Here is a 128,419-nt window from a genome sequence, read left to right as displayed (position 1 = left end):
AAAGAACAGCTTAACAATTTTCAGGTTATACAGTTATTATCAATATGCTAAGAAAATATGAAAGTTGAGCTTCTAAAAGGAGATTGAAGAAAGAGAGAGGAAATGGTAGCTAAACTTCCGAAAATGACAAATTTTTTTTCATCATGCCAAATCGATATGCAATTTCCACAAACTGTAGAAAACAAAAAAAACGATGAAAAAAAAGATAAAAGCAATAACACGGAAAATGAAGTAGTCTACCTTGGTCCTTCAAATAAAATTTGCGAAGTAGAAAGTGTTGAATCTAAAATGCGTAATAATGAACTTGACTCAAGTACTCCAATTTTAACTATTTATTACTATATTTATAATTATCATTATAACGCAATGTGATTCGATGACACGTGTGTCACCGAATCACAATGCGTAATAATGAACTTGACACAGGTACTCCAGCTTTCACAATTTTTAATGATACCTCTAATATCTGCTAAACAAACAACTTACTTTTTAGGCATTTAATAGTATTTTTCTATAAATTGTCACCTTTCATGACACTCATTACGTACAACTTATTATTTTTTTATGAAGCTTATGTTTATCATGATTTTTTTCCTCCTAGAAACCATTCTATATGAAGACCCTGTTTTATGGCCTTTACAATTAAAGGAAAATGAACAAATGCTCAAAAACCAGCATAGATATTATTTGGTTAAATATTTTCAAAAAGTGATGAATAATGGCGAAAAATCTGACCAATGGGTAATGTTTTCTGAATCCATTGGAAGTGTATTTAGTTATTTTTGTAAATTGCTTTCAACCAATTACGACAATGCAGTGGCGGATTTAGGAATTTTGCCGCCCGGGGCAAATAAGGAAATTGGCGCTCCCCACGCCCGCAAACAAAAAATTTAATATTCCTTTAAAGTGAATAAGTGACAAATGAATAAATAAATATACATTACACATTTATTATTACAATATATTTTGTAGCATACAGTCAATAGAGCACAAGTATTTCAGCTAAAATTGTATTTTTCTTGATTTTATAGTTGCAAAATTCCAAAGGATATCACAGAAATCAATTTCAGAAGCAAATTTATGCTCAATAAACAAAAGTGCAAGGTTTAACAATCTTTCCTGTGACATTGTAGAACGCAAGTACGATTTAATTAGTTTTAACTTACTTAAAAATTGTTCATATGATGCAACTGAGACTGGTAAAGTTATAAATATGTGTAAAGCAGTAGCTAAAGTCTTATATGATTCAAGTCCCAAAGATGAAATGTAGGTAAGGAGCCCTATTGGAGAAAAGTCCATTATTTCTTGCAGTTTAGCTCTTCTAAGAGAGTCAATAATATATTTAAAGTCATCAAAAAGTTCAATGCCATTAAGATCATTAGAGTACCAAGAGGCAAGATTAAAACATTTCTTTTGAAGACTTTCCATTTCTGCCTTATTAGTTTCCCAATTTGGTATGTCAATGGCAGACTCAATGGAACACAGAAAGCCAAATTGTTTATTTAAAACTCTTAACTGTGAAAATTGGTTAGAAATTTCAATATCAAGTGTGTTCAACATTTCTTTCATACATCGATCCATTTCTTGCTGAGCATTTAAACCGGCATCTGAAGCAGTTTCTCCTGACATGACACGCCTTTTTCGAATTCTACGTTCCACGGTAATATCCCATTTTTTGCATATTTCCTCAGCTTTTGTAATGGATGAGGCGTAAAATGCATTTCTCCAAATTTCAATTTTATCAGTCAAAACTCCTAATTGAATTAAGGCTTGGTTGAAAGTAATTTCTTTACTTTGTAAGCACTTTTGAATTCGGTCAATTGAAGGAAGTATTTCAGACCAGAAGTACAAAAGAGCCACAAAATCAAATCTTTGAATGGCAGAAAGAATAAGTCCAGCATCACCTCGTGAGTCAAGCGTTTCTTTAGAAAAATCACGTAACATTTCCAAAGCTGCTAACACCTCCTCAATTGAGTTGATATGGAGGTAACTGCTTTTGAAATCCATCTTGTATCTGAATGGCTTTTTACTTTTATTTTCACATATTCCTTCAAAACTTCCCATCTATAAGTTGGTGATAAGAAAAAAAAAAAAATTTTTCCAATGTGCCAAAAAAAGTAAAAGCTTGAATATTTACATGTGCAGCACGGACTCCAACCAAATTTAAAGAGTGGTCATTGCTAATGAATTCAGCTCTAATATTCATTTTTGAACTCCAGAATTAGCTCCTGCCATAGTTGCTTTATTACCATAGGATTGGCCCTTGCAGTCTTGAAAATTCAATCCATCTAAATTAAGCTTTTTGTTATTTCCCTTGTAATCGCTTCAGCCGATTTACCATGAACTTGAATGAAGTCTAAAAAAGCTTCTTTCACTGTGACTTTACCTCTTTCAATATCAACATATCTAATAATTTGAGACATTTGTTCAACTTGTGATGAACCAGGATTGGTATTTAAAATGATGCTGTAATACTTCGTATTTTTTACATTAAGTATTATAGATTTACGTACTTTTGAACCAAGCAGGTTAATTAGTTTATTTTGAATTCCATGAGAGATATATGATAAAGAACCAGATTTTGAGCTGACTGATTCTAAATGTTCTTTCATGAATGGGTCAAATTTAGCTAAAAACTTCATAAGAGCAAGGAAATTTCCAGACTTTTCATCTGATTGTAGAAACTCATTATGAACTCTTAATGCTAAGTTTTGCTGGGTAAGCATTTGAATTGCTGCAGTAACACGCTCTAAAACTTGCTTCCGTTTCTGAGCAGCTCTAGCGACTTGAATCTGAAGCTGATCATCAATTAGTCCACCACTTTGGAAGCCTCTTTCCAATTCTTTCTACATTAAAAATGCCGAACGATGAGCGAAACCATCGTTTGGCATTTTTAAAGTGGAAAGAATTATATATTTTTAACGTTAAACAAAAGCTAAAATTGACTTAAAACACCGACACAACGACGTAAACAACAAGTAGTATACGCGTTGTGGTTAACAAGCGTGAATTTATGTCACGTTGACCACTGTCAACGTGGCTTTCAACGTGTTTAACCTTACTGTCAACGTGTTTAACCTTAAGGTCATAGAAAATCATCTTTAGTAGCAATGTGTTTTAAAATGTTTAAAGCCAAAATATCTTACGTATTTTAGGATTTTTTGACTCTTAAAGAAGATTTAGGACTTTATTGATTTTGGTTTAAACCACAATGGAAAAAATACGCGGCATAGATTTTTAATATGTATTAAACTAATTTTACCCAAAAATGGAGTCAAGACAAGTTGGCTCTCCGGTACAGAAATGCTTGACCGGTTGATCTAAACTAATTGTTTAATCACTCAAAGCGCGTATTATAATTAGAAATAATAAGAAACTTGATAAACAATAAATTGTGAACATAATATAGAATAGCGTAATATGCAATATAATAGACTGCTTTTATAATATTTAATCGTTTATATATATAGTAAATTGTTTAAAGGACATAAAATATATTAAAAGTTACGGATTTTGGAATATACAAAAAAAAATTTTACGATTAAGTAATAGCACTTTTTAACGAACGCGAAAAACTTCCAGAAGACCAATAGCCTTATTATCAAGAAACTGCTTTTTCGTAACTTATGATATTTTTTGTATCATGTCTTTACAATAACTTCATATTTATAAGCCTTGTCATGTCCACCGTCTGTTCTTGTTTAGTTAACATAAAAGTAAAAGAATGCTAAATAGAAGACATTGTTAAATCAACATTGTAATCGAATACACATAAATACAACAATACGTGACCTTTAACAGTTTTATTTCCCTCCTTTTTTTTGCTTTTTTCTGTTTTGTTTTGCGTTTGTGTTTGGGTGACCCGTATTTACAGAAGAGAATCCCCCAATTGTACCTATAGAATATAATTGGAGACATCATTAACCATGGTTTAAAGTTATTTTCAAGAGTTAGTCTTTTTTTATTTTTTGAATTAATAAAAGCCAATAATTTTTTTTGTTTTCAAGATAAAATCCTCTTACAGTAATTTTTGAGAATTCAAGTAACCGTATCCTGTCAAGTCCGAACTTTTGGATATTAATCTATTGTATAGATAAGTAGAGGTGTACCGGATATAACTTTTTATAATGTATATATATATATATATATATACATATATATATATATATATATATATATATATATATATATATATATATATATATATATATATATATATATATATATATATATATATATATCCGAATATATTGAATTTTAGTGGCAAACGGCATAAAAATTAAAATTTATATCTTGCTTCCTAAAAAATAGTTATTAAATGTGTTTTGTAATTTTTTTACTCTGCAGCAGAGGAAAACAGCTTTATTGTAATAATTATTAAAGATGATTAAATAAAAATAAAGTTAATTAAAACTTAAATAAAAATAAAAACACGTTTTTGTTATAAGCAAAAGTTAAATATATAACAGTTAAATGTTTTTAAACAACTATGACCTAAGAACAACAAGCATTTTTTAAAAATAACAATTACCAATTTATTAGCAATCAAATAAGGAAAGTGCAAAATATTGTGTAAATCAAAAAAAAATTAAATTTGTATTAAATTTTGCTCATCTGTCTTCATATTTACATTATCTGCTTTTACTTTTATTCAAAAGGTAATTAAAGTTTAATTACCTAACAATAACTTAAAAATAACTATTTAAATTTCTATACTACATATTATAACTTTCATTGAATTTATTAATTTGAATTTAGAGGCATTCATAAAGTATGTATACAGTTATGGGAGGAGGCATTATCTAAAAGTGTACAAACATTATCTAAAAGTCTACAAAAGTGTATAAAAGGGTAGGGTTAAGAAAGTAAGTATGTAAAGAAGGGGAGAGAGGTCTAGGCAGTACATATGCACATGGCTGGACTATCTTTTTCATGAACTTTACTCAAAAGTTGATTTTTATTTTTTAAAAGAACAAGAAATTTATTGAGTGAAAAAATCTATACTAAAATATCAAGAGAAAAAAAAATTTTCTGATGTAATTTCAAAAAAATATACTAAAAGCAAAAAAAAATAGAAAATTTTTTTTTGATTATTTGGTAGAAAATTTTAGTGCAAAACAAACTCTTTAGATGTTCAGTTTCTGTCATATTTAAATCCTTAAAAAAAAGTGTTGGAAAGTTATGAACGTATAATGTTTTTACTATCACCAAATTAAGGTGGTCCACCCCAATTCAAAACGTACTTTTTTTGAGTTTTTTTTAAGTAATTTTTTTTAATTTCATTCATTGTAGAGCATAATTAAAGCACTTTTTTTAGTTAAATTAGTATATTAGTAGGTCTAATTGATCTTTTTAATAGGATAGATATATTTTATTCACCTAACAACGCCCATAGCAACCGTTTTTCAAAGAGTATTTTAAAATTAGCATCTCAAGAATAAATAAATACATAACAAAAATAAAACTGTTTAGTCTTACATGGGTTTTTGATAACTTTGGCTATATCTTAAAAGTCTATCGGGATGTGCATTTACTGTAGGGGAAAGCGTGCACCCTTGATCATAAAATCCAGGGCGCATTTTGTTAATAACATTTTCCTAAATTAATGATAATTGTATAACTAATATTGGCTATAAAAAAATATATATACACTTTCTTAAAGTTTATTAAAACCATAAATATAGAAAACTCTAAAACAGTTTTATAATTTTGTCTTTTGTAAATTTTTGTTAAGTTTTTTTCCCCCTGGATTTTAGGATCAAGGGTGCATACTTTCCCCTAAAGTAGGTACGTGCGTATCTGGCTTTTTACGGCACCGATTTCAAAGACAAAAACTGTGACCTTTTTTTTCACAGCGTGCTCGAAGTTGGTGTGGTAAAGATGTATTTATTTGTCTTTTTTTTAGAATTTTACATCAGCTTAGACTTTATTAAAAAAGTAGAATGTTTTATTTTGAATAAATTATGTTTTTTTTTACGTGTAATAAATTTTTCAGTTTTTTTATTGCTGTTTAAAATTTCGTTCCTGTTCTGGCACTGCATTGATATTGAAGGCATGTTGGTACAATTTTTGAAATTTTTTAGGCAACTGTATAGATCTATTTTCTATGTGTTTGCCAAATTTAATTAAAAAATATTCATGACCACATACCGTATTTTTCGACCAAGTGGAGGTACCATTTCCACCTTTTTTAGTGCTACTGTTACTGTTACACTTTATAAAACTGTTTCTGCCATTGTTACTGTTACTTTTTGTTATAAATTCTGTTTTTTTTTTTTACAGTTACCAGTGATTTTCATTCGGTTTTAAAATTTCGTTTCTGTTCCGGAGGTGCATTAATATTGAAGGCATGTTGGTACATATTTAAAATTTTTCAGGCAACTGTATAAATCTATTTTTTATGTTTCTGCCAAATTTCATCAAAAAATATTCATGACCGCATACCCTATTGTTCTGCGCAGTGGAGGTATGTATTTCCACTTCCGTTACATAGTGTTTGACAGTGGAGAATTCAGTATTTTTGATTTTTTTATTCATTATAATGATATATTTTATTAGAACTGTTTGCAAACTTTTTTTTTAATAGCCTTTTACTACTAAGAATATTTGAGTTTTCTTTTTTTATAATTGTTAAATGATTTACACAAAAACTAACAAGTATAATTAAGGTGGTTATATATTAATTTTTTTTTTGATGGCTAACTCTTTTCACCCACCAAAATTAGTTTAAAGGCAAAATTCTGCAAAATAAAACTTAAAATGCTAAAATTAAAATTATATAACACTATTTTATGATGATTCTGCATAAAAATCATTAAAAACAAAAACAGCATTTTCTCAGCTTTTTCCATACCCATAATTTACCATATAGCCACCTCAACCAATATATGATATATAAAAATTATACATATATTTAAAAATTTTTTTATAGATTAATGGTGATTTTTTAAATTATCTAATTATGATTAATAGCCGACCCAAGTAAATAGTAGTATTATGATTGTTGAATTTAATATAGTGCATCATTGGACCTCACAAGAAAATAAATCTATTTTATGGTAAAGCTGAAACTTATTTAGCTTGTAATTTTCCAATGCCAGCTCATTTAAACATTGGCTGTAGAAATGGATATGTACTGCATATATTTGCAACTAACAACGATTCATATAAAGTAACTGTAGAACTAATCGGTAAGTATTTTAACAAAATTTGTATAAGTGAGATTCAGCAACTAGTTGGAACATCAAAAGTCTTTGTAAATCATTTTTCATCTGCAACATGTTCTTTGCATACCAAACAACAACATCTGCTGTGGCACAAACATTGCAATCAATTGCAACCTCAATTGAATTTGCTACATGTTCTTCATTTTCTTCTCAACAAATTAGTGTTTCATCTGTATCAAATAGTGATCACTTATCTCCTTTATCTCGTCCTACTTTAAAAACCTCTTCTCATGAACCACTATCCAGTTTGAGAGCTGACCAGTTGAGTCCCAGAAAAAAGGTTATGAGAAAGAGAATAACTATTTTGGCAAACGAAATGGCAATTAAGAAGAGAAAGCATAAAGAGGGTATTAAAGGTTTAAGAGATAAGGCAAAGGCTAAAGCATACAGATTTAAATATCTAAATCAAGTTATTACTCGTAAGGAAAAGATAATATCTCAACTTAGAAAAACATTAAAAGAAAAGTTTTTAAATTTACAGTTGAAAAAACTTCAAAATCAAATTTTTTGTTTGAAACAACAGTTGACATTCACGCAAAGAAAGTTTTCTTATCAAAAGGCAATGTTAAGCCGACAACTTGCTGAAAAAAATTCTGCAATTCTTGTACTGCAAAATGACATTCTGAATTTACAGGAAGAGTTGTAGGAAATTCAGCAAGTAACACAAAACATCAAAAATGAAAAATGCTACTCAGCAGATATTAGGAGACTTATATATGACATGCTTGTGTGCCAAGTTCCTACATAAAGTGTACCATCTCTGCTCCGTAAAATTGGGGAACATACTGGCTATCAATTTAGTCAAATTCCACATCGTACAACTGTAGAACAAATGATGCGTGAGCTTGGTGTGCTTTTAGACTTACAGGCTGCTAAGATAGCATTTACAACAAAAGATCTGACACTTGGTTTTGATGCAACAACCCCTGGAGGGTGTTTATGTAAATGCTGTGCACTTGACAAAGGAATCAGTGAGTATGGTTGTAGCTATTGATCAACTTCCTGGAGGTACAGCTTATGACTATCAATATAAGTGATATATAAAGTGACAACAGCAATGCAGACATTTTAAGTTATATTTTAAATAGAAGTAAAAATTGTAAGTTCTTCCCAAAAATGCCAAGATCTACTAAATATATTTAAAAAAGAGTATTTCGAGGTAACCAGCATGTTAGGAATTAAAGCATACATAGTTTTAACCAAAACTGTGTTGAAAACAAAAAGGAAGTGCAAGTGAAAAAAGTTGCAACAAAATGTCGGCTTTAACGATGTAGAAAATGAGCTTGATGAGGATAATTACAATATTATAATCAACTTTAAATTTTTAAAACAATGTTTAATAATAGTATATGTAAAGAGTGCTGTTCAAATGATGAAAAACTGTTACTAAAAAAAAAATTTACGAAACAAAAATGGGTTCTCATACGAGTTACAGTTATCATGTGATACATGTGAATTTATCTCAAAATACGATACATCTCTTCAAAGTTATAAACAAATCTTAAACTCTCCAGGAAAACCTGTTGCAGCTGTAAACTTTAATGCCATTGTAACTTTTAGAGAACTTGGCAATGGTTATGAATCTGTGCGTACTTTTGCAGCATTCATGAATATGCCACCTCCTATGACGCCAAAAAACTTTAACTATTTGACTAACAAATTATACAGAGCATATGAGACTGGTGCTATTCAAAGTAATACTAGAGCTGCATTCCAGACCAAAATGAATCTTTTTGTTGATCATAATGAACCTATAAATTGTCAGGTATCTGTTGATGGTACCTGGCAAAAGCGTGGACATCAATCGCTTAATGGTATTGTAACCATAATTTCAAAAGAGAATGGAAAGTGCTTAGATGCCATTGTTCTTTTAAAAAAATGAAGAGGTTGTTTGTGCTGGTAAACGAAAACCCTTAATTCTGGATATCTTCATTGTAGTTTAAATCATGTATGTGATGATAATCATGAAAAATCATCTGAAGCAATGGAATCATGTGGGGCGGTGATATTATTTTCTCGATCGTTAATGAAGAATAATTTAAGATACACTTCATATATTGGGGGTGGTGATACCTCTTCATTTACTGATGTTGTTTCCTCAAAACCCTATGGCAATATAAATATTGAGAAACTAGAATGTGTTGGTCACGTTCAAAAATGAATGGGAACTCGTCTTCTTAACTTGTGCCAGAGTCAAAAAGGCAAAAAACTTATTGATATTAAATTTGGTCAAATTAGTCTAAGTGGCAAAGGTAACCTCACAGACAAAGGGATAAATTTGTTTCAAAACTATTATGGCATGGCCATACGAAAAAATGTTGATAATCTCTACAATATGCAGAAATCCGTATGGGCTGTGCTTTTTCATAACTCTGACATTGAGGATTAAAACAACAAACAAATTTTGTCCGAGGACAAAAACAAGCTAGTGCTTGTGGCAGTCTGATAAACTAACTTATTTAAATATCAAAAGAAATTGAGCCTTCCATTAGCTATTCACAAAGTTTTAATTCCTGTATTTAAAGATCTATCTAATCAAGATTTACTAAAAAAGTGTCTTCATGGTCAAACACAGAATAATAATGAAAGCTTGAATGGTGTTATTTGGAAAAGATACCCAAAAGATATATATGTTAGTAAACGGTCTTTTGAACTATCTTTAAATTCAGCTATTACTTCGTTTAACGATGGTCTTCAAGGAGTCTTAAAAGTGTTTAGGTGTTAACACTGGGAGGTTTATGATTGATGCTTCTAAATTACATGATGCATTACGTATATCAAAAGGAACTTATAAATCCACCAATAAATGCAAATAAAGGCAAAAATTAAGAGGAATTAAAAAAGGGTTCTTAGATAAAGAAGAAGAAGGAGAACCTGTATAATTTTATGAATCTGGAGCTTTTTAAATAAAATTTTATTTTTGTTTTGTGATTTTCTCCACATTAGCTTTTTAGCAAATTGAATAAAGTTAAAAAAAGATATCTCCTTATAGGCTTATACTTTTTCTTTGAAATTTTCCCAGTTTGTTTAAAATATATTGGAAGAGGACTGGTAGCAGAATATTTATTTTTGCTTTTTTTTAAGTTTGTGTTTTGTCATCAAACAGTGAGACCTTCACGATAAAACAAGGAAACATTATGGCAATGCCTATAATTTTTGAAATATTCCAGTTAAATAGATAAAACTGCTAGGGTACCTGAGTAAACATGTTGTTAGCTGAAATACCAAAAGGTATTAAAAAGGGTAATTTTCTTCCTGAGAAATCTCTTTTTTTTAAAACACACCAAAACAGGGAAAATGTTGAATAAATGAGGCAAATAGGAAGATTTTTTTTTTTTTGTAATACTTTAATTTAGTAAAAAACAACATAAATATGCTAATTTGAAAAATATAAAGTCAATATTAAAGAAATTTATTTGAATTGTAGTGGACCACCTTAAAGGCGTAATAAATTAAACATGTTCATAACTTTAATTAATTGATGAAATTTAAAGCTTCGATGAATTTAACTTAAGTATAAGACAGTGTAATAAAATATTTATTATGTAATCTCCCTCCCATTCGGGGAGGTCAAGATCAATTATTAGGGTTTTTTGTTCCCAGGCTCGAATTACCATGGTTTTTTGATCAAAACATTCTCATTCTATACAAGCGTAATTATACTTAAGTTTAGAGTTTGCAGAAAGCTTGATAATATTTTGCCTAAGACTTTAAAAAATCATGTGAGCGCCGATTTAGCAGCGTGCCGGAAAATCATTTTAATTTAGAGTTTTCAAAATTAAATTTTCATATAAAAAATCAATTCTCCACCCCCGAAAATCTTGATGTAAAATGTGTTCATCAAAAGATTCCTTAATATTTTGCAAACTTTATTCCGCCCCTTTGAGCACGAGGAGTTTAAATTAAAGAAACAGATACGCTTGTAATTACAACAGCGACCATTAAAATATTTTAGTGCAGTATTACCAGTTTTTGCTGATTATTTAAAAATGAGTTGGTAATCAAATTTTTAGTTGAAGACTTGTTCAAACGCCAGCATTAACTTTATAAAAATGTCAGAACTTTAAAAAAAAATGTACAGTCATCAGTGACGGATCAAGAAATTTTTAGTGGAAGGGGGGAGGGGGGAGGGGATGTTGAAATATGTTTGTATTTTGATCCACATTTGCATCTCCTAAAAATAAAAAAGGTTCTTAATTTCTAAGGTATTTTAGGACTTTCAGAATCTGGTGAGGGGGATGCATATCCCTATCTAAATCCTGGATCTGGTACACCTCTATAGCTAAGGACCACGATACTTAATAGAAAATTGCGAGAGATTTGTTTTTTTAAAAGGTACATTAAAGTTCCGTTTGCTCTTGTGTCGTATCAATAATTATTTTGGCTATTTTGGAAGAAATGTTTTGAGAAATGAGAAGGAACAAGTCCAAGTTTATATTTTAGCATAAACCTAAAACTTTGAAAAATGTTGATTAGGTAAACATTAAATGCTTTTAAATGTTTTAAAAGTGGCTCAGCATGTGAGAGTTCCTTATTATAAACTATTCTTACAGCATGTTTTTGATTTCGATAGAGTGTCTCGATTTCTTTATTATCTATTTTTAGCGAAGGTAATGAGCGGGGAAATATTTTTTGGCTGTAATAAAAAAGGATGTGTTTGGTTTTTTCTGTTTTTAATGATAACTTTTTGGACTTAAACTAATTGCTAAGTTTATCAAGCTCAATATTTGCGATTTCAAAGAGTTCTGTAATAGATGTAGATATAGAAAATAAGTTAGTATCATCGGCAAACTTAATGAAATCTAGTATACTTAAGGCATTTGGGAGATCAATAATGTATATTACTAATATACATTATTGATCTCCCAAATGCCCTAATATTATTAGGAATAAGTGGAGTTAGGAATAAGGATGGGACCTTCAGGGATACCGCACTTTGTTATAAGTAGTTCTGATTACTTTTTTTGAATTTTCTTAAAAAAAAAAGTTCCTTTAGAAAAAAAGTGGGGATGGGGCACGTGAACCCTGGCCCACCCGGTGTCGTCAGCTCAAATATATATATATATATATATATATATATATATATATATATATATATATATATATATATATATATATATATATATATATATATATATATATATCGACTATATATTTTATCATATTTCAAAATGGCGTATTTACCTTTGTTTCGAAGTCTTTTAACCTCTCTACACATAATTTTTTTCGTTGTTTGATCGTTTCTTGTGCGAAGTCTTTGTTTATATATAAAGGCCGGCGCTAAGGGTGTATGTGTGTGTTTGTTGAGGGGAGGGGGGAAGGGGGGAGGGGGAAAGGAGTCCTTGATTTTGAAAATTGCCGACTGACTGTTCTAAAATGTCTACATTTGCTGACTCAAAAAAGAGGGGGTTGTAAATTTTTCATGGTCATAACTTTAATAATTTACAATACTTTTGAATGAAATTTAAAATCTGTCGATGATTTTAAATTTAGTATAACATAGTCAAGTTGAACATTTTACTACTGAGTGCCCTCACGTTTGGGCAGGGGGGCTAAAACTTTGGGGTATTGTTCCCGGGCCTCCATCATCGCGAATTATTGCATCATTTGGCATATGCATGAACATACTTATGTTTGGAGCACAATACGTGAAAGTATCATATCTGAAACTTCTAAAAATCCTGTGAGCGCCCACGCTCGTAACTATGGCTTCTCGGATAATATCCAGACGTGTCAATGGCAAACCGCAGATATTTTTACTTTATTTCACTTTTGTTTTCGGCGATCTCTCAACTTTTATTAACTTTGTGTTTACTCGATGCCTGTTTAAAATGTCGCTTTAAAAGTAGAAGACTCGCGTTGTGCTTTTTATCCAATAAGGGCGTATATTTAATGTTGTCAATAGAAGCTTTATAAGTGTTCGATTCATAATTTTGATACAATTAATTCTTGTTTACGTTAGTTCCTTTAACTCTGCTAATGGAGCTTCAGAATTTATGAAAAGAAAAAGCGTGCTTTGCATTTTTCTTTTTCTGTTAACTGTTCTTTTTACTTTTGAACTGCTGAAAAACATCGATAAAGTAAAACCGCAAGCTAGTAAGTGGGATTCAGATGTACTTAAAAGTTTAAATGAAAACCATTCTAAATTAAAAAGGTTTAATTTTATATAATGCTTTTTTTATTTATCTTTTTGAATCCTGTAGTTTTAACTAAATGATATTTTTTTAGCAAATAGTTTAAACAGAAAAATACTCATATTGTTTATAATATATATACATATATAAATATATATATATATATATATATATATATATATATATATATATATATATATATATATATATATATATATATATATGTATATATATATATATATATATATATATATATATATAAATATATATATATATATATATATATATATATATATATATATATATATATATATATATATATATATATATATATATATATATAAACAACATGACTATCTATAAAGATAGATGGATAGATACTGAATATATAAAGATGATATACTGAAGATATAAATTGAATAGATAGATACTGATATAAATTAGATAGATATATATGTAATTTCTATCTTTATCTATCTATCTAAATTTCTATCTGTATCTAATTAAATAGATACAGATATAGATTAAATGATTTGAAGTAAATATGTTTTTATGGCACCATAATCATGTTAAATTGATCCAAAAATGTGTGTGGTATTGTAATTCATTTTAAAAGAACTACACTTTGGCTTGAAAATGTAAATGCTAGTCAAATTATGATATAAAATATATTTAAATTTTATTGATCAAATTTAATATAAATTATTTATAGTTAAATTTACTTTTATTTTTGCAATAAAGTTTAAAAAAGGAAACCAGAAGAAAATAATTTTTTACAACCGGTGTTTCCTACAGAAAGATAATATTTATTTCGTTCACTGAAACTAATTAAATTTGGTGTGTTTGTTATTGACTTTCTTAGACTGTGTTGGTGTTTTACTCCAAAGTATTGGAGTTTAACATGTTAAAACTTCAATAAAAAATAATTCTTAATAATCTTAAAAATGCATTTTAACATAATTTCTATTCTATGGAATTTATTATATTTTGTTTTTTCATATATACATATGTAAAAAAACAAAAAATTTTGGTGCATAAAATATACTGTGTATATTTTAATTTGAGTCACTTGAAAAATTTTTATTTTGTGTAATAATTAAAACAAAACAAAAAAATAATTTTGAAGCTTTTTACTTAAATTTTTAATCATAATGACTTTTTAAGTTTAAATATTTATGCTTTTATAATTGTAATAATTAAAAACACTTTTAATATAAAGAGTTTTTTAAATTTAGGAAATTACTTTTCATGTTTATTTTTTAGTTTTTTTTTTCTTATATGACAAAATTATTTTTAGCTCTGTTTTGCTTCATAACTCTTTGAACATGTCTTTTGATATCGATATTGTGATTTCCTCATTTAAAAAAAGTGTTGAAGACAAATTAAATCTTGAGCAGTACAATCGAGGATACAATGAACTTTATTCATTCTTTCTTATGCTTGGTACAGTGTTTAAGTTTATTGCATCTGATGTTCGTGAAAAGATAGACATTTTGGTAAAATATGTTATAGCAATTTTCTTGTCAAACTCAAACAAAAATTTTCCTATTAAAGAGCTTATTAATAATTTGTATATTATCATTTTTGTTATCTAAATTACCAAACTTATTTTAGGAATCTTTCCAAAAAGGAAAAAATCAAGAGCATTATACTCATACTGAAAAAATGATAATCTATGAGGTTCAAATAAATAAAGATGACCCAAGCATTCCTTTACTTGGATCCAGAACACTATTACGACTTCATCGTGCTTTAAAATTTACTTATCTTTTCTTAGATGGTCTTGTTCAATTGAATGATGACGATAACCTCTCTTCTATGGCAGTTACAATGTATAACAAAAGTTTGGCAAATCATCATCCTTGGCTAATACGCAATGCAGCTAAGTTAGCTATGTATTCGTTGCCTAATAAGAAGACTTTGATTAACCAAATTGCTAAAGATGCTGACAAGGAACTTCTTTCACAGAAATTACGAGAAGGAGTTGCCGCTTTGGAAGAGGCTTATAATGAAATTGAACATTTGTACACTAAAAATGATTTGCATTCATTGCCCTAGTTATTTATTTTGTTTTCCTGAAAATTTTTAAATTAGTTCTTGTAATGTTTTAACAGTTACAGTTTTTTACTGTGTTTTTATATATCTATATATTTTGTAAGCTAAAATAAGTTGAAGTTATTTTTCGATGTTTTAATATAACTATAGTTTTATTAATTCATGATACAAGAAAGACCAGGGCTAGTTGGCAACAAATTTAGTTTTGAGTAAGGTAATTTATGTATATGGTATTTGGAAAGTAATAGCAATTACTTGTCATTATTCAGTTGTCATAAAGGTAAAGGAAAACCTTTTTAATTAAGTCAACTAAACCCAATAAATATTTGTTCATAAAATGGCCAACAGATCCCCAAGAAAAGAGATTTAAATCTATTTTAGTTAATTTTAAATTAGTGTTGCTTTCTAAAATTGAAAAATAATAAAGTTACAACATTAAAAAGAAAAATTTTTTAGCCAAAGAAGTGAAAAGCCTTTCTATCGATGTCAAGTTATACAACAAGAAAAGCAGCATACTGTTTATATCATACTGCCTTTCATAGAACTGTTACGGCTGTTTGGACAAGAAATGTTGAATTAAAAACTACATTAAAAGTATCTCTTCAAGAAACGCATAAGTTCATAATACTATTCTCCACATATAAAACATGCAAATACAGCACCGATTTTAAAGTTAAAATCTGTATCTTTTTTCAAATGCTGAACGTGAAATTTCGGCAAAAATATTTTACAGTTTTTATAAGAAGTCCATGTTACTAAATTTAATATTTAAAAAATCATTTCTTTTCTTAAAAATTTCAAGATTTGTATGAAATTTTCGTAAAACTATCAAATTTGTATAAAATTTTTGCCATTATGTTAATAATTATTTAAACTTTTTCCAAAATATACAGCTAATAATATATTATTAACTAGTAATATATTAATAAAATTTTAATGTAACTATAACACAGATACCTATACATATGCTACGACATCTGCAACTGCTGAAAGGGCGTTTAACATGATAAAACGAATCAACTTATAAACTTTTATTTTTGCAATAATCTATAAATAGAGAATGGATGATATAGACATACAGAAAGTGACAAAAGAATTCGCATCAAAGTCTTTATAAAGAAAGACTCACGCTGGAAATTTTTAATTTTACTGTTAGAAAACAGTGAAACTAAATAATAGTCAAATCTCAATATCTAGATCACTAAGCGGACCGGGGAAAAAGTTCGAGATTCGATTATTCGAGAATTATTCAAGATATTAAGAAAGAAGTTAAAAATAAATAAAACCGCACAACTTTCATTAAAAAAAAGTTATTTTTCTGACCAAAGTCACTAACAATAAAAACTACAGTTTTTGGAAAAAAATCTGCCATCTGACATTGCTTCAAATTATCTATTTTTTCCATCTTCATTAAATCCTCAAGTTTTAGTGCTAGGAATCTTATTTCATTTTCGGATTTCGAGCTGTATAGCGAAGCATTTTCAAGTCTTTCAAGCATTTTCTAATTGAACATCAGATGAGCCTGGTGGGTCTTTGACGTCAGTACCTTCGTCAACGCGTTTTCAACTTCATTATCTTCTTTTTTCAAATTAGGGTTTAAAATCTGAGCAACGATTTCATGCATTAGTAACATGTGAACCAGTGGTTACTACATTGCAATCTAATCCAATGTAAGATTCTGCTGATAGGTTTTCTTGAATGGTACTAGGATCTAATTCTCGTAAACAGTCAAGTTCTTCTGTCAAATATTTAAAAGGATGATCATCATTTGCTTCTGCAATATGCTTGTTTGTTTTGCTGATACCAGCTTTTTTAAAGCAATTGATAATAATCTCATTTGAAACAGCATTCCATGAAGAAAAAAAATCTTTTATTGCTGGAAGGGTAAAAATTTTCGGCATCGGTTTGTTATTATCAACAGCCTGGATACACAGACGCACAATTTTATGACGATAGTGAGCTAGAAAAATAGCACGAAAAGATGAGTCAAGCTCCTCTACCCACTCTGTAAAAAGGTCTCCGGTCATCCAATTTTCAGCTGATTCTTATATAAGTAAGGCAGTTGTTTGATGTGCTTAAAACATCGCGCAGTTTCAGATTTTCTAATAACAAACATGGGTAATTTTTCTCCCATTGGACTCCCTGCTGCCATGCCTTTTAGTCTGACTTTACTATTTTTTTCCCTCAAAACATTTTTCTGGTGATAAGTGAAACTTGTTTTTTTTGTTAGACATAGAAGACATATTTAATGAACTTATTGCATTTATTTGCTATTGTTGCTTTCATTTACTTGTTTACATTTTGCAATCGTTTTATTTCTAACTTGTATTCAATGAACGATTCACTATTTAAGCAACTACTTGTTTTGTTAATAGCATACAAAAAAGGTTTTATAAAAAAAGGAAATTAAAATTTCTTATTCCTATCATTAAAATGTAGCTATCGGTTTTGATCTTGTTCATCAAAGTTCGTGATTTGAAGGTAAGGAGTTGAGAGAGGGTGATAACCACAATAAAGTAGCCTTCTCAACTGTAGTAGCCCTCTCGGTCTTGGGGAGGCGAATAATACAAAAAAAAAAAAAAACAACAACAACAATAGTAACAACAACAACAACAAAAAACAATAAACAATCAAAAGATAAGGTGAAACAGGTAGCAAAGATTGTCTAAAAGTTTGATATACGTACTATCGAATTACTATTAAATAATAAGTTATTTCTACTCTTTTAAGTCTCCTCAAGCTAAAAATAAAAAAATATGATAAATGCTTATTTCTTTTAGAAGCACATGATATCTATGAAAAAAGCTAAATTATGTTTATGAAAAATTTTTTAGGAGGCTCAAAAAATGCTTAAACCTACAAAAACGTGTGGATTCTTGTAAGTATTATGCTTATAAAAAGAAATAAATAAAATATAACAATATCTAGGTAATTAATAAACATAAGGAGATCATTAGATTTGATTGACTAACAAGTGTGTTGCCATGAATCATTTTTATACTTGCGGAACATGAGTATAACTGAGATTGTAGCCTAAGTAATGTATGAGGAAAAGAAGCAAATGGTAAGCAAATTAAATGGTAATTAAAGCAAATTGCTGTTAATAACTGTGAGAGTGTTGAGAGTCGTATTGAGGATTTGTCGAATTTCTTCTACAACTTCTTTTCTATCTTATTTTTCATTAATAGTGAAAATACAAGTGTTTGAAGTTGATTTAATTCTTCGGATAATATTCCAAATTTTTTTGAGGATTAGTTTTCCGGTATTCAATGTTTTTGGTAACTTTATTGATTTTAAAGTTATGAGCCACTATTACAGTTTTAAGGAAATTTTTACGTGCAAGTTAGTATATATTAAATGAAATGCATTCTTGCGATTTGTTATTAGATTTTTCCATTCCTTAAAGTGAAAGGAAAGATGTCTCAATTTGATTTCTGGCTGGTTGTTTTGGACTTATCATATATAATCACATGAAATGACTGGTACTCATCGACATTTAAATGTGAAGGAGGAATAACTTGACAGTTAGTAAAGCGTATTGAAGATTCTTTAAGACTGCAATGTGATCAATATAAGATGAATTATTTAGTGTTTATGTTTATAGGTAAAGGTCGTATCGTATCATATATAATCTTATGAAATGACTGGAAATCATCGGTATTAAACATTCTTTTTCATCTTCATATGTGGTAATGATGGAGGTAATCACATTAAGTTAAGACAAATATTTTTGAAAGCATTCAAAGGTGTTTTTTTATGAAGTGAGATAAATTCCAATAAAAATCAAAACATTGTTGCCACACGAACCTTTTATAGCAAGAATATGTTCATCTTTGTGTATTATGTGAAGAGACAGTAGTAAATTGTTACGAAATAAAAAAGCATTTCACCAAAAGGTCTTCCGTATTCTTTTTTTTTAGGCAGATTGAAAAAATATTTAATGTTTTGGAGCTTATAGATCATGTAAAATAAAACACTCAGCATTTGAGAGCCAATGTTCCGATAGAAAAATTATATCAAAAGAATTAAACTAGAGATATGGGCATGAGTTTGATTGAAGACTTTGACAGTTATAAGCACAGAAACTTAAACTTAAACGAGCTGTGTATAGTTGAAGTTCAACTTCAGATCGGTTTTAGACGACTTTTTGTTACTGATCGCGATATCGACAATTTATTATTATTATTTTGATTTTTTTAGAATAAGTTGATTAGCGAAATATATTTCCATAAACAACTGAAATATTTGGATGAAAAATAATTTTTATAACTTATACAAATATATATTTGTATATCTGCCTTTTCTCGATGCAAACACAACGTTGATCCACTGTTATATTATCCAACGTTATTCCAATGTATATGGATCAACGTTGATTCAATGTATATAATCCAAGGGTTAATCCATACACATTGGATTAACGTTAGGTTATAAAGATTGGATCAACGTTAATCCATATACATTAGATCAATTTAAGATTATACACATTTGGTCAACGTTGACCCCTATATATTGGATCAACGTTCGGTTTAGATCGGAAAAAACAACCTAATTTTGCGATAAAAATAGATTTTCACGTTGTTATTAAGGTTTTCATTAATTTAAATACGATAAAATTAACATCGGATCAACGTTGTATTTGCATCGGAGAAAACAACCAACGTTCGCGATGTATTTACATATATGTAAATACACACTTACTTTGAGCCAACGTATACTTTGGCTCAATGTAAGTGTACTAGCTGGGTATATTTCACGCAAAAAAAATTTTAAAAGTACTGTTTGTGTAGTAAAAAAATTTTACTATATAAAATACTATTTTTGTGAAGAAACAATGCAAATAGTAAAAAACAAATTCAAAGCAGAGGCTTTGTAAAAAGAATTAAAAAAAAAAGTTTTAAACATTTAAAGAGAAAAAAATACACACTAAAAGACACACATATGCATATATATATATATATATATATATATATATATATATATATATATATATATATATATATATATATATATATATATATATATATATATATATTTATATATATATTTATATATATATATATATATTTATATATATATTTATATATATATATATATATTTATATATATATACATATATACACACACACACACACACACACACACACACACACACACACACACACACACACACACACACACACACACACACACAGAGTGTTGTCACATTATTGTTCATCTTTATTAATTTTAATTATATATTATCATACACACATAAAGTTAATAAAGATGAACAATAATAAAAAATATAATACTCTGTATAACATAAGATTAATAAAAATGAATAATAATATGACAATATTATTTATTAATATTAAATGGAAACCAATAATTATATTAGCAACAATCCATATTAAAAATACGAGCCTCAGTAACCAAAAGTATAATAAACATATACTAATAAACAGTGTTAATATAAAAGTTGTTTAAGCGCTCTTTTTTATGATAGAAAAATACCTCAAACATATAACACAACTTGCAAAAAATCCCGCTTTTTTACAAATATTTCTATGATGTCATATTAATACGTAATTAAACTAACATAACGGGTAACATAATGGTAAAACCTTTTATAGACAAAAGAATATGTAAATAATTTTGGGCAACAAAACTCTCAAGGCATATTTTTTATTAATATAACAGTAAACATAGCGCTAAATTTTTCACTTACCGTTATGTTAGCGTTATATTTTTTACAGTGTAGACTTAAAAAATACTAAAAAATTTATTAATTTTTCAGCATGCTTAAATAGACAAAATATATTCACTGTGTATGAGCTATATTAATTAGTTAATTTAAAACAAAATTTTGTTTTAAATCAACCAACCTTATGTGTTATAATACATAACAGAAGGTCTTAAAAATGTAAAATACAAACATTATTGACTTGAATTTGTGAATGTTTTGAAGTACGTCATGTAAAGTTTACTTAGTTGCTAGGGTTAAATTGAGAGTGTTCAAAAGAAAAAGATATATTTATCAGTTTAGACAAAAATAAACTAATTTTATCATGAGATGGAGAATTAAATTCTGTATAAATTTGGTTTAAATTAAAAAACTTATAGGAAACCCCTTACGGTATCAAAATATGTTTGCTAATAAACGCTAACTTTGTTTTCACAGTACTTCAGTCGCGCACTTTTAACACCACGCGATATAAAACTATAAATAAAAATTTTTTTATAAATAATTATTGGAAAGTTTATTTGCTAAATTATTTTTTTGCATACTCATGTAGGTGTTACCGCCTGTATGTTAAATGTGTGCACAAAGCTTTATGTAAATGTAAATAAAAAAATAAATACTTTAAGTTTTTAAAATACCATTGCAACTAGGAAATTTTGAACTTAGGGGGAATATTTATTTTTAGAAAAATATCGATAATCAAAAGCAAACTATGATATAAAATATGGCTTTATCAAGGGGTAAAATGAAAATTGTTGTTTTATTAAGTGTTTTAGTTTTTTTAAATATTTTTTGAAGAAAAGAAATCATGGAAAATCGTCATATATTTTTAACCGACTTATGTTTACCTCTATGCAAGTTAAACTTGAAATTTCCTTTTATTGTTTAAAATTTTTTTTGAGTTTTTGAAATGTTTTCATTGATAAAATTAAAGTTTGAAAAATGCATAGTAGAGACCTAACCTTTGACTCGATTGATTGCGAACCTCTGATTAAACCAAAAAAAGTGACATTTTCATTATCAAACGATGTTGCATACATTAATCCTTATTCACCAACAAAGCATCTTTTGCTCAGCAATCTAACCACTGAACAACTTTTACTCAGAAATATTAGTCATGAATGCAAAGATACGATTCCAATCTTAAAAAAGTCACGCTATTGTTTCAAAGAAATTTTTCAAACTGAAGAAAACCTATGTAACTTTGAGGGCGCGCGCATTAAACATAAAAACAAAAATATTTTAAAGAGTCGAAAAAACCAAAGTTTTTTAACTGAAAGTGAAAACTCAGTACTACTTAAAAACAGGTGTTTCACTGAGGACGGGTGTCTGAAAAAGCTTACGCAACGCTCGCTTCCTGAAAGAGCAATATTTTCTCCAAGTAGAGAAAAAGATTTATTGACAAATATTCCGATTGTAAAAAAAACTGAAAAATATTTAATACCGCAATATCCCATGGATTTGGAATCAAAAAACTTCTTGGTAAGAAAGAAGAACTGCATTAAAAAAAATTTTTTTCCTCATCTGTCTCCTGCAAAACCAATCAACCACCCGAATTCGGAAAACATCTATAAAGTTTCAAACGAATCTTCAAATCAAGATTTTGAACATTTTTCTAAAAATACTCGTTTACAAATATCGCAGCGATTTACGGTCTCTCACAACGAGCTTAATCACATAGATACTTTAAAAGAAGAAGATTTTACCGATATGCATGTTTCAAAATATCCGAATTCTAAAACACAACAACATTCTTTACCACCCCTTTTCAAAAAACACAAGTCAAAAAAATTTATTAAAAAAAACTGTGTTTGACAAATTTGCACCAAAAAAAACCTTTTTTAATTTAAAAAAAAGAAAACCTGTTTAAAAAATATCAGGATTCTAAAGGACAGTTTTTTACAGATAAAACGTTTTTGAGCATATATATATTATTAAATACATTTTTTTTAATTTTAATAATTTCAAAAATGTGGAACTAACTTTATAACAAAGTTATAAAAAATCTTATTACTAATTTATTAGTAAACTTTTAGTAAACTTAGTTAACTAAAAAGTTTAAAATAAAATCATACTATTAGTAAACTATCTTCATACAGTTCATTTTTATTACTAAAAGTAATAAAAATTAATCATAAAATAAATAATAATTGAAAAGCTTTTAAATTTGTGGTTACTTACACTTGTTATTTACCGTGTTATTTACTCATTTTTACGCAAAGTGATTTACTGTGAATCGGACTGTTTGGAAAGTAAGAAACTTTTTGGAAATAGTAAATTTTTTGCTTGAACTGTATATAAATATAATGAAATATAAATACTTATATATATACTAATGCTATATATAAATACTTTTTAGATTAAATACTTTTACAGTATTTTTGTTAAACTACCTGTCTGCTGTTAAAATAAAAAACGAGGTTTTATCCGTATTGGGTTAAAACTTGCGTGTAAAATAATCGTATTGCGTGTAAACTTGCGTGTAAAATAATCGTATTTTATATTTGAAAAAAAAAGTAGACTAACTTTATTCTTAAACAATAAATAAAAAAACAGTAATATTTTAAAGAACATTTAATAGAATTACATAACAATGCGACATTTTAAATTTGGCATTGTTTTTAAAATGTTTCATAAATATTTCATAAAATATTTTAAATATACAATAGGGCTATTTCAAATGCATATATAGGGTTATTTGGAAATTCTAAATAGTCTGTTTTAACCGTGAACGTAAAATTTTGTATATATATATATATATATATATATATATTAGAAGCAATAGATGTGTCAAGAATGGCAAAGTATTTAAAGCATACAGTTGTTAAAATAAAGACGATCTGCAAAAAGCTGTTTATTCAGTGCAAAGCAAAACACTCACTCTTTCTGATACTTGGAAGAAATATAAAATTCCAATTTTCACTTTAAGTGGAAATTATTGACTGAAAAATGGTCATAGAGCAGCAGGTCGACCTAAGATGTTTAGTGTTGAGGTGTACATATAATATAATAATAAAAATATAGTAATAGCCAATTCAATATTATAATAAACATGCTAAAAGAGGTACAATATGAAATTTGCAAAAAAAATTCTCAAAACATTCCCAGACGTCAGAAATTCGTAAAACATTTATAAGAAAAAAATATCAGAACATGTAACTAGTTCCTTTGACATAATAGGAGAGCTGGTTCTGAAAAAGAATTTTTTGCACACTCAAAAAAAATAGCAAGACTATCATCATTCAATAGGGTTACTAAAAGTTTTTATAAAAGGTCAGATAAGCTGGAAACATTTAAAGACACACTCTAAAAACAATCCGTTAGAAAAAGCAACGGATTGCTTTTTTCAATTAAATTGTATTTTAAATAAGTATTTTTAATACATTGTTTCCAGTTTAGGATGTTGAATGCTGGATCTTCTTAACTCAATGCATGGGTTTTGCTTGGGTCTCTGTTTTTGCGACTAGGCAACTCATTCTATTATCTCCTAATGAGGGTTTAGCTCTAAAATTCAGTTTTATGGTTATGAGGCCGGCTGGTAGTCAGGTTTCCCGAACTCTGTGGTAGCTCTCAGAGAGGCTGAGTCCATCAACAGCTGAAAAATATCAGAGTACTAACAGTGCCATGTTGCGCATGGATGGTGTATCTGTTTGTACTTTTGGTGTGTATTGCTAAGGCTACATTTGGAGCCCTTTGTTGCGGCTTAGGGTTTATTAATAGTAATAAGGCAATTGCTTGGGCTATTAAACAGTGTACTGAGTACTATCTATGCTTTGAGTCAAGTTCTTTAACAAATTTAAAAATGAATAAAGTACCAAAAACTTAAAAACACAAAAAACCATTGTCATCACCAAGTTCTCTAAACCTATCATTCACTAATATTCGTGGACTTCGAAGTAATTTTTCTTCTGTTGAGTCTTATCTCTTGCAAAGTTTACCAGACCTACTTGCTCTTTGTCAGACTAATTTAAGTTCAGCTGTCTCATCTTGTGATCGTAGTGTTGATGGTTATCTTCCTTTAATTCGTAAAGACTCCAATAGTCACATGCTTGGCCTGAGCATTTATATTCGTAAGAATTCATCCATTTGTCGTGAAACTAGGTTTGAATCTACAGACAAATCTTTTATGTGCTTTCGTTTAGCACCATTTCACTCTATCACATTTCTCTTTGTTCTATATTGCTCTCCTTTATCTCAAGGCTGCACTCTTTTTGATGTTATTTCTGATCAAATTAACCAAGCTCTTTTTCTTTAACCATTAGCTAATATTGTTGTTGTCGGTGACTTTAATGCTCATCACACCGAATGACATGGCTCTAGTGTCAATGACTCTGCTGGCATTAAAACTTATAACTGTTGTCTTTCTCAATCTGTAACTCAAATAGTCAACTTTCCAACTCGCTTCCAGACAACCGAAATCATTTACCTTTTCTTCTCGACTTATGTCTTGTTTCTGATCTTAGTCAGTGCTCAGTTTCTCCCCATTTACCCCCTAGTTGCTTCTGATCACAGTTTGATCTCTCTAAAACTAATATCTCATTCTTCTTCATCATCTGAATCCCTCTATCATAGCTGACTGGGACTCTTTCCGTAATTTTCTTCGTGATGGTCCTTGGGTAGAAATCTTTCGTTTTCCTGTCAACAAATGTGCTTTTTACATAACATCGTGGATTCAGGCAGACATAGAATCTTTTATTCCCTCTCGACTATTTCAGGTCAAGCCTCACTCTCCTTCATAGTTTTCCTCACATTGTGCTGCTGCGATTGCCAATCAAAAAACAGTCACTTCCATATCTATCAGCAAAACAATTCTCCAGAATACAGACGTCTGTTTATTACTGCTAGAAACTATTATAAAAAGGTTTTGTCTAACGCTAAAGCCCGCTACTCTCAGGTCATGAAATCTCGTATTTCATCACAAACATTAGGCTCTCGCGACTTCTGGAGAATCTTTAATAGTATCAATAATAAGGACATATCTGTTATTCCACCTCTCTTGAATGGTTCAGACTTTGTCACCTCACTTAAAGACAAAGCTGAATTGTTTGCTAAGAACTTTTCATCAATATCATCTCTTGATTCCATTAGTTGCGTTTTACTTGATATAGCCAACAAACAGGTTAATCCATTGCTTGACATTCATATCACTCCAGCTTCTGTATATAAAGTGATTTACTGTTTAGACTCTTCTTCGGCTTGTGGCGCGGACAACATACCTGTTATAGTCTTGCAGAAGTGTTCTCCGGAGCTGTCGTCTATACTCTCAAGGCTATTCAACTGATTTGCTAACAGTAATAATCGATAGGTTTTATCGTGCAATAAATAGAGGTGGAGAGGTTAAAGCTATTGCTTTTTACATTTCTAAAGCTTTTGATAAAGTTTGGCATACTGGTCTTCTCCATAAGCTTTTTTCTTACGATGTATCTGGTAACATCTTTAAAGTTATTGAATCTTTTCTTTCCAATCGTAGTATAAAAGTTGTCTTCAATGCACAGCACTCTTCTTCTTATTCTGTAACTTCAGGGGTTCCTCATCGTTTAATCCTTGGCCCTATAATCTTTTTAATTTACATTACCAATCTTCCATATATTCTCACATCTAAGGTGGCATTGTTTGCTGATGATACTACCATTTATTCTTATCGTGATAAGAAACCAACACCCTCTGATTGCTTGGAAGGGGCATTTGAGCTTGAAAAGGATCTCACTTCTGCTACTGCATGGGGCTCACAGTGGCTGATGAACTTCAATTCAGATAAGACTCAATTTTTTTCAGCCAATCGTTATCGCAATAATTTAGATCTTCCTATATTTATGAACGGTAATGTACTCGATGAGTCAGCCACTCTTCATCTTCTAGGATTAACTCTTACTTCCGATCTGTTTTGGAAACTATATATTAAGTTCGTTGTAAAATTAGCATCTTTTAAGGTTGCATATCTTTATCGAGCTCGACACTTTTTTACTTCGTATTCTATTCTCTGTCTCTATAAATCTCAAATCCGGCCTTGTATGGAATACTGTTGCCATATCTGGGGCGGATCTTTCAATGATGCCTTTTCTCTTTTAGACAAGGTGCAAAAGCGCATTGTAAACATAGTTGAACTTGCTCTTGCAGCCAACTTCCAACCATTATCACATCGTTGTAATGTTGCTTCTCTTTCTCTTTTCTACAAATACTATAATGGGCACTGCTCTAAAGAGCTAGCGTCTCTTGTGCCATCTACTAAAATTCATTCTCGTGGTACTCATCATTCAATTAAGTCTCATCCTTTTTGACTGTTTCTAAGTGCTCCAAAAACTTTTATTTGTCTAGTTTTTTTCCTCGAACATCAGTTCTTTAGAATTTGCTTCCTTCATCTTGCTTTCCTGATTCATATAATTTGCAATCCTATAAGTCGTCTGTCAATTGTTATCTTGCTGTACAATCTTCATCTTTTCTCTTCTAGTAACTTTCAACTCTAATTAGTGATTGCTTGTAGCCTTGTTGGAAACAAAGGTGTTTAAAAAAAAAAATTTATAACTTGTCTAGTCCCATTGGATTTGACTGGATTTAACATCATCAACAAAAAGGTGCTAATTTGGAGAAATCAAAAGTCTTTATCCACAGCCTATTGTAGACCCATAAGATTTGCATACAAAACGGAATCCAACAAATCTGTGATCAAAAAAGATCGGTACGTTAAAAGTGAAATAGAAAGCTTGGGTGTGATTTTATTAGAGGTTTGTGGATCTACTATCGAAGTGAATTGTATTATTGAATTTACAATAATTGATGGGAAGGTTTAAACGATATTATCTGAAAAAACCAACTTATACCAATGCGTGTGTGGTTTCTCTCCAAAAAATATGAATAGTCTTGATACCGTTAGTATAGATTATATCAACAGAGAGTTCAAATATGGTCTTTTCATGCATGGTTTTAATTTTTTGAGATAATTTTGCGCATTGTATATAAAAAAAAAACAAGGAAGTGGCAAGCAAGATTTGAAGAACACAAAGAAAAGGCATCTGTTGCTAAACAAAAGATTCAAACTGATTTTATGAACAAAAGGTACTTGTTGTTGATTTTCCTAAAAGTAGTGGTTCTAGAACAAGCAACGTTGACAATACTTCAAGGCGTGCTTTTCCAGCATATAAAAAATAGCTGAACTTCTGGGTATAGACCAAAATCTTATATTCAAATTTTCCATTGTCTTGGTAACACTCTCTCTCCAGGATATGAAATAGACTGCTTAAGATTCAAGGATTATTGTTTTAACACTGTTAGACTATATATGTCCCCTTATCCATGGTATTAAAAGCTCAATCTGTGCACAAAGTATTAATACATGGACATGAAATAATTGAAAGCCTTACATTACTCATCGGACTTATGTCAGAGAAAGCTCAAGAGGCTAGAAATCGAGACTTGAAATCTTACCGCAAAAATTTCAGCCGAAAAAACATCCAAAAGAGCAACAAATACTAATCTGATCGACAGACTCCTAGTGTCCACTGATCCTGTTCTTTCATCACTGCGTTAATCAACATCACACCGAACAAATTATAAAATGTTTCCTTCATATGTTTTAAAAACTACTTAAACAATCTTCAAACGATATTATTGTTTAATAAATTTTTGATATAACTTGAAATTGAAAATATTTTCTTACGCTGTTTTTTGCTTTTATTATTGCTAAAACATTCTTTACCTAAATACTTAATTGTTATTCAATATAGGTGGGTCGAAAAATCAATAAAATTTATTCAAGAATCAATTTACCCTTTTGTAGCTAAGGAAAATCTATTAACTAAGCATTATAAGTATCCATAGACTAAATATAAAAAAATTATCACTTTTATAAGAAGCACGATCTCATATTGGTACTCGTGCCAAATATAGTGAATATAGCACTTGTAAAATATCTGCAAATACCAAAAAAAGGTTGTTGCTAAGCAAAATTAAGATATCCATAGCAACGAAATAAAAAATTTTTACCTTCATAAAAAGCAGTCATCATATTAGTACGCATGCTAATTTTAGTGAGTATAACCCTATTATTAAATTAGTTATGAATTTCGTCCAGTAAAAGTGAATTCTGGTCCACTGTGCACTGTAAGTTTAAATTAGTTGTAAAGCTTTTTTTTTTTACTTTTTTTTTTTTTATGTTGCAACGAAGTTTATTGTTTGTTGATATTTCTATAGAACTTGCTACTTTTGACATGTGGCATTCAGGAATGAGGTATCAAATTTAAATTCTAATATTAATACTTTTAACCTGTTTATTATTATTAAATAAAAAGTTGAAAGACTTTTTTTTCTTTTATTCTTGACAACTACTGATGTGTGTAAAAATTTTAGAACATTTTAGTTAGCAGGTAAGGTCATCTTTCGTAGCGCATTTAATTTTTGTTTAATACATCGAAATGTAGAACTTTTAAAGAATAAAAGAACATAACTTTTATTAGAAAAAAAGAATTAGCAACAAATGTTTCTTACAGGGTTATTAGTAAAAATTTACTTTCATTTTATGTTATGGTATATCATTTATATTCAATATTTTCTTTATTGTGTTTGAAGGTTTGTTTATCTTTAAAGAATTTTAATACTGTTGTAACTTCGTGCACACACACGAAATTACAACAGTATTAAAAATTAAAACCTAGTATAGTAACAATTGTATACATGTTTGTGTTTTTTATATAAATAATTTTTAACCTTGAAAATTTTTGAATGTAATAACTGTACTTATAATATATATATTAAAAAACTTTTTATATTTTTATTTAAATTTTTTAATTTTTATTGTAATTGAAAGTTTCTATATTGAATTAAATTATTATAAATATTTAATTAGTTTTCAATTTAAAAGTTAAAGCGTTTTTAAAGCTTGCTAAAAAATTTCTCCCAATCATGTTTGTTTGTATAAGTAGTACTGCTTGCATCAGATGTTGAATATTATGATAAAATAATCTATATATTAAAAATATGGACTATTTTGTAATGAAATCTCTATTCTATCTGGCTTGGTTCCTATTAAGGAAATTATAAATTATTCAATACGATGACGTATTAAATTCTTTATTTTACCAAAACAGCAAAAGCCGCCTAGTGTAATAATTCCTTTATTTTAACGGATTGTTAGTTGCACGAGCGGAATAAATCCGTAATTTCAACGGACTAATATCGACGAACTTCAATCCGTTAACATAACGGAAAACCCGTTGGTGCAATAGCGGCAGATGTAGTTTGTTCCCAGGAAAAAAAGTTCTATAGAATTTTTATAAACTTTTGGAACATATGGTCCATAGAAATTCTATAGAATTCTATAAAATTTCTATAGAATGTCTATTAATTTATATAGAAATTGCTATAAAACTTTATTTTCTATAAAATAAAAAGTAGAAAAAAAAGTTCTTTTGGAACTTCTATAGAAATTAACAGAGATTCTATAGAAATTTTATAAAATTCTATAAGAATTTCTATAGACCATATGTTCCAAAAGTTTATAGAAATTCTATAAAACTTTTTTCCTGGGTTGTATATAACGGTTTTTTTTTTAGAATGTGGAAGTAGCTACCTTAAAATTTTGAGCGATATAAACATTTTCTTAGTGCCAGAATTGTGTACTGGTACAGAATATGAATAAACATTCACTTTTAATAAAATTGAAGTGGTTTTTTTATTGGATAATCAAAAATTTTACATAATTTTATTTAAATTTACATTAGTTGTTGATAAATTTTATTGTTTTTTTCCTTTTTTATATTTGGTAATGAAAAGAAAAGTTTGTACTCTTTTAAAATAGTGTTACTTAACTCAATTTTCAGGGTCTTTGTTATTTTTGGTATTTAATTAAATATATATTAAAAATATTTTATTGGGTAGCGAAAAGTAACCATCTCACAAGAGATACTTTGCACCAATTTAAAACAATAATGAAAATGAAGTAAAGTAGCCCCATTGTATTTAAATAAATTATTTTCTGTTAAAATTACCAAAGACTACTCTAATTATAATGTTTTGTTGTGAATCTTTTGATAAGAAATCAAAACTAAAATTAGTGTTTTTCATATGAAGTATATTTAGTTATATTATTAAGTTTATAAGTGAATTTTTAGGGAAAAATTAAATTTATAGAAAAAGAGAGAGCTTGTTATAGTTTTTCTTTGATTATTTTTTTCTTTACCTACCTTTAAACAATAAGGATATTAGAAACAATAAGGATAATAGAAACAATAAGGATATTAGAAACAATAAGGATATTAGAAACAATAAGGATATTAGATGGGTTTTAGATAAACTATTTTCACCTCAAAACGACGTATTCTAAAGACTAATACAGTTGCTTGTAAAGTTTGGTTCTGTAATGCAACCCAGTGCTTGCAATAGAAGACAATACTTTAAATCACTAATACGGAAAGTTTATTTATAGCGATTTAATAGATTTAATAGATTGTCTGCTCAAAAGATAAATGATAGATAATATACGAATTCTTGAACGCTATTATTAATCACTGCTGATTGTACATTAGGATGTTTCGTACTAAATTTTCGTTGAAAACAACTTTTAGGGAATAATCTATAATGATTTTGGTTTAGTAAAGCAATATTTTTACATAAAAAAAAAAATTTAATATATTTTTTAATGTAATTATCAACCTGAAAAATTTAGAAACAACTCAAAATTGTAATCTGTGAAACACGGAGCATAATTATTTAACTTTGAAACATAGAGCATAACAATTTAACTTTGAAACATAGAGCATGATTATTTAACTTTGAAACATAGAGCAAAATTTTTTAGTTCTTGGTATTTTCTTAGTATTGGTAGTAGAGATATTTAGAAGTCGATGAGTCAAAAGTCTACGATAATTAGTTTATGTTTAATTTGGTTAATTTATTTTGTAATATTATACTGTAATTGTTTTACAGTCAATAATAATTTTCTAACAGTAACAAATTTCTACATCCCATCTTGAGTCTAATAACTTAATCTCTGATAATCAATACGTTTTTCGATCTTCTCGTTCTACAGCTGGTTTGCTAACTGATGTAACTAAAAGATTCTACCGTGCATTAGATGGAGGCGGCGAGGTAAGGGCTATTGCTCTTGACATATTTAAAGCTTTTGATGAAGTTTAGCATGCTCGTTTTCTCTGTAAGCTTATTTTTTATTATGTACTATGAAACATTTAAGAGCATTAAGTTATTTTTTCTAACCACTTTGTTAAAGTTATCCTTGAAGGCCAACACTTATCTTTATTTCCAGCATCTTCTGTGGTAACTCAAGGTTTTATCCTTTGTCCTGAGTTGTTTCTTATTTACATCAATGATCTTCTTGACAATCTTTCATCTAAAAAGGCTCTATTTGGTGACAACGCAACTTTAGACTCCTGTTTTGACAAAAAGTATTTATATTTCCATTGCTTAGAATAGACAGCCGATCTTAAATCTGATCTCGCTTCTGTAACAGCTTTGTAGTGGCTTGTGAATTTCAACTCCAACAAAACTTAGTTGCCTACTGCAAACAACTATCGTAATACTGTTGACATTCCTTTAATAATAATCACAACGCATTGTAGACGTAGTTTGACCTGCTTTATCTACCAAGCTTGAGCCACTTTCCCATCATTGTAAAGTTGCATCTCTCTCTTTTTCTACAAATACTGCCATAGTCGCTGTTCAAACAACTATTATCTCTCAGTTTCATCAACCAAAACTAATTTTTACTTGACTCATTGTTCAGCAAAGCCTCATTATTTTACTAAATATATGTCCCCGCATGCTATAAAAACTTTTGTTCGTCTAGTTTTTTTCCTTGCACTTTACCTCTCTCCCTTCTTTAAGTTTTCCTGACTCACACAACCTACAGTTTTTTTCTTTACAGCTGTACAATCTTCTGTCAATCATTTTCTTGCACTTTAACTCTAATCTTTGTTTTCTTATAGCTCTTAGTTTAATAGTGGTTGCCTTGGGCAGCCTTGTTAGGAGTAAATTAGAATAGAGCTCATTTATCTGTAAAAGAAATCTCAGAGGTATCTAGTTGTAAATGGTCTAAATCCAATGCTTTATTTAAGAACTCTGTTGTCATATATCAAAAAATGCTGTCAGTTAAAATTTTATCTACCTGGAATAAGTTTAGAAACAATTCTTATCGAAAATAAACAAAAAAAAAAATTGTCAAATTGTATAAAGGTGAGTTTTTCAAATTGTTGGATATAACAAAAGTTAGATACAACGTATTACTTTGTGCTGATAAAAATGCTCCGTGTATGGAAGTTAACAATTTTTGGATTTAATAATGGAAGAGAATGTCAAATATGTGACCACATCTATCAGCTCTGCAGACCTTAAACTTTTTCATAAAGTTTTTCACCGCATGATGACATAACTGTGGTTCAATTTGAGTAATTTGCTCGATTATGTTTTCTCTCAGATGTTGAATGGTTTGAGGATTATTAGCGTATACTTTGCTTTTCATTAAACCCCTTAAAATGAAATTCAATGGTGATAGATCACATGATCTTTTTGGGCAGTTAACAGTTCAGCTTCAAGAAATTATTATATCACCAAGTTTCTCTGGCAAAATATTTTAATAGTATAGTTTAATATGATGTATTGTTGTTGCTGTTATTGTTGTTGTATTATAAATGTTGTATTGTTGTAGCTGTTATTGCAGCAGACATTTTAATGATATTAATAAGTTAAAATGTTAATAATTGTTTTTTAGCTAGAAACGAATCAATAAATCATAAAAACTTAGTAGAAGAGAGCAAATCAAAAGTATTGTATAACTTATAATATTGTATAACTTATAATATTGTATAACTTATAATATTGTATAACTTATAATATTGTATAACTTATAATATTGTATAACTTGGTTTTTAGACGAGATTAAATAAAAATAACAACATGATTTTTACTAATAAAAGTGTTCATGCGTTTTGCAATCATCAGGTAAAAAATACATTGTTTTTTTCGTAAAAAAAATATACTCTTAAAAAACAACGTGACGTCCAAAAACAATTATAAAACTGTTACTATTTGCGAGCGTGGTTTGGTTTTATAATCTTTGGGCTCGTGATTGTCAAGCAAGAACTTATTTTTGTGACAGCACTTAGATATTATTTCTGTTTTTTTATTTAATTATTCTTACATACCTTGGTATGATATTATGCGAAGTTTATCATGAAGGCAAAGCAAGCATTTTTTTGTTATGTTGCTGTAGGCGGGGACTCGTTTAATTATTGACCAGGTTAATTTGGGTGTTATTTTTAAGTTTTCTTTTATCTGCCATATAAACTTTGAAAGGGTGGTTGAATTTTTCAGCTTTTTTTTGTGAAAGAGTGTTTGTGGTTAGTCTATCTTTTTTTCCATTCACCTTCAGCTAGGCCAATATATTCTGGAGTGTTAGGAGGGGATACTATACATTTATAAATAACATTAGAGGCTCTACATTTTCTTATTATAGGAGAGTTTTCTTTATTTATGCAATTACAGGGTGGGTATTATTTTGGTCTTTCTGAACTGATTTTCTTGTAGTGGTTTTTTATTATTCTTTCAATATTTTTGGTACAGCTGTAACTCACTTTGATGGTATTTCGATTGAATGGTTTACTTAGGGGGTGGGATGTTGGAAAATGTTTGTCAATTAAATTAAGGAAGATATGTCCAACATTGGTAGAAACACTTTTACTATACGTGGGCTTGCACCATATTATATTTCTTTTTCTTTTCTTTTTTCTCTTTTTTGGGGGTTTTACTTTAAATTAAAACAAATGAAGTCATTTATTCTTAATTCATCTTCGTATTCTGGAATAGATAAATTAAATGTTTTTCATTTGAGGAATTCTGTGATAATCTGTCGTAAATAGAAATGGGGATTTGCTTTATTATTTGCGGAGGATGGTTGGGATTAGTGCGGATGCAACGTAGATTTTCATTTGGTTTTTTGAAAGGTAGGTAGGAGTTTTTTTCTAAGTTCAAGGATACATCTATGAAGTTGACTGCGGGTAGGTTTGTTTGGATCTCTATTTTAAAACCGATCATTTTTATAACTCTAATTGTGTTTTTTCGTATGCTATCAATTTGTGATCCAGTTTTTTCACGAAGTAGCATCAGACCATCGTCACATTAGTCCAACGTCTTTTTTATTTATTATTGTCAATTTCAATTTTCAAGTTATGGCGAAGAGAACATCAGAGTCATTACAAAGTCCTTGCTACTGCAGAAAGTCCTTGCTATTTTTTAACAACGAAACATGAAAAAAAACTTAGTACACGACTGCTTTGATTCTACAATGGGTTGTTTTGACGGTGCAGAAATTTGAGTACTAGTGGACCTATGTATATTAGATTCACTATCAAATTAATAAATAAAGAAGACGTTGGACTATGTCGTATAGACTTTGGACTTTTTTTTGCGTGGCGAACATCGTGGTGAACAGACGCGTTTTCTTACAGTTAAATATTTTTTGGAATTTTTTAAATTCGTTAAATAAAAATTGATATGTCTAAATCAGAAGAGTTAGTTTCGATTGCTATGATGAGAGAGGTACTAAATATTCAAAAAGAAACAATTTTGTCTTTTTTTCATGAAGCATTATCGAACATAAATGAGAGGTTTGATAACTTTCAATCTAGTTTTAAAGAAGTTCGGCGAGAACTCGACGAAATGAAATCTGGATTAAATTTTGTTGGCGATGTATTCAACGATAAAGCTAGAGCAGTTGAGGAAAAGATTAATAAAGTTCACGACGATTTATCAAATGTACGAAAAATGCAGGGTAAAATATCTTCTGACAATATTGAGTTAAAATTAAAAAGCGTTGATATTGAAGACCGTAACAGAAGAAACAATTTAAGAATTGACGGGGTCGTTGAAAATAACGAAGAAAAGAATTGGGAAAACACAAAAAAAAAGGTAAAGCAACTATTTAAAGATAATCTTGGTATTGAAAAAGATAGTATAATTGATCGGGCTCATCGAGTGGGAGTAGCTAATGATAAACGAGAGCGAACAATTGTCTTGAAGCTCCGGGATTACGAGGACAAAAAAACAATTTTGGAAAGAGCAACAAAATTAAAAGGAACTAATATCTTTCTAAACGAAGATTTTAGTTTTACCACGCGAAAAATTCGAAAGGAACTTTTTGATCAGGCGAAGATACATCGTCAAAATGGCTATTTTGCAAAAGTTGTTTACAACAAACTTATTGTTCACGAATTTCGAGAAAACACCCGCAACACAGATGTTATTCCGACATGCGTAAACGAGTACCGTAAACCGGGGTAACTTTGTACCAATTTTGATAAAGAAGATAACTTTTTGAAAAAAATGAATATTTTCCCAAAACTATTTTGATGCTAAAAGTTGTGCATTACTAATATCATTTAATTAGTAAAATGGCGTATTCATTATATTCACCAAATCCAAGATTTTATGGAAATAATGAGGTGGTCAATGTTACCCGGCAATGGGGTAACTTTGTCATAGTAAATTGTTTTTTTAGCACCGGATGTAAATTAAGTGTTATTAACCACATTTAATGTAATTTAAACTTACAGTAACTTTTATTTCAAAAAGGGATACCTAAAATATGTCAAGAAATTAAAAAAGGGACAATAAAAATAAATATAAACAGTATTAAAGAAACATATTAGCTAAAATAATTTATTTATTTTTCAATTATTTTTTTATTAAATGTCAGAAAAAGCAAAAAATAAGTACAAACAATTTGTAACATAAACTCTTTGTAACACAACTTATTTCAATTTATAACAAAACTTGTATAACACAACTTGTAACACAAATTGCGACAATTTGTAACATAAACAATTTGTAACATAAAAAACAATTTGTAACATAAACTCTGTTTTTTTAAAAAAAATTTAGGCATCTCTTCAGTAATCTATCATAAATTCAATAGAGACTGATTCACCTTCAGATGCTGTTTCTGTTTCACTATTGTATTCTACAGAAATAGATTTCCCTGGTTCAATTTTAAGTCTTTTTTTATTCTTATTTTTAATTTGTGTAACATCTTTCTTATCACCACCTTCATTTTTTTTTTCTCATTTAATATGTCTAAAAGGCTATGGTATAAAGCTTTACGAGGACTTAAGGCGCTTTCACTTGGTAATTTGATATATACAACATTAGGATTAAATGGCACCAAACCACAAGCTCTAAATCCACTGATTAAACTTTTTCTCGAACATTCATTAAATCATTCAGCAACTTAGAGAAATCTTCTTTTGGTAACGTTGCAAATTTTTTACCACGAGAAGTAAGTTTCCAACCCAGAAGTATACTTCTCCAGGCTTTTTTTAATGGTGCAAAGAATGCAACATTAAGAGGTTGAAGTAAATGGGTTGAATTGGGCAGAAGGCATATGAATCTAATGTTATATTTTTCACAAGAATGAATAACTTTATGACTTAAATGGGAGGAGAGATTGTCACCTATTAATGCTTTTTTTCCAGTTTGTTTCTTAATGCATGGCAATAATGTTTGAAAAAAACCAATCCTCAAAAGTAACTTCATCAAACCAGCCAGATTAGGTTCTATTATAGCAAGAATTTTTTGGGCCATGTTTTATCCATAAATTGTATAAATGTGTGCTTTTAAAAACTGTGTATGGTGGAAGAATTTCTCCAACACCATTTCCACAAAACATTACAGAGAAACAAGCTTTACTGCTATTCATTATTCTCTCAGGGTACTTAGTTCCACGCTTCATAACAACTTTTTTATTTCCAGGGTCATCACGCAAATTTGTTTCATCATAATTCCAAATTTTACAAGGTGGAACTCCTTCAAGCTCAAGTCTAATATTGTCAAAATAAATTTTTAATTGCTCTTTGTTTATAGCTGCACGTTTTCTTTTAATATTTGATGCTATTCTATGGGTTAACTGTGAACGTTTCATAAAACTTGAGACCCAATCATCACCAGGAATATTGTTTTTAAATATTTTTACAGTACGATTTTGTGATTTTAAATAACCAGCTACTAACATTTTAACATCAAGTTTATTTAATGGAAATCCCCAATCACACATGACCTTGATTCTAGATGTAAATAACTGCTCCTCATCATAAGTAAATATGGTTGGTGCACCAATGCATTTTTTATGCTTTGACTTTATTTTATTATGTATAGTGCTTCTTGGTATACTAAACCTTTTTGAGGCTTGACGAATAGACATACCTTCATTAATTGCACCCATACACTCTTTCAAAAGGATGGTATTAGAAGTGTTGTATGCACGTTTTTCAACACTATGCTTGTTATATTTACGAGGCATTATGCTTTAAACAAAAGTGAATATAAACAACACAAGCAAACTGCAATGTAGTAATTTATTAAACTATAATATAATTTTAATAAATTGCAATTAAATTTAAAAATAAGAGTCTCTAAATTTTGTTATAAAGTTAACAAAATTATGATTTAGCAACAACAACAACAAATAGTTTAACAAGAAAATATACTTTTTTAATAATCCTAAAACACATTCATGCTAAAAACTGTTTTTCAAAATAAACAATTCGGATAACATGCTTCAAAAAAATATTATAGTTAGAATAAATAACGATCAAACTACTTTAAAATGAATATTATTTACATGGCCAAAGTTACCCCAAAAGGGTATAAACCTACGGGGTAACTTTGACCACCTTGTAAAAAAACCAGAATGTTGTTACTTGAGCCTAAAACTTTTCACTTAATTTTATCTGAACCTTTGTCTTTAAAACAGAACTAAAACTGAGTTATTTGCTATCATTTTTATCTTTGCCCAGACAACATTCTGTTTTACAGTTTTTGATTGTGTTTTACCAAGATGTAGTTTTCATTCTTTTTCACTTATAGTAAAGAGCATTTGCAACAAACTTCATATCAAAATTTAAGCAAGAAAGATTGCATTTACAAATAAAACAAAAATAGTAAAACGTTACTTAACTGTTAAAAAGTTACAGATGTTTAGTTAAAAGTTTTAAAAATGGTCAAAGTTTACGGTAAGCGTTTTGAGTATTTTAGTTTTTAATTATATTAAATGTTTTTAAATTATACATTTTTTAAAAATGGCAGCGCTTTTTCCACAGAAATTAGATTTTCACAATTTAAATTTAGACTTTTTTGAGGACATCTTTATAAATAACCTATCAGAAGAAAATATAAATATTTTTCAAGAAACTCAAATGAACTTAATTAACACACCGCTCATTTTCTGTATTACACATAAACATTAGAAGCATGCAGCAAAATTTTGATAAACTTAAAGAATTTTTAAATATTTTAAACTACACGTTCGACATCGTATCTATTTCAGAGACTTAGCATGATACAGAAAGTTCTCTTGAATTAAATTCTAATCATATATTACCATTTTATAAACTAATAAGTCAATCAAGAGGAAATGTGAAAAAAGGAGGAGAATTAGGAATTTATGTCTTAGAAGAGTATGCTTTCAAGATAAAAAATATACTATGCTTTTCAAATGATAATTATGAAAGCCTTTTCATTGAAATTATTAATAAAAAATACCGAAACATTTTAGTTGGATGTGTTTATCGTCCACCAAGTGGAAAAATAAAAAATTTCGAAACTTTTATCAAAAATACGATTATGAAAATAAATAAAGAAAATAAGACATTATATATAACTGGTGACATAAATCTTGATGCTCTTTCTAACACAAAATTTCCAAAAATAAAATTTTTTTATGATATGCTTTTTAAATTTAATGTCTTGTCAACTATTAATAAACCAACGCGAGTAACAAAAACCTCTGCAACAGCAATAGACAATATTTTTATCAATAATTATTTAGAAACGACATTTGAAACCGGTATATTTTTGACAGATATTAGCGATCATTTCCCGATACTCATAAAAATAAAAAACTTTAAATCTATGTCTGATTGTCATTCTGTAATGTTTTAAAAGTTATACATCAAACAACGAAATTTAAAATTGAGTAACACTAATAAATTAACAAGTAGACTAAAACAAGAAACATGGAACAACGTATATAAATGTAAAGATACTAATGAAGCTTACAATGCCTTTTTAAGTACATTTTTGGAGTACTTTAATGAAACCTGTCCAAAAGAGATAACAACAACTAAGTCAAAAGCAATTGCTAGTCCGTGGATGGATAAATCGTTATTAGAGTGCTCAAAAAAAAAGCAAAAACTTTACAATAAATTTTTGAAAAATAGAAACAATGATAATGAAAAAAATTACAAAAATTATAAATTTTTTTACCAAGATCTCATTAAAAATGCAAAAAAAAAAAAATATTACAGTATTCAAATTAACAAATGAAAATTTGATAGCAAAAAAACATGGTCCATCATTAATCTCATGGGAAGAGAAAAAAAAAAACATGGTCCATCATTAATCAATGGGAAGAGAAAAACTAAATTCACCTTCTCTTCCTAAACGAATTGTTATTGAAAATAACGATATATTTTGTCAAAAACTAGTTTCAGAAGAATTCAATAAATATTTTACAAATATTGGTCCAAATCTTGTAAATAAAATTGTACCAACATCTGTATCATTTAAAACTTCAAATCCTTAAAACCACGAATAACGTTACCATGCTTGATTATGAATTAGGCTATGAAGAATTAGAGGCAGCCTTTGCCTCCTTAAAAAAAAAAAAAAGGCTCCAGGATTTGATGAGATACCTAGTGATATAGTTATTGCAAACAAACACAGTCTTAATAGACCCCTGATTCATATACTTAAGCTCTCATTAAATTCTGGGATATTTCCGGATGTACTTAAATTGGCAAAAGTAATTCCATTATACAAATGTAATGATCATTCTGACATTACAAACTACAGGCCTATATCAATACTTTCTGTATTTTCAAAACTCTTCCAACGTGTAGTTTATAATAGAATCTATGATTACTTCATTAAAAACAATTTTTTTACTCAAATCAGTTTGGCTTTCAAAAAAATCTCTCTACAGAGCATGCAATCATTGAAATAGTAAATCAAATAACTAATGGTTTTGAAAATAATAAATTTACTTTAGGAGTGTTTCTTGATTTATCAAAAGCATTCGACACAGCAGACCATTGCATTCTCTTAGATAAATTAAGGCATTACGGAATAATAAATAAAACTTATTATTGGATTAAAAGCTATCTTACAAACAGAAAACAATATGTAAATAATGTCCAATCTGGAGTATTAAATGTCATATGTGGAGTCCCACAAGGATCGATTCTTGGTCCACTTCTTTTTCTAATATATATAAATGACTTTTGTAATGCATCTTTAAAAATGAACTCGGTCATGTTTGCAGATGACACAAACTTATTTCTCACCAACAATGATATCAAGAAATTATATGCAGACATGAATATTGAACTGTGTAAAGTAAACAACTGGTTTAAGGCAAACAAACTCTCACTTAACGCTGAGAAAACAAAGTATATACTATTTCACAAAAATACACAAGAAGAAAATCTTCCTCTCAAGTTACCTAACCTATCTCTAAATGATAAACTAGTAAATAAGCAGTCCAATATAAGATTCTTAGGAATCATTGTTGATGAAAAATTATCCTGGCTTCCACATATAATATATATCCAGTCAAAAATCACCAAAATAATAGGTTTGATGTATCGAGTTCGCTCCTATGTCAATAAAAATAGTCTTAAATTAATCTACTTTGGGCTAATTCATAGCTTCATCAGCTATGCAAACATTTCATGGGCAAGTACTCAAGCGGCAAAGATTAAAAAAATTTGTAGTCTACAAAAACATGCCTGCAGAATCATTTACTCAAAAAATAGGCGTGAACACGCTAAGCCCTTAATGAAAGATATGAAAATGATGAATGTGTTTGAAATAAATATCTACCAGCATTTAATTTTCATGTATCGTTATAATCACAATATCTCTCCTATAAGTTTTAATAACAAGTTTAAAGTAAATAAAAATGATAGCTATAATCTTAGAGCGAATATGTCCAACACATATAAACTGCCTCGGATAATAAACAAATATTTAGAGTACAGCATTCTATATCGAGGTCCAAAGGTATGGAATACTTTTCAAAAAGGATTCAAAGGTACGGTAAATTCGTTAAGTTCATTCAAGTTTTTAACAAAAAAAGAAATTTTTAAAATATAAGAAACGTTTTCGGTTAATGATACTTTGAATAATTTCTCATAAATCTGTTTTTGTTTTATTTCTACTTTTGTTGGTTGCTTATCAATTTTATTAGCGAATTACGCGTTTTATTACGATATTTTATTAAAATTTTATTACGCATATTGTAACATATTACGATGTTTTTTTGAAATCTTGTTATAGGGGCTCTATGAAAAGATTGCGATAACGTACTGTCATCCTCATCTTCTTTGAGCCCCTATCTGTTTTACTTATTTTATTTATTGAAATTTTGTATTACGAAGTTGTAAAATCTTATATTATATTAAAACAGAGAAAGAAAAAAGAAAAAAAAATATCGTGACGATGGTCTGATGGTACTTCGTAAAAAATTGCAAATTTTAAATCATAGCCACATTCGTTTGCGAAGGTAACTTTTTACGGAAAAAACTGAAATTTTTTAGAAGTCTTATTAGTAGGTTTTATATTGAAGTAATAAAGTTATTATTGAAATTATAGTTTCCTTATAGCAGTATTTAATGGCGAAAGGTTATGCTAATGTGGTGGCTCCAGAGAGCAATTGAGAACCTGGACGTGTTAACCTTGGCATTTTTAAACCTACCACTCAAAGTTTGTCACATTCTGATTTAATGAGTCGTTACGGTGACCTAAATTGTAGTGTGGAGGATTTTTTGGAAGTTCTTGCAAAAAAAATTTACTATGCTACGTCTGGGGTGTTACAAGGCACTATAATCATCGGTACTTTAATTTTGTTGTTAACAAAGTCAGTAAAGTATCCAAATTTTTCGAGACTGAAATTGTTATTAAAAACGTTTCTCTAACAATTACTCAAAAGTTTTTTCGCAACATACATGTACAGGTGCAAAACATACCTATCGGTATCCTATTAAACGGCGGTTCAAAAGCTTTAACCACTTTAAGTAAATACCTTGTGGCAGGTAGAGGAAGCTTTGATTTCTTCAGCTGCCAAAAGGTTAAGGTTCATGGAGAAGATATATTAACAGTTAATGTAGGAATTATAATCAAAAACTGGCAAAAGCAGCACATTAACCCGTTGCCAAGATTTCAAAGTGTTGATGGATACACACTAAGATACAAACACAACGGACAACCTCAACATAGCTCAAAGTTTGTAAACTTAAGCACTTTCTAAATTTTTTTGATTTGTCTTTTGAAGAGTTTGAAAGTGCTTTTAAATTGTTAGAGTCAAGTAAAGCAGTTAGTCCAGATGATGTCAATGGGAATATTATTATAAACTGTTTTGACGTTTTAAAAGACATAATTTTCCAAATTTTTAAATGCTCTAATTAATCAGGGAGTTTTTCCCAATGATTTAAAAATAGAAAAAATTATTCCTATATTTATAGAAGGAGAAAAAACTAATGCAGAGCCGGAACGCCCCTCAATTTGAGAGGGTTATGAATTTTATATGGTCATTATTTTTTAACGCTGAAAGATAATACTATGAAACTTAAAATTTATGGATGAATATAAGTCTAATTGAGAACAGTACAAAAAATATTTCATCAACTTGTTGCTCTCACGTTTGGGGCAGAAGAGGGGGCACAAAATTTGGGGCTTTTTTGTTCCCAGCCTCCAATCATCACTATTTTTTGCAAAGCATCCTCAATTTGACATAAGTATAAACATATAAATGTTTGGCGTTTGCTCCATGTCTTAAAGTTAGCTATCTCAAAGACCAAAAAAAGCTGGTTCCGGCTCTGTAATGTAAAACACTATCGTCCAATTTCTATCCTCTCTGTTTTTTCTAAAATTTTCGAAAGAATTATGTACAACAGAATATACAATCACCTTTTATCAAACAAATTATTATATAACATGCAATATGAATTTTAAAAAAATAATTCAACATAGCATGCTATTATTAAGATTACAAGAAGTATATCAGACTCATTTAATAATTCTAAATTCATATTGGGAATATTCATTGATTTAGCAAAAGCGTTTGATATCATTGATTATAAAATTCTTGCTGAAAATTAAAATATTATGGTATAACAGACAATGTTTTAAAATTGTTAAAAAGTTATTTAACTAATCGTAAACAATTTGTTTACGCCAATGAAACATTTTCATCAAGTTTGTTAAATATTACATGTGGAGTTCCTCAAGGATCCAAATTAAGACCTCTTCTTTTCCTTATTTATATTAATGATCTATACAAAGCCTCGGTTTTAAAAACAATTATGTTTGCTGATGACACTAATTTATTTATGTCACACAAAAGCATTCCTACTCTATTTCATTGCGTGAACATCGAGTTAATCAAAATATCTGACTGGTTTAAGACTAACAAATTATCTCTTAACATTGATAATACTAAATGGATTCTTTTCCATCCTCTAATCAAAAAACATAAACTGCCAACTAACATGCCTCATCTTGTTATTGACAATATTCAAATTAAACAAGTAACAGTAACCAACTTTCTAGGTGTTTGTATAGATGAAAATCTTACATGGAAAAGTCACATTAAAAACTTATCAAGTAAAATTTCAAAAAGTATAGGAATATTGTACAAAGCAAGAAATGTTTTAAATAAACGTACTTTAGTACAATTATATCACTCATTTATTCATTGTCACATAAACTATGCAAACATTGCTTGGGGTAGTACAAAAAAAAATAAACTTAAACCTCTCTATTGTCAGCTAAAGCATGTAGCACTTCTCATATATTTTAAAGACCGTTATACTCATGCCAAGCCTCTATTATTTGAAATGAAAGTTTTTAATATATATGAGATTAACATTTTTAATAATCTTTGTTTAATTTTTAAATGTAAAACCAATTCATCTCCTATTTCTTTCCATAATTTGTATTCATCGAAAGATAAAAATAAATACATTTTACGCAATGATAATTAAATTAAGCAGCCCATTTTTCAAACAAATCTTTTTAAATTTTGTATTGATTATCGCGAACCATTCTTATGGAACAAAATAGTTTTAAACAAATCATTTTAAGGTTGTCCCATCTCCATAATAAAGCTTTGAAAATAATATATTTTCAGTACAATAACTTTAAATCTAATGTGCTATACCTAATTTCCAATATATTAAAATTAAGCGACTTTGTGATATTCCTTAACTGCCAATTTGTCTGGAATTATTATCACAAAAACCTTCACCTATCATTCAACAATTTCTTTACAAATACAAATAGTCACTATCCTCTTCCCTCCATCAGTAGCTTAAACTTAGTTATTCCAAAACACCATTCTGCTAAATATGGAATTAAATCCATTAAATATCAATCTATTACCTCATGAAACAAACTACCTCCTGATATAAAATCTCTTAATTCAATCTCTGAATTCAAAATCAAGCTTTTTAAATACTTGTTAAAAAAATACAATTAAATATTTCTACAAATTAATGTTGGAATTCTTTATTATGTATATTAATTGGTGATCCTTCAGTTTTTTTGTTTGATTTTTTTAACATTTTGAAATTTTTTTCTATCTGTCATTTTTAAACTTTTTTCATTCTAATATTATTAATATTAGTACCAATATTTTGGCATTCTTTATTTATCTATTTATTTATCTCTTTTCATTCAACCATTCTCTACTTCGTACTAAATGTTTGTTGTCGCTGTCATTATTCACTTAATTTTTGTTGCTGCTGTTATTGTCCTTACTTATAAAAATCTATTTTTATTATAATTGTTATCATTTTGTTACTATTATTATTATTACTATTATTGTTATTATTATTGTTGTTATTATTATCATTATTATTATACTTAGTATTACTGTTATTAGTTATTATTACTATTTTCATCATTGACTATAAGGTTATGTTGTATATTCAGGTATTTACTTTATATTAGTACTTGTACTATTGTAAATTTCCTTGAAATGTTATAACTATTTCGAAATATACTTGATTTGGTTTGATTGATTTGATTTCATTTTAAAAAATTTTACTGGGGATTTTATGAATCAAAATAACTACTTTTCTTTTAAACGAAAGTTCAAAGAACCCATTTTTACAACCGAAGATGTAACAATATACTTTTGATATTTTTTTTAGTGATCTTCCTTTTTACCCTCTATTTAACCATTAATCTATAAAAATTATATATGTATTATTAACAACTGTAATATGTAATAAGGTATCTTGTATTTGTAACGGAATATTTTAAGTTTCTTACTTCGTTAACTTATTTTTTATCTTGTAAATACCTTATAAATTTTAACACGATCATTTCTCAGCGGTACTCGACGTCAAGACCATATGGTCTTCTACGAGTTCCCGCGTTCTTTTATTATTTAATAACAGGGGCGGATTAGGCTTTTAAAAAGGCCCGGGAAATGCTATCATGAAAAAGGCCCACCAAGTGACCTTTTTTTAAAATCGTATTCGCTTGTAACCCCTCACTTTTAAATACTTTTGTAACACTATTGAACAATAAGGACTTGTATACACTTGTTTAAAATCAATAAAGATGTCATTTAAGTACATGTGTTATATTTGTATTATAAATTCATATTTAAATCACAAAAACTAAAAATCATAAAAACAGTAACTTTTTTAATTCACCACTCGATTTAGCAAGTTCATCAATAATTTCATCGTTGGTTATGTTACTCAATATGTCCTTTTCAATGCACATCATCAACAGTGAGTCCAAGTGATCTTCTGTCAACTGACTTCGCAATCTTGTTTTGACACATTTCAACTTGCTGAAACTCCTCTCACAAGCCACTTGGGTAATTGAAATTGTGAGCATGAATTTGTAAGTCCTGTGCAGCATGCAGTAGCTCTTGCCGTAAAGATTATATTTTCGAAACACATGGTAGCTACAGTAAATGCACGAGCGACACTTCTTTAGAGGGCCGCATTTATGGTTGGTGGCGTCATCTTCATTTTCAACCTCATCCTCATCAATCGTGATTTGATCAGAACAATCGTAACTCTCTTCCAATGTTTTTTTTAAAACTGGCCACTTTTTAACAAAGTCCAACAGCTCAAGCAACAGCTGCGCTTCTTCGCCTAAAATATAAAAAGATAAAGATAATCTTATAAATATTCAAAATAAAGAACAAAAAAAAAAAAAACCTTATCTAATGCTAATTAAAAATTTAATGAAGTTTACCAATTTGGAAAACAAAAATACTTAAGCAATTACTAATAAAATTTAACAAGAAACCAATCAATTATATTTATAAGTAAATTTACACACCTGTTGCCGAAATATGACATCAGATTTTCTGAAGGGCTTTTTTTGGAATATTACATTCCAATAACTCAGAAAATCCGTTGGGGTCAAAACAACTCATATCAGAGTACAGTTCACCGTGTGATGCAAACCGAGTCGACAGACTTCTTAACACTGTGTCTAGAATACCATTGTGGACCTCTATTTCAAACTTTTTTAAAGGATCTGTAAGTGGATCATCATTTGCTAATTCTCCTGCCATTACTTTTTTTATTCTTTTTTCCGTACCATTGGCAAATCTGTCTGTATAACACAATCACATTCTTTCTCGTCAAGAATGGTTGCGGACACATTAATGAAATGGTCTGCAGCCACCTTAACTTGATCAAAATTGCGTGATTGAGTCTGAATTTCTGAAATAGTTACTTTAACCATCTCAAACGCCTTTATGAAATTCAATCCAGACGTCTGTAGGTATTTGGACAGTGGTGTGGTTGGCTCCATTATTCTTAGATATACAAATCCCGTCAGTACAGTCTTATACTTCAATAAGGACGTTAATAGACACTGCGCATCATAGCGTGCTTCAACACTTAATTTAGTGGAAGAGACTGCTATTTACAGTACTTGAACGACGTCTGTGTATAATGCTCCTTCACCGTCGCGAAACGTACCAAAAAACTTTTGAAGGGCATTGTGTTTGGACCCCCATCTAGTAGCACCGATAACACTTAGTCGTTTGTGAAAGTTTTGGCCATTTTTTTCTTTCATGTGATCAGTCCAAAGGTCCATTCTCAAGTAGGACTCACGAAAAAACATAGCAGTCTTTTGAAGTATACCAAAAAGTGTCATTGAAGCTTCATTACTGTTGGTGGCGTCACATACGACCAGATTTAAAACATGCGCATAACACCATGTGTGAGTGTGTCCAGGAGACGCTTTTTCTGAGAATGTAGTAAATCCATTGTATGCCCCGGCCATATTAGACGCGCCATCAGTACTATCTGACACACATTTAGTAATATCAATGCCATTTTGTTCCAAAACATTTGACATCAATTTGCACAGATCACTGCCTTTTCCAGAATGTGAATCGACAAAACCAATAAGTCGCTCCTCAACTTTGTCGGTAACGTATCGCAGGACTATTGCACATTTATCCGCTTGTGTTACATCTTGAGTTGTGTCAAGTTGCACTGAGAATTTCCCGCTTGTTGTACTTCTTCAGCAATGGCACTTTTCATTAATTTAGCGATTCCTAATATAATTTGGTTTACAGTGGATTTGGAAATGAAAGTATTTCTGTTAGCTCTATTCCTCTTATCCTGTTTATCATTCAGCATGCCTTTGTCGATAATTTCCTTCAAATACGCTTTTAGAATTTCATCGTACTTCGCAACAAGAATCACGATTTTAAGAAATGTTCCATGATCCACTCTGTCGTTAGCCAAAACATTGACGGCTTCGCAACCAGCCTTACCTCGATATGGCATACCACGTTTACCAATCACTTTGACAATTGACACTATTCTGTCCACGATCAATCTACGATGTATAACTTGCTGTTTTCGTAGACTATATTGCTGACCTTGTACCATATCTAGAATGGTTCGATTGGCAGAGAAATGTAGATAAGCCTCGACACATTCTTGGTGTCTCTTTGACGATTCGTATTCCACAATACGTTGATGAATATGAGTCCAACTGTTAAAACCTGTTACAAACGAACTTGGTTTCTGCTTCTCATTTCCATGTGCCAAACAAACACTGCAAAACAGGCACTCTTCTTCTTCTGAAAATGAAAGAAACATACGCTGCATACCATCTTCAGGACGATAATATACCATTTTTGAATTAAAGTGACGTGTTTCAGGCTGATGTGGGTGATATTTATAGAAAGTTGTCAGTTCATTCAGGTGAGGCTTATTAAACCAATCATTCACTCGGGTAGTAATTTTTTCGTTATCACCAGTAGGTTCAACCATGCTTGAAGAAGCTGTGATGTTTAGAATGAGGATTGGTTGGGTCATTTCATTAGTGTCAGTATGAACGCCATCTTCATCATCAAGGTTTGTTTGGGTCTCTTTAGCAACGTGAGATTGAACCTCATCAACAGGCTCAGCATCAGCATGGTGTTGCAGGTATTTGAATTTAGTTTAGAAAACATGGATAGTAGATTTTTAGTTGTTTTAGCATCTTCTCGCAGAAGCTTTATGTTTTTCTCACATAACTTTTCATGTCCACTTTTTCGCTTAGAAATCACACCTGTAAAAAAATAAAAAAATAAACATTTGTATTAGCCTTTTAACTACTATAATAGTTTTTATTGATTATTTTTAAATAAGTGTTATAAATGGAAGACCTGCGGCTGTATTGTTATTTGTGTGAAGTTTGTTAATCTGATTATTTTTAAAGAATATAACTTAAAATTTTAGAATATACTAATTTTAATATTTTTTAAAATAAACCTACATTTTATTAAACCTACATTATTATTACCTACATTATTATTAACCCTTCATATTTATTAAAATAAACCTACATCTTTATTAATAATAAATCATTCATATTTATTTTTATAAACTGTGTAGGGATTTCTTGTTAATATTATACATACTATATAAAATATAAATAGATTACTTTTAATTTTTAAATAGTAAAATACCATATTAATAAAAAACCAATATTTATATAAATACCTAATTACTTTTTTTGTTAGATATTTTATATTATATTTATAAATATTGTTTTGATTTAGAAAATGTTTATTGAAATAATAAATTATAAAAGAAGCGTTACATTAAATTAAAAATTCTATATATATTATTTAACGCGTTTTTATTTAACTCGTTTTATTTAAACAATAATCTATAGTGAAAACAAAGTTGAATAAAGCAAAATCTGAAGTAAATTTTAACTCACAATATTTTATTACTATTCTAGAAATTTATTAAAAAAATTAAAGAAAATACGTTTTAAAATATTATAAAATTTTAAAATGTTGTATTGCTGACGGCCCACCGGGAAATGTCCCGGTGTCCCGGTGGCCTAATCCGCCCCTGTTTAATAACGATCATTATATATATATATATATATATATATATATATATATATATATATATATATATATATATATATATATATATATATATATATATATATATATATATATATATTTATATATATATATATATTATTATTATTATTATATATTTGTATTTTAAATATTGTAACGAAATGCTTATTTAAAATGTAATAAAAAGAACAAAACAATAAAATAAAAAAAAGGGGAAAAAAAAAAGTACTTCAGTTAGTGCTGAAGTTTCAGTGCCTGAAACCTCAGTAAAAGGTACTAACAAATGATTTAAGAAATTTCCCCAACCCAAACAGAAAAGTTAGAGCCCATGGCAGAAATTGGCGAAACAACCAACCGTGTTGAAAATGAAGATCGTAACGTGGAAATAAAAACATCAAGAAGGAAAAGGTCTAAAAACAAAACAGAAAACAGCTTCAAAACAAAAAAAGCAGCAATAAAATTTCCAGCGAAGAAAGCATAGAATTTTCAAACAAAGAAAACGTAGTGGCTTCTTATGAAAAAGAAAAGATGGGCACAGATGTTTTAATCGACAACGAGCAAGATTTAAATTTTAATTTTGACGGCTATGATACCTTAAATTGTGCGGAAAAGAAATCGTAAATTTTTCTTTTTATTTTATTTTTCTATTCGTTTTAAAAAATCTTTCCTATTTTTTAAAGTCTTAATTTTTTTTATATTCTCAAATGTGTAAAATTTTTCGATTCTTTTACGTTCTATTCTAAAATGCATGTTCTATTTTTAACTAAGCGCGTAAGCTGTGATAATCCGTATTGTTGTAGATCGCGCTTTTGTGTAAAATATTATGGTCCAGTGCGTCCATCTGTTAGTATTACTTCGGTTCAAATGAAGACTCGTGCTTGAAGGTTAAGGTATATATGTTTGTGTTTTTTATGTCAGGTTGTAGAATTATTGTATTTATGTTTATTTAAGGTATACGAGTTTTCAATTTAAAAAATCTGATCCTCTCCATCATAGTTATTAATATTTTAACGTGCAACATAAACGGTCTAAACGACCAAGACAAACGCGAAAATTTTTTCGGATTTCTCAAAATGTCCATCTTCGATCTTATCCTAATCAGGAAACAAAATCTGGACCTTCCACTGTTAAACAGTGGAGTGACGAATGGGCTGGCGAATCTATTTGAAACTCTGGTCCGAGTCATAACTGTTTTTGTGGGTTGGCGGTTCTCTCAAAATCCAATGTTTCTTTAAACGAACTAAAAAGAGACAATAACGGTAGAATATTAAACGTTATGATAAAAATTGATGAAAACGAAATGCAGGTGCTCAATATTTACGCTCCATATGTGCCGAGAATGAGGCACCATTTTTTCGGCGACCTTGGAGACTTCTCGCAAGACACAGGATTACCCGTCCTGTTGGCCGGAGATTCCAACATGATCAAAAGTGTGCCTTTCAACACAGAAGAAACAAGCAACGCTAAATATCACACCTACGGCATTGACGAACTCGAGGTCTTCTAAGGTAAGTATAACCTAGTAGATGTTTTTCGTTTTAAATTTCCAAACAAAAGAGAACTCACATAGCAAAATCAGAAGGTAAAATATAGACTCGATAGAATCTACTGCCCTGATAAAATCGCTAAAAAGCAACCTACACCAAAATTCTCACTAACCCCTTTCCGACCACGAGTTCCTAACAAAAACCGTCAATTTTAGTAAAACTAGAAGAGGACCAGGATACTGGAAATTAAATTGTTCTCTTTTGTAAATAGAAGTGCATAGGTAAAAAATTGAATTATTAATTCAAGATTGACAAACGAAAAAACGGTCCTAAAAGTCAATTTTAAAATGGTAGGACAACTGCAAACTTTTTGTTAGGGCTGAATTGCAACATATATGGATACAGGAAAGTGCGAAAAACAAAAAACATATCAAAAGGATTGAAAACGAAATCCAACAGGAGCGACAAAACGCTAACCTAAATTTAGAGAGCATCAAAGAAAAACGCGATACTCTTTTCATGCTCCAGTTTCCAGGAGCGTTTATTCGCACGAAACAAAAACTAATCGAAGAAGGAGAAAAACCTTTAAAATTTTTGTATATTTTGGAAAAAACTCAACACCGGAACAAGTCAATAGTAAAAACTGTCTTGTCACACATCATTAAACATTTAAATGATGATGAAAACTAAATTTTAAATACCCACCTAACCGACGCGGAACTAAAAGAAGCCCTTTTTAAATTTTCAAACGAAAAATCTCCGGGCTATGACGGACTTCCAGCTGAATTTTACAAAACGTTTTGGCATATTTTAGGAAAAGAATTAGAAGAACTTACTTTTGAAATTTTGTAGATAAACAAACCAGCCACTCTATGAAAAAATCAGTAATTTCATTAATTCCAAAACAAGGAGACTTTACTGAATGCAGAAATTGGCCCATATCCTTAATCGGCGCTGATTACAAAATAATCACATAAGCGCTGGCCCTAAGACTTGCAAAAGTAATGGGGAAAATTATAGAACCAAATCAAACTTGTGGAATCCCTGGTAGAACAATATTCTCAAGTTGAAAGAGTGCATCGTGCTGGAAGAAAAGAACACGAAGAAGGTAAGCGTTAAGAGGGAGCTATTGTTGTCAAGTTTCTCAATTTTAAAGAAAGTGAAAACATTCTCGAAAAATACAAAAAAATTAAATTGTGGAAGGATAACGAAGATTTCAGCGAGCAGACAACTAGTATTCGCAAACAACTTTTCCGACAAGCAAAAGATCTACGAGCATCAGGTAAATTCGCTAAAGTTATGTGCAATAAAATAATCACTAAGCCATCTTTAAACAAAGTATATTAACGGTTATTTATAACAGAATAAAAAAAGTAAATAATAATAAAAAATGAATTCGAAAAATAATAATAATTTTGAAAATGGTTTTAAATTTTTTTCAAATTAATGATTTTAATTCGGATAAAGAATTCGATCCAGACATAAATTACTTTAAAGAAATTAGTTTGCCTGAATTGGTATGCTCTTATTTTCAACCAAATGAACTTAGTAACTTTATAGGATTGGATAATTAAAGTGATTATTTTAATGTCATTCACGTGAATATTAGAATTTTAAAAAAGAATTTTGAAAATTTTGAAAATTTAATTTACGAACCAACAATTATTTTAACGTGATTTGTGTAATGTGATTTGTGTAACCGGTGTTCTAAAATAGATTTTGAATCAAATTCTAATCTCCTTCTTCTAAAGGTTTTAAAGAGTTTTTTTCGGAACAAAAGAATAATAGGCGCGGAGGAGGAGTACTTTTTTATTTAAAAGAAAATATTTTCTACTAAGTTGGAAGCGATACGAGTGTTTCTGATACGGATCAAGAGTTCTTAACAATTAAACTAATAAACAAAAATTCTAAAAACATTTACAATACAAAAAAAAAATCTGCTGTTGCTATAGGCCCAATGTCGGATAAACCCGGGTTCCTGGGAGCCTAGGTGTCAGTGGGGCCCCGATTTTTAACGTTTGTATTATTTTTTTTATTATATATGACTTGAAATTCTAAATTAATTTTATTAATTTCAAAGGAAATTAATTTTGATAATTTCTAATCAAATTTATTCGATTAATTTCTCATGTAATTAAAAATAAAAACTCTAAATTTTTATCTTTTTTTATTTACTTGAAAAAGTGAAATAAACGGATACAAATTAAATAAACTACTTAATTATCTATCAAGAAATGCGAATTGACATTTTGATTTGAGTTTTTTATTTTATTTGAGAACAAATAATATCACTTAAATTAATAGTTGTTTGTTTTTTTATTTTTTTATATTTATTGGTAAATATGTATTAAATATTTTATATATTTTTTGAAATGTTAGGTTTTTACTTCTTTTTTTTTTACCACTAAAGAATTATAAATTAAGATTACAATTATTTTATCTAATATCTAAGCGGAATATTAATCTAATATCTAATATCTTAATAATATCTAAGCGGAAATTTAAAACGCAAACTGAACAAAAATAAATGTGGTAGACGGCAAACAAAATTAAAAAAAAGCCCAAAATTGACTAATTTTTTCCGATCTCCTGATAAAGCATTAGAGGAGAATCAATGTTTGTCAACTGAATCAAACCCATCTGCAGAAAGTTCACAATTGCAGAACGTAACAGATAATTCTTCAATGAACAATGTATCGGTGTTATCCAATTCAACAGCGCAGCAAGTAAATGTGTCATACGGCAATGTAAGAGTATCTTGGAATTTAGAGGAAGGAATAAATAATTAAATTTATTGTTATTATTGTTATTACCATTATTATTACTTCTTTTGTTATTGTTGTTATAATTATTATTGTTATTATTTTTGTTATGAGTAATATTATTAAACGTATTATTATCTTTAATCGTTAACTTAAGCTGCACCGTTGTTTTTTGTTTTAGTCCAGTTTGTTAATATGTCAATCTGACCCAGCATTGTGGACGGATTTGAAAGAAGCACAGCGCTATTGGATTTTTATAAAAGAAATTCCTGATCAAAATATTGAAGACAAAAGCTTTGAAAAATTTAAAAAAGTAACAAACACCAAAATAAGGTGCTGCTCTCTGATCTATTTTTCTTTCAAGTTGAAAAATGGTGAAATTCGAAAGAGAGGCTTATTTATTGGCTTATTTATTCACCATCCACAGAAAAAATTTCAGATTTTGGATTCAACGACTGGGCACATAGACTGCGTTCTATACATAGACACGAACAAAGCAAGCATGATGCAGTCCAAAGCATTCTGATGCAGTCCAGTGCTATTTTGGAAAAGTTACATTAAAAGGAAAAACTGATATTTATTTAAAACAGCAGTTGGATGATGAAAAGCGTTACTGGAGGGAAGCTCTGAGAAGAGTTGTTGAAGGCTTGAAGTTTTTGTGCAGTCGTGGTCTAGCTCTTAGAGGTGATTCAGAAGAAATAAAATCTTCAGTAATGGAAATTTTCTCGAGGCCTTGGAGTTCTTAGCAAAATTTTATCCAGATGCTGTCAAGAAAACATTAGATAAGCTTGGCTTAAACATTAAAGATGCTCGTGGTCTGTCATACGACAATGCATTTAACATGTCAGGAAAATACAAAGGCCTGCAAGCACTACTGAAAAATGAGAACCCAAACATTGAATTTATTCCTTGTGCAAGACATTCTCTAAATTTAGTTGGCGTAAATGCTGTTGACAGCTGTGAGGCTGCATCCGACTGTATAACTTTTGTGCTTCTTCAACTCACAAATGGAAGATAGTTTGATCAGGTCTTGTAGGTGGTGCTGGAAAGGACAGGAAAGTTACCATTAAAAGCCTGAGTGGGACAAGGTGGTTAGCAAGAGCCATTTCTACTAAAGTTTTACATTCAAATTACAATCATATCCTTGAGACAGAATCAATTATTCTGGAAAAACGTTAGACACAAAACGAAGCCACTGCACTTTAAAAAAAAATGAAAACTTTGAATGTTGCTTTTATGACGGAGCTATGGCACAGAATAGTGTTGCGATTTAATGCTACTAGTATGAAACTTCAGGATAAAACTGCAGATCTGGATCTTAGTGTTCGATTGCTTAAATCTCTTTTGGAATATGTGACGTCAGTTCGTGAAAATTTTCTCGACATTCAAGAAAGCGCTAAAAGGTTCTCAAGCATCATTCCTAATCAGTACAAGCATGAAAGTAAAAGAAAGAAGACGCGCAAATTAGGGTTTGGTGAAAATAACAAGAATGAAGCGGTTCTTAGTGGCAATAGTTAAGAATGATCTCCGTTCCTCAATGTTAAATGATCGTTTTAATGCTCTTTGTTTAATGACAATTGAAAGAACACTGTTAAAAAATATAAATTATCAAGATGTTGTAATTGATTTTGCAAATGTGAAAGCAAGGAAAGTTTCTATTTAAATAAAAAAAGTAATCATATGTTTTTTGCATTCATTTTTAAATACACTTTTTTAGAAATGGGGCCCCGAATATTTTTCGACTCCCGGCCCCCAAGGCCCTTAATCGGGCCTTGTATAGGCCTCCAACTGGAAGAACAGAAAATCTTGGAAAATTTTTGAAATACAATCTAATAGAAAAAGCTAGTCAAGAGAAAAAAAAGTTATATTTTGCGAGACTTCAACTTGGATTGTTTTGAGCGAAAACCACAGCGTAAAAACATTTTATAACAATTTATTTGAAATGGGAACCATACCAAATTAGAATTACAAACAGAACCATACCGACTAGAATTACAAACCATTTGTCGACTTTAATTGATAATATATTAACTGCATTTTAGAAAAACCTTTTTGGAGTAATAAACAACCTCAATTTTGCATATCTTTTAGTAGACCTTTTCTCTGGAATCAAATAGTACGGCCTAATTTTGTTTTTTCATCTAAATTGACCTATTCCTTTTTCAAACAATCTATTAAAAAAATCATTTATTCAACAAAAAACATTTTTGATTTTTTTTTCGATTTAAAAAAAAATATTTTCAGTTGCTGCATATTGATTTTCAGTTACTGCATATTGATTTGTTATGTTTTATTTTGAGTTTCACTTCTGAAGTAGATTATTAAATTTATGATGTATTTAGTAATTATATATTCTCAGTATATTTTATTTTATATAGTATATAGATGTTTTTATTGTAGAAAAAAATAGAGTTTTGTTAAGAGCTTCGTGATAAGGTCATTACGATCTTCTTGAAGTCCTGCCCGTATAATATGATAAATCTTAGTGTAAATAATACGGCAAATAAAATAAAAATAAATACAAATAAATAAAATAAAAAATAAAAATTTGCATTTAGTGATCTTATAGATTACGCAGAATTTAAAAACCTACCTAATTTCATTTTATCTATAGACCAAGAAAAGGTGTTTGACAAAGTCGATCGTGCGTTTCTACTGCAAATTCTCCAAAAATTCAATCTTGGAGAAAACCTTTTGTTAACACTCTATATTCAGAAGTTTCGGCATCTGTTCTGAATTGCGGTTTTTTGTCGGTCTTCTTTCCTTCGGAAAGAGTAGTCAGACAAGGCAACCCTCTCTCTCTTCTGCTGAACGTTTTTGTTGCCAAAGCTCTTGCTTTGGTGGTCAGAGCGAATAGCAGAATATAAAATTTCCCACTACCAGGAACACCGAAACCCCTTAAATTACAGCCGTACGCAGACAATTCGAATTTTTTTACCCGGTAAAATCTGTCCGCTATTTTTCCAAAAAAAGTTAAACTGTTTGTAAAAGCAAGTTGTTCAGTGATTAATGTCTCAAAAACCAAGGGTCTTGCTCTTGGGGGTTTTGATCCTAAAATGTACCCAGAATTGGACGACATAGAGTGAAACAATAACACCGGTTTCAAAATATTTGGTGTTACTTCTTACACCAAACTGAGTGAAACTACCAATTTCAACTGGTTAGTAACTTTAAACTAAGTAGAGAAAAAAAACTCAAGTGTCTGGAACTACGTATTTGTCACTTAGGGGAAAGGCTATGTTGATAAATACGCTAGCAATGTCAAAAGTGTGGTTTCTGGAAAACGTGTTGCCCATTCCCGACTGGGTATTAGAACGATTGCATATAGCCATTTTCGAAAATCTGTGGCAAAAGACCAATTTCAATCCGGTTAAGAGAGAGACACTTTTCTTACCCGTCAAAAGCGGGAATTCTCGGAATTTTATCTTCGAAGGAGAAAAGTCTTGCATTTCGCCTCAAAACGCTTTTTCAACTGAAAGAATGCGAATAGAATAAAACTCACCATTATTAATATTTTTCAAACTATTGGTTGGCAATTTCACTTATAAAATTTACGAACCGAAACCAAAGGTCAAACTTTTTAAGACAAAATAATGTTCCAAAAAACTGGGACAATAAAACGTCTCAGTACTACAAAACAACAATTGAAATATTAGGCAAAAACGGTTTCTGTTTAACATCCCCCAAAAATCAACAAAAATTTTTTACCAAGAAGTGGCAAAAAACAAAAAGACAGTTGTGCCAGTAGAACTTTTCTGGAACAGTTTAACAAAAACAACAATACCGTGAACCCAAATTTGGAAAAAAAAACTTTACCTCCCACGCATGCGGACCGACACAAAGTATCCTCTATCGATTATTACACAATAGTTCTGTGGCCTTGCCAGCCAAAAGCACAAGGCAGCAGATCGTTAAAAATAACAAATGTAAAACTTGCGGTAAAATCGAGGACAACATCCACATCTTTGTCTACTGTCCTCCTTCTGTTGAAATATGGGAGTATTTTAAATATCTATATAACTTCTTGACACTTCAAAAAAAATTTTCTCGGACAAATTCGATCTTCTTGATTGAAACAGCGAATTTATCACTGAGAATCTATCGCTGAAGAACCCTATTTTGCAACTGCTGTTGACACTGACTCAAACCATCATGAGTGCAATATGGAACAGCAGATGCCACCATATGTTTAGCTATATAAAAACTGACCCAATGGCAGTGATCAGGTTAATAATCAGGAGCATCAGAAATATTATTACTTTAAAATATAATTATCATGTCCGTAGAGACACTTTATGTTGGTCTTTATTACTTGATGGTTCCTATAATTATCTAAACTAAAGATAATTCTCATAAGAATTGATAAAATTATAATTGCGATTAGCTCGAAGTTTACAAATTCAATGACTGGATCTGGTAAGAATAATGGATTATTGAAAATATAAACCTTTTCCAATCAACGTTATCATGAAGGTTAGGAGAGTTTCAGAGCTTGGTAATGCAAGTGTAAAATACAGAAACAAACCTACACTGAAATTTAATGCTGTCTCTCCGTGAACTCGTTGAATGGAATAATAAACAAATTTTAGAGTTAAATTTTACAACCAACTCAAAAAAAAAACAAAAAAGATTTAGAGAGAGTAATAGTCTACTGTAGAGGAAAGTAAGGTACTTCAACTTAATTCTCTCTCAACACTCTGTCTTGCGAAACATTTATATAGCAAGTGACTGATGCAGCAGCTGCGGTTTGTAATTTTCAGAGATACGATGGTTTTATTTAAAGATGTCACGAATATTTGGTGACTATTCGATACTTGGCCTGTTCGGCTACTTTTTTTACTATTTGGTATCCGGCCAAATATTGCAAACTATTCGGCCGAATACCAGATTGTAACAAAAAAAAAAGCATAAATATTACGTATATAAACGCATAAAAAAACTATTTCTTTAAATGTTTATTTTAAAAGATAGTTGGCATATTTGATACTTAAAATCTAAGAAAGTAGGTTATGATAAATCATTTTCATCGTTTAATGATAGAAAATAATGACTTTTTTTCTTTTTCTTCCTTGAACACTTTAGGGAACGGACGTGTTGACGAACGAACGTGACGTTATTTTTAAACTTAAAAAAAAATAGTTGCCTCATAAATCAAACATGCTTTTAAAGTTGCTTTTCACTAGACTGCCAACGGCAAATAATATGAAAATTTTAGCAAGCTCCGTTAGGATAATCTTTTGGGCTTGTTGACCACAACTTGTATGGGTTTGTTATTTTCAATTTAAGCAAACAGTATCATGTTAAAACTAATTTATTTTGCAATCAGACCTTTCTTTTCCACATCTTCATATGTGTTCATACTTTTGGTAGAAATTGGTTTAATCGTTTTAACATAGATTGCTTTTGCTTACGTAGTGGAAATAAAACATCACCGGTGCTACTAGACACCGGTCATGATTCATTGGTGTCAAGCAGCCTTTTACTGAGTAGGAATAATCCTTTACTTAATCTTTCTCAGAGCTTTTAATTTTTTGTTTTTCTTGTTGTGTTTTAACTAATCCCTTTAAATTAATTTAAAAAAATTAATATCAATAAAAAAGGCTGCCTTATAACTGACATTCCCATTTAAGTTAATCCATAAGTTAAACCCATTAAAGTTTAAATTGTAGTGAATAAAAGATTTTTAATATCAGGTTGTAGTTAGTAAGATTGTAAATCAAGTAAATCAATCAAATAAATCAGGTTGAAGATATCAGGTTGCAGTAATAAAAGATATCATTTTTAATAAGTTCGTGCTCTATCAATAGAAACTTCTTAAATTAGCTCAGAAGATATACATGAGCTGATTGTTTTTAGATTGTTATTACAAATTTAAAACACAAAAAAGATTTAATAAAACTGTTTATTTGATGTTAAAGCTTAATTTAAGTATAATATTTATGGTCCTTTATAATGAGCTTTTTTTAAATTATATGTAAACATAATAAGTTCTGGTAAATCAATTGTTCTCTATGGGATTTTTCAATGTTTTAGATATGATACTCTCAGGCAATTCATCGACATCACTCCTCATCAACATCACTCTTCATTGACATTACTACACGACATCACTTTTCATCGACATTACCCTTCATCGATATGTTTTAAATTTCATCTAACAATCTTTTAGTGTTTGATCATATAAAATTGGAAGTCATATATTATTTGAAACCCCCGCAATTTGGAAAAGATTGAAAGTTTTCATGAAACATAAAAAATTGTTATATTAATTTTAAATTCTGTTGATGAATTTAAATTAGGTTTGAAAAAAAACGCAGACCAGATATCACGTTGTTTTCCGGAGAAATGTAAGAGAGTGCTGCTACATTGACTGATTTATACCTGCATATATTGACTGATTTATACCCCAACCCAAACCATTAGTCAATGTAGCAGCATCCCCTTGTTCAATTAATTCCTGTTTTTAAAAATAAATTAAAAGATTTCATTCTCTGTATTGAAAATATCTTAGAATATTTTTAATTCATCTAGTAATTAGATAATGTTTTATTGACATGAATGTTCAAGTTTTATTTAATACTCGAGTACAATTTATATTCAACTATTTAAGTACAATTTATTGTTTTCATGTTATTTTTACGTACTCTTTTTGTAAAAAGACGTTTTTATATTGTTTTACATACTCCCTTTTGAAAAAGGCGACGATAAGATCATTGTGATCTTCTTTTAGAAGCCTTGTTTATATTTGTAAAATATGTAATTTTTATATTTTATGTCAAAAAAGCCCCTAAATTTACTGTCTCCTCCTGCCCCTAAATGGAGGTATGGGGGAGCCTAGCCATGGCACTCCTTACATGGCTCTAATTTATTTCTGACTTACTGGGGACTTCCTCGTGGTTGTTGTTGAACATATATATATATATATATATATATATATATATATATATATATATATATATATATATATATATATAATTGATTTTTTGACGAGATTAAAAAAATAACTACATGATTTTTGCGTTTAGCAATCATCAGGTAAAAAATACAGAATGTATTTTTTACCTGATGATTGCTAAACGCATGAAAATTTTAGTAGTAAAAATCATGTAGTTATTTTTTTAATCTCGTCAAAAAATCAATTATATAGCTCTGATATCATTCATCGAGCACTCTTGCTGAACATATGCTCACAGCAAAATTAAACTTATATATATATATATATATATATATATATATATTTATATATATATATATATATATATATATATATATATATATATATTTATATTTATATATATTTGTGAAATACAAATGTTAAAAAATTATATACAATTGAAACTATACAGAAAAAACCTATACGGAAAAAAACTTACAACTGCTTCAGGTTTGTGGTTGCTTAATAGAAATTTATTTTCGTGACGACATTTGGAAATTAACTTTTTTATTTTAATAAAAAAGTTAATTTCCAAAATTATAAGTTTTTCATATAGTAGCTAGCTACTTAAAAGTAGCTAGCTACTATATGAAAAACTAATAATTTTACTTTATAAAAGTGCTAAAGAATGGGCTCTTCCGCGTTTTTATAAAGTAAAATTATTAGTTTTTCATAAAAACAAACTTAATCTATAATAATGTATATATATATCTATATCTATATCTATATCTATCTATCTATCTATCTATCTATCTATCTATATGTATATATATATATATATATATATATATATATATATATATATATATATATATATATATATATATATATATATATATATATATATTATAACTTATATTATTTTTATTAACTTTTTATAACTTGTATTATTTATATAAAATAAGTTATAATTAGGGACGAACTGAAATTCTGTTCCGGCCGGAATTTGTGACTTTTAGTTCATTCCGGTACCACCCGGAATTATATTTTTATATTTCAGAGATATTTGGTGCATTTAAGTTTTTAAGTGAAAATCATTTGTGATTTTATCTTTGTTAGAAATCCTAATGCATGTTTCTGATGTATATAGAAGATTGTGTATGATGTGAATATATAGAATATATAGAAGTATGTATGATGTGAAACCCTGATGATAAAAGATGATGAATGTATAGAAGATTTTTTGTAGTTCCTGAAGGAAATTTGTAAAATAGTTTCCTTAAAAAAATTTAGAAAAATGCTAGATATGACATAGATGTTCATTTATTTTAGAAAATTTAAAATTCTCAAGACATATCTAGAGGTTTCAATAAAAAAAATCCTAAAATTACTCATTACAGTGGTTTCAAACACTTTCGAGTTTTCGCAAACCTAATTTTTGCAAAAGCTCATAAAAACTCAACAAAAACCCTCCAAAATATCCAAGACTGTATTTTGATTTCTTTATTTATAATAATTCTTTCAGCAGAAAACTAAAATTGAAAATACTTAATTAATTTGACGTCAAAGCACTCGCTACCCTAAATATAAATTTTTAAAATTTAAACACTGCGTTTACAAATGTCATTTGATTTTGATATCGTTATTGCTTCGTTTAAAACGTGCGCGGAGGACAAATTCAATCTGGAAGCTTACAACAGAGGTTACAACGAGCTTTGTTCATTTATTTTTCTTCTAGGCACCGTTTTTAAATTTATTGCCAATGATATTCGTGAAAAAACTGACTTGTTGGTAAATTTATATTTATTTTGTTGCATTAAATAATTGAAAATAAAATGTATAATCTAATAAAAAAAAACAATAAAATAAATGCGTCAAAAAATTAACTTGTAGGTAAACAAGCATATATTATATTCATTTGTTTCTTTTTATATGGTAGGAAGAATATCGTAAAGGAGAGAAAAAAGAGCACTATTCTCACGTACAAAAAATGCTGCAATATGAAGTTCAAATTTATAAACAAGATCCGAGTTTTCTCCTTAAAGGATCAGGAACTCTGATCAAGCTCCATCGCGCACTAAAATTTACGCAACTGTTTTTAAAAGGTCTTACTGCAATAAATGACACAGATAGCCTACCTTCTATGGTTATATCACTTTACAATAGCAACTTAGCAAATTTCCATCCTTGGTTGATACGTAACGCACCAAAATTAGCCATGTATACTCTACCGTCCAAGAATAATTTATTTAAAAAAATATTTAAAGAAGAGTTCGATTCCACGCTTAAGTTAATTGAATGTGCAAAAGCGCTAGAAGAGGTTTTTGTTGGAATAGAAGACTTATATACTCAATATGATTTGCATTCTTTAAATTAATTATTATTATTTAAATCAATGAAAATTCACTACTTAACGTCAAACGTAGTTCAAATCATTTTTACATTATAAAGTATAATTCTATTTTCAAAATAAATATTTCGTTAGTTTTTATTAAAAAACTCTGTTAAATTCGTCAATGAGAGTATTCTGCAAACTAATGCATTGTAAGATTATTACTCTAAATGTAAATAAAAATTATATTGATTTTCGGGATAATTTTTGCTGAGTTAAAAAATCTTCTTGGTAAGCAGCTTTTATTATATCTTTGACAGCGGTTTTTTTGTGCCTTTGAAACGCCGCGTGAGCGAGACCTCCAAGTACAGCAAAAAGAATTAAGCAACCAATCACAATTCCAACCAAACCTCCTGTTGTAATTTCACGATCTAAATTTTAAAAAAATTTAAAAATAAAAAATTTAAACAATTTTTTAAAATTATTATATTAATACTATAATTATTAAAATAATAATTATAATAATTATAGGTAAAATAATTTAGCTATTTTGAAGCTTTGATGAGGGGTTACCTCTAATTTTTTCGCATATATGAGGTATCAGGGTATTACATCCTAAGTCATGCCATGTAACCTTAGAGCCAAATTTTCTTAATTGCACACAATCTTCACCAGAACAAGTGTTTGCAAACGAATGATAAAACTTATCATTAGGTTCTCCTACATTCCAATTAAAAAAAGACTTTTTGGTTAGCACTTGTTTACTATCGGACCAGGAGTAAAAACCTAAGGTAAAAATCCTTTCAATGTAAATTTTGTTATATTAGATATAAGTTTTATTAAAAACTTCAAACTTTCGAGAAATGCAAAACAAATAGTTAAACCTGCTTCCCATCTATCATTTAAACCAATCCAAGCACTTTCTATCAAAAGTTGAGCAACCAGGTCGTTTTCAGCCTGATTTTCTATTGTGGCCAGCTGACCAGTTGAATGAATTGCTTTGCAACGTGAGAGAGCATCTTCCCAGACTAGCAAATCGTTAAAATAACGATAACACTTAGAACGATAACAACTCCAGGTGACACTTTCTAAATGAAAGTTTTAACTTTTATATTTTTTAAATGCAAATATGTTTCAAATGGAAATAAATTTTAATTAATATTTTTCAAATTCAAATATTACTGTTGAGTCCCTAATAAAAGAGGGAACGTTTGTTAATTTTTGGAAAATTTCCCACCCACCCCAACCTTATTAAGACCTCCCCCTTCCCTTTATTAATTTTTGCTTGTTATCAAAAAATAAAATGGCCTTAAATATTAGAAAATAATTATTTCAGTCACTGACAAAACAAAACTTTTCAGTGTAAACAGGCTTTAAAAATCACCGACCAAGTATATCTCGATTTATTGAAAATGAGCTTTTAATTTATTTCTCACTAAAGTATAAAATTTATACCAACATGTTAAATCCTATTGAAATTATTATAAAACAGCTGTTCGAAAATGCGCATTTGACCGCAAGCCACGCTAGATTTAAATAGTTTTATGTGTGTTTTGTAAAAAATTTTAGTTTAGATTTATAAACTGAAATCTTTTATAATAAATACTTATATTGTATTATAAAAAATCCCCCCCCCACCTTTTATTAAAACCCCCCGTTTATTAGATTTGTACTAAAATTTCCCTCCCCCCCCCCCCCTTGTATTAATACAAGGACTCGAGAGTAATAAACAGAATATAAACGCCATGAAAAAAATCATTATCTGAACAACAATTAATAAACAAACCATTATATACTGCATCGACTTGGCATACATATGGCATGAAAACTCCACATATCAAATCAATCCATTTAGCAGTCTCTTTTTTAATTTGAACACAGTTTTCAATATTGCAACCTTTGTTATAATTATTTGGTTCATCTTCACCCCAAGAAAAAAACTCAGAAATCTTGTTTGATTGAAAATTCCAAATGTATTTGCTTTCAACTGATCTATCATTTAGTCCTATCCAAGCACCAGCAGCTGTTTGTAGAATGTCACCTAGAAAACTAGAAAAAAAATAATTTTATAAATAGACACTTTAATCATTAAAGACATTTATAAAGTTTACAAATTTATATATTTGCGTATATTTTTAAAATATATTCATAATACTATTGGCACCCAACTTTGCTCCATGTTACAAAGCTTATTTAGAAAAAAATAATATTTAAAATTTAATTCAACCCTGCTTATACGTTGCTACCCCAACTCTAACTCTAACCAAGCAGAGTTAACAGAAGTAAACAAAAAAATCACTTCGTAATAGCGGATTAAAGATGGCCACTTCATATAGAGCCTATCTTATTCCCATTGCTGCATAGATTACCTGTGTTGAATTTGATCAGGATCAAATGAATGGCATAGGAATGTATATAAGACATATAAACATTTTTTTGAATCTTTTATGGGCATTAGATAATTAGACACTAGATAATCGTTATCGTATAAGTCGATACCGAGAAGGATGGTCTTGTATCGTGTGGTATTGCTTATGTACCAATTTGTTACTATCAGTATCGCTTCGATACCAAAGGATACCAATAATAAAAAGAACCGTAGAGTATCAAATGGTCTCGAATCAAGACTCTCAATAAAACAAAACAAAAAAATTAAAATGTGACTTATTGAAATTTTTAAGTACAATTGCATTTTAGAGATTTAGTTATAGCTTTTTTAACAATCTGCAATACTTTGGCTATCATTCATTTGTTGTATTTTCCTTTGCTGTACTTTTGTTGGTATTTGTGGATTTTCTTCTATTAATATTGACAAAGATAAGTCTGGTTCATATCCTATATCACTTTCATCTTCATTTTCTTGTTCCATGGACCATTTTTTGATGTAATTTTCAAGAGCGGAACAGTTCTGCATTATAAATACACGCTTATCTGCCTTATCACTATCAAGATTGTATCTACAATCAGTGATGACAAGACCAGAAGCAAAAAAAGCTCTTTCAGATGATGCAGAGGTTGGTGGAGTTGCCAACCATGATCTTGCAACACCTGAAAGGATAGGAAGTTCAGTTGCATGCTGCTTCCACTATGCTAAGGTATCAGTTTTACCTGCATTTTTGGATCTTATTGTTTTTTGGTATTTTTCCATTTCTAGTTAAATAGGAGGGTTTTCATGTATATGATGTAAATTAGTATCTTCCTTACACTTTGCTAAAATAATATTATATTCATTTTCCTTCCAACCTCGTGCATTGTCAGCACCAGAATCGTTACTAGCATTATTATTACTGGAGACAGACAATAAAGAATTCTCAAAGTATTCTTTGGTTGTGGGATTGTTTTCAACCAGTTTTTGAATATTTTCATTGTAAACATCAAAAAGATGTCCATGGAAAAATGGATGAAGGTAATGTCCTAGTGCAAATGCAGGTAATTTATGGCCTTTGTCTAGGAATCTCTTATTTAATTCTGATAATAAGTCCTCCAAGAATTTTTCTACTAATTTGTTGTTTCCCTTCGTAAGATGATTATTTTTTTTCTCTCGATGAAGTTGGTGAGTGCTGTTACTTTCCACAGTGACATGTTAATTCGGATCTCTGTGTCAGAAGATAAAAAAACTGATAATTCTTTAACAGATTTTAGCATTGGAACAATAGCTTCAAAGAGTAAGAACTGTTTATCTGTAAGTACCATTTTCTTCCAATCATCACCTTATGTATCGCGTAAGTATAGAGTGGAACCTTCAGTCGAAGCATGGCGTGCAGCGTATCATAATGGCTGTTCCATCTCGTGGTTACTGTCGAGGGTATTTTGAATCTAACCTGGAACAAGCATTTTTTAACGAAGCACTGAAGGCTGTTGATTTATGAAGCCTGGTATTAAGTGAGCTGGCTTTAAGAAAAGCATCTTTCAGTTCCGGGGTACCCTCAACTATACTTTGAAGTGCAGTGTTGAGTTTGTGATCACTGCATGTAACATAGCCTTCTTCTTTAGTTATTAAAGACATAGTTTAGAGTACATTTTTCTTTAGTTATTAAAGACAAGTTTAGAGTGCATTCTATATTTGATGCCTGATCAATAACACACAGTTTATTGGGTATTTTTTTTTAATGATTCAGGGTATGAGAGTGTGTTATCAAGTGCTTTTGCAATGTTGATACCAGTGTGCCTCTCTTTGAATAGGCACACTTCTAATGTAAATTTCTATAGGGCAAAGTCTAGCGAGATATATATGAATCATTTGCCCTTGATGTCCAGTGGTCGGTGGTTATGGCAACGTAATGATATCAGTGGTTGGTGGTTATGGCAAAGTAATGATGTCATGATCAACTACTAATTGACGCCTATCTTGAAGTGGCCACTTTTTTGTAACCGCCTTCTTCGGAAGAGTGAAAGTTTTGAAGGCTACATCTTTTGCAGATACAGAAAAATCTGTCTCGATTGCATTTAGTTCTTCATCTACTTGTTATCTCTGCTCATCTTCTTTCTTTTGAAGTTCGATTAATAACTTCCTATGTTGTGTTTGAGTCGGGACGCTTTAAACTCACTTGGGGCCTGGGGCAAAATTAAATTTTGGGGGCATTTACTGTAAATTTTAAAATCTAAAAAATGTCAAAGGTTAAATAATTTTAGAAATATTATTACCAAAAACAGACCCTTTGATAGGTGTGAACTTAATTTTTTTTTTTACAATTAGTAGGTATTTATATATGAAACAAAAGAATTGAGAGTGGGCAGACATACAACCTGGCAGTCAATTTAGCACACTGTGGTTTGCGCGTTTTCCCTAAAATCAATCGATTTATGAATTATTGCTCTACCAATTAAATCAAATTTTTTTAAAATCTTAATAGTTAATAAATTATAATAGTTATAACACAAAAATGTAAAAAAAAACTGCATTTTTAATTTAAAAATAATTTAAAATAGTTATATACTTTGCGAAGAATTGAACCTAGAAGAATAGAACCTCACTGACAAAAACTTTATCTCCTTGGCCACGCAAACTTCTACGCTATGGAGTTATTATATAGAAAAACAATTTTGCCAGTACCTAATCTCAGGATTATTTCCCAGCATTGCCGGCAATTACCTTTTGAGATAAAGTATAAACAATACTTAGAAAGTAGTGCTTACCTATATTTTTCTTGAAATAATCCCAGATTAAAGATGTTGTAAAAGGCATAGAGTGAAGATTAGTTTTCTTTAATAACTAAAGTATACTTATGTTTAATTGTTTAAAACTAAAGTTTAGTTGTTGAATATTGAACACACAACAAAAGACCAGGTGAGAATACCAGAAATTAAAATATGGATGCGATATCACATAACTAATTAAATTAAAATAACTGTAATGACTGTTACAAAATCAATTCCCTTTAGACAATCATTTCTAATATTTGTTTAGAATAATCATTAACGATTGCATCACAAGCAATTTCTTTTGGAGAATTATATGAAAAACTCTTTTTAATGATTGTAAAACTATTCCCTTGGAGATTAATTCGATAATTTTGCTAATAAATATAATAAATAGTTATATAAATACTTTTTTTTTGAGAAAAATAATAAATTTTCTGCTTTTTTTAAATTTTATCAAAAATATTTTGAAGTTTGACATTTCTTAGGTTGGGGGGGGGGGGGGTAGTTGCCCCATATAGTACCCCCTTTCCTTTTTGTTGCCCCATAATTTAATTATTTGTAATAATTTAATATAGAAATAAATACTAAACAAAATCTTTTCTTTCCTTTTAATCATGAAAGAAAAAATTGTAATAAGATAACAGATGAGAAATTACATGATAAACATGATGTCATACCACCTTATTTTTTTTCTTTTATAATAAATGAGTCAGTTATATACATCTCATTTATTATACTAATTTAGTATTTCAAATTACTAATCGTTTATAAAAATAAAATACAAGTTCTCATGATGATCTGAGTTGCAAAATCAAATGATACTATCAGTACAAAACAATACCAACATAATCGATAACTTTTGATACTAGTATAGCGTGATCTCGATATTGATACTGTAAGGTATCGCACCAAGACCAAACGAACCCAACATAGCTGATACTTTCAATACCAGTATCACGTGATCTCGATATCGATACTGTAAGGTATTGCACCGAGACCAAACAATACCAACATAAACGATACTTTCGATACCAGTATTGCGTGATCTCAATATTGATACTGTAAAGTATCGCATGATACCAAATGATACCAACATTAATGATACTTTTGATATCAGTATTGCGTGATTTCGATGCCAATACTATAAGGTATCACACCAATACCAGACAATAAATTGAGACTCAAGATCGATTATCTAGTGTCTAGTGGCCATACTTCTATAACCTGAGAAATGTTGCGTAATTGATAAAAAACTAGTTTATTAGTTATCTAGCTGCAAAAATATACACCCCCCTAATTAATAATATGATTTTCCATATATTACATAAGGACATGTAAAGCTTATTTCCCACACATTTATAAACAGCCACAAAAATAAATAAAACAAACTGTAAATTATATTTAGTATTTAAAAACTACGTCACCTAAGTGGATTAATAAAAGCAATTATTTTCTGCAAGTTAATTAAATGCTTCACATGTCATTCTTTCCAATAAATTTGACATTTGCATATTCCCATTTTTTTGAATTTTTAAGATCTTCCATCAATTTAACACCAAGTTCAGCAATGATGTTTGTCCTTGGAATATGAAGTGCACTATCTACTTTGCTACAGTGTTTCATAAAGCACTTTAAAGCAGCTGTACACTTAAGTTCAGTCAATGCATCTAATATATGGTCATACAATTTATCACCAAATAATTTTTTGCTGAACCAAAGTTTTTCCACAGATTTGCAATAAAGGTTGCTGCACATTCAAGTTCACACCTTTATGTTGGTATAAGAAAATAGGCAATAAGAACATATGATGCTCTAGAGTTCTATCTTGCAATGGAGGAAGCTTATGCCACTTAATTTTTGGTAATCTTTTTTGATTCTTGAAGTAACAAAAAGCTTCACATAACTCATAAAGAAATTTGAAGTCATGTCACCATCGTAGGCTTATGTAATAATTAGGCTCAGCTTGATATATAATTGTTTTGAAGATTTTCATAATTTTCGGTTAAATCCTTTACAAACTTATAATCAAAACCAGGAGTTATTGATTTATAGTTTACAAAATGATTCAAAACATATCTTAAAATGAGATCCAGTATATGATGCTGACATCCTAAATATTGTGGTTTAGTAAAGCCTCTGGTTTCCATTTCATTTTGTATTTTTACAACTATAACATTTAATTTTCCTGTATTTTGTCAACATATGCTGTGTTATGCTGTTGTGTCACATATAATCATAGTAATATATGCATCAAAATCATTTAGTAATTTTTTAAAGCTTCAAAAATATCATGGGATTTTCTACTTTCACACTTAAAAATTCCTAAATTGATTTTATTATTCTCATTTTGAAGTATGACAACTTGGTACTCAGTCTTGTTTATTTTCTTTCCATCAAAATGTAGGCAGAAATGTTCTTCTTGTACTATTTTAGTAATAATTTTCTTCTTTCTTTCCCCTTGCCTTATAATTGATCTCCATATTCCTGCCTGACTTGGAGTTTCTGTTTCAATACTTTTTTCATATAACTTTTTACAGATTCTAGCTGATTTATTTGTACTTAAAGATTCAGTTATCACAAGATTAGATGCTAACTTGGTTCTATTGTATACTCTCTTTCTTGATTTTTTAATTGTTTTGTGAATCTAAATCTGAACCACTTTTTTTTGATGCAGTTGAGCTGCTAACTGGAAAATTATTTACTTTGCTTGTCGAAGTTGTATCTTTTGCATTACAAACTCTGACTTTTGATGGATGAAATGATACTTATGTGTTAGTACTGTAACCAACTTCTCCTGAACTTAATAATTGTATGTTATAAAATTTTTTATCTTCCAGACTAAGCCACATGCCCTTAATAATGGTGATATCAAAAAGATCTCCAAAAACAGAGCAGTCTTCCTTTTTGCCAGGGTTTTTAAGATACTTGTCATGTTTTTCTATAACCTTTTCAATTTTTTTTTCAACTGATTTTTTAGAAATACTTGGAAAGTTGAGTTTGTTCCATTATTCACATATTTCAACAGCAACTAACTTTACTCTTTCTTTTCTGCTTTTTTTAATTGATGTCGATTAGTTGTAACATCTAATAATAAAAGTTTTTTTAGCATTCTATTAAATGAATGGTTTTTCAATAAAAAGTAGACCAATTCTTAATGTTATATGTTTTTCAAATGAAACTAAATTTTTTGTCCATACTCTTGAATATTTGTCAACAACAGTTTTGCTATATTTATTTGACATATTAGAAAAATCTAAAATGCATAGATAATATATGTTAGTGATATTCTATGTTTTAATATTAAAACATAGAATATTACTAAATGGTTCTTTCCATGCGACTTAAACAGTAAGCTTCAACAGTTTTTCTCCAAATATTTTGTTTACCACCACAATGTATTAAATTAAATTTTTATCCAACCTCAGTATTGCCTTCCAAAATGAAATTGGCTAATTAACATGAGTTTTAGCAAATAATAATTGCTTTTTGTTATGTTGCTGTATCGAAAATGTTTTTTATGAGCTTTTTAACCTATTTTCATGTAAACAATTTTGGATTTATCATTTTTATCAGTTATTTTAGTTTCAGTGTTGTTGTTTAATATATTCTGCAGCCTCTCTCAATGACTCAAATCTATTTTTCTTGAATAATCTTACAATCAAGTTAACTTCTTTGATGGTAGTCTTATGTTTGCGCCCCATCCTTTCAAAATTTTTACAGATTAGCAACTTTCAAACTTTTTCACAATGTTTGAAATCCAGTCTCTTGATAGTTATGTAAGTTTTTATTTATTTAACTAAATCCAAAAATAATTTTTGTTGATTCTCATTAAAATATTGTTTTGCTTGAGCCATGATTGCTAAAACATTTTAAACAATTTTGCTCCTAAATATTTCATAAAATAATTTTTTCAAGGGAAAAAATTTATGTTTTACATTTTTTTTTTTCAACATCTTCACTTCTAACAAGGCTGCAAGCAACCACTATTAGAGTTGGAATTTACTGGAAGAAAAAAGATGAAGTTTATAGAGCAAGATAACGATTGACAGATGACTTAAAATATTGCAAATTATATGAATCAGGAAAACAAGATGAAGGAAGCAAACTCCAAAGAACTGATGTTTGAGGAAAAAAAATGGATGAATAAGAATTTTTAGAGCACTTAGGAACAGTCACAGTAAAAGTATAAGACTTAATAAAATGACAAGTAACACAAGAATGAATTTTAGCAGATGGCAAAAGAGATGCTAGCTCTTTAGAGCAGTGCCAATTATAGTATTTACAGAAAAAAGAAAGAGAAGCAACATTATGACAATGTGATAACGGTTGGCTGCAAGAGAAGGACCAACTATGTTTACTTCAACTATGTTACCTTCAGAAAATTATTAGTATCTTACAAAACTAATTATAAATTAGAACTAAATAAAATATTTTTAATGAAAAACAATTTGTCCAATTAAATATCTACATATCTTTCTATCTATCTATCTATCTATCTATCTATACATATATATATATATATATATATATATATATATATATATATATATATATATATATATATATATATATATATATATATATATATATATATATATATATATATTTATACACAGATAGATAGAGAGAGAAAGAAAGATAGATAGAAAGATATATAGATAAGGATAATATAAGAAAAAGATAAATAGATAAGGAGCCCATCTGCAAAAGGCAAAAAAGTCACAAAAATAAAAATTTTGAGTTATTTCTATTTCCACATTTTATATATTGAAATCTTTTATGTAACCAATTTAAAAACTTTTGGTCCTAAAAATGGACAAAGAAAATACCAATTTCTGTTGATGCGATACAGAGAGTTTAGTTTTTTGTTGTTTTCTCAAAATGAGTTTACTTGGACTCGGCGCGTTTTACAAATGGGCTCTTCAGATAGACAGACAACAACAGTTACAAATAATAAAATAGCATAACATAAATAAAAATAGCATAACATAAATAAAATAGCATAACATAAATAAAAATAACTATAAAATTATCTCTAGAGGTTCCGAAAATAAAGATAATAAAACTTTAAAAATTTTTCTTAAGATAAAAAAATGGTAACTTTTTCAAAATTGTTTATTAAATAACCTGTTGCAAAATTATTAGAGAAAAATGTTTTAAATATAGTTTCATTTTAAAATTTTACAACTGTGAAAAAAAAATATATATATATATTAAATAATGGTGATTTTAGATTCTAAAACATTTGTACACACAAATATTAAATAATACTGATATTTAGGTTCAAAAAACTATTTAAATTTATTAAATGCATAAAATAAAAATTCAGACTAAATTTTAGACTAAAAAATCAGAAACTAATCATAAGATAATCATAGTCATTCATAAGATATTTTTAATCTGGTCAAGATTATCTTATGAATGATAACCACACTTAACTTGTTTCTCCGCACACAGATTTTGTTAGGCTTGTGCTTCTTCACACACAGATTTTGTTTGGTCTGTGTTTCTCCATACAGACATTTTGTGTTTCAAAGTTAAATGGCTATGTGAGGGGGTTTTAATAAATTATACTAAAATTAAAAAAAAATACCTCAAAAAAAAAAAAGACAGAAGTAGAATTAGAAGTAGAAATTGCTGTTAAAAAAGATAAAGCTGAAATAGAGTTTGCAGTATGCAAGTATGGAAGCAGTATTTGTACACTTTTTTATTTCAGAACGATGGTTATTTCTATGTGTATAAACTGGAGAAAATCCAATTGTTAATCAAACTCACTGAATCTTGAAATGTTAAAAATAACCCGAAATTATTTTATAAACTATACATAAAAAATCAGCCTCCTTATTTTTTCAATATAAATTTTACTTTAGGCTATTGCAGGCTTAACTGTCAAATGCTAGATGATTATGAACATTTTTACTTTTTTTCTCACAACAAAATTTTAACAACTGAGAACCATTTTTTAGAAAAAGTCAGTAAGTCAATGGAAGTAACCCCCTCCAAATTGGTTAAATTAATTATACGTTGATCAGAATAAATAGAAAACCTGTTAGGGAAAAATTTTGGAAAGTAATTCGTTCACTCTGAATCGAGTTTAAAAATTTTGATATTTTTTAAAAATTTTTAGAAATTTAGTTTTTGCCACCTTTAAATCTATTTTTTTTTGGCAAAGCAAGAAATTGTACATAACTTCTGTAATTAATATCAGAAGTAACCCTAAAGCTCCTTCTAAAATTTTTTTTTAAGTTTTTAATGGGAGTTATTTAGATTGTTTATTTCTAGTTAGTTATTTATTTAGAGTTGCACATAACTTTTCGTGCAGAATTTGAAAGACATTTTGTAAAATAAAAGTAGATTTGCATCTTTTTAAATTTATTCTTATTCAATTTACATATGTTTATGAATACATATTTTATGGGGCGCACAGATGAGGGATTCAAATCAGTTTCTGCTTTGCAGCACAATAAATCAAATTTTTTTCAAATTTAGCATTTAGCAAAACAAATAATATTCCACGCAATGTTAGAAAAAAATTTCAATGTTTACGACCATGATATAGAATCATAACAATTAAAATAGTTAACAACAAACAATAACATAAACAAATAAACAATAACAATACAATAATAAACAATGATAAAATAAGTAACAATGAGAAAATTCTAGATGACATATTTTGAAAAAGTTGTGTTTTTAGAGATCTGTAATTAGAGTTTGTATTGAATGAAATGAATTATATAAATTATGGGCAAGTAAAAAAATATTTTAAGAGCCGTTAATTTTTTCAGCTTTTTTTTCTTTTTTTTTTTTTAACATCATAGCTTTTAACAAGGCTGCAAGCAACCACTATTAGAGTTGGAAGTTACTGGAAGAGAAAAGATAAAGATTGTAGAGCAAGATTATGATTGACAGACAACTTAAGAGATCGCAAATTAAATGAATCAGGAAAGCAAGATGAAGGAAGTGAATTCCAAAGAACTGATGTTCGAGGAAAAAAACTAGAGTTTTTGTAGCACTTAGGAACAGTCACAGAAAAATGATAGACTTTGAAAAATGAGACTTAATTGAATGACGAGTAACACAAGAATGAGAATTTTAGTAGATGGCACAAGAGACGCTAGCTCTTTAGAGCAGTGCCTATTATAGTATTTGTAAAAAAGAGAAAGAGAAGCAACATTACAACGATGTGATAATGATTGGAAGGTGGCTACAAGAGCAGGTCCAACTTTGTTTACAATGCATTTTTGCACCTTGTCTAAAAGAGAAAAGGCATCATTAAAAGATCCACCTAAAATATGGCAACAGTACAAGGTCGGATTTGAGATTTATAGAGATAGAGAATAGAATCTGAAGTAAGAATCTGTCAAGCTCGATAAAGAGATGCAATCTTAGCAGATGCTAATTTTGCAACAGATTTTATATATAGTTTCCAAGAAAGATCGAAAGTAAGAGTTAATCCTAGAAGATAAATGGTAGATGAATCATCAAGTACATTACCGTTCATAAATATGGGAAGATCTAAATTATTGTGATAACGATTGCCTGAAAAAAATTGAGTTTTATCTGAATTAAAGTTCATCAGCCACTTTGAGCCCAATGCTGTAGCAGAAGTGAGATCCTTTTCAAGCTCAGATGCCCCCTCCAAGCAATCGGAGAATGTTGGCTTCTTATCATGACAAGAATAAATGGTAGTATCATCAGCGAACAATGCCACCTTAGATGTGAGAATATCTGGAAGTTTGTTAATGTAAATTAAAAAGAGTATAGGGCCAAGAATTGAACCATTAGGAACCCCTAAAGTTACAGGATATGAAGAAGAGTGCTGTCCAGCGAGGACAGCTTTTATATTACGATTGGAAAGGAAAGATTCAATAATCTTAAAGATGTTACCAGATACACCATAAGAAGAAAACATATGGAGAAGACCAGCATGCCAAACTTTATCAAAAGCTTTAGAAATGTCAAGAGCGATGGCCTTAACGCCTCCACCTTTATCTAATGCATGATAAAACTTATTGGTTATTACTGTTAGCAAATCAGCTGTAGAACGAGAAGATCAAAATCCATATTGATGGTCAGAAAGTAAGTTATTAGATTCAAGGTGAGAGATTAAGTGTTTGTTAATTAAAGATTCAAAAACCTTGCTTACGATAGGAAGACTAATGAGACGGTATTTAGACGAATCAGATCGCTCTCCAGAATTTTTAAAAATAGGGATAACAGATGCTGTTTTCCAGCAGGCTGGAAAACAAGTAATTGTTAAATAATTTTGAATTATAGTATAGATGACAGCTACAGAGAACACTTCTGCAAGACTATAACAGGTATGTTGTCTGGTCCACAAGCTGTAGAAGAGTATAAGCAGGAAATTACTTTTGATACCGAAGCTTGAGTGATACGAATGTCAAGCAATGGATCAACCTGTTTGACGGCTATATCAGGTAGAGCGCAACTAGTGGAATCAAGAGATGAAATTGATGAAAAGTTCTTAGCAAACAATTCAGCTTTGCCTTTAGGTGAGGTGACAAAGTCTGAACCATACAAGAGAAGTGAAATAATAGATTTATATTTATTATTGATACTGTTAAAGATTCTCCAGAAGTCACGAGAGCCTAATATTTGTGATGAAATACGAGATTTCATAACCTGAGAAAAGTGGGTTTCGGTGTTAGACAAAACCATTTTACAATTGTTTCTAGCAATAGTAAACAAACATCTTTATTCTGAAGAATTGTTTTGTTGATAGATATGGAAGTAATGGTTTCAATTGGAAATTGCGGTAGCAATTTCATGGAGAAGAGTGAGGCTTGACCTGGAAACATCAAGAGAGAATAAAAGATTCAATGCCAGCCTGAATTCACAAAGTTATGTAAGAAGCACATTTGTCAGCAGGAAGACAAAAGATTTCTACCCGAGGGCCATTACGAAGAAAATCACGGAAAGAGTCCCAGTCAGCTTTAAGGTAGTTGTAAGAGGTAAAAATATAGGGGGATTCAGATGATGAAGAAGAATGAGATAATAGTTTTAGAGTGATCAAACTATTTCCGACAAATAGGTGAATTCTTTCGAATGTAAATGCTCAGGCCAAGCATGTGACTATTGGAGTCTTTACGAATTAAAGGAAGATAACCATCAACACTACAATCGCAAGATGAGACAGCTGAACTTAATTTAGTCTGGCAAAAAGCAAGTAGGTCTGGTAAACTTTGTAACAGATAAGACTCAACAGAAGAAAAGTTACTTCGAAGTCCACGAGTATTAGTGAATGATAGGTTTAGAGAACTTGGTGATGACGATGGTTTTTTGTGTTTTATAGTTTTTGGTACTTTATTCATTTTTAAATTTGTTTAAGAACTTGACTCAAAGCATAGATAGTACTCAGTACGTTGTTTAATAGCCCAAGCAATTGCCTCATTACTATTAATAAACCCTAAGCCGTAACAAAGGGCTCCAAATGTAGCCTTGGCAATGCACTCCAAAAGTACAAACAGGAACATCATCCATGTGTAACATGGCACTGTTAGTACTCTGATCTTTTTCAGCTGTTGATGGACTCAGCCTCTCTGAGAGCTACCACAGAGTTCAGGAAACCTGACTACCAGCCGACCTCAGAACTATTAAAACTGAGTTTTAGAGATGTACCCTCATTAGGAGATAATAGAATGAGTTGCCTAGTCATAAAAACAGAGAAACAAGCAAAACCAATGCATTGAGTCAAGAAGATCTAGCATTCAACATCCTAAACTGGAAACAATGTATTAAAAATACATCTACGCCAGCCTAATAGATGAAGAAGGGGTGCGAGGCTGGTCAACAGATAGAATCTGTTTACCCCTTAAGTCTTTGCCTCAGCTTTATAGATAAACCTTATAGATAAACTTTCAGCTTAATAGATCAAGCTGAAAAATGATCTGTTTAGTAAACGCGCTTTTTCTAATTAATGGTTGTAGTAACTTTTCTTTTTCTGTAAAAGACTATAATACAGCAGTACCACTCAGGGAAACTTACTGCAGCATTGCAAAATACTTTCTTATGCAATGGATAATTTGTTTTATGTGTGTAAATGATTCTATTTTTCAATTAAAACTGAATACAGGATAATTCCATGTCAAATGATTAAGATCATGACACCATACATCTCAGATTTTGCTGATTTTTATACAGTTGAGAGTACCTAGTAAAATAAGAATTCCTTGAAATTTTTAGCCTCTGGCTCCAAAAAGATCCTGAAATATGACTGTTTTACTTTTAGCAGATATTGGCCAGACCGCTGTTGTCCCCTCAGAATTGCAACATTTATTTGGAGGTTTTAAGTCACATAATTTTGAAAGTATTTGATTTTTTTTCTTAAAAGTTTGTAATTGGCTATTTTTGGAGTTGACAAATCCAATGAAATGATCAGAATTATAAAAATTTATTATTAAGTACCTGTAATTATCAATTTAAATAAATTTAGGCTTTTTAATAAATTAAAAATAATCAATTTTTTATATACCTGTTTTTAATGCTCAAGAAACCCCAGTGGCCTTATTACAAAAAAACGATATCAAAAAAAAAAAAATTACACATTATTTAATATTCATTGATCTTTCAAAAACTTTAAAGATTTTGATCTGCAAGTATATAGATTTCCATATATGGATAACAGTGTACAGTCTTCAATTTTTTGTAGCAGAATATTGCAATTGATTTTTCACTAGATTCCAGACTAGCTGGAGGTCTGAAAATTTTGGCACTTCTGTAGTGCCAATAAACGTGCATGTTAAAATTGTTTTCAGGGCCCCAAGACATTAGAAAAGGGAGGGGGGGGGGGACTGGGGCAAGTGCTCCACTTTTTTTGTAGCGCACTCTTGTGATATATTTATCACTACCTTTCAGATAAACTGGAGCTCTGAAACTTTCAGCATTTGTGTAGTCCTGATTAACACGTGTTAAAATTGTTTCCAGGGCAGGTGACCAGAGGGTCCGTGGCATTGGGGCCATGCCCCACTTATTTTCTCAAAAATTAATTTTTTTATTTGCCTTTTCAATAATGTAAAGATAACTTTGAAAAAATTGTCTTGTCATAATTGAAAATTTTTTGGTTTGTATTTGTTCCATTTTATTTAATTATTTACAAAGTAAAATACAAATATATAAAGTGTCAAGATTGTGTTAAGATTTGCTTAAACGCGTCAATGGTCCAAAGTATACATACATTCAGTTGTTGTTACAGGTGCATCAATAATACTTTAGATGGCTTGAAAAGTTTGTTTAAATGTTGTTTGTTTAAATGGACCACGCAAGTGCATAAATGTTACCATAACATCTTGCTCAATATTGTCAATTTCATTTTTCATACCAATCCAATGAAATTAATCATATTTACACAGAATAAATTCACCAAATTTCGATGTATTGATGCTAATTTGCTGAATACTTTGAATACCAGAAAAAGAAAACATGTCTGTTATATTAAAATCTTTACTTGTTTGTTTAAAACTAACAATATCTATAGATTCTGAGTTAAATTGATGATAGCTCCTAGTTTTGTTCTACTTAACTGAAAATGTTCTTTCAAGGGGGTGCGCAATTTAATCAGTCTTTCTTTTTCAATTTTGAAAAAAATAATCCCTTCAAGTCAAACATTTCATTACAGTTCAATATCTGGTCATTTATGGGTCTTTGTAGATTTGCATTTGCAGTTAATCATTTTACAGTGCCACCAATACCATCACATGGTGACTTTCCATGACTTGTAGCAAAAAATGTCCACTCTGCATCAATGTCAAAATCATCTTTATGGAAACAGTAAAGGTTTTTGTGGTTTTAATACTGTGCAGCACAACCATCTATAAATTAAAGAATTTTTAAAATATTAGGATGATGTTCTTTTAAACAATTAACTATTTGTGTCTGAACTTCATACACAAAACCAATTCATGCTCATTATCTTCTGACATGAAGCAAAATTATTTTTCTTTAAGCTGGTCAATTTTGTTTAATAAATAGAGAACAACGGGATGTAATGTGAATTGACCTTTGCAAAAATGATAACCCTGGAAACAATTTTAACACACAATCATCAGGACTAGACGGATGCTGAAATTTTCAGAGCTCCAGTTTGTATGGAAAATAGTGAAAAATCTATTAAAAAATTCCACTACAAAAAAGTGGAACCCATGATCCAGCCCCCCTCCCCTGGTGTTTTGGGCCCTGAAAACAACTTTTACATGCACGTTTATCGACACTACAGAAATCCCAAAAGTTTCAGAGCTCCAGCTAGTCTGGAAGGTAGTGAAAAATCAATTGCAATATTCCACTACAAAAAAGTGAGGACCATGCCCTGTCATCTATATATGGAAACTCATATACTTGCAGATCAAAATCTTTATATTTTTTGAAAGATCAATGAATATAGAATGATGTGTAATATATATATTTTTTGATATCATCAAGGCCAATTGCCTAAATTTATTTAAATTGGTAAATACAGGTACTTAATAACAACTTTTAACTTAATAATTTCTAATCATTTCATTGGATTCGCCACCCTCAAAAATAGCCAGTTACAAATTTTTAAGTAGAAAAATCAAATATTTTTAAAATTATGTGACTTGAATACTCCAAATAAACGTTGCAATTCTGAGGGGAGGGGTCCAGCCAATATCTGCTAAAAGTAAAACAGTTTCAGGATCTTCTTGGAGCCAGAAAATATTCAGAGAATTCTTATTTTACTAAGTACTCTCAACTGCGTAAAAATCAGCAAAACTTGAGATATAGGCTGACATTTTAAAATTTTTCTGGGTCATTTGACATGGAATTATCCCACATTTAAATATTTGATTTATGTTTCATTTAAATAGCAATATAGTTTTCTTATTGTTTGATTTTTATTCAATTTTTAACTTACGTTATTTTTATGTCATGTGTAGAACATAATCACTTTTTTGACTATTATGCTTTGCTGTAACAGACCATTTTGTAAGAACATTTCAATTTCAAGTCTTATTATACAGATAGGTCTTGGGTATCACATAATTCCTATTAGAAACTGAAAAATCTGAAAGTTTTTGTACTTTTGAACTATGATAATTAGCCACCCCACAGTGTCATGCAACTTTTTTATATTTTCAGAACTTTTGTGTTACAGATATTTAACTGCAAAAGTTATGTGCAACTTCTTACCTTACAAAAAAAATAGCAAAGCAAGTAACTGCTCATAACTTTTGTGAATAATATCAGATGTAACCCAAAAGCTCTCTCTGAAATATGTTTTTCTGATAACATATAAAAAAATTCATTCAATTTAGAGGGGTCACCTCCAAAATTTTAGGAAATTCTCAACAAATCTTAATAAGTTAAGATACTGGTTACTGTGTAATGTGTGAATACTGTGGTTGTTGTGTGGATAATGTGGTTGTTGTGTGGATACTGTAGTTGATGTGTGGATACTGTGGTTTTTTTCTACAATACTTTATAACTGTCATCATGTTTTTACATTTGTTAATAAAACTTAATAGTAAGTAAAGCACTTAATAAAATGTAAATGAAGCATTTTATTTATATAACATTTTTTTTCTGAATTTCAAGACAATATCTATAATATATAATTTATTAAATTTGTTAGTCTACTATGTACAGCAAATGAGAAAACAAGTAACAGAAACATGAAACAAGTAATGTTTACTAATTTGTAAATATTGGATCTGAAGACTAAAGTTCTGCTCATATATACACTTACTAATTCTGCAAGTTCAAAAAATAAATCATTCTCTTTTTCTTTTTTTTTAAACATATTTAGTTCCAACAAGGCTGTAAGCAACCACTATTAGAGTTGGATGTTACTGGAAGAAAAAAGATTAAGTTCAAGAAGCAAAATAATGAATTAGGAAAACAAGATGAAGGAAGCAAATTCCAAAGAACTGATGTTCATGGAAAAAAACTAGACAAAAAAAAATTTTTGGAGCACCTAGGAACAGTCACAGTAAAAAGATGAGATTTAACTGAATGACAAGTAACAAGAGAATGAGTTTTAGTAGATGGCACAAGAGACACTAGCTCTTAAGAGCAGTGCCCATTATAGTATTTATAGAAAAGAGAAAGAGATGCAAAATTATGATGGTGTGACAATGATTGAAGGTTGGCTGCAAGAGCAGGTCCAACCTTGTTTACAATGCATTTTTGCACGTTGTCTAAAAGAGAAAGAGCATCATTCAAAGATCTGCTTCAGATTAGAATAGATCTTCAAATTGAACTAAAAATAACCAACTTTATCAAACTATGCACAAAAATACCTATGTATACAAGCAACTTAAGCAACTTCGGAGAGCGTTTTTTCTAAAGTTGGTAACGCCGTCACTGTCAGAAGAACTACATTGGCGGTTGAAAATGTTGAAAAAATTGTTAAAAAGAAAACATTAAAAAAATAAAAATTAGTTTTTAATTTTCTTTGGTATTTTTAAAAATCTGTAATTCTAAATTTTTTAAATAAATGACCTACAAAACTTTATTTTGTTTTTAGCTTAAACCGAACCTGATTAAAAAGAAATTAAAACTGAACTGAAAAAAACTGAATCGTTGGTTTTATGTTTAAAACTGAATAAAAAAAACTACACCAGAATAAAAACCTTAACCTTGTGGCCTTATATATATCCAAAGCTTCTGTTTAGCACAAAATTTGTAAATATTCTAATAAATAAGACAACTTTTTTTAATTTTTGCTAAAACTGTATAATTTATAAATACATGTTTCGATTATATCATAGCCATCCTCAGTTAAAGTATATTAAAATGCTTAAATAAAATCTGTAAAACTTAGTTGAATTAAACCTTGCAATCAAAAATACAATAAAAACACAATTAAAAAAAGCAACAAACATTTTAAAAAATGATTTAAAAAACTGGTAATGTTAAAAAGAAGTCTTTTTAAATAGAAAGCCATTTTTTCATGGTTCGCTTGTTTATTTACAGTGGGTTTTTCCCAAATATAAATTTGAATGCGCAGACTGTAAATCCTGTTATATTGGCGAAACTAATTGCCATTTAAAGACATGAATAATCAAGTACTATAAAATGGATAAAAACTCTCACATTTATAAACATATTCTAGTTTTTTAATTTTGGATTCGGCCTCCAAAAAATTTATATTATAACTCAAAGAAAGCATGTACAAACTTATATTAAAGCTCAAAGAAAGCATGGAATGGAAAAATAAACAAGTGAACCGTGTAAAAATGACACTTTCAATTGAGTTCCTTTTAACACCAGTTCTTTTATTGTTATTTTCAAAAAAACATTTGTTACATTTTTTAATTGCATTTTTTTATTTCATTTTTAATCATACATTTTAATCATACATTTTTAATCCATTAGTTTAACCTAATTTTACTAACTTGATTTTAATATTTTAATATATTTTAATTGAGGATGGCTATGATATAGTCAAATCATGAGTTTTATAAATTAAATGGTTTAAACAAAAATTAAAAATTATCTTGTCTATTAGATTTTATATATATATATATATATATATATATATATATATATATATATATATACATACACAAGGTTGGGTTGCAACAAAATACAATTATTTTGTTACAATTCTTCGATACTTTTGTCAATACTTTTTTTATTATATACTTTTACTTTTGTTACATTTTCGTTTCTAATTTTTACTTTGTAACAAGTTACTTTTAAAAAAAGTACTAAAGTACTCAAAATGTATTACCATTAAATTTGAATTAAAATAAATCAAATATTGTAATATCAAATGTCATTGCACACTCGCCAAAACCGGTTCAAAATTAAAATTACACTACCCATTGCAACAAAAAAAGCGGGTTTAAACAAATTTTTCTTTTTTCAAATCTTGGTCAAAATAAAATGGCATCCTTTAAAGAAAATAGCAAACTTGATGATAAATTTGTATCTCCGTGGCCACATTTAAATGTTCAAATGTGTAATTGTTAGTGATAAAAGTTTATTTGTTTGCTGTGCACACCAAAGCCTAATGAGGTCTCAGCATACAGTAATTCTCCATCCAATCTCAGAAAACATGTTGAGGTTAGTGTTATATATATATATACTATATATGTGAATGTGACTGTGTGTTTATTTGTCAATTAAATTGTTTTTACTGAAAAATTAACTTTTAAATTCTTAAGTTATAAATTTTTAATGATTTATTTTTTAACAAATTATTGTATGATTCAGTTGACTATATACTTACTTTATGTTGTAATATTTTTATTTTTATAGAGAATTCATCCAATATAAGTAAAAGAATATGATAGACTTATTGCAAGTAGAAAAAGAATAATTGATTCTGATGAGATTCAACCAGTTTAAAGTTCAGCTTACATTAAACAATCTTTTTTGAGCAAAGTAGATAAAGTCCCACAGGAAACATTAGAGAATTTATTATTGATTTTATAATTACAGACCTAAAGCCATTTAACATAACTGAAAATTGGTTTTTAAAAAACTAATAGCTTCTCTGGCTCCAAATCAAACACTTATTTGTCGAAAAACAGTCATGATACGAATTGGAGAAAGATATCAGGCTATGCAACAAAATTTCATATATCTTTGGCAGAAACAGTGCTATGTTGCAACTACAAAAGACTGTTGGTCAGCTCATAATTGTTTTTACATTGAAATTACAGTTCACTGGATTGATGAGTTGACTTTGAAAAGAAGATCAGCAGTGCTTGCATGCAGACGTTTAAAAGGATGTCACACCTATGATGTGTTAGCAGCTGTATTAGAAAAAGTACATTCTGAATTTGAAATTCAAGATAAAACCTCCAAAACCACAACTGATAATGGGTCAAATTTTTGCAAAGCTTTTAACCTTTATTCACATGAGTTAGTTTGAAGCCCTGAAATTTCATATACATATATGATGGACCTGAAAATATTGATGAGGAAGCAGAAATGGATTTTGTGTGGATTGATGATATAATAACTAATTATAATTCAACAACAGAACCTGAGTATCATCTTTAACCTCATCAGCAGTGTGCTTGCTTACTTAATTTAATAGCCACTCATGATGTTGCAAGTGCAGACAATGATACAACTTATAAAAAACAGATTATAAGTCGCAGAGTATTCGCAAAATGCCAGGCATTATGGAACAAACAATCACATAGCAATTTATTTGCAGAAATAACTATTGATTCATTTGAACTAAAGTTTATTGTTCCAAATCAATCAAGATGGAATTCATTTTACATGTCAATGGAACGCATAAACAGACTTATAATGGAAAAAGGGGTTGATGCTATAAATGTTGTTTGTAAGAAGCTCAGTGTCCCACAGTTTCGCCAAGCAGAACTTGCATTTATTACAGAATATGTCACTGTTATGAGGCCACTTTCTCAAGCCCTTGATATTCTGCAGTGTGAGACAAAAGTATATATGACCTACTTATTGCCCACTTTACAGTACTGAAAAAGAAAACGAATCCTTCCTTCACAACAGTTCAATTCAATGTTGCAAACCATTGGTAACTAGCATTTATTCCGCAATTGACAGAAAATTCAATCATTACATGATGAGCCCAGAATTAATAGCTGTAGCAGTTATTCACCCAAAATTTAAAACAGCATTTATAAATGATGATGAACATAAAAAAAAAGTTGGTCTGGAATTTCTGGAAAACAAATATCAACAACTAATGGTAACCTATAGTGAAGCTATCAATTTAAGTTCTGTGGAAGGAGCAACAACATCCAATGATGAGTTTTTCACTTTCAATGACAGGATAATCACAATACTTCTGCTAAATATATATATATATATATATATATATATATATATATATATATATATATATATATATATATATATATATATATATATATATAAACATTTCTTAACAAATAACTTTGCATGTTTTTAAGAAATTGTGTTATCCACAAAAAAATATACATAAAAGATTAACTAACTTGTTTTCATTTGCGTTCTGTATCACAGCTAATTCACCACCTATGGCTTGACAACTTTCAGATGCATCAGACCAACTTTTAATTTGAGGAAAGTATTGAACACATTTTGCCTGTGTGCCAGGGACGTAAACCCATTCTTTTGGACATATGTCTAAAAACAAAAATACTGTAACAAAAAAATTTGCTTACATGCTGTACTTTATTATTTTAGAAAATAAAAAAATTTTATAAATCAGAATTTAAAAAATTTAGAATCTAAAATTTCTTAACTATAGTGACTTTTTGAAAAGATTTTATATTTTAAAAACAAATAAATATTGTTAAAACATTGCTAATGATTTAGGATCATTTTTGTGTTTTTCATGGTTTTTACTGAAAATCTATTTTGGACCAACTAAAATTGCATAACTTATCTTTGTGTTTGACAGTTGAAATTTGGAACAGTGTTCCAAATTTAAATTGTCAAACACAAAGATAAGTTATGCAATTTCAACCGTCATTTCTATCATACTCTTAAGTTACTCTGGTTTTTTTTTTAGGAAAAAAATGTAGTTTTTATAAGGGATGAGCAAAACCAGATATCTGGTTTGTTAAAACCAAATTGGATACCCGATTTTTTGGATAATACCTGGTTTTGCGAATATCCGATAATCAGATATCTGTTAAAATTGCATTGGAAACTAGAATTATCCAAATCCGAAACTAGTTATACAAACTGGAGATTCTTCTGCATATTAACATGCTTTTGGAATTCACAACCACATGTTATATATACAGTTAGCAATTTAACTTACAGAACTGCAATAATAACATCTAAGTATCTCACCACCTGGATATATAAAAAATATTTGTCTTTGTTTTAGCATTTCAGAGAGTTCATAACGCCTTTCATTTTTTTTTAGAAAAAAAATAAATATTTTTTCAAAATATTGTTGCACTTCATAAAAACATATATAAACATTTATCGAAAGCAAAAAAAAGAATGAAATAACTACTTTAAAGTTAATTTTTGTTATTTATAAACATTTAATTCTGTTATGATTATGTAAATTAGCAAGAAGCTAAAGATAAATTTATATTACGTTGCTATATGTATAAAATAAGTATGAAAAATCAGATCGGATCTGGGTATCCAATTTTTTATTAGGATTCGATCAGTAAAAAAGTGATTGATATCTGGTTCAATTTTTCCCGATCGGATACCAGACCGGAAATTCGCATACCAGACCCGAAATTAAAATATTTGGTTATTCTGATATTTTTGCTCACCCTTAGTTTTTATTCCATTTTTTATAGCTTTCTATTCACTCACTGACGAGTCCGCATTTTTTGATTTTTTGATTTTTTTTTTAGTGGAGACCAAAACTTTACAGCGCTTTTTGAAGCAATTCTTTTGATCATACAGCCCTGAAATTTTACAAATAATTTTTTGCCGACTAACAATAGCTATATTTGTTACATTTGATTCAATAAGTATTTTAGATTTACGATGCCCCACCTCCCCGTTGGTTAGATCTGGAACTCCGAAAAAAATATCGGAAACCGAGAGGGCATCAAAAAGTGTTAAGTATCAATATAAATTTAATTAAAAATTTTACAAATATTCCACTTGTTAATTTCAGACAAATAAAAATGCGTCCAAAAAAGAACAAATACATCAACCGAGAAGAAGACCCAACCAACATTTAAATTAATAATAAAAAAAAATATGCTCCAAATATTTTTGTTAATTATTATATACAGAATTCAAAATAAATTTTTATTGAATATTAATCATAATCAATAAGTGTAATAATTCAATTTTATCAACACTAAAAAGTAGAAAATAAAATAAATAAAAAAAACTTTTTAAAAATTTCTATTCAATCGACTAAAAAGTAGAAAATAACTTTTTTCTGTTTCTGGTACTTGTGGATATCATGTACTTAGTAATAATCACTTTTGTAAAGCCAATACTGGAAGACATTGAAGGCAATTCATGTACGTATGTAAACAAACAAACTCATCGAAGTAAAGGAATAGAAAGTTTGGCACCTTTTAAGTCAGATGCTTTCAAAATCAAATTCGTTTTAAATGTACATAAAGCTAAAGGCGCCAAACTTTCCATTCCTTTACTTCAATGAGTTTGTTTGTTTACATACGTACATGAATTACCTTCAATGTCTTCCAGTATTGGCTTTACAAAAATGATTATTACTAAGTACATGATTCCCACGAGTACCAGAAACAGAAAAAAGTTATTTTCTACTTTTTAGTCGATTGAATAGAAAGCTATTTTTAAAAAGTTTTATTTATTTATTTTATTATATTAAGTTTTATTACTTATAAATGTAAAACTTAAGATTTTTGATTAGAAACTTAATTTATTGAAATTTTAACATTTTATGCATATGAAAATCTTATTTTCTGTACATCTAGCTATGCTACACAATATGTTTTCAAACCTAACATGTTTAGCAACAAGTATTTTTATTTTTTGGCGTAAATTTTTGTTTATATTAAAAAGCAATGATGTAACTTTAAATGTGCTTACATTTCAAGCAATTACCTTATGAATTTTAATTAGAACAACTGTTTCAGCAAAACAAATTCTTAAGTATAAAATAAACTAAGTTTTATGGACCTTGAAGACATTTTTGTAATGCGATTTTAAATTTTGTGAAAATTAGATCACATCAGCAATGATACAGCCATGTTGGATCAGGTGATATCTTCTCGCTACATAGTTAGGTTCTATCAATTTTTGATGGTTGTCATGATGTTCAAAGCATTCTTTGTAGCCATATAAAAAAGTTTCATTAGATTGTCTTTGAAAATTTGCTTTTGAATTCTGCAGCTTTAATATGCTTTCCTCATATTCATCTTCAATATTTAATTTTCATCACACAAGTGGATGATGTCGCCATTCATAGCAAATCTTGATAAAGAATGTCAACAAGCTAAATATATTTAGATACAACTAGCTTCGAGTTGCAGCTGCCATAATGTATTAAAGTACTTGTCAATATAAAATATACTAAATAGTAAATATTGTCATAATAATGCTACTTACAATCATACTACTGTATGATTGTTCAATGCTTAATGAATTTCTCAATGATCATTATATTTTAAAAACAACAACACTTATTTTAAGATCTCAATATGCAATCAATATACTGATAATATTACACTAATCGATTTAATAAACAAATGATTATTTATTTATGGTAACTAATTAATAGTAATCATGTAAGATGTGCATAAAGCAACTGAAGCAAATTATTCACCTTTTAAGCTTTTTGTCTATGTTTAGAACAAACATTCAAAAGTACTATATATTGCACAAAGAACTAGAGCAATTATTTTGTATAGTGTTCCAGAAGAGTTATACAAGAAAACGAAACTAAAAATTATGCATAAACACTGAACAGTGTGACTTCTTCTAAAATGTTGTTGATTACTACTTAAGGTGCTTGCACAAAATATTAAAATCCTATTGACACAAAGGCTTGGCAACCAATTGAAAACACAATCAGTTTCTAAAAGAACCGCAAAACTGGTTTTTAATTATACTTTAGTAAAAATATAATAGCTATGAATAAATAGTTCAAAGACTTCTTGCTTTGAATTCTTTGCACAAATATTATGAAAATATATATAACTTCAAAAACCACTTTGATATTACATTTAGTTTTATTCATTTCAATATTTTTTCTACCAAACACTAATAGAACATACTGACAGACTCTTTCAACAATATTTAATTTTTAAAATACTTATAATAATCAAAAAAATCCAAAAAAAGAGATTTGAAAATTTGAAAATTTGAGATTGTAAATAGCAATCTCAAATTAAAATAATTTAAAAAAATAATTAAATAAATTTATTATCGACAAAACTGTTTTTGTAATTTTGACTTTTCTATTACTTTAAATATTATAAATCATTGTATATTTTTACATTATACAGTATAATGTAAAAATATACTATGATTTATAATATTTGTGATCTGTTTTCAAAAGTATAATTTCTACTTTTGAAAACATATCACATGCACAATTTTCATATGAGAATATTCAGTTGTGAATAGTACAAAAAGAAAAAAGGTTAAGTTGCCACTAAAAATAAGGATTTAAAGAAAAAAAGAGGCTTAAACAATAGATAATCCAAGTTCATTTAGGTTCAAACTCAATAAATAATGGATAAAAAAATGTATGAAAAATTTTCTTTAGTTTACAGATCTAATTCCAGTATATCAATTCTGTAGGTTACATTAGATTTATACAGTAATAATAAAAATTTGCTTTTATGATAAAAAAAAATAGTATAAAAGTGGTTACCCAGTTTTATAATTTAAAAAACCGAAAACCGGTTTTTTAAAGTTTTCTGGTTTTTGCCAAGCCCTAATTGACACTTAAATTGCTTAAATTAGCCCAATTTTTTGTATGGGTATCCCTTATATATAGAAAAACAAAGACTAGTTTTTAAATGTAATTTACCTCCTTAAGGCTGAAAGGCAACTACAGTCGAGGAGTCTATTTTATTGTGGTTACAACTCTTTGACTCTTTAACTCTGAAACAGGAACATTGACAAACAAGGCCACTATATAAAAACTATAAAAGGCCACAATGTTGCATTGAAAATTAAAAATCAAACTTCTCAAAGAAAAAAATACTAAAAATTATAATTGCAAACAAAAAATTGAATGCCCTATGAATGGCAAATGCTTATCAAAAAATATTATTTATGAATTATTATTACAAAAATATTATTTACAGATTATGCAGTCAAAACTTATTTGGCAACTAAAATAAAAAAATATTAATTTCAAATTAAACTACTCTAAAAACTGCACCTATGTGGGCAAAATAGGCTATGCTTGCAAGAAAAATTTGAAATTATTACCCATATGTATCTAGAAAATCTACTAAACAAAAAATCTGAATTAATTTCTAAATGCAGGCATGAAAATAAATACCTTTTAAAAAATTATAAAAACAAATGACTTAACTAAAATTATCCTAATTCTAAAGAAGGGTAATTCCATGTCAAATGACCCATTTCACCATACATCTCAGATTTTGCTGATTTTTAAACAGTTGAGAGTGCTTATTAAAATAAGACCTTAAAAATTTTAGCTCTGGCTCCAGGAAGATCCTGAAATATGAACATTTTTACTTTAAGCAGATAATGTCCACACCCCTATTGTCCCCTCAGAATTGTGACATTTATTTGGAGATTTCAAGTCACATAACTTTAAAAATATTTGATTTTTTTACTTGAAAATTTGTAACTGGCTATTTTTGAGGGTGGCAAATCCAATGAAATGATCAGAAATTATTAAGTAAAAAATTATTATTAAGTACTTGCAATTATCAATTTAAATAAGTTTAAGCAATTTTTATATACCTGTTTTTAATGCTCAAGAATTCCATGTGGCTTAGATGATATCAAAAAATATATATATATTACACATTACTCTATATTCATTGATTTTTCAAAAAAATATAAAGATATTGATCTGCAAGTATATGGATTTTCATATATGGATAACAGGGCACAGTTCCCACTTTTTTGTAGCGGAATATTGCAATTGATTTTTCACTACCTTCCAGACTACCTGGAGCTCTGAAAATTTTGGCACTTCTGTAATGCCAATAAACGTGCATGTTAAAATTGTTTTCAGGCCCCCAAGACATTAGGAGGGGATTGGGGCAAGTGTCCCACTTTTTTGTAGTTGAATCCTGTGATAGATTTTTCACTACTTTCCAGACAAACTGGAGTTCTGAAATTTCAGCATTTGTGTAGTCCTGATGAACGTGTGTTAAAATTGTTTCCTGGGTAGACAGCCAGAGACTCAATGGCCCAGGGTACTGGCGCCATGCTTCACTTATTTTCTCAAAAAAAAATTAATTTTTTTGGAATTTTCAATAATGTAAAGAAAAGATTTGCTTAAATGCGTCAATGGTCTAAAGTATACAAACATCCAGTTGTTGTTACAGGTGCATCAATAATACTTTAGATGGCTTGAAAAGTTTGTTAAATGGACCACGCAAGTGCATAAATGTTACCATAACATCTTGCTCAATATTGTCAATTTCATTTTTCATACCAATCTAATGAAATTTATCATATTTACACAGAATAAATTCACCAAATTTCGATGTATTGATGTTAATTTGCTGAATACTTTGAATACCAGAAAAAGAAAACATGTCTGTTATATTAAAATCTTTACTTGTTTGTTTAAAACTAACAATATCTATAAATTCTGAGTTAAATTGATGATAGCTCCTAGTTTTGTTCTACTTAACTGAAAACGTTTTTTCAAGGGGGTGCGCAATTTAATCAGTCTTTCTTTTTCAATTTTGAAAAAAATAATCCCTTCAAGTCAAACATTTCATTACAATTCAATATCTGGCCATTTATGGGTCTTTGTAGATTTGCATTTGCAGTTAATCATTTTACAGTGCCACTAATACCATCACATGGTGACTTACCATGACTTGTAGCAAAAAATGTCCACTCTGCATCAATGTCAAAATCATCTTTATGGAAACAGTAAAGGTTTTTGTGGTTTTTATACTGTGCAGCATAACCATCTGAAAAATAAAGAATCTTTGAAATATTAGGATGATTTTCTTTTAAATAATTAACTATTTGTGTTTAAACTTCATACACAAAACCAATGTCATACTCATTATCTTCTCACATGAAGCAAAACTATTTTTCTTTAAGCTGGTCATTTTTGTTTAATAAATAGACGGCAGCAGAGTGTAACAATCATTGACTTTAGCACCAATGTTAACCTTAAATTTAATCTTGAATCACAAATGCGTAGTTTTCTGCAAAATTACTTAAGACAATATAGTCTTTTCTTTTTGTTGCCTTAGTACCTTGCTTGACATTTTACAATGTAGGAATGAGCTGTTAATTTGTTTATTGCCTCTGATAACATCAATTTGTATTTTTCCATTGTTGTTCTTTAACAGATCAATACTGTTGTGTCTGTTTTCTTTTCAATTCAAAAAGTTTTAAATTGTACCATGTAATTGTATGTAAACTATGTATTGTATGTAAACTATGTATTGTAATATGTATTGTTAAAATCATTATTTTAGAAGGATGAATGTTTTTAATCCATATACTTGCAAATCAAAAATCTTATAGATATAAGTACTTTCTCAAAAAATATTAAGAAAGATCACTGAATACAGAATGTTCAAAAACCAAATGAAACAAATATAAACCAAAAAAAAATTTTGAAAACAATATTTTCTAAAGTAATCTTTACTTTATTAAAAATGCAGAAATTTTTTTGTTGTTGTTGGGAAAAGTGGGTAATCTTCCCCCCTCTGGTCATCTCCCCTGAAAATAATTTTAACACATGTTCATCAGGACTACACTGGATGCTGGAATGCTGCAATTTTCAGAGCTCCAGCTATATTGAAAGGTAGTGAAAAATCAATTGCAAAACCCCGCTACAATAAAGTGGGGACCGTGCCCTATTATCCATATATGGAAATCCATATACTTGCAGATCAAAACCATCTTTTTTTTGTTGGTAAAATCAATGAATGTAGAATGAAGTGTAACAACTTTTTTTTTTTGATTTCATTAAGGCCACATGTTAAGGCCACATGTTAAGGCCACATGGGTTTCTTGAGCATCAAAATCAGGTATATAAAAAATTGCCTAAATTTATTTAAATTGATAAATACAGGTACTTAAAAATAATTTTTTACCTTTCTGATCATTTCATTGGATTCACCACTCCTGAAAATAGCCAAGTACAAATTTATATAAAAAGTAATTAGATTAAATATAAATATTTTTTTTAAGTTATATAACCTGAAACATAAGTAAAAAGATATTTAAAAAAGATGAGTAAAATATTTTTAAAGTTATAAAACTTGAAACCTCTAAATAAACATTGCATTTCTGAATGGACAAGAGGGGGCTGGCCAACATCTGTTAAAAGTAAAATGGTCATATTTCAGAATCTTTTTGGAGCCAGAGGCTGAACTTTCAAGGAATTCTTATTTTGTTAAGTACTCTAAACTGTGTAAAAATCATCAAAATCTCAAAATCTGAAAAAAAAAAAAAAAAAATCATAATTTTTGTGAAACTAGAAGCTAATATACAGTAAATCCCAATAATAAGCAAATAAGCACTAACTGACATTGATATACTGTTATTTCGCTTATTTTTAAAACATTTCTAAGCATATTTTCAAAATGTATCAGTAATATGTTTAAACCTGTTAAATCGATTTCCCAACACTTTGTTTTGATAGAGATATTTGCTTTTTTCGCTTAGCATGGCAGCAATTTTCTTAAAAGAATGGAGCAATAAATAATTAGTAGAAAATGACTTATTAAATTTTTTTCATTTTAGACTGTGCTTCATCTATAAAGACTCATTAGAAATTAATGATCAAATTAATAAAACCTCAACTTATACCAAAAAATAAATTACAGGAAATCATCAATGTCCTAACTATTGCAAATTTTCACATATTTGTGGAATATGTTGACACCATTATAAAAAGAATTCTTTAATTGTTTACTTCTGCTTTTTTTTTTATTATTTTGAAGAGGGATTTATTATAATTATTTTTTGAGCTTACTTATTTTTATAGTTTTTTTAGGAGAAACTTATTTTCATGCCTGCATTTTGAAATCAATTTTGATTTTTTGTTTAAAGAACATTCTTGGTTCACATGTGTAATTATTTCAAACTTTTCTTATAGACATGGTTTATTTCTAACATTGTTTGTATGTAAATTGTTTCCTCTGAGAATGTACCTGATAAACAATATATTGGCTTAACAGAGGGTGAATGGAAAAAAACATTTTGCCAATCATAAGCAATTCTTTAAAAATCAAAAGTATTAAAAAGACACCATTATCTCAAAAAACATTTGGGAATTGAAAGATAAAAATATTGTTGATTTTATATTAAACTGGTCCATCCTTAAAGTTTTAAGGATATACATTGATATGTATGCATCTATATATAATAATATTTCCAAAAATTGGACATGGGTCATTCCATGCCAAATGGACCAAAATTTTTGGATTTCAACATGGACCACCTCAGATTTTGATGAAACTTAATGGGTTAGTTAATATCAATGAGAAAAGTATTTCCTGAAAATTTCAGAATAAAATCTTTTGTGGTTCATGAGATATGATCATTTGAAATTTCTGATTTTTACCAAAATAAAAACTTCAGTAGCAAAAACATGTTTTGTTCATACTTTGAGGCTCTATATTTTAAAAACAAAATTTCAGAAAATCATCTAGCTTTTTTTTTATTGTATACAACTCTAGACTTACTTTAATAAAACTTTGACATTGAAATTTCAAATGTCATATTTTTTTCCTAAAAACCTAAGAAATTGTTTGCAAATAAAATAAAAAGTTGGTTTTTCCAAATTTTTAGAAATTTACCAAGAAGATAAAATTTAGTAAAAAATTATAGACTTTTAAAAATGGCTGCAGCTAAAACTTAGGAAAATGTGCATCTACTTTAAACCATCCGTAACTTAGGATCAAAACTGGTTGTATAAGATTATTTTTTCTTCTAATTTAATAGACTTTATTACAGTGATTTCAGAAAAAAAAAAAAGTGGATACTCATGGGGAACTTACAAAATCATAACAATGAAAATTGCCCAAAATGCACTAAAAACAATAAAAATACAGTTATTGTTGTACTTTAGTTTGTATTATATATTGTAATACAAAGTATGTATGAACTTAAAAGAATTTTATATTCAGTACTAGAAATGGTCTTTAATTAAGCCTGAGTTAAATAGCCCTAGCTCTTGCCTGCCCCCTCTCCCCCTTCCCCATCTATATATTTTTAACATGCACATTTTTGCCCAGAACTTAGAAAAAAAATTATTATATGTCCAAACACAACTAAACATACACATTTAAAAACTATGAAATTTATTTTCTAATGTTAAACAGTAAATATACTGCATATAAAACTTATGTTAACTTACTTAGTAGCCTATTAGGTAAAAATGAAAAGAAAGACTTTTAGTCTAATTTACCTAATATTTAATATCATGACTATAACTTTTGCAATACTTTTCCAATGCATTCACTATTCCATCCCTCCCCATTAATTTGACTTATTTGATTATCATGTTCAAATTTAGATTACAACTAATACAGAGTTATAAGAGTTTAGTTGTCAACACTATGCACAGGTTGATTATGTAATTAAAAATATTATTATGTAATAAACAATCAATATAAACATTGAATATTTTAAATAAATTTTTGCTAAAAAGTTTAATCCAAAGTGGTGTATTCTAATTGGAGGTGCTTCAGGTCTCCATCAGTATGTGTTTATGAGTACCACCAGAATGCAAAATTTTTTAGACTATTAAGATCTCTTGCGATTAGCTGTATATGACTTAACAAATCAAGACTGCATGCTGTACAGTTGCGATAACTGCCCAGATACCAAAACTAAAAGAGTATCTTACTGCTTTGTTTGATAAGCACAGCATGGAAGAAATCAGCTTCAATCAGTGGCAAAAGGCCAAAAAAAAATATGATATAGTTCCAGTAACTCTTGGATGATTTTATTGAAAAACTTGTCAACAAATAGAACAATTAAGAGACCATCATTATATAGTCAAAAATCAAGTGTCATATTTGCAGCATCTAAAAATAACATTACCAAGTAATCATATTTTAGTATTACTAGACTTAGCTGAAAATTACAGTTTTTTAATTCAAGATGCAGTACAAGTCTTCCATTAGAACAACAGTCAAGCAACATTGCATTCTTTTGTTATTTACTATATGGAAGAAAATATGACAAAAATGTAAAAGTGTTTGTATCATTTCAGATCATTTACAACAAATACAAACTCAGTTCATTGTTTCATTTATGAAGTAATAAAACATTTAAAAGAATTGATGCCTTACTTTAATCATTGCATTTTTTTTAGCGATGGTGCAGGTTCACAATACAAAAATTCCAAAAACATATCTAACTTATGCCACCATGAACTAGATCATAAAGTATCTGCAGAATGACACTTTTTTGCTACATCACATGGAAAGAGTGCTTGTGATGGCGTTAGGGGCTCTGTCAAAAGACTTGTAGCTAGGGCCAGTTTACAATCACTAACAGATCGTATCAATTCACCTGAGAAAATGTATGATTGGTGTAGACAAAGTATCAAAGGAATACATTTTCAATACATTATAAATGATACAATTGTATCACATTGCATAAATCTTAAACTAGAAGAACGTTATGCTACTTGTTCAACAATTCCAGGAACCAAATTCAGCTACCACGGAAACCACCATTGTTTTATACCACAATCATTAACTAATTTACAGATGAGACGGGTGTCATTTGGCAATATGTATACAAATGTAAATGTTCCTAAAATGCAGCATATGGTTCCATTTACTTTTCTTTTACCAGGAATTAATATAACATGTGTTTATGATGCAAAATGGTTTTTAGGAAATATTGTGGAAATATCTGAAGTCAAGATGTTCTTATCAAGTTCATGAAGCAGTCTAAGTCTACATAAAGAAGATATTTGCTGAGTTCCAATAACACACATTCTATGCAAAATTTCATCTCTAAAAGTTCAATAAACAACTGGTAGATAATATGAACTACCAGTTCAAGAAAAAACTGAATTATTACATTGTACAATAGCATAAGTAACATAATTAAATAACAACATAGCAAAATTATTATAAATTTGATTTACTTGTTTTAAACATAGCTTTTTAGCAAAAATTTATTTAAAATATTGAATCTTTATATTGATTGTTTATTACATAATATTTTTTATTACATAATCAACTTGTGTATTGTGTTGACAAGTCAACTCTTATAACTTGTTGTATAAGTTGTAATATAAATTTAAACATGATAATCAAATAAGTCAAACTAATGGGGAGGGGTGGAATAGTGAATGCATTGGAAAAATATTACAAAACTTATATTCATGATATTAAATATAAGGTAAATTAGACTAAAAGTCTTTCTTTTCATTTTTACCTAATAGGCTACTTATAAGTTTTATATATATATATATATATATATATATATATATATATATATATATATATATATATATATATATATATATATTAAAGAACAAAAAACAACTTTTTCTATGGTACTTTAAGTTTCATGCCTATACGGCAATCATCAGCCATTGAATACAAACTCAAAAACAAAAAAAACTGCTAAAATTACAAAATACTGTGTAGTGGGATCTTAACGTCACTAAGAAAAAACAAAATATTAGCTAATCACCGGTGTCAAAAAAAGATAAGAGGAATTTATTCTTGTGTCTGCATTTTGAAATCAACTCATTTCGTTTATTTAATAAGTTATCACCTTTATATGTTAAAATAAGGAATTTTTCGTATAAACAAAGATTGCAAATTTTTGACGAAGTGTTATAAGGATTGCAATGTTTTACAATTTTCCACTTAATTAAGGGTGTAAACATTTTGTCTTTTATGTCCCAAATTTCTTTAGACAATTCGGTATCATTTTTATATTTATTAATGTTAAAAGATTTTAGATGGTTAGCATAGCGAAATTTAAATGGAGTTTCACATAAGCCAAAATATACTTTTTCTTTGTAGTCAGGTTCATTTGACGACACGGTTGCTTGATAAACGATGTTCTTTGACAAGCACTGATTGTTCATGGGACAGATGGATTTATTGACACAGTTGCATGTTTTTCCCTCATCTTTACCTTGACTATATAATATCCTGTGGTTGTGCGAATTAATGATGGACTTGATGTTTAGCATACATGAGTAGCTTATTTTAATGGTATTTCGATTAAATATCTTACGAAGTTTGTGACCAACCGGAAAGTGCAGGTCTACCATGTTCAAAAAACGACTTCCTATTTTTGTTGCAACATTGGTACTGAAAGGTGGGTTGTACCAGATTATGTTTCGCTTGTGATTTTTGAATGAGATCTGTTTTTTATTTGAATGGTAGGTGAATTTGCAGATAAAACCTGATTTAAATAATGCATCTTGATAAGGAGGAATGGATTGTTTAAAAATATTTTCATTAGAAGAATTGGTTGACAATCTTAGTTCTATAGTTTGAGGAAGGCTTTTTTGTATACTAGGAGGGTGGTTAGAGGCAGCATTTATATAACTGATGGAATTACCAGGCTTGCAGTAAGGTTGGAAAGAACTGTCATTAAGATTTAACGTTAAGTCCAGATAATTAACAATTTTAAAATTACAGCTGATAGATATATGAAGATCATTATTATTAAAAACTTTCCTGAAGTGCTTTTTAATTTTTTCCATCTGTTGGCCACTCCGGTTCTTAAACACTGCTAGACCATCATCTCTATACAATCCAAATTCATCTTTATCGTAAGATTGTGATAATTGAAACAAGATAAATATTCCAACTAACTCACAAACTTCTGCGCCATCAAAGGCTCCCATGGTGACATCAAATAAGCCTCCACTTTTTTTAATCCAAGCTTCACCGTTGTTAAATAATAATGATTTCCTGGCATGGTATATTAACTTTTTTTCATCTTGTTTTATAATTAAGTATTTTTCAGCAAAGGCTATAGCGTTATTCAGTAAATTTTCATTAATTGAAGGATAAAAACCAGTTATATCGAAAATTAAGAATTTGTATAAATGTTTTTCTTTAATACTTTGAAACCAATCTATAACATTCTGTGAGTTTAGCCATTGATTGATGCAAACTTTTTTTCTAAGATCACTATTTATTTTTGATAGAATAACTTTAGAAACTCTACCTACTTTGTTTTTTGCAGGATTTAATAGGCGAACTGTAGGGTTGTTTAAAAAATTATCCTTGTGGTCTTTTAGAGTGATAAAACAATTGGAGGTGCCATTTAATTCAATTCTGTTGAAAACATGATTAGTTAAAAGGTGTTTGCTTTCAATATTTATTTGATCTTTCAGATTTTGGTCAGCCTTTTTATATGTAGATGTAACGGCGTTCTTAAGGAGGTGGTTATACTCTTCTTTGGAAATTCTGTACATATTAGAGGTTTTGTCGGCTTGAGTTAAAGTATTATGTGATTTGCGCAAAGATTTTATATCGCTAGAAAGCTTTTCTTGAAACTTGTTGTTCACTTTACAAAATTTAATATTTTTAACTAGATTAATTAAATCATTTTCAAACATAGCCTTTTCTTTTATATGAGGAGGACATTTTGCAGATTTAATGCCATAGTTCTCGGGTTTGGATGAATTAGTTTCGTCAGAAAATTTATTTAGAAAGAATAAAGCTAATTTAAATAATAATAAATTTAAATAGAGTTTCACATAAGCCAAAATATACTTTTTCTTTGTAGTCAGGTTCATTTGACGACACGGTCGCTTGATAAATGATGTTCTTTGACAAGCACTGATTGATCAAAGGACATCGTTTATCAAGCGACCGTGTCGTCAAATGAACCTGACTACAAAGAAAAAGTATATTTTGGCTTATGTGAAACTCCATTTAAATTTCGCTATGCTAACCATCTAAAATCTTTTAACATTAATAAATATAAAAATGATACCGAATTGTCTAAAGAAATTTGGGACATAAAAGACAAAATGTTTACACCCTTAATTAAGTGGAAAATTGTAAAACATTGCAATCCTTATAACACTTCGTCAAAAATTTGCAATCTTTGTTTATACGAAAAATTCCTTATTTTAACATATAAAGGTGATAACTTGTTAAATAAACGAAATGAGTTGATTTCAAAATGCAGTCACAAGAATAAATTCCTCTTATCTTTTTTTGACACCGGTGATTAGCTAATATTTTGTTTTTTCTTAGCGACGTTAAGATCCCACTACACAGTATTTTGTAATTTTAGCAGTTTTTTTTGTTTTTGAATTTGTATTCAATAGCTGATGATTGCCGTATAGGCATGAAACTTAAAGTACCATAGAAAAAGTTGTTTTTTCTTCGTTAATATATATGTATATCGCTCTATTTGAAGTATCTTTTTAATATTGAGCACTCTTTTACGACTATGAGTTTTGTTTTATTATTATAATACAAAATAGACTTAAATATCAATATATATATATATATATATAAATATATATATATATAAATAAATATATATATATATATATATATATATATATATATATATATATATATATATATATATATATATATATATATATATATATATATATATATATATATATACAAAGTTTTTATTCAGCTCAAAATGTGTAAATATTCTAATAAAGAAGACAACTGTTTAAATTTTTGTTAAAACTATTTAATTTATAAAACACATGTTTTAACTATAATATAGTATATCATAGCCATCTTCAGTTAAAATATATTAAAATCCTTAAATCAAGTTAGTAAAATTAAATTATGTTTCTAGCCAATCTCTACAATCCTAACTTTGTTCTCTTATATATAAGGGACAAAAGATTGGACCACTTTAAGTAATTATAATTGTCAATAAGATTTTAACATTTTTAATAGTAAATGCTGGAACACTTAGTAATTGCACTTGTATATTGCATGATATAAATGTTACAGTATGATGGGGTCAGTAACATTTTATGTGGCTAAATTGGATTTAGTAAATTAATCATACCGATGCATAATTTACCACATCTAGTACTTGATTTAACAATGGCCTTTTGATACAATTGACATCCTAAACAAAAAACTCCATTAAAAATTAAAGTTGTATACAATGCTCTCAAAAAAATCATTTTGAAACCAAAATTAATATTTTTATTATGAAATTTTTCTGTTAACTTTGTATTTAAACCTATCGTTATTCAAAAATCCCACAAAATAACAAATAATAATAATAAAAGCTAAATTAGAAAACATACTTTAATACCTTTGACATTTAGCCATATATCAGTAACTTCCGTTACGCCAAGGTATTCATTATGCACTTTAACTTGATAATATGCTGCATCTTGCTCTGACACTGGAGAGATTGATAGACTTTTTGCTCCTTTGTTATTATTTAGTAACTTGTTATCTTTCTTCCATGTAATTTCTTCAGAACCATTATGATTAAAATGAGTGACAGCTAACAATTCTACACACTCACCAATAACTACATTGTAAATAGGTGCCTGATACAAGTAGGTATCTAAATAGCAATTAACAATTAAATTAAATTATATATATATATAATATATATATATATATATATATATATATATATATATATATATATATATATATATATATATATATATACATTAAAAAAATATACTAAAATTATTTTAGTCACTACTATATATTTTAGTCACTATGTAGGAAGTTCTATGTATCAAGGTATTTTAAATATATCAAGTCCCAAAAAGGACTCCAGATTTGAAAGTCACAAAAAGATAACTTTATCCTAGTTTTTGGTATCCAGGAGCTCTAAAAATATAAATAAGTTTCTGGACTACTAATAGGAAAAAAATTAAGACTTTTAGGTTAGAGGAACAATTGTTTTTTGAACCCGGAGTCCTTAGGTATAATGGCGGCAAAGACTCCGGGACTCCAGGACTCCGGGGTTAAAAACAATAAGTTTCAAGTTATTAAATCTCATGAATTTTTTTATTATAGCAGATAATAAATCCACAAACATGTTTAGAGCTTCTGGACACTACAGACTTGGAAAAAGTAGAGATGCAAAGCCAAAGTTCTTTTGGGACTCCGCATCCCTGATCAAATCTCATATACTAGTAAAATAACTATGAAAATAGACTATTGTTGGCTGAAAAGAGGCAAACTGGCCATCAATTTCTGTTGTAACTGTTGATGTTACCAAAAATATTCACAAATGATGTGGTGAACTATCATTAATTTTTTCTGAGCTTCTAAAACAAATGAAATTTCTTGAAGATGAAAGAATGTGTACCTACTGTAGTCAAATCAAAAATACTCTCATATACACAAGCAATAAAACAAAATCTAATAAAACCAAAAAAACTAAAGTTTCAATGAATGGTTTTATCTATCCATAAATTCAAAAGCAATATTTAAAAAAAAACTAAAAAAGTATTATTGTAAGCTGTGTTACCCAACCAGTGAAAATGAAAACAAAAGTACAAACATAGAAACTTATAAAAATTATTCAAAAAGCATTTAAAAAAATGCTATAAGCAATCACTGCCAACACTTTACAAAAAAATACAAATAGAATAATACATCTTACTAAAAAAATAACAAAAAATCAGAAAAATCAACAGACCTGCTAATAATCAAATTGGACTGCATAGATACTCAAAAGTTAGCAATTAGCAATTCAAAAAATTAATAGATATTAATAAATTCAAAAATGTTTCAATTAACCAAGATAATATTGAAAATGAAAATCTATTCGACTATTGGAAAAATCAGAAACTCCAGAAATGCTGCTCTTAATCACAAAGTTGCCAACCCATATAGGAGGCAATATGACGGCGAACACAACAGGTACAAAAACTATTAGGAAATCTGTTAAGGTGAACTTAAAAAGATTGAAATCGAACACATTATTAACTCAATTCAAGAATTTAAAAACTGAACAATTTAAACTGCTTCTATTCAAATGTAACTTTGCTAATCAACAAATGATATGAGTTTCAATTGATATAGGCTAAACCAATCACATACCTTGGGTATAACTTAATCCTGGTTTGATGCAAAAACTGCTGTATTTTTGCCTAACTATACTCATAACAACAATAACTGAACCAGCAAAATTATTAACTCTACTAGATCTAAACAAACTAGTTAAGTAAACAAAAAGTTGAACTATAAAATTGACAACAAAAATGTAAAATCATAAAATGTTTCAACTATTTCAAACTAGAGATAAACCAGCCAATTGAGAAAATAAATCAAGCTGTTCTATTATATATAACCCCACACATAATGGAACAATGATCAAATTTAACAAAACAACACACAAACTGGACCTAGATATCAAATAAGTAACAATCTTAAACGAAAAAACTACATGACATCAATATCTAATAAAGCTTACTCTAAACTAGATGCATTGAAATGCACAAAACATTTATTAATTTTATGATTAAAAAGTCTTGAAACGGAAGAATTAGAGGCCATCTCACTCAATACTTTAAAATTAAATTAGATATAAACAAAGTAAAATAGTGTCATGCAAATCCAAAAGCTTTTTCATCAAATCTAAATGTTCCATTATCAAGTATCAGAGAAGAATCACATAAAAAATACAAGCAAGTTGCTAAAAACAGTTACCATGAAAACTTCTTTAGCAAAATAATATTACATATTTAAACAGCAACATATAATAATAACAACAACAATAATAACAATAATAATAATAATAATAGTAATAATAACAATAAAAATAATAGTAATAATAATAACAATAATAGTAATAATAACAATAATAATAACAATAACAACAATAATAGTAATAATAGTAATAATAATAGCAACAATAATAATAGCAATAATAATATTAATAGTATTATTAATAATAAGTGATAATAACAATAATATCAAATTAATAATGTAAATTATTAATATTTAAAAGTTTTATAATATAATATTTCAAATGTAATATTTATGCATATAGACTATGCCTAAAATGCATAAAAATACATTTTTTTACTTTTTCATTTTTTACTAACCTGAAACAACATATTGGAAATTAAAACTAAAATTGTATAATAAATTATTAAAAAATGAAAACAAATAACTAAAACTGAAAGTCAAAACGTTCATTATTTATAATAAATAAAAATCTCTAGAACACAGTTACGGAGTTATTTCAAAAACTTTTATAAAATTCTTTTTATCATGTAATCAGTGTAAATAAAGTGTTTCAAAAAATGTGTGATGAAAAGAGTAAATAAAGTTTAAAAAAATCTAATTAAAAAATAATAATAATTTTAAAATTAAAATAATTTAAACAATATTTTATTTATATAATAAGTAATTTTTAGAAACAGTCTTATAAAATGAATTTTTATTTAGCTTAAGAAAAGGGGGAAAAGGTAAATAAACAGTCTAGCGAACTCCGGAATTCCGGCCGGAACAAGAGTTATATTTACGTTATTTTCTACTTCCAAGATTAAAGTGAAAGCCTGCGCTTCAGCATCGTAGTTTTATAATATATATTTATAACTAGAGATGTAGGTCTCGAGACGCCTCGAGACTCATATATAACTGTCTTGGTATTGGTCTTAAAGCCTAAAGTCTTGGTCTTGAAAGCCTAGAGTATTGGTCTTGGTCTTGGTCTCGGACCTCTACTGTCTATTACTTTCTTGATTCTTATGAAAAGTATCAACTCAATGAATGAATTAGTTATTAACAACAAACCGTAGATTGTCACAACTTCTCGCTCTCAATGAGAGTCTTGATCCCGGTCTTGTAAAAACTTTCAAAGTCTTGGTCTTGGTCTTGGGGTGTATATATTATGTATGTAATACATAATGTATATATTAGGGGGTTCATTTTTTAACAACTTTTTCTTTTTGATATGTATGCAAGCTAAAAAGTTGGGAAATTTAAAGTGATTTCTGAATAAAATTTTAATTTTTTGAAAAAAATAATTTTTTCATCTCGCCCAAGTAGACGACATTTTTTATAAATTTTGAAATTTTTACATATTGCCAAATATCTAGAGACCTGAGTGTAATATGCACATGTATGAGACATACTTTATATTTGACAATGTATAGATGATGTGTAGAAAAAATCAAGCTCCTAGCTCTATTGCCTCATATTGCGCCAAACTCTTTTTTTAAAGTGACGCGAGAAAATAGAGGTCAATCAATCAACCACAAAAACTATACAGATTTTGGCGCAACATGATGCAACAGTCATAGTGACCTAAAATTTTGTGTACAAGCTCCTTAAGTATGTAGATGTCAGATTTAAAATATACATCTGTGTATCTTGGGGTAAAGCTTCCCCCTCCCCATGGGAAGCAGTGCCCAATTTGACTTCAGTACTAATAGGGCTATCAACTCAATGTTAGTTTCATGCATAATTAAAATGTATATTATTTTGTTCCAATTACAATCTTTCATTTTGGAAGGGGTGGGGATTACACATCCTCTTAACACTTCTCCCCCCATCTCGCCCCCTCCTCGCCCATGCCCACCCAACAATTTATGTATTGTAGGATACTAACTTTTTTTTATATATTAGCCTAGTTGAACAGGATTGAGTTGAGGATTCACTTTTTCTGGCAATAATCTAAACAGTTTATCCATAAATGAAGTGTATACAATAACCTTTACATATCGGAAGTTATAAACATTTGTACTCAACTTTCCAATATTAACACGTTTTAATCAATCAGCTTTTTTTTTGTTTTAGTTTTTTTTAATTATAAGTTTGCCGTTTAAAATAATTGCAACTCTCATATTGGTAAAATATAAACATGGCAGAGGCAAGAAGAAGACAAAATAGTCTTATCGCCAAGCTCTCAATAATCTGTAAATAATATAGCTATCAAATCTTGTCATTAAAAATGTTGTCAAATATAAAAGGAAAAAAAAAAGAAAATTTTTTTTTTTTTTAAAAGTAAAGATAATAAATTCTAAAATTTATTTTCAAATATAATTAAACACAAAGCAAAAATAAAAAAGAAACAAACGAAAAAAAAAAAGGATATTCAAAACTATATATAGAAGTTTTTAATTATTGCGATTAAGAATTCCTAATTAGGAAGTATAATCAAAAGAATTTAAGATTTTAAGGAAAAATTTTTAGTTTTTCATAATAAGAAAATAAAAAATAAGTTTTTAGAGAACTAAATTTTTAAACCTTTGTAAACTAAATGAAAATATACTATGCAATATTTTAAAGGTTAACAAATAAATATAGCTCTAGAAGAAGTCCTTCAAGTTTTGATTAACTAAAATTATTTCTTTTAGTTTTGATTTACAAATATTTGTTTGCAAGCGTTTTGATGTCATTTTCAATTACTATGCTCCATAGTTGGGGGCCTCTAGCTGTGATAGAAAACTTAATGGCTTCAAAGTGAGTTTTAGCTTGAATATAATTATTGTTTGCAAGTCTAGTAAGGTATTTGTGCTGTATTTTTTTAATTAGCGTTTTAAAAATATTTGGCATCGTATCGTTATTGATTTTATACATAAAAATTAAATGATGATATATATTTATTTGGTAAACATTTATAATTTTTAGATTTATAAATAGTGGTTGTGAATGAGAGAGACGGTCTGGGTTGGATATTATTCTTATGGCATGTTTTTGTTTGTTAAATAGTTTGTTTAGTTTTTTTTATTGGTGCTGCACCAAGCAATGCTGGCATAATTGAGATAACAATGAAAGAAGAAAAATAGATATATTGTGAGCAAATTTGATTTAGATAAGGTTTTACCTTATAAAGTATACCAGTATTTTTAGAAATTTTATTTTTGATTAATTTTAAGTGGTTTATCAATGTGATATTTTCGTCAAGAAGAACAACTAGAAACTTCATTGAGTGTTCTCTTTTTATAAATTGACTCCCAATGCTAACATTTGGGAGCTTTAGAGGAATTTCGTCTCTTTGATAAAGGCGATGAAAAAAAATATACTTAGTTTTGGTTAAATTTAATGACAATTTATTTGTATGAAAACCATTCAGTTACTTTTAACAATTCTTTATTGACTGTTTTAAATATACTTTTTATATTACTATGAGAATAAAATAAATTGGTATCGTCAGCAAACAAAATAGAAAAAACAAAATAAGAGTCTAAAATATTCGAAGGTCTGCTTAAGTCGTTAATGTATAATAAAAACAAAAGCGGTCCTAAAATGGATCCTTGAGGAACTTCACAAGTGATTGTCTTATTGTCAGTTTTACCACCATCACAAGAAACATACTGCTTTCTATTAAACAGGTAGCATTTAAACCAAACTATATTTGCATTCTTAACTTAGTAATTTACTAGTTTTTTAAATAAAATATGGTGGTCAACTGTGACGAAGGCTTTGCTAAGGTCTATAAAAATGCCTAATGTATACTCTTTTTTATCAAAGGCTCGAAAAATATCATGAACAAGTTTAAGAACAGCATGATCAGTTGAATGATCTTTTTTGAACCCAAATTGTTTGTTGTATAAAATATTATTTGTTTCTAGAAATAAGAACAGTCTATTATACATTCTTCATTCCTGTATTTTAGAGAAGCAAGGAAGAATGGAAATAGGTCTATAATTAGAGACATTAGAAGGATCACCCGATTTGAAAACCGGTATAGCTCTTGCAGTTTTAAAGCTTTCTGAAAATATTCCTTGTTTTAAAGAAGTATTAAAAATATGCAACAGTGTTGTTATTAAATAATGCATAGATTTTATTACAACATTACTGTTTATTTTATTAACTCCTAATCCTTTGTTTAGTTTTAACGTTTGAAAAGCAATTAATAACTCATTTTTAGTCAGTTTATTGTTGATCATTATTGTATTGTTAATAGTTAAATATGACTCTACGCTAAATTTACCAAGTTTTAGTTTTAAGGCTAAATTTGATCCTACACTAACAAAAACTCGATTAAATGTTTTTGCAATTTTTGATTCCTTAAGTATATCAACGCCATTAAAGTTTATTCTTTTTGGAAGACAACTACTTATCAACTAATTAGTTGATAACTTTTTTTTACCAATTAATTCTTTAATGACATTCCAGGTTTTCTGAGTGTCGCCTTTGAATTTTAGTAATTGATTTGAATAATATATTTTCTTTGAACGATTTATAACTGGCTCAGAAATACCTTTATATTTTTTATAATTGGATTCATTATCAAATGTTCTTTTTTTAAGAAATTTTTCGTACAAACGTTGTTTCTTTTTTTATGATTTTAATATTCCGGTGGTTATCCACGGGTTCAAATACATTTTAGATTTAATAATTTTTGTTATCTCTGGAAATGCCTTATTGTTATGTTTTTGAAATATTTGAAGAAAATTGTCATAGGCTTTGTTAGCGCTTTTTAATTGTATTATATTTTCCCAGTTTTCAGAAGATAAAGATTGATTAAAAAGTTTAATAGAAACGTCATTAATGATTTGGTTAGTTATTTTCACTTTTTGCGAGTTTTTTGAAAGATTATATTTTTGAGTTGCAATAAAAATTGGAAAATGATCCAATATATCGGATATAAATATTCCAGTTTTAACTTTTGTGTCGGTAAATTTGTTTGTTATAATTTGATCAATTGAGGTTGCACTGTTTTTGGTGATTATAGTTGGTTTATTTATGGTTGGAATAAATCCCTTTTGATATACTAAATTAAGGAAATTTCTGACGTTTTTATTTGATTTTTGTTTTTGATTTGAGTATTGATTTGTTTAATCTTTTTTTTATATCTCAATTATTTCATGCATTTATATTAATTTATAAATCCAATTTGTTTAATAAATTAAAATTTCAAAATTATTTTTAGAAATGAAGACCCGAAACAAAGACGAAGTTTCTTTGGAAAATGAAAATGTGAAAATTCCAAAACATACAAGGAAAAGGAGAGAAAGTGGTTGTACAAAAGAATACTTCTTAGTTGGCAAACCAGTCGAGATGTCCTCAGTTAGGCTTCCAACCAGAGCTGACGTTATCAAGCAATTCTTCTACCTGAAGGAGAAGAATGGTCCAACTTCGCAGATAAAGCGACTTGTTTCCTGTCCCCTAACAGGAAACAAGTCGCTTTGTCTTGTTTCCTGTTAAGGAACTGGAAACAAGTTGCTTTAACAGCTTCAGCTAACTTTTTATAAAGAACCTAACACAAATATAGTAAACTTTTTCAACTTTTTTTTCATAGAAAGCAAATATTGCAAATAGTTCCTTTAATATTATTCATTCAAAAGTTGTAAAGGCAATTTTATTTTATTTTTGGTATGCAACTGAAGAAGGATTTTTAAGAAAAAATTACTTTTGCTTTAGTGTACAGTGTACCTATGTGGATTCTCCTTGGAGTAAGGAATGTATTCTAGGCTCATTATGGTTTCCATGGCTAAGATTAGGTTTTCCCATGATTGGACCTCTTACCCTTCATAGGAATATATCTAAATATATTGACAGATATTTGAATCTTAAGAAGAGCCAGCACAAGAGTCAGAGAGTGTATGTTCAATCACGTGTGCAGTTTGTGAGATTAGTGAGAGGTTATTTATTAATCTTTTTAAAAATAATGTTTTTTTTATTTATAACAAATTATTGTTTTCTGAAAATGTTTGAATATTTTAAAAATCTATTTTAAGTATATATATATATATATGTATATATATATATATATATATATATATATATATATATATATATATATATATATATATATATATATATATATATATATACATATGTATATATATATATCGCCGTTTGACAATAATTAAAATAACTAAGTAAATAAATAAAAATTTTCATGACAGGAGCAAAATGAAGACTATAGTTGTCTTACCACTAAGCCCCGTAATATATACCATACATAGCATAGCTTTTAAAAACCGTGTAAGATAATACAAAATCTTTTAAATATTAATTAAATTTTCTTAAAAATTATATTTTAAATAAAGAAAGAAAAAAATAAAAAAATTGAAAAAAAAAGAAAAATTTATTTTTCATATTTTATCCTCCTATTTCTTTTTTTCTTTTTTTTTAATTTCTTTTGTTAGATTGAAAATAATTGAAAAAAAAAAAATTTTAAATACATAAAAAAATTGAAAAAATAAAAAAAATATAGATAACAAGACAAAAAGATACAAAAGTGAATGCACACACTCACATATAAATACATGGCAAACAATTAGGAGTACCTTTTACATACGATTTCAAGAATATACAGAATAAACTTTTCTACATCCTTGGTAATAAACAAATGATAAAATTAAATCGTGTAAAAATTTACAATGAAATTTTTTTTTTTATATGTGTATATAGAAAATCAAAAAATATATTCATAATTATATAAATCAAATCATGAGAGTATTCCTATTTAACGCCTTAAAAGAAATTTAATTCATTGTCGTTTAGTAGAAGAGTTTGCTTAAGTTTTGTTTTAAATTGGTTAAGCAAAGAGAGTGTTTTAAGATCATAATTTAAAAGTGTATTCCATAATTTAGGTCCTCGATTTGTAATTGAGTATTTAGTGCCTGAATAATAGATTTTGGATTGACTAAAGTTATTTTTTTATATATGATTTATTTTTTAAAATATTGATTAAATTAAAGGCGGCGCCGTTTTTTATCAAGTTTAAACATAAATATAAGAATTTGATAAGGATTTATTTTGAAAACAATTAATATATTGAGTTTACTAAAAACTATTTTTGTATGGGAGAGTCAACCTTTATTTGTAATAATCCTAATAGCATGTTTTTGTTTGCAGAGTAGTTTATTTATTTTTGTAACGTTGGTGCTGCACCAAGCAATATTTGTATAGTTTAGGTAACAATGTATAAATGAAAAGTATATGTATTTCAAACAAGATTGGTTTAAAAACTGTTTAGCTTTATACAGTATACCAATATTTTTTGAAATTTTATTTTCAATTACATTTATATGTTCTCTCCAATTATTATTTTCATCTTAAGTTACGCCCAAGAATTTTAACGATATTTCCCTTTTTATTAAATTATTATTTTCCATGGAATATTTTGAGGAATGATGAAATAATGTACATTTAGTTTTGTTAATATTTAGGGATAGTTTATTGGATTTAAACCATTGTTTAAATCGAATAAACTATCCCTAGTTTATTGGATTTAAACAGTTTATCAAGTTCTTTGTTTACTGTTAAAAATAAAATATTAATACCTTCATTGGAATAAAACAAGTTGGTATCATATGCAAATAAAATTAAGTTAAAGATATAAGAAAAATTATTTAACTCGTTAATATAAACTAGAAAAAAGAGGGGTTCTAGTATTAAACCATGGGGAACACCGCATGTGATAGTCGTATTATCCGTTTGTCCACCTTCGTATGAAATATATTATTTCCTGTTAAACAAGTAACTTTTAAACCAAGCCAAGTTTGAATTTCTTATACCGTAGATTTCGAGTTTGGATAAAAGAATTAAAAATTAAAAATTGGGACAATTCTAGCGATTTGTTCTCCCTCTTTTGAAGATAAATTATATATGCAATAAATAAATATATGCAAGAGTGGGATTGTAATGAGTTTTATTGAATTTATAATGATGCTACTACTTAAATTATCAACTCCTATACTTTTTTCATTAGACATAATATTAGTGTTATTAGAAACCAAGTATGCATCAAAGCTGGTTTGTGAGGATTAAAATTTGTTTTAAGTTCTGAGTCCGACTTAGAGAATGAATTCACACCTATTTTGATATATCAGCTTATAAAAGTGATTGTAACATTTATTAAGTAGATTACAGAAGCAGAAGGAGATCGTAATGATCTTCCACTTTTCTATACCTCAGCTTTTTGAATGAAAATAATACGATTAACCAATATGCAAATAATATAAAGATTCTTACTCAAAATGAGATTAAATATAATAATCAGAAGGTTCAGTTACACTTTGATGGAAAGCTCATCAAGGTTAGTAAATGCGTTACCAAAAAATAAGCAAATTAAACTGATATTTTGTAATAACTTACCTTAAAATATTTCCAGGATTTAATAAAGGCTTGTGATGATCAGGCAGTTGACAGATTCTGCATTATTTTATAAGCAGGGGGAACTCATTATTTACTTGGTGCTTTAGGAATCTCTTTTGGAACAGGACTAAATCAGCTTATTGCTATCAAGTCAATTCTGACAGATTTTGATGCTTCCAACCATGGTGAGTCTGTCTCCAATGACATGAAGGAGGAGTTGGCAAGGAAGTAAATTCTGGGTTTATTAAAAAAAAGAAGGAATATGTCCAGTTTAGTGAGCCAAATACTCTTTCTGATTATGTAAGTCTTGAGTCTTGGCTAGTTTTTGATATTCTGGAACATAATAAACAGTAAGTTAAATGGCTCTTGCTTCCCTCTGTTGCATGGAAAGTTGTACCCAACTTCTTGACTTTCCAAGCTTTTGTCAAAAACTTGTCAATAGTAAATGATGTTGCAGAGAGAGCTGTAAAGACAGTTCTGGAGGCAGTTGACCTGACTTACCAGAAAAAGAAGCTTCAGAAAATGCTTCAGAAAATGCTTCTTCACAAGAACTGTCTTTACAGCTCTCTCTGCAACATCATTTACTATTGACAAGTTTTTGACAAAAGCTTGGAAAGTCAAGAAGTTGGGTACAATTTTCCATCCAGGAAAATTGAACGAGGCGTGAACTTCCTATTTAAATGCAATTCCGTGGTGCTCTGTGACAAGACCGTTAGGTCTTCTTGGGGCACCTAAATAACGAAATAAAAATTATTTATATATATATATATATATATATATATATATATATATATATATATATATATATACATATATATATATATTTATATATATATAACCTTGTTCATTTATTTCATTCTTGTTTTTTTTTTTTATTAGGTGCCACAAAAAGTCCTGACGGTCTTTGTCAAAGGGCACCGCGGAAGTGCATTTTACCAGAAAGTTCATGCCTCCTTCCTTACCGTGACGCGAAAATATATCCAGCTTGTATATATAGCTCGTTTCGAACCTAGATCTCCTGCTTATAAGGTAAGCAATCTAACCATTGCGCCACGGCCGCGATGGTTAGAGCTGTTTCATTTAAATATGATATGTTATTTTTATTCGCTTTTCTATTTTTATGTATTGAAAGTTTTTACTTGCATAATATTTATATTTAAAATTATTTCTTTATTTAATATTTTTCTATTTAGGTTAAAACTGAAATATTTACTGTAATAGGCATTTTAACTATTAAAAAAATTTAATTAACATTTAAAATGAGATTATTCTCAAAGACAGTTCACATTTTTGATGAAAACAGAGCTTGTTTCCTAACTGGAGAGCAACTCTTTTTACACCACAATATTCCTAAACTTCCAAAAATTCGGACATAATTGATTATTGCAAAGAAAATTACATTGTGTTTGTTTAGAAATTTTTATTTTTTATCAATAGTTTCTCATTTTTCTGTAGGACAATGATTTTTTGATTAAATTTACACGGTCTGTGTCACATGTCCTAAAAAATAACTGTAAAAAATCATTTCCGGTATTCCGGCTGGAAGTATATTTTGAAACCCTATACAGGCTCAGAATAGGCAAAAAATATGAGCAATCTGATTCGCTGATTTTAAAAGGGAGGCAAGTGCGGTTTTGTCGAAAAATATAATTAAAATCAAACCAACCAGATTTTTGAAATAAAGTAAAGTTAATCAATACACTTCTTGTGTTACTATCAACACAGGAAATTCAATTTGTTTTATTACTCTTCAGAGTATTTAAAAGGTATCAAAATCTATTGGTACAAGAGAATTTTGGTGCTACTGCACTTTCGCACCTCCCTTTTTTATCGCTGATTATGATAGAGAATTTTATGCTGATTAAGAATTGTATAAAGAGGAAGGTCTGAAAATTAACAGAAAGTGCTTTAATTCGATGTTGAAGTTTAAAAAAATACACTAAACAACGGTTGTATTCGCCATTTTTTAAAAACGTTTTACTTCAAAGTTTACGTTTTGAAATCAATCGTTTAGAAAATCTTTTTTTAATTACGCAACCCGGTTTTTGTTGTCGTCAAAATTAAATTATAATTAAATTAAATGTTTTTATGAATACATTTTATATATTTTTAATTAAACTTTTAAAAATTAAATTAAGATATTGCTTTTTAAATGTACATAAATCGATTGACAAACATTGGCGCAATTAAATTGCGGCCAATTTAAATTGGCGGGATTAATTTGGCGGGATTAAATTGGCGCAATTAAATTTGTGCGGCCGTGGCGCAGTAGTTAGAACGCTTGCTTTATAAGCAGGAGATCCAAGTTCGAAACGAGCTCTGGACATATTTTCGCGTCACGGTAAGGAAGGAGGCGTGAACTTCCTAGTTAAATGCATTTCCGCGGTGCTCTGTGACAAGACCGTTAGGACTTCTTGGGGCACCTAAAATAAAAAAAGTAAAAAAATTAAATAAATAAAAAATTTACATGCATCGACTGAAAAATAGAGATTGGCGCAATTGTACTTACATGTACATACATCGACAAATAGGGATTGGCACAACTAAATGCACATAAATCGACTGAAAAATAGTCATGGTTTGGGCCACAGATAAATCAGAAAATGATGCGCTCAACATTTTTCAACATTTGTGCATTAAATTGTTGATGAAATGGCTTTCTTTAAATTCATATTTGAAAAGGATTTTAATTTTAACCGAGTATGAAAAAAATTGCGAATATTAGCGTTTTATAGTGTATTTTTTTAAACTTCAACATCGAATTAAAGCACTTTCTGTTGATTTTCAGACATTCGTTTTTATACGATTCCTAATCAGCATAAAGTTCTCTATCATAATCAGCAATAAAAAAAGGAAGGGGCGAAAATGCAGTAACACCTACTTTTATTTCCTTGTTTATTCATTTAAAAATAATTTTATTCCAATTAAATTGAAATCACTTTTAAAATGATTTGGTACAAAATGAGAGAAAAGTTACAGTATAAGAGACTAGCATTAACAGACCAAAAGCACTCATAGTTTTAAATTAAGTTTTGAATTTATGACTTTTAAAACGGAAAACTAACAAGAGTCTGTACATAACACATTAAAATCATGGTTTGTGATTGTATTTTACTGTTTTAAATTCATAAAAACTCAAATGTTTGATGGTTGCTAAGGCGTTGTTAGGGAATTCATTTTTAACTGTCATCTACTAAAATGCTATTATATCATTTTTAAGATTAAATGTTTTTGTATATGTTGAAGGAATGATTGATTTTGATTCTATATCAAAATACCTAAAAATCAAAAAGTTGATTTTTTTTCGAAAAACTTACTTATTTTTAGTTGTGTTGAAGGAATGATTATAGAATCGAAATACCAAAAAATCAAAAAATTGATTTTTTTTCAAAAAACTTACTCATTTTCAGTTGTGTGCCAACTTAACTAACTAAATTGATCAATTAATGGAATTGTTTTTAAAAATTAGATCGTTATTTAAATGTAAATTCCATAATTTATGTCCTCGGTTTGTGATTGGCTGCTTGATGGTTAAATAGCTAGTTTTTGGTTGATAGTTTTTTCAAAATCTTGTGCTATATATTTGAATATATATTTTTTTAAACATTCAGTTAAATAAGAATGGTGTAATTTTTTAAATCAAGTTTAATTTAGTATATTAAGTTCACAAAAACGTATATTTGTATGGGAGAAACAATCGTCGTTTGTATCAATCCTGAAGTTGTATTTGTTTTGTTTGCAGAAAAGTTATACGCTTTTTGTAACATTGCATAGTTTTAATTATATTTATGGATGGTGGACTCAAACTATTGAGTTAAGTTATCAAGTACTTATAAATAAAAATAAAATACTAATATTCTCATTAGATTAAAACTAGTATTATTATTATGTATTTATTATGTATTATTATGTATTTCACCATAAAGAAAAGTCTAAAAAGCTAGTTATTATAAAATCTAAAAACATTGTGATTTAGAAACTCTTAAAATTTGGCAAAAATACAGTTTTTTGAGTAGCGCAATTTAAATAATTTTATTCGCTAACTATTTTCTATAGTTTCTTTATGATTCTAGCAGTATAAAAAAAATAAGTACTGAAATAATAGATTTAAACGTTAATTCATGTTTTAAAGTAACCGAAAACAGCTTTTTTTTTATCATTAAAATTTTATTATTATTAAAGTCTAATTTTCTCACTAAATACATAATCTTTCATTTTAATTTTCATTATATGCAATGATAATAGATAATTCTATCTTGATTTGTAAAAATATTTAAATATGTATTTGTACATGTTGTAAGAAATGCTTTTAAAAAATACAATTTTAACGAATTTAAACTGATTTTTATGGAACTAGGACTTTTTATCTTCGACTTTTTTACGAAGCCAATTCTTTTTTTAGTGAGAGTTTGTAAGAAACTAAAAAATTTAGCAGCCCCATTTTGAAATAATGCGGTTTTTTTCTACAGCGTGTTTAAGTTGTTATATAAATATGGAAACTTAAATTAAAAATTTGATTAAAAACATAGAAAAAATAATTACCAACAAATTAGAAGAACAGAAAAAATCTATTCTCAAAGAAACAGAGAAGTTGTTAAAAGAACAAGAAAAAAGTTTTGCATCGTTTATGAGTGCAAACTTAAAAATATTAACGGACAGAATTGTAAAGCTAGAAGTTTATGTAAACAATAATAAATCGAATGTGATGAATATTCAAAAAGATATAAGTGATCTTAAAACAGCTCTAAACTTCCAAGAAACAAACCTAATAGAAAAGATTACAAATTAAAAAGTGTTAAGATAAGGATTTAAATATTTTACACAAAAAAACAATCGATTTAGAAAATAGATCTCTTCGAAATAATCTACTAATAGATGGAGTTGAAGAAAAACCTAACGAAAACATGGATGGCTGTGAAAATACAGTAAAAAATATTTTCAAAAAACAACTAAAAATTGACACTGAAGTGGTTGTGGAAAGAGCGCATTGAGTGGGCAAATCAAGAGATAGTAAACTACCAAGAACAATAGTTTTAAAGCTTTTAAATTACCAAGACAAAAACAAAATTCTAAACGCCGTGAAAAACTTACGTGGAACTGGTGTGTTTATTAATGAAGATTTTGCGAAGGAAACTATCGAGGTCGTAAAAAGTTATGGGAGGAAGTAAAAAGACTACGCAGTGAAGGCAAATATGCTGTCATAAAATATGATATTTTTTGCAAAGAATTTAGAAACCCAAACATTATGTTTTAAAAAGAAATTTTTCTAAAAATAAATGCCCCTAAAAAAAAAAAATAAGCATGGCTGGGACTAGTGATTTTGAATCCCTAAGTTTCAACTTTTCTGAAATAAATAATAATGAAAATATAAAACTCGATATAATTTTTTCCACGACACTTATGGCTTATGGGTTGCTCATATCACTGTCCGAGCGAATTAGAAGGGTTTTTTTTTAAAATTTGTTGGCGACAAAAATTTAAATAAAATTAGAATTCTCCACGTAAACATTCGAAGCCTTAATAATAATTTTAAAAAACTTCTCAATTTGTTGGAGGAAACAAAAAATTGTTTTAATATAGTTTGTTTGACTGAAACGTGGATTTCGAATAATTCAAATAATACTTCAAACTTTTATATTCCTACTTTTAAATTAATTTCTCCCAAATGCAAGTAAATAAACGCGGCGGAGGAGTTCTTATATCGTCACCTCAAAGCAAGAACCATCTACGCTTTTTGCTTAGTAGAGAAAATGAGAAAACTAACTTTGAACGCACATGAAAAATGTTTATACTCAATATATAATTGATTTTAAAAGTTTTATAAAATAACATGAGTAATATAAATACAATTATTATTGCCAAACCTTTAATTTTAATAGGCAATTATTATTTTTAGCAAAATTTCATCGACCTAGTACCAGATGATGCCTTCTTGTCTTAACCAATGATTGTGTATTAATGCCAGAATGAATGCCATAATGCACCAACGTAACTACTATTCTGCATGCTTGCTATGCATTACACAAACCATACACACAAAAAGTAAAGCCCAATGACAATAAATAATTAAAATTATAATCAACTTTATTTTGTTATTATTTGCAATTTTCATACAGCATTGCAACTTTGACAATTTTTATAATCAGAGCTATTACTGTCATTCAGTCTTTTCACTGTCGGAATCGTCATCAATAAAGTCTTTACTGTCGTGACTGCGACTGATACAGAGCGATTATCAAAAAACAGTTTTTGTTCAGTGGGTATGACATCTGGTTTACGCAAGCTACGGAGATCGTTCTTTTTCGCAGCCGAAATGGGTAGTAACGCCTTGTATGCTGGTTGTAGACAGGGTTCAACTTACTACTGTGAACTCTCTTTGCTTCTGTATTTGCTCACAAAATTTTCTTGAAATCGTTGCCATACATGTACTTGTACTGGATGTAGCTAGTGTTAGCTTTTTCATATCTCAGCACTTTTATTTTCAGCCAATTCACTGTGTCACCATTTTCATCACGGGTTCTGTTCTTCATAAACATGCCACTTTGTTTTTTGCAATCAACAAATTCACTCTGTTAAAGTAAGACAAATGTCTTACTTTATATGGTCTTTTTGCAGTTTCAATTATTGACTTCCACCCAGATAACGAAAACACTGACGTATTTTTCTTTGCCGACTCGATGGTGGAGTGCATGGAATCACACGGACACGCATACATTCCATATATGTGTGTCCTCTTTCAAGAAATTTCTGTTCTACAACGTCCAAATGAGTAATAATTGTTACTGCATACAGCAAGATTGATGTGACATGCTGGTTCCTATTTTGGCCGCTGCATGTATCGGAAAACAACGACACTTCGTTAATATGTTCTGGAAGATCTCAAGGTATTGTAGAAGACAGCTTCCTATTTCATTACTGTATCTTTGTCTATTGACTTCCGACCATAAGTAACTCTTGGCATTATTTTGCGGTGCTTGATCATATATTGTTAATTTGTTACAGTTCAATTCGCGCTAATAGAACATAAGACTTTTGAGCACGGTATTTGCAAAACTGACTGTAGATCAAACGTAACTGATCTGAAAATATTCTCTGTCTTCGCTTTCTCTTTGTCTGCTGCCTTTGCTGACTGTGCTTCTTTATTTCGCACGATATGCTCTTCTATGCCTTTTGCATTATGCTTTTCTATGTCTGACATAATGGTATATTTTGTACATTCTAAACCTTTTTTGGTTTGTAAAAACTAAAATTATAACATTCATTGAATATACGCCTGTATATAGCGGCACTTGCCGGCTTGCACCCCAAATTAGAGGCTGCAAACTTCTCAATATAAAGATTGTGCATTTTTGTAACGTTTAGCTTTCTGTCGAAATAAAGGCGGCGTGTTCCTTTACGACATCAATGACTGGCCATTGTTGGGAAAGATTTGATGTGCTGTTTCACTGACTTTTCAATTACATCCAGTGTAGTGTGTACATGCAGTGTAAAAGAACTTTTAAAAATGAAACAAACTATAATCGGCTTTTTGTGACGTTTGTAAACAAACTATAATCGGCTTTTTGTGACGTTTGTAAAGCGTTCAAAAAAGTTTTAATAAGTTACTATAATAGCCAATTACTTAAATACAAAAATGATATACAAAAAACTTGGAACATATTAAAAGAGGTTATAGGTAAAAAAGATATGAATATTAGTCGTTACTAAATTTAGTTACAATGTATGCGCATTTAGTATCTGTGAAATTATTAACGACGCAATAATTGCTTGTTTGTTTATCCATGCATTTGTTAGCACAGGTCCAAGTTTAGCATCAAAAATAAAAAAAAGTAAAACTTGCTTCAAATCATACCTAATTTCTAATAATAATACAATGGACAATATTATGCTAACAGAAACAGAATTACTTGATACCATGTGCTTACTTAAACCAAATAAAGGTAATGGAGTTGATGATGTAAGCAGTAATGTAGCAATTAAATCAATGCCTTATTTAAAAATTCTGCTTTTGCATATATTTACGCTCTCTTTAAACCAAGGAATCTTTTCCAATAAACTTAAAGTTGCAAGGGTAATACCTATACTAAAATCTGGAGATGAGACTAGTGTCTCTAATTACAGGCCCATCTCCATACTATAATGCTTTTCAAAGTTATTAGAACACATTATGTATAAAAGATTGTATTACTTTTTAGATGTAAACAATATTCACAATAGTAAGCAATTTGGGTTTTTGTAAGACTTTTGACACTGTCGATCATTACATTTTATTAATAAAATTAAAAAACTATGGTATTAAACATATAAATATTGCGTGGTTTAAAAGCTATTTGTCAAATATAAAATAATACATTTCTTATAATGAAGATAAAACAACCAATATGAACATAACATGTGGGGTTCCTCAGGGATCTCTATTAGAACCACTCCTATTTTTCATTTTTATTAATGATTGAAGCAAAGCTTGTACTGAACTCGATACAATTTTATTTGCAGATGACACAAATCTATTTTATGCACGTAATAATATAAATATTCTGTAAAAAGTCAGTAAACAAAGAGCTATTTAATCTTACAGAATGGTTTAAGGCAAACAAATTATCTCTAAATGTAACCAAAACAAAATATACTTTTTTCCATCGTTTTTATGACCGAGATGAAATTCCTTTGAAACTTCCAAAACTTTGTATTGCCAATCAGAACATAAAAAGAGAAACCTCTTTAAAATTTCTCGGCGTGCTTCTTGATGAAAATGTGACGTGGAGAGATCACATACAATATCTCGAAAATACTATCTCAATATAGTAACATAGATCTACTGTGCAGAGCTAAGCCTTTTTTAAATCCAACTTGCTTAAAGCTTTTATATTTCTCGTTCATTCATTGCCATCTTAATTATGCAAACATTGCTTGGTGCAGTACAAATAAAAATAAAATAAAAAAGCTATTCAGTAAACAAAAGCATGCAATCAGAATCATTTCCAATGTGAGCCGTAATGCACACTCCCAGGCATTATTTGTTAATTCAAATATAATGAATGTTTATCAATTAAATGTCTATCAAATTCTTATATTTTGTTCAAAATTAATAAAAATGTCTCCTAAAACATTTTACACACTATTCAAAATAAATCAGAATAGATATCTAACCAGATTTTCAAATAACAGTTATATTCAACCCAAAAGTTATTTTGCGGCGACTGAATTTTCAAATTCTACTCGAGGGCCGAAATTATGGAATAAAATATTAACTAATGAACTTAAAATAATTGCTACGTTTAATGAGTTTAAGAACAAATTGAAACAAAAACTACTGATGAACGACGTAGCGCTTAGCTTTTTCTGAAGTTTTAATGACTGCTACTGTTAAACTTACCCAACAATTAGAGGTTTGTCATTATCGGCTTGACGATCTTAAAAAAAATTGTACCACTCGTTATTGCTGAAATTCTTCTTCTTTTTTTTTCTTTTTTTTTTTTAAATATATATAAAAAATTATGGTTTATAAGAATTATTCACATATTTCAAGGTATATGCTGGTGTGAAAGGAAAGCTTCAGGATTATGCGTATTTGCTTGGATGCTTTTTAGTAATATAGTTTCTTTGTAATAATTCTTTTTTTTTCTTTTTTATTCAATTTTTCTTAATCAATACAAAAATAAAAAGTTAAAGTAGGACTATAGGACCGATGATTTTTATTTTATTAAGTCTTTAGAAAAATGTTTTATATTATTATAGTGTTATGTTTTTTAATTTTTGTTGTCTTATATTTACGGTATAGACTAAAGGGCTCGGTGATAAGACCTATTATGTCTTCTTCTTGCCCCTGCTATTTGCATTTATATTATGGTTTACGACTTTAATAAATTTATATGGCAAAAAAAAAAATAGTGTTTTGTTAGGTGAAACTTTTTTCTCTCTGCCATCGGCACCACAGAACATACTATTTAAATCCACGTATGATAATGCTGACAACACAGATCTGTTACTTATTGCAAGAGTTTTCAATAAAAACTGGTTGCACACACGTAGTCTGCTTTGTTCAATATATAGAAAGTAAGAAATGAATACTTGCTTTTCTGTGCTGTCATGTCATGGTGTTATTCACAATGAACTGTTTTCGGATGCCATAGTCCCCCTAGGAATAATAGTCTCAACAAATTGACATTTGATTAGCATCATAAAACTTTTCTGAGCACTTATTCTTGCATCTACAGGCAAACTGTAGAGGGTTCTTGTCACCAACTGCGAGATCAACTGAGTTTAGATGAGCTTTACCCTGTAACTTCTTAGTCTTCCTAACGTTTTTTTTTCCACTTTTCTAGCAATCGTATTTGTTTGCGGGTTCCATTATTCTGCTCAACTACAGCTGTGCCGCTGTTTTCATCAGGCATTAGTCTTGACTGGATGTTAACTGCGACTGTGTCCTCGATGCAGATTTCGATTGGTGCTGGTTGGATGTTGACGTCGTCCGTGTCCTCGTCCACGAATTCAATCAGTGGTTGCTGGACATGTTGGGCTGGCTGGATGTTGAAAGTTGTAGATGTTTGAACTTGTCTGTTTTTAATTTCTACCCGTATCGATTGTCCATTTCAATGTGGAGGCAACTCGAAAGTAATGCCGCTATTGCTGTCTACAATAAAGCTATTTTCCAGATCACAGTTGGTAATGTATTCATTAATCAATGTAAATAATTCAATATTCATTTGTGGCAGCTGGCTATCCGCTACTGTGTTTTTATAGGTTTCGATTGGTGCTGCATTGACATCTGCTGCAACTGCGTTCTCACTGTAGGTTTTGACTAATGCTGGCTGGATGTCGGCTGTGACTGTGTTCTTGATGTCCGACTCAATTGGTGGTGGCTCGAAGTCAGCTCCGACTGCGTCCTCGATGTCTGACTCAATTGGTGGTGCCTTGAAGTCAACTGTTAATACGTGCTCGATGCAGGTTTCAACTGATACTGGTTGGATGTTGGCTGCGATTGTTTCCTCATTACTTGATTCAACCCGTGCTGACCGGATGCCAGCTGCCATTGCATCCTTGATGCCGGATTCGATAGGTGTTGGCTCCATGTTGGCTGCAACTGTGTCCCCAATGCCGGATTCAATTGGTGTAGGGTGGCTATCAGCTGCGACGGAGAGAACTAGGTCAAAAGCTTTCGGCAGCAGCACCGATGAGCTTGTGTCATTTGATTACATAACAAATTCACTGCCGTGTTCTCCACATCCTTGTTTGATTTTGTAACATCTCTGTCAGCCTTGGAATCATTATTGTCTGCTCGCTTTTTCTTCTTAAATGTATTGTTCGCTAAAACACAATAAAGCTCTTTAAGACTTTTTAAGTGTTTGCGTATAGCGTAAAACCACCTATAACTGGCCAGCACCAATTCCTGGCCACTTTTCAAAGAAGTTTATTGTCTTAAATATTTGGTTCGTAGTTTTCCAAATTTTTTTAAATGAAAATATTATCCAACTTTTATATTTGGAACTCAGTTTGTTACATTTGATCATCGCTGCGTTATTTTATCTGAGTTTGAAAATTATACTGATTTTGTAAATACTATGGTAAATATTCCGACCCTGAAAACAAAAATGCGAAAAAAAGTTTTGCTGATTTATCTTGTTTAATAACAATCATAAAATTTGATTCAATTGTAACGTTTTATTCTATTAATGAAAACATTTTACTTTGATTTGAAATTAAAATTACTTCGTTTGGTAGTGTTTATTTTGTCATTGTTGTTGCTTTTGTTCCCCATAAATAATGACCTAATCGTGGCCACATGTCAACCTATTCTTGGCCATGAATAAGATCTTGTTATAATATAAATTTAGGTAGAATAAAAATATAAGTTTTAGTCCTAAAGTTGAATCGAATTTTTATTATCTATATTATTTCTTCTATTTTATTACTTTCATGCTAAAACCATAAGTAGTAACCGCATAAATATAGCAAGGTAATGTTTTTTCTTTAAGACGTCTGCTAATTTGAAAACATTAACGAGTTGCGAAGCGTTTCCAAGTCTATTGTTTGTTTCCAAGTCTATTGTTTGTTTCCAAGTCTATTGTTTGTTTCCAAGTCTATTGTTTGTTTCCAAGTCTATTGTTTGTTTCCAAGTCTATTGTTTGTTTCCAAGTCTATTGTTTGTTTCCAAGTCGTTTGTTTGTTTCCAAGTCTATTGTTTGTTTCCAAGTCTATTGTTTGTTTCCAAGTCGTTTGTTTGTTTCCAAGTCGTTTGTTTGTTTCCAAGTCTATTGTTTGTTTCCAAGTCTATTGTTTGTTTCCAAGTCTATTGTTTGTTTCCAAGTCTATTGTTTGTTTCCAAGTCTATTGTTTGTTTCCAAGTCTATTGTTTGTTTCCAAGTCTGTTTGTTTCCAAGTCTATTGTTTGTTTCCAAGTCTATTGTTTGTTTCCAAGTCTATTGTTTGTTTCCAAGTCTATTGTTTGTTTCCAAGTCTATTGTTTGTTTCCAAGTCGTTTGTTTGTATAGCTATTAAAAGAAGAATTAAATTTGCAAAAGTAAAAATTTATGCAGAACTTACTTAATTAAACTCGAGACAATTTGTCTTGTTTTTTATATAAATTTGAAAATATTTCACTACTTTTACTTCGTAAAACGTGATGGCCAGAAATAAGTTCGTAATGGGCATGTTTTGGATCTCCAGCCATGATATGGTGTTTTTACGCCTTGTTGTATTTGAGCTAAATCTTTTTAATTTATCGACAAAAATTATCAGGTAACCAAAAAAGTTCGTGCGGTTTTTCCGTATATAATAAAAACACACAAAACGACAAAAGTAAGTACATTTATTCATCAAAATAGTCACCATTAGCATCTAAAACCTTTTCATAACGTAAAACAAGCTTATTTATTCCACTTCTAAAAAATTCTCGGTCCTTTGAGTCTATAAAAGCTTTCAACTCCATTTCAACCGCGTCCTGGTCTCGGAACTGCTGTCCTTTTAAATGATTTCCCAGGGAAAGGAAAAAATGGAAATCAGTAGGGGAGAGGTCTGGCGAGTATGGTGGATGAGACAAACTCTCCCAACCAAGGCTTTGGAGCTTGTCCTGAGTCACGCAAGCGGTGTGCGGTCTCGCGTTGTCGTGGAGAAGCAGAACTCCTCTCCTGTGCACCAGTGCAGGCTGCTTTACAAGCAACAGGTCGTGAACTCGTTGCAGCTGTGCTGAGTAGACCAGTCCAGTAATGGTTTGGCCTGTTGGGAGCAGCTCGTAATGCGCCACACCAGCTGTAGTCCACCAAATGCAGAGCAATTTTTCGTCGCATGTCAATGAACGATCAAGAAAAGGCTCAACATTGTGGCGTGATAAGAGTGATGTGCAGATCGTAAGCCGTTGCTTCTTGTTGTCGATCGACAATTTGTGCGGAACCCACCGACTCAGCTTCCACGCTTTCCCAATCGCATGCAGATGCAGGCGGATGGTTTCAACATTCACAGCAAACCTCACTGCAAGTTCTTGGCAAGTTTGGCTGGAGTCAGACTCGACAGCGTCCTTCAGTTCATCCTCATCAACCAACAATGGGCGTCCAGAACGCGGCAGGTCTTCGATGGACTCATCTCCCGAAGAGAATTGCTGAAACCACTTCTGTGCTGTGCGTTCACTTACTGTACCTTCTCCAAATGCTGTGCAGATGTTTTTGGCCGCTTGTGTTGCATTCCTTCCAAGTTTGAACTCGTAAAGTAAGCAAGATCGAATAATCGTTGGTTGGGTTGCCATCCTTTCTTTACACAAAACCTTTCCTGTAAGCTCGTTACAAGCCTACACTATATATGCAGCAACTGCGCGTGACACACGCGTTCTATTACGCAACAAAGCTACTTGCCTTGTGCGATGTGGGTGTTGTAAAAAATGCTAAAAACAATTCAATTACCAAAAACCGCACGAACTTTTTTGGTTACCTAATACTAAACTTGCCATAGGTTGTATCTCAAGAAGTTTTTTAAGAGTTTAGAAAATTTTTTCGTGAACCATTCGCGGTAATATACGACGCAGTTTAAAATTAAGTGGCCAGGAATTGGCGGTTTTACCCAAGCGTTCACTGAGTATAAGTATAGTCTTGATAAAAACATACCTTTGCAGACATCCTTTTCATCATTGTCGTCAGCATTCATCAAGAAGTTAGCAGTTTCTGCCAACGTAAATGTTAATTTTCGCTTTATCGCCGCCATCAAATTAAAAGTTTACTACTATGTACTCTTTTTACGCAATATAAACTGTATAGGTTCGGTGTGAAAGCATTCGTGCTCTTTGCTGCTGTTGTTGTTAGACTTTTACAATCCATAAAACACCACCTGCATAAGGTGCGTTTTACACAGTAACCAGTTTGGCAACAAACTATGGTACATTGAACCATTTCAGATGGTGAATTGTTGCTGATGAAATGAATTGATGGTGAAATGAGACTGAGTGTTTTATGCTCTAACATGAAAATTGACAAAAAACCTAGATGGTGTGTTCTTGCTTTGAGGTGACGATATATGTAAAAATGAAAACATTATTTATTATGTTAGGAATGATTTAAGTGTATCTGACGGCAATAAATTTTAACTATTAAAATTATAAACAATGAATCAAAAAACTTATTATTAAGCTGTTGTTATCGACCACCTGACGGCATGAGTGAGAACTTAAGCATTTTTTTTTAGAACAAAGTATTTTAAAAACAGATATTAAAGACAAAAAAAGATTTTCATTATTGGGGACC

At 29.1% G+C, this 128,419-nt stretch overlaps 8 protein-coding genes across 8 annotated transcripts; 3 read left to right on the top strand and 5 right to left on the bottom strand.

Moving 5' to 3' along the window:
* Positions 1-1,002: 1,002 nt before the first annotated feature.
* LOC136081183 (uncharacterized) lies at positions 1,003-2,064 on the bottom strand. Its single transcript, XM_065798481.1, has one exon. The coding sequence runs from the start codon at positions 2,062-2,064 to the stop codon at positions 1,003-1,005; it is 1,062 nt and encodes a 353-aa protein (XP_065654553.1).
* A 224-nt stretch (positions 2,065-2,288) lies between these two features.
* LOC136081182 (uncharacterized) lies at positions 2,289-3,099 on the bottom strand. The gene is made up of 2 exons (XM_065798480.1): positions 2,956-3,099; positions 2,289-2,846 (listed from the first exon to the last, which is right to left on the bottom strand). Exons 1-2 carry the CDS (start codon positions 3,097-3,099, stop codon positions 2,289-2,291), a joined length of 702 nt encoding a protein of 233 aa, XP_065654552.1.
* Positions 3,100-12,974: 9,875 nt separating this feature from the next.
* On the top strand, positions 12,975-15,546 carry LOC100197108 (ceramide-1-phosphate transfer protein). Its single transcript, XM_065799183.1, has 3 exons — positions 12,975-13,380; positions 14,658-14,856; positions 14,975-15,546. The coding sequence occupies exons 1-3, from the start codon at positions 13,223-13,225 to the stop codon at positions 15,416-15,418; spliced, it is 801 nt and encodes a 266-aa protein (XP_065655255.1). The 5' UTR covers positions 12,975-13,222; the 3' UTR covers positions 15,419-15,546.
* A 20,090-nt stretch (positions 15,547-35,636) lies between these two features.
* LOC136081181 (uncharacterized) lies at positions 35,637-36,422 on the top strand. Its single transcript, XM_065798479.1, has one exon. It carries the CDS (start codon positions 35,637-35,639, stop codon positions 36,420-36,422), a length of 786 nt encoding a protein of 261 aa, XP_065654551.1.
* A 10,444-nt stretch (positions 36,423-46,866) lies between these two features.
* Positions 46,867-49,690, bottom strand: LOC136081639 (uncharacterized). The gene is made up of 2 exons (XM_065799181.1): positions 47,502-49,690; positions 46,867-47,311 (listed from the first exon to the last, which is right to left on the bottom strand). The coding sequence occupies exon 1, from the start codon at positions 49,505-49,507 to the stop codon at positions 48,647-48,649; it is 861 nt and encodes a 286-aa protein (XP_065655253.1). The 5' UTR covers positions 49,508-49,690; the 3' UTR covers positions 46,867-47,311; positions 47,502-48,646.
* A 13,532-nt stretch (positions 49,691-63,222) lies between these two features.
* LOC136081640 (ceramide-1-phosphate transfer protein-like) lies at positions 63,223-64,097 on the top strand. Its single transcript, XM_065799182.1, has 2 exons — positions 63,223-63,467; positions 63,616-64,097. Exons 1-2 carry the CDS (start codon positions 63,297-63,299, stop codon positions 64,051-64,053), a joined length of 609 nt encoding a protein of 202 aa, XP_065655254.1. The 5' UTR covers positions 63,223-63,296; the 3' UTR covers positions 64,054-64,097.
* Positions 64,041-121,040, bottom strand: LOC100200640 (C-type mannose receptor 2). The gene is made up of 11 exons (XM_065798478.1): positions 120,987-121,040; positions 120,752-120,936; positions 116,888-116,971; positions 104,733-104,848; positions 102,973-103,233; positions 102,718-102,780; positions 87,087-87,237; positions 65,795-66,057; positions 64,893-65,096; positions 64,582-64,794; positions 64,041-64,439 (listed from the first exon to the last, which is right to left on the bottom strand). The coding sequence occupies exons 1-11, from the start codon at positions 121,038-121,040 to the stop codon at positions 64,252-64,254; spliced, it is 1,782 nt and encodes a 593-aa protein (XP_065654550.1). The 3' UTR covers positions 64,041-64,251.
* Positions 121,041-126,501: 5,461 nt separating this feature from the next.
* On the bottom strand, positions 126,502-127,431 carry LOC136081180 (histone-lysine N-methyltransferase SETMAR-like). The gene has a single exon (XM_065798477.1). It carries the CDS (start codon positions 127,429-127,431, stop codon positions 126,502-126,504), a length of 930 nt encoding a protein of 309 aa, XP_065654549.1.
* Positions 127,432-128,419: the final 988 nt, after the last annotated feature.

The sequence above is a fragment of the Hydra vulgaris genome, chromosome 06, assembly GCF_038396675.1.
Source record: "Hydra vulgaris chromosome 06, alternate assembly HydraT2T_AEP".
Classification (NCBI taxonomy): Eukaryota; Metazoa; Cnidaria; class Hydrozoa; order Anthoathecata; family Hydridae; genus Hydra; species Hydra vulgaris.
Note: the sequence above shows the minus strand (reverse complement) of the source record. Positions and strands in the feature narration are given on the sequence as shown.

Bases quoted from the DNA above. Each gene is read 5' to 3' on its own strand.
- LOC100197108 (XM_065799183.1), top strand. From the start codon at position 13,223: ATGAAAAGAAAAAGCGTGCTTTGCATTTTTCTTTTTCTGTTAACTGTT. The intron at 13,381-14,657 runs GTTTAATTTTAT...AATTATTTTTAG, and splicing joins AACCATTCTAAATTAAAAAG to CTCTGTTTTGCTTCATAACT. The intron at 14,857-14,974 runs GTAAAATATGTT...AACTTATTTTAG, and splicing joins GTGAAAAGATAGACATTTTG to GAATCTTTCCAAAAAGGAAA.
- LOC136081640 (XM_065799182.1), top strand. From the start codon at position 63,297: ATGTCATTTGATTTTGATATCGTTATTGCTTCGTTTAAAACGTGCGCG. The intron at 63,468-63,615 runs GTAAATTTATAT...TTTATATGGTAG, and splicing joins GTGAAAAAACTGACTTGTTG to GAAGAATATCGTAAAGGAGA.
- LOC136081181 (XM_065798479.1), top strand. From the start codon at position 35,637: ATGTCTAAATCAGAAGAGTTAGTTTCGATTGCTATGATGAGAGAGGTA.
- LOC136081183 (XM_065798481.1), bottom strand. From the start codon at position 2,064: ATGGGAAGTTTTGAAGGAATATGTGAAAATAAAAGTAAAAAGCCATTC.
- LOC100200640 (XM_065798478.1), bottom strand. From the start codon at position 121,040: ATGCACAATCTTTATATTGAGAAGTTTGCAGCCTCTAATTTGGGGTGC. The intron at 120,937-120,986 runs GCAAGTGCCGCT...TTATAATTTTAG, and splicing joins CTAATTTGGGGTGCAAGCCG to TTTTTACAAACCAAAAAAGG. The intron at 66,058-87,086 runs GTTAGTTAATCT...TTTTTTTTCTAG, and splicing joins CAGAACGCAAATGAAAACAA to TTTTCTAGGTGACATTCTAC.
- LOC136081182 (XM_065798480.1), bottom strand. From the start codon at position 3,099: ATGATTTTCTATGACCTTAAGGTTAAACACGTTGACAGTAAGGTTAAA. The intron at 2,847-2,955 runs GTGTTTTAAGTC...TTTTTAATGTAG, and splicing joins TTGTTTACGTCGTTGTGTCG to AAAGAATTGGAAAGAGGCTT.
- LOC136081180 (XM_065798477.1), bottom strand. From the start codon at position 127,431: ATGGCAACCCAACCAACGATTATTCGATCTTGCTTACTTTACGAGTTC.
- LOC136081639 (XM_065799181.1), bottom strand. From the start codon at position 49,507: ATGACCCAACCAATCCTCATTCTAAACATCACAGCTTCTTCAAGCATG.